General features: G+C 32.8%; 3 protein-coding genes and 1 long non-coding RNA gene across 8 annotated transcripts; 1 reads left to right on the top strand and 3 right to left on the bottom strand.

The window, feature by feature from the left end:
• Nucleotides 1–14881: 14881 nt before the first annotated feature.
• Nucleotides 14882–40855, bottom strand: LOC143057423 (putative transporter slc-17.2). The gene is made up of 7 exons (XM_076230726.1): nt 40754–40855; nt 39338–39808; nt 20042–20275; nt 19503–19590; nt 18296–18391; nt 15617–15747; nt 14882–15061 (listed from the first exon to the last, which is right to left on the bottom strand). The coding sequence occupies exons 1-7, from the start codon at nt 40853–40855 to the stop codon at nt 14882–14884; spliced, it is 1302 nt and encodes a 433-aa protein (XP_076086841.1).
• A 10149-nt stretch (nt 40856–51004) lies between these two features.
• On the top strand, nt 51005–101827 carry LOC143057297 (uncharacterized). 3 transcript variants are annotated; one of them, XM_076230593.1, is made up of 10 exons: nt 51005–51158; nt 56222–56322; nt 59228–59294; nt 60518–62171; nt 63063–63233; nt 65494–65640; nt 70812–70998; nt 75990–76165; nt 91229–91312; nt 98855–101827. In XM_076230593.1, the coding sequence occupies exons 3-10, from the start codon at nt 59229–59231 to the stop codon at nt 100402–100404; spliced, it is 4035 nt and encodes a 1344-aa protein (XP_076086708.1). In that variant the 5' UTR covers nt 51005–51158; nt 56222–56322; nt 59228; the 3' UTR covers nt 100405–101827. The 3 variants fall into 3 exon arrangements, with proteins under 3 accessions (XP_076086708.1, XP_076086710.1, XP_076086709.1); XM_076230595.1 differs by lacking the exon at nt 98855–101827 and adding an exon at nt 92635–93819; XM_076230594.1 differs by lacking the exons at nt 91229–91312; nt 98855–101827 and adding exons at nt 79311–79382; nt 85122–87451.
• A 1123-nt stretch (nt 101828–102950) lies between these two features.
• LOC143057215 (basic phospholipase A2 PA-9C-like) lies at nt 102951–113604 on the bottom strand. Of its 2 annotated transcripts, XM_076230473.1 has the most exons (6): nt 113519–113604; nt 109630–109664; nt 108042–108096; nt 107253–107403; nt 103760–103863; nt 102951–103095 (listed from the first exon to the last, which is right to left on the bottom strand). In XM_076230473.1, the coding sequence occupies exons 2-6, from the start codon at nt 109642–109644 to the stop codon at nt 102968–102970; spliced, it is 453 nt and encodes a 150-aa protein (XP_076086588.1). In that variant the 5' UTR covers nt 109645–109664; nt 113519–113604; the 3' UTR covers nt 102951–102967. The 2 variants fall into 2 exon arrangements, with proteins under 2 accessions (XP_076086588.1, XP_076086589.1); XM_076230474.1 differs by lacking the exons at nt 107253–107403; nt 108042–108096; nt 109630–109664; nt 113519–113604 and adding an exon at nt 105266–105306.
• A 13832-nt stretch (nt 113605–127436) lies between these two features.
• LOC143056429 (uncharacterized) lies at nt 127437–132486 on the bottom strand. 2 transcript variants are annotated; one of them, XR_012972334.1, is made up of 4 exons: nt 132220–132486; nt 130978–131072; nt 129819–129904; nt 127437–128396 (listed from the first exon to the last, which is right to left on the bottom strand). It is a non-coding gene; the product is annotated as an uncharacterized LOC143056429 (long non-coding RNA). The 2 variants fall into 2 exon arrangements; XR_012972333.1 differs by having other exon boundaries at nt 132231–132469.
• Nucleotides 132487–144179: the final 11693 nt, after the last annotated feature.

Genomic DNA, 144179 nt, shown 5'->3' on the forward strand with positions numbered 1-144179 from the left:
GTTGCAAGATAAAAATTGTTTATATCACATTTAAAGACTATACTAAATATATAGAACAATAAACAAATGCCACAAAAATAGGAGGTTTAGCTAGCAAAAAAAACCAAGTTTAATCCACTACTTTCTTCAGAAAATACCACTACCAAGTCATAGATATGATAGTTGTTTATTTTTCCATTCGTTATGTTGGTTTATATACTAGTAGTTGAGAGGTGTTTTTTTCAGGTGTTATGGGCTTCCCCCTATTAAGATTTTACTCTGGTGTTCGTAATCTTTGGAAATATTTGTTACCAGACAAAAAATCTGAATAAAATACCAATACTATGTACTGATTGATTGATTTATTTTGTTTAATGTCATTTTTGCTATATCGTGACGTAGTAATATCGTGTTTTGTACTAGTTATTGCAATCGGCAATACTCGGGTGAATCCGGTACTCTCCGTCTATTCTTTAGATGAAGGTACGGAATCGTCCGAGTTGTGACGAATGAGAACTGAGACAATCGGCAATCATCGGGTGAGTCCACTACTCTCCGTCTATTCTTTAGATGAAGGTACGGAAACGGCCGAGTAGTGACCAATGAGAACTGAGACAATCGGCAATCATCGGGTGAGTCCACTACTCTCCGTCTATTCTTTAGATGAAGGTACGGAATCGTCCGAGTTGTGACGAATAGTGGTTATTGATAACAATGATATAACGCAATAACTAACCTGTGTACTTGCATGGTTTTATGAGAATAAACTATCTATCTATCTAAATGTCTGTGGGCTTTTTTTTTCTAAATCTTTAGTAAGAAGTTGTATTTAAAATATTTATCATATAATGAACTCAAAAAGGTTCATTTAAAATATATTATTTTGTAATAACAAATATCCAAAAGTCTTTTCATCAAAAAAATAAAAATGAAAATATCTGTGCGAAAATGTTTTGAGAAAATCGACCCAGACGTTGATGATTCTCTTCTAAACTAGATATTTTTTCATATGGAATAAAATTACAATGACGTAGTCACAAAGTAAAATCCAATAATAAGATTTTACGGAATTTTCAAGGTGGAAATCAAGTAATCAAAAGAGCTTTAGTATTTAAAGGATTAATAACCTTTCTTGATTTTAATCATCGTTTATAGGAGGGAAAAAAATGGTAAATAAGGTCCACGTTTGAGTTTACCAGAGATGAATTTAAAAATCGTTTAATTAAACCAGGTTAAACCCACCATTAAAATGTCCTGTATCAAGTCAGGAAAATGGTAGTTGTTATTTTATAGTTCGTTTCTGTGTTGCATTGTCGTTTTTTGTTTATTTGTTGCACTGCAGTGTTTCTGTTGTTTCGTTGTTTTCCTCTTATAGTTGATGTGTTTACCTCAGTTTTAGTTTGTAACCCAGATTTGTTTTCTCTCGATCGATTTATGACTTTCGAACAGCGGTATACTACTGTTGTCTTTATTTAATGCCTTAATTATTCACTTTTGTTACATGCTGGTCGTTCATATACTGTGGTTCCAGCATTAATGATGAAGGTATATCAAGATAATGCTTAAAATCCATCAAACTTATAAAGTCCTTATTTTTATTTGTAAAATGTTTCAGGAAGCAAGATAGATTTAAAAAAAAGTTCATCAATTAAAGTTAGTTTTGTATATCCAATATTTGCAAGATTTTGTTGTTTCGATACAAAACAATATAATTTCAAAAATGTTTTTAAAATTATGAAGGTATCACAGATCCATTATTTTGACATCCATTCTCGATGTTTTGTTATATGCTTGTAAAACAGAGTCAGTCAGACTTCAGTATTTATACTTTTGATTTAAAAGATACTTGTTTGCAGCAGGACTTCAAAGTTCTTGAATTAAGAGCAAAACTTCTCAAATTGTCAAAATGGGCATATTATTTCCAGATAACATCTTATAGATATGAGTATTGTAAAAGAGGGACAAAAGATACCAAAGGGACAGTCAAACTCGTAAGGTTTTATCAAAAAATATTTTAGCCACAAAATGTCTTTTACAAAGTTGTTATTGTGTGTAAAGTATCTTTTTTTGAATCATATCTGAAGTCTCCCATAAACTGTGTGTTAAAATTACTTTTTTGTTTCGACATTAAAGCGACACTTTTCTACACTAAATGTTCAACGTTCATTTGCAATTTAGAAACAAACAAAAAAACAAAGTATGTAATGCTTGACTGAGGGCTTCGCGCTAACAAACACAGTACATGCTGTATGTGCCTGTCCTAATCATCAGTCTGTTATCCATTGGTTGTCCTTGGTTCATGTTCATATTATGTCTATATATGTTGTATTTTTTTTTTTGTATGGTGTGTTCTAAATCGGGCCGCTAGTTTTCTTGTTTGAATTGTTCCACATTTTGTATAGCTAATTATAGTTGTGGTTATGCGGATTTTTTTTATTGTTGAAGGCCTTATAATGACATTTATTTGCTTACATCCACGTCATTTTGAGTCGGATAAATATTTGTCTCATTTGGCATGTTTGGGTCAATATCCCTAATGCGCCTCGAAATGAGGAACTCAAAACTTGTGTGTAAACAAAAGATCTATGTGTAGTGATATTAGACATGTTTTTAATTTTTTTTTTATAAATGACTAAAATTTACCATTTGTGGTGATTAGGAAAGTAGAGGAACATAGAATAAATGTGTAAAAACTATTGAGCTTTAAAATGTGTCCAAAGTATTTAATTTTCAAAGAACTTATTGTGTTAAAAAAGGGATTTTGTACCACGAGGAGCCGCATCACAAAAGGGTATGCTAATTTACGGAAAAAGTAATCTTACTTCGTACCCCGAAAATTTAATTACATATGTGAACACAGCTTCGAAACGAGCTATCATACATATCCAAGTTTACGATATCGATTGAGCTACATAAAAAAAGGTTTCATTACCGCCTATGGAAAAACAATTAAAGATATCGACTCATTTGCAGGCGAATCACATCTAATTATTTTCATCTTGTTTTGTTTTTTTAAGAAGAGAAAGAAAATAACGTGTATAAAGTGACTGTTCATACGAAACACGTTGTTGCCAGTGAGATATTAGAACTGGAATACTTAAATTTTATTTTGTGAGCATGTTTGATTCTTTTGACATGGTTGTCGGCTCAAACATTTCTATACGGATAATCTGAGTTAGCAAAGTGCATACTCAAAATTCTGCCAAAAAATGATCTCACAATACTTTTTGTATGCAAATGAAATATATTCATAAATTTTCCCCGATCTTGATTTGCACCTTTGCACGATAATTAAATAATAGGAGAATTTTTAGACTACATTTTAGCTTGAACATTGCTGTTACAGATGTTTGTTATTTTGTTATGTTATTTTTTTATAGTTCCTCTGGAAATGATATTTATTCAATAAAAAGTAAAAATACTGAACTCCGAGGAAAATTCCAAACGTAAAGTCCCTAATCAAATGGGAAAATCAAATGATAAAAGACATCAAACGAATGGATTACAACTGTCATATTCCCGACTAGGCACAGGCGTTTTCAAATGTAGAAAATGGTAGATTGAACCTGGTTTTATAGTGCTAAATCTCTCACTTGTATGACAGTCGCATCAAATTCCATTATATTAACAAAGACGTGTGAACAAAACAGACGTTATAGGTAAAATTATCAAAGGTTACAGCTGTCATCACTGTGTCACAATCTCAATTAGAACAAAAACAAACAAATATTTAACAAAGAAGCTCAAAAAGCATCAATCAAATTTAATAACCACATTCATTGCTGTACTAAGTTAGGAAAATGGTCATTTTTATATTATAGTTCGTTTCTGTGTGTGTTATATTTAAGTGTTGTGTTTCTGTTGTGTCTTAGTTCTCATCTTATATTTGATGTGTTTCCCCCAGTTTAAGTTTGTAACACGGATTTGTTGGTGGTTTTTTTTTCCTCAATCGATTTATGAATTCCGAACAGCGGTATACTACTGTTGCCTTTATTTACTTATGTATGTATTTCAAATCAAAAAGTTATATTCTTACCTTCATGCCTGGAATATTCCTTAATGAACATTTCATCTGGGAATTAAATGTTTAAAACAAACAACCTTATTTGTATAATAAAACATTTAAAATTTTATGTAATTAACTAAAAAAACATGAAACCTGCACGTTATAAATTTTCCTGAGTACGAAGCTAATTTTAGGATTTATCTTTCACAGAAACGCTCGAAGCTAAATACTTTAATTAAACCGTCATAAGAGATAGTTTATGATTATCCATTTGTTCATTTAATTTCAAATTAAATCCTCGATCGTGACCGCCTAGGCCTGGAAGCGACTGAAAATATGATAATTAGTTACACTGTTTCTTCCTTATATGGTCTTAGTCGAGAATTCGTGGAACTCTTACACTGCTGTTATGTAATCATTTTGAAAGTAATTCATTATCATTTGCGATGTTTGACACTGTTTTCTTTCTTCGTTCAGACATTAAACATGTTTCTAGCCAATGAAGAAGAAACAAAAACACAGCAATACGCACAGTAAAACTCAGTTTAACGAAGTTTGAATCCGATGTCAGAATAGGTAACAAAACAAACAAAACAGAAATTTAACATGACAATATTACATAAATTAACAAAGGACTACGAGCAGTTACTGATATGCCAGCTCCAGACCCTATTTTAACTGTTTGAAAGATTATGTCTTCTTTATATGAAATATCTAGCACAATCCCTTCAATTAGGGGTTTAGTATCATACCATCATAAAATATATGAGAGGAACATAACCCGTATCATACCAGCCACTGGTTGAAGAATGAATGTGTTTATGTCCGATGCAAAGACCCTGTAAGTGAATGAATATTGAAGCCAAAGTATGACATTTTTTATCACTGGCAACAATATTCCTTCTTCATAATTTTGCTTTAATGTCTTGTAAGCTTTTGAGGTAAATGCCGACATTTTGGTGCTTTGTAAAGAATATAATTATAAAAGATTAGATGTGAAATACCCGAATGTATAAGATGTCTATGTTTAAGCGAATTGTCTTATAACATAATAAAACTGAACATGAATACAAGGCAAGAATAAATGAATCAACTTAGGCAAATGCAAATTTAAAAGAATGACTATGACAATGTATGAGGACCTGTAAAATATAGTTTAAACCCATGTAAAAAGAAACAAACATTTAGTATACCAGCAGCAACCACTTAACTTGTCCCTTTTCCCATAAATGCATTATTTAGCAGGTGTCTGTCTTGGGTTTAAACCAGGTTGCCCAAATGAGAAATTATTTCCATTTGAGGTCAAGGTGACCTGAAACTTTGATAATCATAAGAAGGCCTAGATTATGCTATGTAAACACGACAAATGTCTGCATGTTAGGACAAGTTGTAATAGGATGATTTTCGTCACAAAAAAAAACAAAACCGACCTGATGATAAAACAAGCTGCTTAACAACATCTACCCTCATAATTAAAGGATATCATTTCAAATTAGCCCAGGTGTTCATAATAACTGAGTTCTAACTGTATTACGATTTATGTTCTCTGTACTATCATTAATAAATATCAATCATATTTGGAATCAACTTATCCCAGGAACCAGTAAGGCCAATGGTGTAATGCAAATGAAATTGTTCGTCATAAGGCTTCCAACCTAAATTATTACAACGCTTGACACCTTAGCGTTCAGCGTAAGATACTCCTATATTTGAGTAACTCGTAAAATCTTCCAGGATGAAGATTACAATAAATACTAGTATTTATTATATATATATTCAAGAGTCTATCTTAAATTGAGGGTAAATTTTATGGCCTTCCAAATACCTTTTCGATCCCTAACATCAATGAAGAGACATTTATTGTCGCAATCCGGATCTGGTGTACAAAAAAATATTGACACCTTATGTTTGTGGCATAACATCTTGGCCACAAGTTTATTGTTTTCTGTTTAGTATTAAATTTATATTAAGATCCATTTGTTACATCCTGTGATCAATTTTATTTGGCAATCGCCAATGGAAGTCAGCAGGGTTAAAGAACATCAGTTGTTCGACCTGTTAGTCAAATGCGTTTTGTTTGAATATACTTTTTCACTTTTTTGGTCTTTTAAGAAATGTTGTTTGTGTTGTATTTTGACCCTTCTACAACGAAATTTGTTTTACATGCACACGTATAAAAATTGCGGTTTTTATCCAACGCAATCATAGGTTTGAACGTAGTTTTCAATTTAGACTTGTTTATATTCTTTCGTTTGGGCTTGTATCATATTTTCCCTCCGGTTTATATGATCCGTTCATCTTATATTGACTCTTAAAATTCAAGAGTCTATCTTAAATTGAGGGTAAATTATATGGCCTTCCAAATACCTTTTCGATCCCTAATATCACTGAAGAGACATTTATTGTCGAAATCCGGATCTGGTGTACACAAAAATATTGACACCTTATGTTTGTGGCATAACATCGTGGCCACCAGTTTATTGTTTTCTGTTTGGTATTAAATTAATATTAAGATCCATTTTGTTACATCTTGTGATTATTTTTATTTGGCAATCGCCAATGGCAGTCAGCAGGGTTAAAGAACATCAGTTGTTCGACCTGTTAGTCAAATGCGTTTTGTTTAAATATACTTTTTCACTTTTTTTGGTCTTTTGGAAAATGTTGTTTGTGTATTTAGACCCTTCTACAACGAAATTTGTTTTACATTCACACGTATAAAAATTGCGGTTTTAATCCAACGCAATAATAGGTTTGAACGTAGTTTTCAATTTAGACTCGTTTATATATTTAGGTTATATTGCTTATTATTACAGTCTATGTTTCCTTTTCTTAACCGTTTTCATTTATTAAATAAATTTGTTGAAGATACCAATTTAAATTGCTTAATTTTTTGAGGGATGTATGAGTACCAAGCCACGTTCTTCTAGTTATACTTAGTCAAAAATTATTATTACATTTTAACGGCCGTTTGTTCGCGATGTTTAAATATTCAGACTCTGTTGTAGCTACTTTACTCTGTCAATTTCAAATATTTTAAAGTTTAGATCGTTCAGTGCTGTCTATTTGGTAATTTTACAGACGTTATCATGCTTATACATGTTATACCATCATAATTGTCGTTCCCGATAAAGTTATAGAATTGTGCTGGTTCAAATCACACATTATTATTTGTATTTAAAGCATATATGTGAGCTATCTGTTGTAATTAGCCATATAACCTATGTCATGTTTAACAATTTTTTAGAATGATGCAAGCGTCTTAACTGATGTTCGGTTTGACTTTTTTATTGTATGAATTTCAAGATTTAGTAAAAGTTTAATCTAAGAAGACTTAAAGATGATTCATTTAACATCATAATCTGACTGACGAAGGATATCTGTTATCCGAAATATTTCTAAATAATTACATTTATAGTTACCTTTTTTTGTAAATTGCCCATTTTAATGTGTACTAGTTTTTGCGTGTTCTGCCAATTCCCTTCCTACATGTATCTCCCCAAACCTGAGAGGTGTGGGGAGATACATGTAGGGTAAAAACATGTATGGTTTGGGCAAACAGAGATGTACAGTAGTTGTCGTTTGTCTAGTAATTTATACGTGTTTCTCGTTCCTCGTTTTTTTTTATATAGATTAGACCGTTGGTTTTCCCGTTTGAATGGTTTTACACTCGAAATTTTGGGGGACCTTTATAGTTTTTTGTTCGGTGTGAGCCAAGGCTCCGTGTTGAAGGCAGTACATTGACCTATAATGGTTTACTTTTATAAATTGTTATTTGGATGGAGAGTTGTCCCATTGGCACTCATACCACATCTTCCTATATCTATTCACTTCGATAAATTTTGTTCTTTATATTTTGTGGTACTTTTATTGCAATATCTGTTTTCGTGCTGTACATGCTGACATGTATATCTGATTTGGAATATTCAGATTATTTATTAGTGTTAGGGTTCTCAAATCATCTGATAATATGTATAGACAAAACCACATTTCAAAGTTTCACATGTTATATATATATATAAAATATCATAATTGTAACCATATTTTTAACAATTGTTTCTTATTTCTGACGCATCTCTAATACATTTGTATAAATAATACATTCAGTAATATTTTGTGGGTTTAAGTTTAGAAACTGAGAAATAATCATTACACAAATCTTTTAAATCTAAACCATAAGATTGGAAAACGTTTGCCTCATATCTTTATACATGTATTTGTTGTATGTTGTAAAAAAACACAAAAAAAATAGTATATATACATGATATATTTATAAAATAGTTCTTGAAAAACTGGTCATTATCGTGATATATGGACTGCCCACAGGACAGTGGCATTGACTAAGATAGTGATAATGACTGAGCCGAAGGTGAGGTCATTATCGCTGTCGCAGTCAATACCACTGCCATACGGGCAGTCCATGTATCACGATAATGACCAGTTTTTCAAGAACTATTATGTTTATTTCATTGAGAAACCATGTTTTGGAAAATTCTCATAAATTAAAAATGCCTACAGCGAACTCGAGTAGTTGTACGATTTCTATGGCAAAGAGTGAGGACCAGTCGTTGTAATGCACTTTTTGTTATAGATACTGATATTGTTATTGTAGGGCCTGTGCAACAGTCTGTCATACTTTTCACACGATCTTCATCCTTGACCTTAAACCAAATATTCATATGTGCTTGTCAATAAAGCACTGTTAATCCAGTATTTCAAACAACATTATTTTTAGATTAAAACCTTGCTGTATTAAGAAGTGTTTATAATTTTAAAATTTTGTATTTTCATTTTTATCAATATTTTTTGGTTTTTCAATATTAACTTCAGTTTCGTCTTTGGCCCATTCTTGAACGTCTCCACTTGCCAAGCATCCATAAACAACAATTCCAAAAAGGCATACTCCAGCACACACATAGAACATGTTCCTCCACTCTTCAGCTGTATCCTACAAAATAAATTACTGTGAATGTCACCCCTATTACTAAAAAGTATTACACATTACTATAATCTTATATAGACTTTCTCAGTCTTTTCATAGGTGACTATGTGGTATGGGCTTTGCTCATTGTTGAAGGCCGTACGGTGATCTATAGTTGTTAATTTCTGTGTCATTTTGGTTTCTTGTGGACAGTTGTCTCATTGGTAATCATACCACATCTTCTTTTTATATTTCTCAGTTTGTAGATAAGTTGAACGTCTTTATATGTATATATGCACTCTTTATCGAATCCAGAAACCTCTAAACAAATACTGAACATTTCTTCAAGTTTGATTCTTAAAGATGTACATTAAACGACGGTTACAAAAAATAGAATATTCGTTCATTGTGCGTTAATTTGTGTTACTACGTTTTTTGATTGAGTAAAGCCATTCCAATTGATATTTTATAGTGTGTCTTTCTATGTTGTAATGTTATACTTATGTTTCAGAAAAGGGAGAAGGTTTGGTAATATTAAAATGTTTAGTCCCGCTGCAATTGGTTGCACCTGTCCTAAGTCAGGAATCTGATGTTCAGTGGTTGTCGTCTTTTACGTGGTTTATAAATGTTTCTCGATTCTCGTTTTTATATAGATTAGACCGTTGGTTTTCCCGTTTGAATGGTTTTACACGAGTAATTTATGGGGCCCTTTATAGCTTGCTGTTCGGTGTGAGCCAAAGCTCCTTGTTGAAGACCGTACCTTGACCTAATAATGGTTTACTTTTATAAATTGCGACTAGGATGAGGAGTTGTCTCATTGACACTCATACCACATCTTCCTATATATATAGGCGAAAAATTAAAGTTATAAGACTGCTAAACATATATAGTTACACCATTGCAATGGAAGGGGTCTATGCACGATCCGCATGTTGACATTCACTGTTGCATTTTTGTTTTGGGTATAATGAATATGACTTTATTTGTAGTATCCTTTATAACAGTCGAAAAACTAGTTGACATACATTTTTGTGTGTGTTTGTTACTTTTACATGTTTTATGAAAAACAGTTTTGAGTAGTGTAGTATTTTTGTGCAATTAATTGAAAAAAATATTGTCCAAGCGAAGAGTGTATAAAGTTTGTATATTTAAATGGACGTATAATTTACATTTCCGCAGATAACTGTCTTTTCAAATTAAAATTACTAACAATACAATAACAATCAAAACCAATGAGTAAACAAAGACTCAAAAATCCAAAGGACATTTACATCAACAGTTATAAATGATAAATAAGAAACAACACCAACTCCACTAAAAACCGGGAGTGAAATCAGGTGCTCCGGAAGAATAGGCATTTCCTGAACCGTATACGGCACCGTCGTGTTATTTCTTTGTTCAGTTCGGTAATGATGGAAATGAATTAAATGTTGTCACTTCAAACAATTTCGATCAAAACTCAATTAATTTACATACACATATCTACAATGCAAACTATAATTTGGTATCAAATAATTTCGTTATATATACTATATTTGTCTTTTCGAAGACCATCTCGTGTGTTTGATACGGATATTTATTGTCAATGATTGAAATATTTTCTCCAGTTCTATTGGTAACTTCGGATTGTCTGGTCTTTTCCGCTAGGCTAGTAATAACTGTATTGATGTGTTCATTATAATGACAGTTTACTAAAAACTAGTTTACTAGTTGACTAGAAATTGTCCTCAGTTGAAACTAGCCAATTATAGTTATTTATCTAGCACTGATCATAAAATTGCCAAAAGCATTTGGAATACACGTATCAACTTATCGAACATCAGTATTTCTTCCTTTTTGTTGTTTATCATATATAAGTGTAATCACATAACTTACATTTGGTGTTAAAATACTTGTAACAATTGGGGCCACCATGCCAGGTACAGTAGCTAGTGTATTGGTCAGCCCAAATAAGGTGCCTGCATACCTGCAGGTACATGTAAACTTTGTTACCGAAAACAATCACTTGCAACGTTAACATTTATTTACTTGTAAAACTTATGCTTTGTCAATTATTGATTTGATCTTGGATTAAAATAAGATTAAAATTTTAGGATCGATAAATTATCAATTTTGTTTAAGAGGGCGACAGATACCAAATGAGCTTTCAAACTCATAAGTCAAAAATAAACTGACAACGCCACGGCTTAAAGATCACATTTAAACAACAGTACACATAGCACAGATGCTAAAGTGAAAACTTGAGGCATAATTGGTTACCGATGTTCAAATTTCATAAATCTATTGAGAAGATATAAATGAAGCACTGTAAATTTACAGAAAAAACTCTGATCTCTAAATTTTATTATTCATGTGAAAGCAGATATTTTTTGTTTTCTTTAACTGTTGCGGATGCAGATATTTTGCATTTTTGAAAGCGACAGTCTGAACATTTTTATACAAGAGAAATGTCGATACACAATTTTCGTACTTACTTTTGACCTATATCGATATTGTTAACAAGGCATCCAGCATTGTGAAAACCAGCAAAAAGGAATGCTAAAGACAATAAAACAACAGCAATTTCACGATCTTCGCATGATGTGAAACCAGTTCCTATAAGAAACACTCCGCTTCCAACAAAACCTGATAAAATAACGCAAATATGAGATTGACAGGAATTATTTTGATTATCATTATTTATATAACTACTCATAATTTGTTCTTGTCATTTACTATATGCATACCACACAAAAACACGAGTTGTATATGTTAGCGGCAATAAGTGAAATTAGGCATTAAGCTTAAATCCTAGGCAATAAGCTAACGTCTAGGCATTAAGTTATTGCCTGAAATTTTCAGGCATTAAGCTATTTACCTGAAATCTGGTGATGATTATTCATCCTATTGCCGAACATGATTTTAGGCAATTAGTGAAATCTGGTGTTTTTAGTGATTTATCTTGAAATAAAGTATTCTCTTTAATAATTATATTCTTAATACTAATATACGTTTATCTGACAAATCATCAAATTTTAGTACTTTTAAAACAGAATTAACTCATACTTTTTTGTGGAAGTACAAAAAATAAAAAAAGATTTAAAAAAGTGATTGTATCCCATAAAAAGGGGAGATTCTATATAATCCTTATAATAATTATTTGAAAATGTTTACACTTCACTGGTCCAGCGGGTTTGAACTGGTCAAAAGTAGACAAAATTAAGATATGATTTTTTGCTCATACCAATTTTTTGGATAAGTAAATTTTCTTTGTTAAAATATTTGTTAAATACCCTCAGGCCATCTTGTCTTTTTCACTTCTTAATCTGGATTATTCGCATTAAGTGACACCATGTCTTTTGAGGAAAACTTTCTTGAATCTTTGAGGTCTAAATTCGAATCAGGGAAAACAAGGAGCATATACCCTAGAGTAAAGTACCATGATCTTTTGGCAAAGATTAAACTTTTGGAATCATCAGAAAAGAAAGTGACAAAAGATTACTACAATTTAAGAAGGTACGACATTTTTAACATTGGTGATTTTGAGAGCTTGATAACTAAAGTCAGCGAGAATGACGAGGGAAATTTAAAAATTTGTGTCTTCCTAGAGGAACTCTATGGTATTTTGGAAAAGGCACATAAAGAAACCGGTCATGGCGGCAGAGATCGCATGATAAAACAACTAAATAATGGATATGCTAACATTTCCCGTGATGCAATTGAATTTTTTCTGTCACTTTGTGAAAATTGCAATATGAAAAAAAAACATATAGGGAAAGGAGTAGTAGTGAAATTGTATCTAAAGACTTTAACAGTGGAGGACAAGTTGATTTGATGGATTTTAAATCAAACCTAGATGGAAACTATAAATTTATTATGGTATTTCAAGACCACCTTACAAAATTTTGTAACATTAAAGCCCTTACCTCAAAATGTGCATCAGAGGTGGCTTTTAATCTAATTGATATTTTTACAATTTTTGGTGCACCCCATATACTGCAAAGTGACAATGGTCAGGAATTCACAGCTGGTCATATCCGAGTTAAATTAATGTGGCCAGAACTTGTTATCGTTCATTGGAAACCGAGACATCCCCAATCACAGGGTAGCATTGAGCGATCGAATGGAGATATTCATGACATGTAAACTGCATGGCTGAGGGACAATGAATCAACAAAGTCTAGGAACATTTGGAATAAATGAGATGGGAATTTGTAAACAAAGTTTAATTCTGGAAGAGGAAATTAATTGTGAAACAACTTTAAGTGTACGTGAGGCAGCAACCCATCAGTCATTATCTGGAGGTCAATGATTTTTCAAATATTCTTGTAAATCTAAATGTTTAAATAACCGGTGCAAATGCAAGGAAAACTGGAGAAAGTGCAATAGTCGGTGCCACAGTTCGACAACTTGTGATAACAAATGATTTTAACACAAATTTGTATCAAGTTTTCATGTTTTATAAGTAATAATAGATGATTTTAATATAAAAACATATTTTATCTATGATTTTATTTCCAGTAGATGACATTTTAAACTTCAGTTCTCGTAATTTTACTTTGTAACAAATGTATAATTTTTATTTAATTGAATAAATGTCTTTTATTTACTCGCATTTATATTTTAGGCATTGAGCTTAATGCCTGGACACATTTTTCAGGATTTAAGCTTAAATCCTAGGATTTAAGACTAATGCCTTACATCATTTAGGCATTAGACTTAATGCCTAGGCGTTAACTTATTGCCTAGGATTTAAGCTTAATGCCTAATTTTACTTATTGCCGCTAACATATATATATATGATTAACCCCTAACGTGCATTTAAATCGCAATAGCGTTTTGTGTTAAACTGTTTCTTAATTCTTGTCTATTGTTTTTATGTAAGGTAATTCATTAGCAGCGGAAGTGTTTCATACTAAACAAAAGCGCACGGTCAACGCTTCACCACTCCAAAAATGATAAAACGAAGCATTCAATTCTTATACCTGTGTAATTACATTTTTATGCTACAACCATTAAATGAAATGCTACATAAAGTATCTTGTTTCTCTTTTTATTAATTGTTGTTACTTTGTTCAGGGAAAAAATATAATAAAAATACTAAACTGTAAGGCAAATTCAAAAACGGGAAAGCCCATCAAAACTGACAAAATCAACGGAACAGGTTGAAAACAGTTGCCGTATATCAACTTCCAAGCAAGGACCGAAGCTCATAAACTCGGCAATCAACGCAGGACTTCGTGAATGTCCGGAGAGCCGACAATCTTGCTTCGGAAGTTGGCCGTATATGTGATCTAGTAAAGTGCTTTCTTGAATGAAGCATTTTTATTGAGAAATGAAATTGAATTTTGGAACGCCTCTCGATCAAAAGTACCATTTTTTATGAAACATAATTATTCCTTAATAAAATCCCGTTCACATACAAAAGTAGTATTAAAAGTTATGATTACTTTATATATATTACTTTTTACCTATACAGGAACATAAGGTTCTTATTAGTGTAGTCGAAATTAAACTTCTTTTACGCAGAAAATCTACTAATTGGCTGAGCAAGAAGCCAGTTGTTACTTGGCAAGCAAAAGGTAATGACGATAATGCTCCATTCTGAAATGCAAACCATTGTAATTTGACATAAAATATTAAGAAAAATTTGATTACGCCACTGGCAATGACTTGATCAAAATATGTAATGTTTTAAAAATGAAATATGAAATATTATATTTATAAGCGCTAAATAATTTGTTATTTTACGGCTTTATAATAAACAAAAAATACCAAACATCGAAAGAGTAAGGTCTCTCACTTAATAGTATCACAATAATAATATAATTGCCACATCCAGGTTTAAAAAATATGAAAATGTTGAACATGTTGAAAGTTACCTGACAATTTCTTAAAAAGTTTATATCAAAACAGATTGAGAACATGCATTATTGCTCTGGAAAATCAACGTAATTCACTGTTAAAAAAAATTATGTGTATCTTTATTGGCGCCTATTTCATAGTATAACATAGAATATAATACTCACACTTTTTATATCATATTTTAAAACTGTCTTCATAAAAATTGGAATACTTGTTACTAATGCATATAATACCCAGTTTACACAAAAGTGAGCTACGAGGATTGCAAGAAATGCAGGATTTGTCGCTATCCGACACCACGGAACAACAGCAGTCTGAAAGGAAAAACTTATACAATCAAAACATTTATGAGAAATAGTAATTCGCATATGATATATGAACTCTTAATGAGGGGTTCTCAAGATTTGATGAAATAAATACATAAAACATATATTGTATGTGTAATGATATCAGCATTTTTTTAAATCTGATATGACCATACTTCTGTTTAGAGCATCACCTTAACGGTTTTGAGTTTTTTAAGTGCACGTTTTACTAAGAAAAAAGCCACGAATAACAGTTATTTCTCGTATGACCATTCAAATGACTGAAACATAATTTGTGTTCAAAGTTAACGAATTCAGCTTTTTCATTTGATCTGGCAGACTATTTATACAATAAAGGCAGAAGATACCGAAGGAAAAACAGAAATCATCAGTAGAACAAAAACCGATAACAGCATGGCAAAATAAAAAAACGACGAAATGAAAAACAACAGTCTAGAAAAAACAATAAAACGAATTCAAGACTGAGCAAAACGAATCAAATCGAAAACCGTGATTGAATTTACATTTGGAAAATGAACAAATAATGACGAATAAAAATATTACCCTTTTGCTTGTGTCAAATTGTATGTTTGATTTGATATAATTTAGTTCTTCTTTTGAAATCCATTTATTTTGGTCTGGCGTATCACGAGCAATTAAAAACCATGCTACAGCCCATAAAACGGTACATCCACCTGTAACGATATATCAAATATGTTTATGATTGGCACTTCTTTTTTAAATAAAAAGATATTTTAGTATTACACTGTGCAATTGTGTGATACGAATTAGTGATATGACAAATATGCCTATTTGATTGGCTCATTCAGCATGGAAGTATAAAACATATCGATCACTGAGGACTTTCAAACTAAGGTCAAAACGATGTTCATATCTTCTGTGACAAAGAAAATCTGTGATTTCTTCAATTATATACTCTACGCTCAACTTTTTTTTCGACTTTTAATACCTTCTTAATAGTTATCAAAGGTACCAGGATTATAAATTAGTACGCCAGACGCGAGTTTCGTCTACATAAGACTCATCAGTGACGCTCATATCAAAATATTTATAAAGCCAAACCAGTACAAAGTTGAAGCATTGAGGATCCAAAATTCCAAAAAGTTGTGCCAAATACGGCTAAGGTAATATATGCCTGGGATAAAAAAAAAATCCATAGTTTTTCGAAAAATTCAAAGTTTTATAAACAGGAAATTTATAAAAATGACCACATTATTGATATTCATGTCAACACCGAAGTGTGACTACTGGGGTGGTGATACCCTCGGGGACGAAACTTCCACCAGCAGTGTCATCGTCGCAGTGGTGTAAATAGTTATCAAAAGTACCAGGATTATAAGTTAGGACGCCAGACGCGCGTGTTAAGTGTTACGAGGCTGTCCAAGTAAATATCAGGCAAATCCTATGATATGAGTGGCACACCATAATTTTTTTCCCACTGAATTTTTGGTTCCAATGCAATGTTTATATCATACAAAGGATATATATGTCAAAGATATTTTTGAACCAACAGTGGATGGCTCAAAAAATGATTTTAAAGTTCACTAACAATGCAACAAAATTGTGTACAAAATGAAGAGTAATCTCCCTTTTCAATGAATTGTCAGTGCTTTCTATGTATTTTTTTTTCTCTTTATTTGTTGCAGTTAATAAAAAATCAAAATATAACTTTAAGAAAGAATGAATTTGTGATATGAAATAGATGAAAAAAAATTGGAAAACAAAATATGTCATGTGCCAACCACTGCCTGGTTTTTCCATGGACACCCTCTTAAGTGTTCAAAACGTTTTTAAACGTATGATGTTAATGTTTGATGACTGAACAAGACATATTACATAATACTGGTTTGTGAAATAGACTAGGTCAGGGGCAACGAATACTTTGTTATACAAAAAGAATGTTTATAGATTTAACAACTCATAAGAATTGGGTATCGCTCATCATGATGGGATTTTGGTAGTTTATAAAAAAAAACAGAGGCAAACTCAAAATATGTTAATCTTTTAAAATTGACAAAATCAAACCTCTCGATCGACAGAAAAAGGTGAAAAAAACTGCCACACTCCTGACTTGAGGCAGATATTTTCCACCAAAAAATTGTGGGTTTAACCTGGTTTTATATATCTTTAAAAAAGTGTCTCAAATCAATAGCAACATTGTTTGGCTGTCAAATATCTTACAAAAACTACGTGCGCAGTTGTTGTCTGATCTGTAACTTAGATAATTTTGACATTTTGACTGAGCATGGATACAAATGAAAGATGATACATGTATAGTAGCTGACAATTACGGGTCTAATTTCCTTTGATTACTTTAGAGTTTGTTTGTTACTTAAAATTCATCTTTTTAATCAATTCATCAGATTTGAACATCGGTAAAAAAAAAACTGTTAAAAAAATCAATGCTCAAATACTAGTTAATCTCACCAAATGGTCATATATTCCTACTTAGAAACCTCAATGGTGGTTGTTGTTAGTGGTACTGTTATGTCCTCACAAACATCTATTATTGCAAGGCATTCTACAGTTTCTAGCAATACAGCTATTTTTACTGTTTACTTAACTCTATTCCACTTTAAGGTTAACTTTGAATTGACGCATACTATACATATTCTGATATTCTCTTTCAATAACGCTATTTTATAACTGTAGCTCTTTTATTCCTTTTGCTTGAAAGACAATCCGCTAGTCAGTGTGTTTGCCCTTGGCGATATGACTATGTTAAAGAATTGGTGTAATGTTCGGTTTACTTTTGTGCAATGATCGATACATTTTGATTTTCTTTACATCGTTTTTTAAACAATAGTTAAGAATTTGAACGAGGAAATGCTTATAAGGAGTTTTAATTCAAATGTCAATTAAAAAGTGTACTGTGCATAACACAAAGATGATAGAAAAAAGTAAATTCACAAAAATACTGTACTTCCAGGAAAATTCAAAACGGAAAATCCCTAAACAAATGACAAAATCAAAAGCTGAAACAAGTCAAACGAATGGATAGAAACTGTCATATTCCTGACTTTGTACAGACATTTCCTTATGTAGAAATTGGTGGATTAAACCTGGTTTTATAGCTAGCTAACTCTCTTACTTGTATGACAGTCGCATAAAATTCCATTATTTTGACAACGATTTGTGAACAAAACAAACAGACATAAAAAGGTAAAAATGTCAGGAAAAAAGTTTGTAATAAAACAATGATAGAATTCAAACATTACTTACCTGTTAAGTAGAAAATTGATCCCCAGCCATTGTCAAAGCCATGCTTACATAGGAAACCAGATGTTATAAATGATACCACAATACCAAATGCAACTCCTAAAAACAGAATGGTTTATCTTTACAGATTGTGACTTTGATGAAGCGTTGTCTCATTGGCACTCATACAAAATCTTCTTTTATCTATTTCATCAGGAAGCATACACGTATATAGTCAACGTCAGTTTCTAGAATCAATACTTCAAGACCATATAACCAAGGCGAACATTGGCAATTATTATAGATAGAAAAATATGTTAATCGTCGTTTTTTACATGTATAAAAATCATGATTCTTGGTGATTTATGTCAGCAGAATTGCTCGTCCATTTTTCACTTTTAATTTTGAAATGTTCTATTTTGATAGCTGTACACGCCTAGTTAATGCTTAAACCAATCTCCAACATGTCCAACTGAGAGGTTAAATTGAAAGTCACATGTATACGGAATAAATAGGGCTAAATAATTGACATTCAAGTCCATAATACATCACTTATGTTTTAGGGCCTATTTTTTTCAATCTTTTTGGGCCAACTGAAATCTGATATCGAGGTATTATTCAAATTTTAACTTTTACTGATACTTGGAACAAAATGATTCGAATTTCAAGTGTTTGTCTAAATAATAGATAAAGTCTTTTAAGTATTAACTGTTATTGCATTAATGGATTCAGTTTTTTTTTTTTATTTTATGAGATAGTTTTCTAACATGTATGTACTTATCAATCATTATGTGACTACAATTTTTTAATTTGTGTCTTTTATATGCTATATTATATTCCTATTGTTTATTTGGCTTGCAAGGGGGGATTGGGGGCGGGAGTGTCATAAAAAGACAGTAATTTCATTAAAAATTAAAACATGGCAAATAAACTTCACTTTTTTGCACATTTTTTGTTGAAAATTCCACTGAAATTGGAAAATAAATTACAATTTATAAATATCTTAGTTTTTGGCTAATGAAAAAAATAAAATATCTCCTTGTGATTTCAGAATTATTGTAGTGTAATGGACTCTTTGGATATTACAACTAAAGGTCCTGCATGGAAATGTCACAGACAGTAACATCGATTTTTTTTTTATATGTACAACACACAATAACTTGTATGCATGGATACCTTAAATTAAGTATTCAAGCTCAAAATATACATGCACCTTACACATGTTACATACCTAAGCATGCAAAAGACGTCAGTTTGCTTTTTTCAAAAAGAGGTGCCCAGCGACCAATAATTGAATTTCCAGAAGGAAGAACAACTCCCTGCAAATAAACTAAAACTATTATTTAAACAATCAATTGCGAAGAAATATATGTTGCAATCAAAATAATTAGTTAAATAAAGAGGCATATAGAGAGGTAAAAGAATGTTTTCATACTTTTATAATTTATTCCGAAATTGCCAATCATGAACCGACGAAAGGATTGATTTCTAAATTAATTCGACCCGGTAAACAAACAATAGTCAAACAATTCTTTTAGATACATTAAAACCTAAAGGTTTGGCAACATGAGCACTTATACAATCTATGATGATTTGACAATATACAGAAGATTATGCTGTTTTAATTCAAACATAATAATACAGTAAACTTCATTTTCGACCTATGTTTAAAAATTTATGAATTTCAAACATACCAGTCTTATAATTTTGTACGGCAGACGCGCATTTTTTTTTTAATGAAGAGAGAGCAAATTATTAAAATGTACTCACTGAAGAAAGTCCTAGGATAACACGTGCTACAAATACCGCGTACACTGATGTTCTGGCACAAACTGGTGTCAAAAGTGAGCAAATACCAGATATTATCAAAGCAACTCCAAAAACGCGTCTTCCACCATAGGTATCTGATAACCAGCCTCCAATAATTTGGGTGCATATATACCCATAGAAAAAAGAGGAAAGCAATTTTGCTTGAGTTGATTTGTCCCAATCAAATTCTGCATTCTTGGAAAAAAAAGAAGAGTTTTTATTCATGAAATATCACTATATTTACTTGTCAAAACCTGTAATATTCAGAGATAAAGATGATAATAACAGTTAAATGTAAACAGATGATAGTAGGTCGTTTAGTTGATAGTTCGTGACATTACAATACCAAAACTACAAGTGTCAGAACATAACTTCAACATAAAGATTGTGTCATATATCCAATTAAATTAAACGTATCAAATGATTCATTAAAAAAACCCTGAGAACTTTGAGTTATCATGACAATAATTGTATCTTTATTTAAAAGAGAAATTCATTTAAGATTAAACTATTTTTCTGTAAGGCTTTCTACTCCATAATAAGTACATGAATAAACCATCATTAAGACATTACCTCAATAGGAATTTGGTCATCCGTATGTAACTTGCAGTGTTCAGGAAAAGTATTGTTTTCATGATTGTCAGAAGAAATGTTAACAGTTTTCACCATGCATACTATGGCCACGCTCAAGTTGGATCTCAGAGCATTTTGTAACGTGATGCCGATAAAAACAAAATAGGAAAGTATCCAACGTTGAGAGAAGATACACGGTACATCTATAAGAAAAAGCAAAAGAGATAGTCAAAGGATAATGATTAAGGGGGTAGACCTTGGTCCAGGGAGATAACTCTTTAATTCAGTGATGCGTTTGTAATAGTCAAGTTTTATTAATGTATTTTAAGCATTTACCTGAAACAGATTGAAAATAATCTATGTATCGTAGAAGCTTAGAACGTATTTATGAAAATGGCTGACACAAACGTACTGATGATTTTCAGAGTTATTTCCCTTAACCTAGGACTACCACCTTAAATATCTAAACTATGTGTTTCCTTCCAACCAATATGTATACATGTTTGACAACGTATCCGTTTAACTCACGTTTTGTCCAACAAATTCGAGATATCTTCACTTTCGACTTGTTTTATACAGAGTGATTGCATATTTGGATTTGCTTGACACTGCATCAGCACTATAATTCTATACCGATAGCAGTTTTAGAAGTTAGTTTTGGACGTTTAATGCGTATTTGCAATAAGCGGTTGTTGCATAATTTAACTAGAATTATCTCCTTTTAACCGGATAAAATATTATTTAAAATACCAGACTTTACATATGTGTTGTACAAATTGATTGATTGATTGTGATTAATGTCATTTTCATCACTTTTCGATAAAAAATGGCGTCAAGGCGCTATTGATGGCGGAGCTCTGATTACACGTAGATAACCACAAACTTCAATGCATCATATGTATGCGAGAAATGTCAGTTACTTTACTCAAGTATAAGTTCAGCAGTTAGTCCAGTCGTCCAAAATAGAATTAAGACATTAAGACAGTGATTGGATTAATATTTTTTAATTATATCTATTCCCTGTCATCATCTTTACTTTTGTTTTTTTGTTAATATAGGATGAAATTCAAAATATCAAAGGTGTATATGTATATGTAACCCATATGTTGCTTTGTTTCACGCTGCTGTTTAATTGTATCGTATGTTGCACTGGTTTCCGATAACAATAATTTGATACAGGTAAATTATGGGGATGAAAATAAAAATACTATTCAAATTTCCAGTCTTTTAATTCAAATGTTTCCACATGAGTTCCAAATGCAAGAAGTTGTTTTTAAAATAATTTTGTATAATCAATAGGAATATAAATACTCAGAGGTAATATAACCACACATTTAAAACAAAATCTCAGTTCCAATTTTTTTTTTTAAGTTCTGCAGCTTCTACTACTAAGTGTCTTTGAAATATTTCCCATGGTGGACATATAATAATCAGAAAAGGTGCAATATATGCTAAATACACATGTGACTGGCTTTTTCAATACGACAACTCAAAACTTACACCCTTCTGGTGTTTATAAATATATTACCGTATAGCGGGTTATTTTCGCGGATATAACAAAATCGCCAAAATAAATTCCGCCAATTAAAAAGTGTACATGCAGAGGTATAGATAAACGTTGTTAATCTGCCAAAATGATAACCGCCAAAATATTTTGTATACCTTATTCAATGAAAAACGCAAAATTTTACACCCGCGAAAGTAACCCGTTATACGGTAGTCTGTCAGACATAAGTATAAATATTCATTTAATTAGTCTACCGGTTATATTTGATTTTCTCCAAAACTTCAAAAATTGTGCATGTAGCCTAAATGTTAGATTTAATCACTATCATTTAGAAATGAGATGAGGCTCAACCAAATAAATACTTTTTGCTACAAGATATATTACAATGCATTATTGTGTGTAACATATCTGTTTGTGCAAGGGCTGTACTCATATCTGTTATGTCAAAAACGTCAGTGCTAAAATGCCATTTTTGGTCCGATTTGACCATGTCGATATTTGTGATAACGTTAAAGTAACAACACAAATGAAATGTCTGTAATTAGTTCTGAGAAACATTAACAAGGTTAAAATAATAAACATAACATCGTACTGCTTGATGAATAGGTGAGCGTTACAAACATGTTTAACCTCGTCACATTCTGTATGTGACTGTTCCAAATGAAAATTAGAAAAAAAAACATTTGCCCTACATTTCATTTCATTTCCATTCATTTTAAATGTATAATTTCGTAATTATCCAGTCTACCTAAAGGTTAGTTATGCATTTAAAATGAATAGCTCCTTCTTTAAAATAAATACATTATTTGTAACGCATATGATTGTGAATATAATTTTTTTTTCGAATATGTTCATGTCTCTCTCATTTTCGTTTTACTGCAATATTCTAAAATGATAGGATGAATGAAATAGCTTTCACCCTTATCATTGTAATTACAATTTTAGTGATTTATTATGACTTTTTTTAAAGCGTATATTCATGAATTCCTATTTTATATTCTTACCTTGCTTGGAAGATTTCATCATGAATATTCCATATAAGAATTAAAACGTAAAAACAAACAAGCTTATTTATATAATACAACATTTTCTCTTTTGAAATATTATGTAATTAATTATCACTGCAATTAAATCTAACCAGCCGTGATAAATGTATCTTTAAAAGTAAAACAATTATTATGTTCCTGTTAAAACTTTTGTTTAACCTCAAACTCCACTTGAAGATTGTCATAAGATGTAGTTTATTTTTATATATTAGCACATTACAGTTTAAATCTTTTCCTCGTGCGTGATACCACTGTAGGATATGTCGGTACAATGTTTTTGGTTGTCTCTCTCATTTATTTTATTTTGTGATGGTGTTGTCTGTTGAAATTTTTTTTTGTTGTTTCATTGCGCACTGGTATCTAATTAACAATTCATTGTACTATTATATAATCATTTTCGACATTTGACATTGTTTTCGTTTTGTTTTTTTTATTTTAACCAGGCATTGAAACATTTAACTGTCGTTCCCTTTCATGACATATAAATAGTCATTTGGTATAAATTTGAAATCAACACACTTGAATAAATTTTTTTTGGATATCAATTTGCTTGATTTATAAAATTTCATTTTTATTTATTGTATTATTTATGTTTTAACCACAAAACAAATGTTATCCTACATGTCCTACAAGTGCCATGTGTATATGTAGAATTCTTAACTGCTGTGGTACTCCGAACCGCGATTGTCACGCTGAGGTGGAATGTTCTGATGATAAAGTGCGTTTATCATCATGGTGAAGATCGGCGGTGACATTAATTATGACGATGTATTGGCGATGATGGTTACGCTGAAGAGGTATGTTCTACACAAACTACAGTCTTAAATTGAATGATGTTATATCGATGTAGATGTAGATGGCAATGTGTATATTAGACTCAGCTTTCCAGGTGTTTAAGTTGATAAGGGGTTTATCAACTTTAGATACTATGATAAATGTGGAGGATTTTTGGATTTAGGAAAGTTATCCTCTTGTAGCGCATTTATTCTATATTTGCAAAAGGTTTTAACTTATGTGCGATTGAACGTCACATATTCTAAATATATACCCGTCAACAGACAGACTATCTGTATTACAATAGAACGAGAAAGGAGAAGAGAGGATTAAAGAACAGATACATTTTGTTTTGGTAAAATGGTCATGCTGAAATATTTCGACAATTTTTTGTATTGTCCTAATAATTTGTTAACTTCAATGGCATGATGATGTCATCTATGGGAAAACTTAGATTTTATTGACTTGTTAGTTTTTCCCCATTCTTTTTGTATCTGGTTAAAGCAGCCATTGTAAACTAAATTTATTTTACCTTTGAAATTTGGTTTTCAGTTTTTGTTTTACAGATGACGATGGATATGTTCCATTTGTCGTATCCACAAACCTGTCATGTTCCACCAAAGTAGCCTATCGAATTCAATTATCAACGTACTTAGGAAGGGATAAATTCTACTTTGTACAGGATCACTCTGATTCAAACAAAAAATTCTCTGAAACTGACATTATCAAGATGCTTTATTTCTTGATTTACAACATATTTGTTACATTCGGAAGACGTGTTTTTCAACAGACTATCGGCATTCCAATTGGAACGAATTGTGCCCCTCTTCTTGCCGACTTGTTTTTTTATTATTATGAGGCTGACTTCATATAGGAACTTCTTAGGAAGAAAGATAAGAAGTTAGCAATATCCTTTAACTCTACTTTCCGCTATATGGATGATGTTCTTTCACTAAATAATTCAAAATTTGGTGACTATGTCGAATGCATATATCCCATTGAACTAGAGATAAAGGATACAACAGATACCGTTAAGTCGGCCTCATATCTTGACTCACATTTAGAAATTGACTATGAGGGTCGATTGAAAACAAAACTTTACGACAAAAGAGATGATTTCAGCTTTCCAATTGTGAACTTCCCATTTCTAAGTAGCAACATCTAGCAGCACCTGCATACGGTGTATATATCTCCCAATTGATACGATATTCGCGTGCTTGCATTTCCTATCATGATTTTTATTGATAGAGGGTTGTTGCTCACAAGGAAGCTATTAAATCAAGAGTTACAAATGGTGAAGTTGAAATCATCTCTTCATAAATTTTACGGACGCCATCACTAGTTGGTTGACCGTTATGGAATAACCGTTTCACAAATGAAGTCGGATATGTTCCTTACGTCGTAACTTCAGTCCCCTTATCTTTAATAAATGTGACCTACCGAATTAGACTATTTACCGGATTTGTTATCTCATAAGCAACACGACAGGTGTCACATGTGGAGCAGGATCTGCTTACCCTTCCGGAGAACCTGAGATCACCCCTAGTTTTTGGTGGGGTTCGTGTTGTTTATTCTTTAGTTTTCTATGTTGTATTATGTGTACTATTGTTTGTCTGTTTGTCCTTTTGATTTTTAGCCTTGGCGTTGTCAGTTTATTGTCGATTTATGAGTTTGACTGTCCCTCTGGTATCTTTCGTCCCTTTGTTACATGAGCAAAACTACTAGAGTCATTAGTGGAGCAGGATCTCATTACCCTTCCTGCAGATTACCTGAGATAATCACGTTTTTTTTGTTGGGTTCGTGTGGCTCAGTATTTAGTTTTTTTATATAATGTTTTGAGAAATTGTTGTTTTATAGTAACTATCATAGACCATAGGCAAATAAACTCATCATAGATACCAGGATTAAAATTTTATATTTACGTTATTTTGGTTAAAATTTAATGCATGCACATTATTTTCATCCATCAATGACCTTTTTTTATAAATCATTGTACATTTGTTTGTGTTTTATGTGCATGGCATTTCACATTATAGTCACATGATAAACTGCATAATAAAACTAAGACTGTTGTTTAAATGTCGGGTAAACGTTGTTGTCGTTATGGAACATTCCCCATTTCCATTCTCAATTTTATTCTTTATATTGATAGACGTGACATAGCGTAAAGCCAATTTTATATTTAAAAAGGGAAGTTGTTGATTAACGCGTGTATATGCTTCAATATGTTTTATATATTATTCAATACAATAAAAGTCTCATATACAAAACGTTGTTTGATAAAATTGGCAAAGCTTCTATGGAAACATTAGACAATGTTTGAACTATGAAATGTTATTGTCAGTTAACATTTTTTTTAAACACATGAAATAGTATCCTTGTCAGTAATCATTTAATTCAAGCTGTCAGAACATATTCATGTTATTTTAAACTTCCCGTTTGCTCGATATTTCAAACATCACATCTTTACAAATTTCTAATTACAAATGTATAGGAAGATGTGGTATGAGTGCCAATGAGACAACTCTCTATCCAAGTAACAATTTATAAAAGTAAACCATTATAGGTCAAGCTATGGTCTTCAACACGGAGACTATGCTCACACCGAACAACAACCTTTAAAGGGCCCTAAAAATTACTAATGTAAAACCATTAAAACGAGAAAAACAACGGTCTAATCTATATAAAAAAATGAGAATTGCATTTTTGATAAATATTTGGTATATTAACAAATTGTCTTTTATTTTGTAGAATCTAAAATAGCATCATCAAACTATGTATCATTAATAACCTAAACCTTGGTTATAATTAAATGTGTTAATGCATTTATCATGTATATGAACATGGATTTAATAGTACACGTATAACCAATCTTATTATGCTGATGGCCTTGTTATTGTCAAGTTTTCCATTCCAGGATGTGACTTTAACGTTACAAATTTCCGTTGTCCATATGTTAAATTTATAAATTACCTAACAATTAAATTTTGACACACTATTTAGCATGTTAACATGGTAAAGTATGTATAAATATTGTTTAAAGGATGAATGAAAAAGTTTATCTGCATCCGATTTAACCTAGAAAGTATGCAGCTCGATGAAGCTACTTTTATTTAAAGATTCGCATAGTTAAAGGAAAATTAACAAAAATATTGAACTCCGAGGAAAATTCAAACTGGAGAGTTCCTTATCAAATGGCAAAATTAAAAGCTAAAACACATCAAACGAATGGATAACAACTGTCATATTCTTCCCTTGATACTTGCATTTTATTATGTATGAAATTGTGGATTATACCTGGTTTTATAGCTGGCTAAACCTACCACTTGTATGACAATCGCATAAGATTGTATTATGTTGACACAGATGTGTGAACAAAAACACAGACATAATAGTTACAATTGTCAAAAAAGGGGAACAGCAGTCAACATTGTGTTATAATCTTAATCACTATAAAAACAAAGTTTAACAAATTTGTCAATAACGAAACACCAAATATTCTCCTGCTTAATAGTGTGTTTAAATTTGATTAGGAAATATCTATTCCAAGACGAAAATAACAGTTTTTTCCTTTCCTTTAATGTGTTTGAGATTTTGCTTTTTACAATTTGATAACAGACTTTCCAATTTGAATTTTCCATGGAGTTAGGTATTTTTGTAATTTTTCTTTTAACCTCTTTAGGCAATGTTATGTTCTGATATCTTGATATATATATATTTTGTCCTTGTAATACATTTACTCAAATTGACTTGTACATTTTGCATTGTTATTTTTATAGGCACTAATAAAAATCAATATATATATTAGTATATATATATGTTGATTCAAGTTTCAATGTATATATTATGATTTCATATCCAAGAAATAAATGTTCGGATTTTAAGCCTATTAAACATAATTAGAATTATATTTGTTTTAAGTAAAATGTGTGCGTGGTAAAAACAAATATGGAGATTTGATACGATCCAATGGACCGTAAAACATATAGCAAAGACCTCATTCGGCAGCATACAAGAGAACGATGCTTGATAAATCATTAAATTCAATAAACTATTGCTTGGTTGTCATGGATGTTTTACAGTGACATTGTTACAGATGCAATGTGTACTTCTTCTGAATACATGTGCGGTTTTGTTTGCGTAAATTTTCTGTTCTAAAAAGTTATTTCTTAAAATTGATTGATACCGGTATGTTAGCTTTTTAAATCTTGTAGCATCATGATCAGTGGCGGACTTGTAATACAAGCAGTAGTCAAAAGAAACCCTTGCTTTATTATCTTTTCTGTCATGTCTGTTTTTGGCCAGTCTTAATCTCTTTTCAATAAATAAGTTCATATCAGAAGAAGAAAACTTTATATCTGAACTTTTCAAATTCAAATAACGAAAAAAAAAGTTTAGAAATTTTTTTTTAGAAAACTAGCCACAAAACCCTTGTGGTTATCACATGTGCTCCGGAAAGATAAGAAGATCCTGCTTCACATATAGCATGAAACGTTTCGATTGATTACGAAATGAGTGCGATTCCATGTTTTTGTACAAAAAAATCAGATATGCTCTTTATAATGCAAACTATAATGTTTAAATTACCTTAGAACTTTTTTTTAAGTGGTGTTAATAAAAAAAGAATTAAATGGATCAGTGAAATTCTGCAAATTTATGTGACCAGCATTTCAAGCTCTTCAAAATACAGATGCAGATTTCTGTTTTTTTAAAATAGATGAATTATATATAACAAAACATCAAAGTCTGGTGAAGAATTAATGCTAAACAAATAAAACTATCTACAAACAATATCAAAAGCTCACTATATGTCTTGTAATTTTTCTGAGTGTTTTCAAATCTTGAATGTAGACATAATTCTTTAATACATTTGGCTAATTTGTTTAATGGCTGGTATGTCGAAAGAATTTCTGATGACCCACTACCATTCACAGAAATCTGCAAATAGTTATCAAAGGATTATAATTTAATACGCCCGACGCGCGTTTCGGCTACATCAGACTCATCAATGACGCTCATATTAGAATAGTTATAAAGCCAAACATGTACAAAGTTGAAGAGCATTTAGCAAAACGTTAAATTAAAACAAAACAATAAATTAAAGAGTGAACATGTCAACATAAATGAGTACTGAATAGTAAGTGTTATATATTATTATTACCTGCCTTACTCCGCACAATACACAATACATCGTTCTTTGCTTGGTGGCTACATACAGAATAAAACCTCTAGCTTTATTCCAAAAATGAAATTCGTGTTGTCCCATTGAATAAGTATATTCTGAGCAATGGAAAATATATAACGTCTGATATTTAATGTTGAAATTCCATGTTTGTTCTGGGTATTTTTTCAACGTCTGTAAAGAGGAAAACAGCCATGTTTGTACTATCAGCTTAACAGAGTCCTGAACGGTTTAAACTAATTATAGGAACTATCCAATTATTCTTACCTAATCTTAATTTTTGTGTAAATGCATTTATAGCTTCACTTTAGGATTCCAATTTTTAATTTTATTTAAGAGCCAATCCGGAGGAAAACCATGCAATATTATAAAAGTCGTCCAAATCGAAAAACACAACTTGACAAATTGTTTTACATCATCTTAATCCTTGACATAAAATAAAAGAATTTGACCACTTAATTTTTCCAAGAATCGTATCTATTTTTAGTAACAGCCTCATTTGCATAATTATGTAAATTCATAATGAAACCAAGGGAAAATCCAACTTTGTGTGCCTTTTAAGAATTACACAGAAGCATATTAAATGGGTGTTGATTTTTTAGAGTAATGTCAGCTGGAACCCACCCATTTTACTATGTTATGATCAATACAAATTAAAATTTAAACGATTTGGCACAATGCCAGGAGCACGGACACAATTGGTGGGTTTTTTATACATGAATTTACGTGGTTTTCATTCGCTTCTATCTTACAAGACCCATTCCGGATATGTTTGCAAGTTATATCGGTTTTAATTATGGTGTATGTTTTCTATCATAACAAAATATTAAGCTTGGCAAATGACTATTATATGTAAACTTATGCTTTGGAAGAATGGTGTTTTTAGTCCCAAATTAACACTTTTTGATTTTGATTTTAATTAAACTCTAAACACAATTGGTAATAAAATGGCTCATAAAATCATTTGAAAAAGTAAAATCAATTTGTTTAAAAAAACTAAAGTTAAGCGTTTTTGTACTGCAAGTTCAAAAACCAATACATTGCCTGAAACCAGGGAGTACATATTTTATGCTCTTCAATTGACTTATCTCTAAATCACTTCAATTTTGTATAGGTGAAATAAGTAAACCTATCAACGGTATAATTATATAAGGACCAAATGAATCATCAATGAATTAAAAAAAAATAGTATGAAGATGTTTGAAAGTTAGCTATGACTATATATCCTTTTAGAAAGAAAATTTGCCTTACAGACTTCTGATCTAGGAATATTTTATGCATGATAGATGTACAATAACTCCTTCATTCGGGCACAACTTATTCTTTCAGTATCCATGTCCCATTACACATCACTAATTTTTAAAATAGATTTCGATGAGAATATATCTTATTTCTCGCCATCTGGAATCCCTGTTTTTTTTAACCTATTTACTCAATGTTGAATGCAAAACTTTGTCATTCAAATGTACAGTAAAATCACCTGCTCCTATATTATAGGCGTCTGAATGCACCACTAAGTAGGGTAGTGTATCACTATGAAATTCTTCTGATTAGGATTTGTCTAACTGTCTGACACAAATCTAAACTCTTCTAATACACACTCAGTGAAAGGAATAAATCTACCGTCCCTGGACTTTCGGTACTGAAAATATGAATAGTGTGCGAACTAACGAATGCTCATATAACGTTTTTGTTTCTCTTCCCAATAGTGCCAAGTAACTCTTAAGCATTGGTAATTTTTATCTGCGTTCAAGTATAAACGTACTGAATCCTTCATCAATCAGAGCCATTTCAGTCACTGAACTGAATAAAAAAAAAGATTTTATTTTATTTTATCGCGAAACCAGCTAATAATAAAGAGCACTTCACAAATTTAACCATATATATTGACGTTCTAAATAACCTTCTATCATAACTTAACCATCACTAGGACAAAGCACCATATGTGTACCGTTTTCATGCCAATATACAACCTTATGTCATGAACATTCTGTAAGATGTAAGGAGCTGAACACAAACCGAAAGATTAAAATCAATAAAACATTGACCTTGACAATTAACAAAACGAAAATATTCAGATTTTAATTCAAACTTACATAGATATGAGATGTGGAACGAGTGCATCTTGTGCAAATGAGACAACTCTCCATCAAGTCACAGTGAATATGTAGTATATCTTTTTTTTAAATCGTTAAAATAAAGCTATTGTGCAACTTTGAAATTTTCGAAGTGTACCTGTTCAAACGTATTAATTCAATTAAGATACATATGATATAAATCACTTTATCTCTGACTTTGGAATTGCAACACCTCATGGATTAACTACAAAATTAAGGCTGGAATGGTACTTTATACACATATCGACTCCTCGAAAGTTCATTCACAAAATCAGTATTTTGAAATTGGTTAGTGCAAATGTCAAAGACGGTGGAAGTCCCAATGTGTCACCTAAAAAAGCTATATTTTAAATATGCAAATTTAGAAGTCTTTAGCAACTTAAGTCATTTTTATTCAAATGCTTAACATGTTCAAAAGGTATGTCCAATGTGACCATGGAAAAGAAATTGGTCTACAATAATGTATTTTGATGCGACTGTCATACAAATGAGAGGTTTAGCTAGCTATAAAACCAGGTTCAATCCACCATTTTCTACATTAGAAAATGCCTGTACCAAGTCAGGAATATGACAGTTGTTATCCATTCGTTTGATGTGTATGGACTTTTGATTTTGCCTTTTGATTTTGCACTTTCATTTTTGAATTTTCCTCAGAGTTCTGTATTTTTGTGTTTTTACTTTTTATCTTTGATTTATTATTGCTGGATTGACAGTGGTGTAAACCGCTTGTTTAGTACAGTGTAACCTCTAGTGTCCAAGTTGGTCACATTCATAGCACATATGGTAGGCAATCTTCTATTGGCGAAGCTTTGTCCTTAAGAGCGGCTGGTTGTACTGTTGCTGTATCATATCTACCGAATTAGCATGAGGACTGGAAACAGTAGCTCAATGCTTGTAATATGCTTTGGTATAATTTTAGTTCACCTTGATAGTTTTTGATGGCGTGGTTTTTAGCTTGTATTAGTGTTTTCTCGTCATCTAAATTTGATGCTTGATCACTACTCTCGTTCTAACGAACCGTCCTCCAACCAGCTGAGATAAGCTTATTTCTGTTGTTTAATTTAACTTCAAGAGATAAGTCCAGAAAATTAAATTTAGGTAAATAAAACCCTCTTTTGATAACCGTTTCTGCAGTTTGAGTAGAAAGGCGAAGAAGGACTTCAGAAACAAAGGTAGATATAAGTTAGTTTCCGTCACGCTTGAGTTTAACGGATCATTCTGTCTTCAACTTAATTAGATGGTCGACACAAACTTTTTTCAAAGACGAGATTTTAAAATCAACGTAAAACTTAACAGTCGAAAGTTGTTAATTTGATGATGTGGTGTTGTTTCCTTGGTAACTGCTTCATATACTTTGACAGGCAAACTAGGAATGAAGCTTCTGAGTTTTTAACTAACGCAGTTGAATATACACTGATATACATATGCAGAAGAATTTCGTCTTCGTCTTCGAAAGATTGTCAGTCATAGTATACAAAGTAATGCAGTTGTACGTAGCATGCTTTTCAGCTAACGGCAGAACTCCGAATGATTACGTTATAGATTGACTTCAATGTATATGAAACGACAAGAACAAGAACTCGAGCCAAATCTTACTATACATAGAATTCGTAGAATTGTATAATTCGGGGAATTGTAGTTACAATGCAACAAATTACATCAAATGGAAAACCACTAACATTACAGGTTAAAAACGTGTTGATGTTAACAAATAAATAATACACGTGATTAACGAAAACAAATACATGACAGTACCTACGTACTACTTATAAAAATAAGGATGTATGACCGAAAAAAAAATATATATCTTATATACTAAATATAAGATAACTTATTTATCTTATAAAGTAAACAAGAGACTTCAATTATTTATTTATTTTAATTATATAAGATATATCAAAAAGAATGCAGGATATCTTATATATATTAAAAAGATATAATATTGAAGAAAAATAATGTTCAAAGGGCTTGACATTGACACAAATATACAATGTATGACGACCGGTATTACATCAGCACGTCGATGAATATAGAATGAAATTCAAAACAGTGTGGCTGTGGCCATTGATTGACACATTAAATTCATATATTGACTGGGACAATTTACGTGAACGTTTGTCTGTAACAACCACTGTTCACGACGTACCTACGATAAACATTTAAACTGTGGGGTCACCAAGGTTTCTTAACGCCTTTTATTATAAAATAATTCGAAAAATTAATTAGAAATAACCTTTATGTTTTGATTTATATAATTGATATAAATCAAAACATCGTGTTATTTCTGATTATTTTTTTCGAATTACTTTATTAAGGTGTTGAGAACCTTTGGTGACCCCATAGTTTAAAAAGTAAAATCACAAAAATACTGAACTCAGAGGAAAATCAATTCGGAAAGTCCATAATCACATGGCAAAATCAAAACACAAAACGCATCAAAAACGAATGGACAAGAACTGTCATATTCCTGACTTGGTACAGGCATTTTCAAATGTAGAAAATGGTGGATTGAACCTGGTTTTATAGCTAGCTAAACCTCTCACTTGTATGACAGTCGCATCAAATTCCGTTATATAGTCACCGATGCGTGAACAAAACAAACAGACATAATAGGTAAAAATGTCAAAAATAGGGGTACAGCAGTCAACATTTAAGTGTCTTTAAAAACTACACAGTGAGCAATGGTCGTTATATACAAACGTTCACCTAAATTGTCCCAGTCAATGGATGAATTTAATGTGTCAATCAATGGCCACAGCCACACTGTTTTGAATTTCATTCTATAACAGTTGCCGCAACACAAACAGAAAATTAAGTGTAACTTGTCCAAAAAGAACATAAAACAAACACATTTAAGGTAGCACTACAGTCAGAACTTTCTGACTCTAATCAACAGTCTTTAAAGATTAATTTCTCCAAAACTACTCAATGGATTTTTAAAATCTTTAACTCATTTTAAAGCTGAAATATAACTCTTTCTTAATCTATATATAAATTTATTTTTGGTTTGATTAATCTCAAAATATAGCTCATTAATTGCCAAAAAAGTGGTATTCCAACTTGGATGAAAATGGCACATTCATGTCAAATGGTAGTAAAAATTTGTTTTCATCCCTTTAATCAACCATATACAATCTCCAAAACGGTGTTTTAGATTTTTGATATATGCCTCCAGTAAGAAGATATATTGATTTAACTGCTGGGTATCAAACCTCATTTCACCTTTCATCTTTGGAGACCTATAAATTCATTTAGAAACAAATTATCCAAAAACTGGGACACGGTATTGTAGAAAATACACCCTTTAATCACATATATCAAGGTCAAGCCAAAGAGGGTACCCATAAAGTTTCTATTTTCATTTTTTCCTTACAATTCTCATCAAAAATTGTTCTGAGAAATGACCTAAAAACTGAATTTCCCCATTAGGACCCCTATAAAGTCAATATAAATACAAACATTCCACTGGGAACACCCCAGGAGTGTTCTGATACCATTACTGTATCAATAGAGCCACACACTTTGTGTCTTTGATGCTCTAATGCTGTAAATTTTGCATTATATGTGAAATGTCCAACACTAACTAGGCATTTGGCGGGAGTTTGACGTCACAGATATGACCAATATCTCTGATGTTAGACAAAGCTCCGCCTCTTTCCAGACAGTCTTAGATAAGAGAATAACATGATCGACCAGCTGCATAATCAATGTTTAACATCATTGTTCTCTATATATAAAGAATAGTTTTTCATTTTAATTTTAAAAAAGAAATAAACTATGTCTGAAATTACCTAGAACTTTAAAAGTGTGCATCAAAAAACATGTTCATAAAAAGATCAAGACCACCCTTTTCTTTAAAATACACTTTGCCACTTGCTTTTTTAATTTAATGGAACTGAAAAATTACACATAAACTGAAAATTATTTAGAATGCATAAAACTGTATTTAAATGTAGAAGGCAAAAGAGAAGAAATTTATACAGGCAGTCCGAGGCTTTCAAAAATAGTTTCCCACTCTTTTCCATAGTTTTTTTTTTTCATTTTTGGTAGATTTTTTCCCTTTAGTTTTTTTCTTTTTCTTTGTCCACTTCCATATATAAATTAGTTTTGTTACAAAACAATGAGATAAGACTACAATATTTATCTTGTGGTCAGAGATTTAACAGCTGGACACTGGTATCAACAGATGATTGACATATTTGCCCCTCCCAAATGCCTATATATTTAACTTAATTACCATGTGCTTTTATTTACATAAGTTCATTATCAATTTACTCCCTGTTGTGATATGATAATGACTTTGGGATTTTTACAAACTGTGCAGAATAATACTTACTTTAAAATTATGTGATAAAAAAATATCTTCAAAAAATCATTGTTAGACTGTAGTGCTACCTTAAATACGTACAAACTGATCTAGACGTCTAAAGGCTGTTGATTCGAATCAATGTCTTACTGTGAGCTGAGAAAGTTCAATGGAAGTCATGAGTTCCACATTACATTACCATAATTACCGTGAATGACAAAAGCTTTTTAATTACAGTAGTCTGTTATGGGTCTATATTTTTACAGTAATATATGAATGTCTGATTTAAAGTTGCTGCATGATTGGCTGTGGAACCAGGTAAAGGTCGTAGGTTTCATTGCAATAGTATTGTGAGTTATGGTGTACAGCATTGCTACTATGTTAATTGATGTTTACAATCATACAGTTTGGCAAAACTTTTAGGAATTTTGGTCCTCAATCCTCTTCAACTTCGTACTTTATTTGGCCTTTTTAACTTTTTTGGATTCGAGCGTAACTGATGAGTCTTTTGTAGACGAAACGCGCGTCTGGCGTATATATAAAATTTAGTCCTGGTATCTATGATGAGTTTATATACAACAGTGGCGTTGCTGGTGTAATATGGTAGCTCTTGGTAACGGTGTGTACCGTAACAGTCCAGCTGTGTACTACTATTTCGATTTTACATACATTTTTAGTGTTCAGTGACCAAACTGATGAAAAATTGTCTAAATTAGTTTGAACCAAAAATGTTTATACGCAAAAAATGAGCTCCTTTCTACTGTTTCGGAATGGTGTGAGGCGATGAACACAAAGGCAGTTTCAGTCTACATATTTAATTAGCTACATGATAACAAGAGAGTCTGTGCGCATGCTACGTCAGCAATCTATTAATACATTTTGGTTGTGCAGGTATATCTAAATTAATTCTGACTGAGTTCTGATATTGAAATATTAATAGTATTGTCACATCCCTTCTTCTTTAAATAAAAATAATTACATAAAAGTTATTTTACCAATTAAAGTCATACATAAAATTTGTTTTACCAAATAAAATCATATTCAACACTTAGGAAATTTAATGTCTAAATGCGAAGTTAAAGTCAAAGATATTGTCATAATGATTGTTTTGAATACATAAAACATATCCTAGCGATTGTTTGAAAACACTACTTCTCTAATAGACGGGTATATAATTATGTTACATTACTTACACGAGATCACTTCAGGGATTATTATGCCCTGCGCGCACTTGTGATCTAATCACACACAAAATCCTTAAATCGTGCTGGTGGTTTTACAACTCTTCCTGATCGTGTCATAATCGGTGTTTCTTTCGCATTTTCGATTTCTGTCGCATTTTCAAGATTGTCTTGATTGTTTATTTCTCCATGTTCAAAGTCGGAATTGTCTCTTTCAATTTCTGTAGGTTCATTGTTATCCTCTTCTAGTGTGTGTTTAAGTTGACGACGATTTCTACGTATGGTTCGCGTTCCAACATCAACTTCGTACGATCTGATGTTGACCTGTTGTTTGATAGTTCCTTTCTTCCACTCTTTGTTGAAGTTTGACGGTTGTATTCTTACGGTATCTCCATTCTTTAACATCGGTAAATCTTTTGTTCCTTGATTGTAATAGAATTGTTGCTTCTGTTTTTGTTTTGTTAATTCTGTTTGTACTTTATTCGGAGTAATCACTTTCGGTTTCAGAAGACTTTCTTTCGTTGGTAAAAGTGTTCTAGTCTTTCTGTTCATAAGTTTTTCAGCTGGACTATTGTCAAAACCCTCGGTTGGTGTATTTCTAAAATCGAGAAATGCTAAATATGGATCCTTTTTGTCAAATTTTGATTTCTTCATTAACCTTTTTACTGTTTGTACTGTTTGTTCCACTTTTCCATTGCTTTGAGCATACAATGGAGAAGAAGTGTCATGTTTAAATTCCCAAAGTCTGCTAAATTTTCTAAACTCTCCACAGTCAAATTGTGGACCGTTGTCTGTAAAACACACATCGGGTATACCGTGCCTTGCAAACTGAGCTCTGAGTTTTCTGATTACTGTTAGCGCAAGAGTATCTTCAAGATAATCGACTTCCCAGTAGTTAGAATAATAATCTACTGTCACTAGATAGTTCTTACTTTGAAATGTCATTAGATCGATTCCTACTTTTGACCATGGACGACTTGGTATTTCGTGTGATATAAGTGTCTCTTTCTGTTGTTTACGTTCGAATGTTCGACATGTTTCGCATCTCTGTATATAATCTTTTACTTCGGCGTTCATTCCCGGCCAATAAAGACTTTCACGTGCTCTACGTAAGCAACCTTCTATTCCTATATGTGATGAATGAATCTTTTTAATCATAACAGTTCTTAGAGATTTAGGAATAAGAACTCTCTCTCCTTTGAATAATAGACCATTTTGTAATGTCAGTTCATCTCGAATGTCGAAATATATTGATACATTCGATGGTACATTCCATTTGTTACTCGGCCATCCTTCCTGAATAACTTCTTTCAGTTCTTGCATTTGTTGATCCTTCCTAGTATGTTCTTGAAGTTCAGAAATTCGCTCTTCAGATATCGGCAACTCATCTATCATGTTGATACTTTCGATTTCGTCTGTTGTGTTACTTGAATCTGAAGTCTCTTTTAAGTATGCTCTACTTAAAGTATCGGCTAAGTACATCTCCTTTCCTGGTCTGTATTGCAGGATTATGTCGTACTTTTGTAAACGTAAAAGCATACGTTGTAAACGCTTTGGTGCAGCATGAAGTGGCTTTTTCATGATTGATTCGAGAGGTTTATGATCAGATATTACATTTACTGTTCTACCATATGTATACGAGTGAAATTTTTCAAGTCCGAAAATGACTGATAATAGTTCCTTCTCTATCTGAGCATACCTTGTTTCGGTATCAGTGAGAGCTCTACTCGCATATGCAACTGGTCTGTCTTCTTGCATAACTGCAGCACCAAGTCCAGTTTGTGAAGCATCGCTTTGAACTGTTAACTGTAGTTTAGGATCATAATATTTTAAAACTGGCTCAGCAGTCACTAGCCTTTTGATTTCTTCAAGTGCTTTATCATGATTTTCAATCCAACAAAATTCGGAGTCCTTCAAAGTTAGCTTTCGAAGTGGCTCGCAAATGTCGCTAAGTTTTGGTAAGAACTTACTTAGATATGTTACAAATCCAATAATTCTTCTTACTCCGGAAACATCTGTCGGTTTCGGCATATCAATTACGGCTCGAATCTTTTCTGGATCCGGCTTCAAACCTTCGCTGGTTACTAAATGTCCTATAAATCGAACTTCCTTCAATTTTAACTTAAACTTTTCTTTGTTAAGTTTTAAGTTTCTTTCCCGACAACGTTCCATTAAAGCCCGAAATTTCCTATCGTGGTCATCAATGGCTTCTTCTTCTGTATCGCCTTCGCCATAGATAAGAATATCATCTACTATGCTTCGTACACCTGGCAAACCTTCAACAGTTTGGTCTTGCCTTCTTTGATATTCTTCTGGTGCAGAAGATAAACCGAACGGCATTCGCAACCATCTGTATCGTCCGAACGGTGTGTTGAATGTTGTCAACAACGAGCTTTCTTCGTCCAATTCTACGTGCCAAAATCCATTCTTAGCATCAACGACACTAAAAACCTTCGCTCTACTCAGTTCTGGTAGTAAATCATCGATAGTTGGTAGCGGATAATGACTTCTTTTCAACTGCTGGTTCAAATGCTTCGGATCAATGCATATCCGAAGTTTGTCTGGTTTTACGACAGTAACCAAACTTGAAACCCACGGAGTTGGCGTTGAAACTGGTTTTATAATTTCTAACTTTGTCAGTCTTTCCAATTCGGATTTAAGCTTCTCTTTAATAGCGACAGGTACTTTTCTTGGCGGATGTACTACAGGATTTGCAGTATTGTCCAATTCTAAATGATATTTTCCTTGCAATTTACCAGTCCCTTCAAATATGTCTGCATATTCCTTCATAACGGTTTCTTTTGAAAGGGGTTTAAAAAGTGCACCCTGTCTCACTGCTTTAATGTTTTCATAATTTACAGTTACCAAATTCATAGCTTGCACTGCTTTGCTACCTAACAACGGAGTCAAAGTGCCATCTTTTACTACTACAAATTCTGCCTTGAACTTATCATTGTTCTTTGGATTCACCAATTTTAGAATGCATGTTCCTATCGGTTTTATTGTGGTATTGTTGTACATTGTCAGTATTTGACTTGTTTTCTGTAATTGGTTAATATCAAGCTCTTTCAATGTTCTTGCAGTGATTATATTGCATGTTGCTCCACTGTCTAATTGAAATCTTGTTAAGTTGCTTTTCTCATTCTTGCCTTTTATTTTCATAGATGCATATATGTGCCTACTGTGCTTTTCTTTAACAGAGTTTACATTGGTGAGTGCTACTGTATTTATTTCAAAATAATCATTACTTTCTTCAGACTCTTCAGAGATTGCTCGGACTCTGTGTCCTAGGTGACGTCTTTGCCTTGATTTTTGTTCTGATTTGCACATGCTTTCGAAATGATTTGCTTTACCACATTTCCTACACTCCTTCCCAAAAGCGGGACATTTTGCCTTGTTAAATTCGTGTTTTCTTCCGCAATATTTACAAGCAGAAGAGTTTTGTGCATAAGACGGTTTAGTTTTATGTGTATATTGCTTTTGCTGTTGATAATTAGGATTTCTTTGTTTATGTTTGACACCATGTACTTCTAAGTCTGAAAAAGTTGGGTTTTCTAATGTTTTTATTCTCTCTTTAGACAGTTCTGCTGCTCTTGAAATTTGTAAACATTTCGGTAGGTCTAAGTCTATAACTCTTAATAATCTTTCTCTTAAGTGTGAATCTTGAATACCACAGATAATTTTGTCTCTTATTAATGACTCTTGCAGCGCTCCATAGTTGCAAGTTGTTGCTAATATTTTCAACTCGGTGACATACTTTTCAAATGTCTCCTCTTTATTCTGGTTTCTCATATTAAATCGGTATCTTTCTACAGTTTCGTTTCGTTTTGGATTGCAATACCCATCAAACGCCTGTAGGACCATTGCTAGTGTCCTATTTTGTGGTTCTTGTTCGAATGCCATTGTAAGGTAGATCTCACGGCCTCTCGTACCGACTAAATACTGAAATAGTTTAACCTTTGCTTGCTCATCCTCGCTGTCCATTACCAAATCGATATATAGATTTAACTCTTCCTTCCATTTCTTCCATGCATCGGCAAGATCATGAGCGTCTAAGTTCAATCTTTCTGGGGCTCTCAGTTTCTCCATTGTTTACGTTTTATAGACAAAGGAAACGAACGAGGTCAATTGCGATGGGCAGTGTTTTGGATATATATGTACTCCCTGATTTATTTAGTTCTGTCCAGACGTCGGACTATTGTCTTTTCTCGTTACTTCGCTTCTTTTAGCACATCTGACACCATGTTTCGGAATGGTGTGAGGCGATGAACACAAAGGCAGTTTCAGTCTACATATTTAATTAGCTACATGATAACAAGAGAGTCTGTGCGCATGCTACGTCAGCAATCTATTAATACATTTTGGTTGTGCAGGTATATCTAAATTAATTCTGACTGAGTTCTGATATTGAAATATTAATAGTATTGTCACATCTACTGCATTTTTAAATTTTATTTTATAATGCAAGGCTTTGACAATGGCGTTGTTTATTATGAGAATTCCATGGCCTGTTGTTGAAAAAGGTGTTACCAAGGTATTTTGCTTTGATGATTAAAAACTCTCAAATGTGGCCTTTCGGTGTGTAACTGTGTTTGTATGAGATGGTCAATTTGATCATGTTACTAGTATATAATTAAAATGGTGTTGCATTTTTCTTGGAAACATTGCATTCCCCATGATTATTTCCAGCAATATTGTAAATTGATGGTTCAGATAATTTTGGGGATTCTACACAATTTTGTTACCATTATATAGTTCTGTACAAATATAGTCATCCTAAGTGCAACAATGGGTTTTAATGGTACTGCTGATGGAAGGTCATTTTTCAAAAAGAGATAGGAAAGATAATAAACTTTTTTAAGGGACATTCATAAACTAAGCCATAGCAAACTTGGAAAGAAAAACATATCCTTTTCCACATGTGGCATACGCCCTGATGCTCATGGAAGCACAAAGTTAACCCAATGATAAGCATAAAGAGATAGAGGTGATATTCGGAGAAAAAGGGGCCCGGGATGGAATTGAAATGTCCGTCGTCAGCTGTGAAACAGATGTTCAATAACGGTCAACCAACTTATGATGTCGTCCGTACGTAAAATTTTAAAAAGGATGATTTCAGCTTGGAACTTTCTTGTGCGTGAGTAGCAACCTTCTATAGAGGAAATACTAATTGGAAATACAAACCCTTGAATATCAACTGGAAAATATTAACTCCGAATGCAGGCGCCGTTCGCTTGCTGCTACGTAGAAACAAGAGAAATGCAAAGTGTACAATTGGGAATCAAACATTTTAAAAAAGTATTAAGACCAATAAATGAACCTTGAAACACACCACTGACCGTTGGCATTTGACTGTCCTAGACACCTCTCTGTGAAAACCAACCTCTTTAATTTTCTGGAATCATAACTGAATAAAACCTATCAAAATATGTGAAAACATGTATAAATAAACTCATCATAGATACCAGGATTGAAATTATATATTTACGCCAGACGCGCGTTTAGTATACAAAAGACTCATCAGAGACGCTCGAATCAAAAAATGGTAAAAGCCAAATAAATTACGAGGTTGAAGAGCATTTGGGACCAAACGTTCCTATAGTTTTGCCAAATACAGCTATTGTATGAAATATTCTTGAGGAAGAAAAGCTTTAGAATTTCAAATATTCAAAGTTTTGTAAATATAGTTTATATGGGTAAATAGGATTTTGATGTTGTGTTTGTTGTTGTCGTCGGATTTTGTCAAATGTCTTAACGTTTGTAGTTGTAAATCGTATTTTTTTTTTCTGTTGTATTCGTGTGTTGTAGTGGGGATAACTACTCATCCAGTTCATTTGGTAGATTTAATTTTGGATCAACGAAATTTACACGATATATTTGGTTTGCAGGTGGATCATAAGAAACACCCACAAAGCTAAATGATACAATTAATTATCTAATTACTACTACAATTAAATATTAATTAATTTTAGAATTATAATTTTCACTGTTATCAATATAAGTTTGATACGTCATACAAAATTAATCTAATCTTGAATTTCATCAAAATTCTTTCTTACTTTTCGGAACACGTTTTAGAAATTTAAATATTACGTACGTCACTTTGGGCGTTGCCTTGACTATATGCCTAACAGGGCTGTGATTTTGTAATGTATTCATTTTTATTCTATAGCTAGTCACCATTTCAGTTTAATCATGAATATCTATAATATAGTTATTTTATAAAATTTACTGTTTGCAAAACTATGTATTATTCTTGATAATAATGATGTTTTTGTCCCAGGCGGATAACCCTGGCCTAACAACTTTTTGGAACTTTTGGTCCTCGGCGATCTTCAACTTTGTAGTTGTTATGCTTTCAAACTTTTTACATCTGAGCATAGTTTTTTTTTTTTGTGTGGACGTAGCGTGCGTCTGGCGTATAAAAATATTTTTTAACCTGTTACCTTTTGATTGCTTTTATTCGTCTGTTTTTCTGTCCTATATTTTCTCCCATTTATCTCAAGTGTTTATTTATTGTAACCCTGTCGTGTAATGTTGTCATTTTAATGTTATAAGTAACACTGTCATTAAAGCGGGAGGTTTGGCATGCCACAAAACCAGGTTTAACCCACATTTTTTTCTTTAAATGCCCTGTCAGTTCATCTCGAATGTCGAAATATATTGATACATTCGATGGTACATTCCATTTGTTACTCGGCCATCCTTCCTGAATAACTTCTTTCAGTTCTTGCATTTGTTGATCCTTCCTAGTATGTTCTTGAAGTTCAGAAATTCGCTCTTCAGATATCGGCAACTCATCTATCATGTTGATACTTTCGATTTCGTCTGTTGTGTTACTTGAATCTGAAGTCTCTTTTAAGTATGCTCTACTTAAAGTATCGGCTAAGTACATCTCCTTTCCTGGTCTGTATTGCAGGATTATGTCGTACTTTTGTAAACGTAAAAGCATACGTTGTAAACGCTTTGGTGCAGCATGAAGTGGCTTTTTCATGATTGATTCGAGAGGTTTATGATCAGATATTACATTTACTGTTCTACCATATGTATACGAGTGAAATTTTTCAAGTCCGAAAATGACTGATAATAGTTCCTTCTCTATCTGAGCATACCTTGTTTCGGTATCAGTGAGAGCTCTACTCGCATATGCAACTGGTCTGTCTTCTTGCATAACTGCAGCACCAAGTCCAGTTTGTGAAGCATCGCTTTGAACTGTTAACTGTAGTTTAGGATCATAATATTTTAAAACTGGCTCAGCAGTCACTAGCCTTTTGATTTCTTCAAGTGCTTTATCATGATTTTCAATCCAACAAAATTCGGAGTCCTTCAAAGTTAGCTTTCGAAGTGGCTCGCAAATGTCGCTAAGTTTTGGTAAGAACTTACTTAGATATGTTACAAATCCAATAATTCTTCTTACTCCGGAAACATCTGTCGGTTTCGGCATATCAATTACGGCTCGAATCTTTTCTGGATCCGGCTTCAAACCTTCGCTGGTTACTAAATGTCCTATAAATCGAACTTCCTTCAATTTTAACTTAAACTTTTCTTTGTTAAGTTTTAAGTTTCTTTCCCGACAACGTTCCATTAAAGCCCGAAATTTCCTATCGTGGTCATCAATGGCTTCTTCTTCTGTATCGCCTTCGCCATAGATAAGAATATCATCTACTATGCTTCGTACACCTGGCAAACCTTCAACAGTTTGGTCTTGCCTTCTTTGATATTCTTCTGGTGCAGAAGATAAACCGAACGGCATTCGCAACCATCTGTATCGTCCGAACGGTGTGTTGAATGTTGTCAACAACGAGCTTTCTTCGTCCAATTCTACGTGCCAAAATCCATTCTTAGCATCAACGACACTAAAAACCTTCGCTCTACTCAGTTCTGGTAGTAAATCATCGATAGTTGGTAGCGGATAATGACTTCTTTTCAACTGCTGGTTCAAATGCTTCGGATCAATGCATATCCGAAGTTTGTCTGGTTTTACGACAGTAACCAAACTTGAAACCCACGGAGTTGGCGTTGAAACTGGTTTTATAATTTCTAACTTTGTCAGTCTTTCCAATTCGGATTTAAGCTTCTCTTTAATAGCGACAGGTACTTTTCTTGGCGGATGTACTACAGGATTTGCAGTATTGTCCAATTCTAAATGATATTTTCCTTGCAATTTACCAGTCCCTTCAAATATGTCTGCATATTCCTTCATAACGGTTTCTTTTGAAAGGGGTTTAAAAAGTGCACCCTGTCTCACTGCTTTAATGTTTTCATAATTTACAGTTACCAAATTCATAGCTTGCACTGCTTTGCTACCTAACAACGGAGTCAAAGTGCCATCTTTTACTACTACAAATTCTGCCTTGAACTTATCATTGTTCTTTGGATTCACCAATTTTAGAATGCATGTTCCTATCGGTTTTATTGTGGTATTGTTGTACATTGTCAGTATTTGACTTGTTTTCTGTAATTGGTTAATATCAAGCTCTTTCAATGTTCTTGCAGTGATTATATTGCATGTTGCTCCACTGTCTAATTGAAATCTTGTTAAGTTGCTTTTCTCATTCTTGCCTATTATTTTCATAGATGCATATATGTGCCTACTGTGCTTTTCTTTAACAGAGTTTACATTGGTGAGTGCTACTGTATTTATTTCAAAATAATCATTACTTTCTTCAGACTCTTCAGAGATTGCTCGGACTCTGTGTCCTAGGTGACGTCTTTGCCTTGATTTTTGTTCTGATTTGCACATGCTTTCGAAATGATTTGCTTTACCACATTTCCTACACTCCTTCCCAAAAGCGGGACATTTTGCCTTGTTAAATTCGTGTTTTCTTCCGCAATATTTACAAGCAGAAGAGTTTTGTGCATAAGACGGTTTAGTTTTATGTGTATATTGCTTTTGCTGTTGATAATTAGGATTTCTTTGTTTATGTTTGACACCATGTACTTCTAAGTCTGAAAAAGTTGGGTTTTCTAATGTTTTTATTCTCTCTTTAGACAGTTCTGCTGCTCTTGAAATTTGTAAACATTTCGGTAGGTCTAAGTCTATAACTCTTAATAATCTTTCTCTTAAGTGTGAATCTTGAATACCACAGATAATTTTGTCTCTTATTAATGACTCTTGCAGCGCTCCATAGTTGCAAGTTGTTGCTAATATTTTCAACTCGGTGACATACTTTTCAAATGTCTCCTCTTTATTCTGGTTTCTCATATTAAATCGGTATCTTTCTACAGTTTCGTTTCGTTTTGGATTGCAATACCCATCAAACGCCTGTAGGACCATTGCTAGTGTCCTATTTTGTGGTTCTTGTTCGAATGCCATTGTAAGGTAGATCTCACGGCCTCTCGTACCGACTAAATACTGAAATAGTTTAACCTTTGCTTGCTCATCCTCGCTGTCCATTACCAAATCGATATATAGATTTAACTCTTCCTTCCATTTCTTCCATGCATCGGCAAGATCATGAGCGTCTAAGTTCAATCTTTCTGGGGCTCTCAGTTTCTCCATTGTTTACGTTTTATAGACAAAGGAAACGAACGAGGTCAATTGCGATGGGCAGTGTTTTGGATATATATGTACTCCCTGATTTATTTAGTTCTGTCCAGACGTCGGACTATTGTCTTTTCTCGTTACTTCGCTTCTTTTAGCACATCTGACACCATGTTTCGGAATGGTGTGAGGCGATGAACACAAAGGCAGTTTCAGTCTACATATTTAATTAGCTACATGATAACAAGAGAGTCTGTGCGCATGCTACGTCAGCAATCTATTAATACATTTTGGTTGTGCAGGTATATCTAAATTAATTCTGACTGAGTTCTGATATTGAAATATTAATAGTATTGTCACATCTACTGCATTTTTAAATTTTATTTTATAATGCAAGGCTTTGACAATGGCGTTGTTTATTATGAGAATTCCATGGCCTGTTGTTGAAAAAGGTGTTACCAAGGTATTTTGCTTTGATGATTAAAAACTCTCAAATGTGGCCTTTCGGTGTGTAACTGTGTTTGTATGAGATGGTCAATTTGATCATGTTACTAGTATATAATTAAAATGGTGTTGCATTTTTCTTGGAAACATTGCATTCCCCATGATTATTTCCAGCAATATTGTAAATTGATGGTTCAGATAATTTTGGGGATTCTACACAATTTTGTTACCATTATATAGTTCTGTACAAATATAGTCATCCTAAGTGCAACAGTGGGTTTTAATGGTACTGCTGATGGAAGGTCATTTTTCAAAAAGAGATAAGAAAGATAATAAATGGAAATTCAGAAACTAAAAACGCCATAGCCAAGTGAACTTGGAAAGAAAAACATATCCTTTTCCACATGTGGCATACGCCCTGATGCTCATGGAAGCACAAAGTTAACCCAATGATAAACATAAAGAGATAGAGGTGACATTCGGAGAAAAAAGGAATGGAATTGAAATGTCCGTCGTCAGCTGTGAAACAGATGTTCAATATAACGGTCAACCAACTTTTGATGTCGTCCGTACGTAAAATTTTAAAAGGGATGATTTCAGCTTGGAACTCTTGGTTTAATAACTTTCTTGTGCGTGAGTAGCAACCTTCTATAGAGGAAATACTAACTGGAAATACAAACCCTTGAATATCAACTTGGAAATATTAACTCCGAATGCAGGCGCTGTTCGCTTGCTGCTACATAGAAACAAGAGAAATGCAAAGTGTACAATTGGGAATCAAACATTTTAGAAAAGTATTAAGACCAATAAATGAACCTTGAAACACACCACTGACCGTTGGCATTTGACATGTGTTTGACTGTCTTAGATAGCTCTCTGTGAAAACCAACCTCTTTCATTTTCTGGAATCATAAATGAATAAAACCTATCTAAATATGTGAAAACATGTAATTAACTCATCATAAATACCAGGATTGAAATTATATATTTACCCCAGACGCGCGTTTAGTCTACAGAAGACTCATCAGAGACGCTCGAATCAATAAATGGTAAAGGCCAAATAAATTACGAAATTGAAGAGCATTTGGGACCAAACATTCCTATAGTTTTGCCAAATGCAGCTAATGTATGAACTATTCTTGAGGTAGAAAAGCCTTAGAATTTCAAATATTCAATTTTTTGTAAATAGTTTATATGGGTAAATAGGTTGTGTTTGTTGTTGTCGTCGGATTTTGTCAAATGGCTTAACGTTTGTAGTTGTAAATCGTATTTTTTCTGTTGTATATGTGTATTGTGTTGGGGATAACTACTCATCCAGTTCATTTGGTAGATTTAATTTTGGATCAACGAAATTTACACGATATATTTGGTTTGCAGGTGGATCATTAGAAACACCCACAAAGTTAAATAATACAATTAATTATCTAATAACTACTACAATTAAATATTAATTAATTTTAGTATTATAATTTTCATTGTTATTAATATAAGTTTGATACGACATACAAAATTAATCTAATCTTGAATTTCATCATAATTCTTTCTTAATTTTCGGAACACGTTTTAGAAATTTAAATATTACGTACGTCACTTTGGGCGTTGCATTGACTAGATGGCTAACAGGGCTGTGATTTTGTAATGTATTCGTTTTTATTCTATAGCTAGTCACCACTTCAGTTTAATCATGAATATCTATTATATAGTTATTTATTAAAATTTACTGTTTGCAAAACTATGTGTTATTCTTGATAATAATGATGTTTTTGTCCCAGGCGGATAGCTCTGGCCTCACAACTTTTTGGAACTTTTGGTCCTCGGCGATTTTCAACTTTGTAGTTGTTATGCTTTCAAACTTTTTACATCTGAGCATAGTTTTATTTTGTGTGGACGTAGCGCGCGTCTGGCGTATAAAAATATTTTTAACCTGTTACCTTTTGATTGCTTTTATTCGTCTGTTTTTCTGTCCTATATTTTCTCCCATTTATCTCAAGTGTTTATTTATTGTAACCCTGTCGTGTAATGTTGTCATTTTAATGTTATAAGTAACACTGCCATTAAAGCGGGAGGTTTGGCATGCCACAAAAACAGGTTTAACCCACATTTTTTTCTTTAAATGCCCTGTACCAAGTCAGGAAAATGGCCATTGTTACATTATATTTTGTTTCTGTGTGTGTTACATTTCGGTGTTGTTTCTCGATCTGTTGTGCCGTAGTTCTCTTATATTTGATATGTTTCCCTCAGTTTTAGTTTGTATCCCGGCCGATTTTTTTTTTCTCCATCGATTTATGAATTTTGAACAGCGGTATACTACTGTTGCCTTTATTTATATTTTATAATTATGACCATGTCAATAATAAGTTCATGTCAACAAAGAAGTGCTGATGATACTGGTGATACCCCCGGGGAACAAATACTCCACCAGCACATTGCAGCAGTGGCATCGACCAAGTGGGTGTAAAGCAAATGAAATCGATAAAAAAAATGTTCTGGACTAGCGTCAAGATACTCCTAGTATTATGTCCCTATTTAAATTGTCCAAAAAAGGGTGTTCGAAACACTTGACACCGCACCACCCGGCACCTTGATCCGCAACTGTTTAGGGAGGTTAAAGGGCTATGATGATTTTTTTGTTACAGTGATGCATTTTTTTTAGTATTATCAGTTCATCCAAGCCCCCTCCCCACAGGCACTTGTTTCTGTCCATAGGAAGGAAATAATCTATTTATATATAAATATGGACCTTCCTATGGATATACAATGTATACAATGGTATAGAAACAAGTACCTGTGCCCCTCCCCGTTTTAAAAAAAATCAAATGCATGGTAGGTGTCACACATCCTGTTTGGGCTACAGTTTCTTCATCAGTCTCGGACATTAGAAAAGCAATTACAAAAAGCCGCATGTTAACGGGAACCTATCTATTACAAGCTCATTGACACAGATTTACTGAAAACGAAGACCTATGTCATGTGTTAACAACTTGTCCATTGTATATGAACATCAGGATAGCACTATATATTCCAATTAAGAACTTTATAGTGAGTATTATATCTCAATCAACATGGGCAACTCACTTCAGTATAACCGTGAGGCAATATGTACACTTATAGTAGACTGTCAAAGCTTCGCAAATCTGAACATTATACCGAACAACCCAGAAATACTTGGAAAGATTGAAAATATGTCCAGAATATCATGAATATACTGCTATGAAATTCACAAAAAGAGACTCAGCCGAGATATAACACTTCCCTAGGTATCACAGCTCCCCATAAAGACAGTAATGACAATATTTACCACCATGTGTCTATATCTGATATATATCATAAATAGTAAAATAGTTGCCGTTAAAATACTTTAGTGTGATGTTTATGCATAAATATTTAGAACGTTAATATCTGCTTGCTTAACTATAATATACACCATATATACAAGCCTGAACGTGTGTACTGCAAGACTTTAAAATTTGAGTACAATGTAGAACTAACTCTTATAACGCAAAAATATATCATTGCTTATTAACAGAGATATCAACATTAGATAGAAAATAACCATCTGTAGCATCTTCTAAATGCATAGTATTTTGGCTTGCTCTTCTAATTGGCTCCCATATGAATGAAGACCTTTTAATTCATGAACTCTATCCAGTGAATTCAACAGCCAAAATAGTTAATTGATCTTATTTAACTAGACATTGCTTTTATCGCCGTATCTACATCCTGGATAACAGAGGAATCTACCTGAACAGAACAGAACCTGGATAATGAATGGGTAATCCGTGTATATAATATGTACATTTCTGTAAATAAATTTTGTGCATGTGCAACGTTCTGGTGGAGGATTTCATTACAATTTGGAATAACTTGTGGATATGTTAACATTTTTTTAAAAACTAATCCGTTAAGGGAACACAGCTAGCTGTGTGTGCTCCAACGCTGGAGGGATTTACATAAAGAAGAAGAAGAAGAAGAAGAAGAAGAAGAAGAAGAAGAAGAAGAAGAAGAAGGTAGCTCCATTAGAAGAGAAGAAGAAGAAGAAGAAGAAGAAGAAGAAGAAGAAGAAGAAGAAGAAGGTAGCTCCATTAGAAGAGAAGAAGAAGAAGAAGAAGGTAGCTCCATTAGACTAAGAGTCGAAATTTGTAAATGTCTTCTATCTGGTTTAAACGTTTGACGAAAAAACTGTATGCAATCAAATCAATATCCCCTGTTAATGTGGTCGAATTCATACTTCCAGGCCGTGAACTTTAATACGAATTCATAAGATGAGGTTCTCCGATTTTATAGGAGAAAGATTAGTGAGAAACTAGTACAATCATGTACGATACTTTCCCCTGTGGGAAACCTACCATCATAATTATTGTTTGAACTGTTTAATTAGGCTCCAGATTATGTTGTCATCTAAAAAGATTTGACATGATTTATGTAATTCATTTCATTTTGTAGATCAATTGTTTATACTACACGGTAAGGATATTTTTAAAGCGTAGAATGTAAAATTTCTGATTATTCAAAATGGCCGCTGGTACACGCCTGACACGAACACGTTGACGTTGTGGATGCAAGCGCCGTAAATCGTCCCCAAATTACATTGTGTACTCGTACAACAGTTTATTTGTTGCTCGCAAAACAAAGCTATCGTTTTACTACAATATGAATGTCAGGAAATAAAAAGCAAGTTTATACGGTAACAGCATGTTGATGAAAAAAGTAGTCACAGAGTAAAATGCGGTTTCTATAGATCATATCTAAGGTGCAACAATCCAACTAAAGCAAGAAACATACAATTTAATTATTTATATTTTTAATTTTACTTCCTCTTTCATGTTTTTGTTTAGTCCAAATAATAATAGGCAGTGTCTGCGGGTACGAATAGTCAAATTGACATTCGTAGGCTAGGCGTACCCACATCCAGTTTTATAAATAAATGCCATCGGATCGGGAATGTTACTAACTCGAATAATTCAAGCCCTTTCCGTGTCCGATTTTCTACCACAAGAGGGCTTGAACTCCTTATGATCTCTGTGAGAGAGAGCCAATCGGCGGCGATCAGGATATAATGAGTCTTGTAATTGTCTTACCAAACACGTGTGTTCAATTAACACAAATCCGATAATAATTAATTAACATCAGTTTTCATCATTTAACATCAATTAACATCCGGAACTCCTCCTTCTTTTGCTGCCAATTTAAATCAAAATTCCCATATTGCATAGTGGTGTGAATTTTCCCGTTGACGGTCTTGATCGAGGAAGACGTTAAGGCGTTAATGCATTTGTAATGTAGCCTTCGTATATCAGCGGAATATAACGACTGAATTATTCGGGTTACAATGTAACGTGAAATATAAATGGAAATTATCGATAATATGGGGATTTCGTGTAGAAAGAGTGAAGAGTATGAAATATTATGTTTTTAAATTGTATTTATTCAATTATTATACATAATAAAAATTGCAAATTAAATGCACACTGATGAAAAATGAAACTGTACAATCCCTCAGGGACTTTCTAGTATAGTATAGAAAGTCCCTGTAAAAACAAAATAAACATGATAAAAATTAATACTATTATAAAATGTAAATGCAAATTTAAAACAATTAAATTTTACTGAATTTGAATAATACCCATATGAGATTTAAAAAGTGATCTTTTAGTAAAATGTAAAACAGAAGATGATCAAATAAACGTTTTGCTTCCCTCGCAAACTTTAATTGTATGAAATTAATTGACTGTTCAAATTCATGATACTGTAACAGAGGGTCGGGTGGCTATGTGTCAGTGTTCCCTCTTGTCGATTAATGATTTGTTCCGCTGTGACTGAACTCTGGCAAATGAGACCAAATACAGATGTTCAGATACTTTAATACGGTAAATATTATATAAATTTCACAAGTGATAAATTTACATGTCAATGATGAAGCCGAAGTATAAATTTAGTAAACTGTTCACCATGTTCACTTACCTATGATATATAAATAATTATAAAATTTCTAAGTAGTTTTCATCAATTTATTCACTAATTGCGAAAAATTCTGTATATATTTCACGTTTTATTCCCGATCCGATGGCATTTTATAATAAAATCTGGATGTGGGTAGGCGTAGCTAGCCTACGAACGGCAATTTTACTAGTGGTACCCGCATGCAGGTACCTGCTACAACTGCCATAATAATATGACGTCTTGGAAGGCTATTTAAATTTTTGCTTTCCTGTGACTGTACGGCATCAAAGAAAAAAAATATAATAGCCTTTCAAGATGTCATAATTATTTGGACTCAGTTTTTGTTTATAAATTTCTGAATGAAATGATGATTCTAACATCCGTCAGTCATCAAACAGTCATTTTTCGGCTACCTTTAGCATCAAATTAGTTGGAATATTACCATGATCAACGTAAAAAAATAAGGTGTCAAACAATTACAGCAACCATTATTTTTTTGACAAAATTTGATGTGATTTGTCAGAATCAGTTGATCTTTTTATCACCTAAACATGGTAAAAAAAGTGCACCAAAAATTATTGTTCACGTCATTTGGCAAGAATTTTTACCGTTATTCCTCATGATCAGGTATGACCATCACCTTCCTAATTACCACCCTCCTTTATCATGTTTATGAATTATCAGTCAGAGCTCAGACATTAACAATAAAATTTAGAATGAGAATTAACAAGTCTATTTTTGTTTTTGACTTAAAGGAGTCAAAACATGTACAATAAATTCAGAAATTATTGCGAGGTTTTTATTATTGCGAAAAATGCAACAGAACTTTGTAAACGCAATGATTTAAAAAAATATATGAATTAAACAGGATTTTTCTCAAAATCGAAATAATTAAAATCGCATTTTTAAAGTCTAAAATGACAAAATCGCAAAAATAAATGCACGCAATAATTTCTGAATGTTTAGACTCTCATTCATATTTTTCTTTAGAAAACAAAGCATGCATTGTCTTTCAATGTTGTCATTATTTGATTTAGATATATATGCATGACCCGTGGGTCTTGAAGTTAACCAATTTTGATAACTTATCGACTTGTAGGAGTCGATATATGCAACTTTTTGATTCTGGTCAATTATTTCTTGCTTAACAATATTTGACTTATTAAAGTCGTATTTTGTCTTGCATTAAAGGGAGACAAATCCTAAAACTTACAAATTTAGACCGCTATGAGTCAAAAGCAGATTCAGACTTCTTTATGTCTAAGCTCTGACTGATTATGTTACTTTTTTATTCCTGGCACTGGGTTAGTCCAAATAATAATGACAGTCAGCCCGGGTACTACATTAATGTACTACTTATACAAGTAATTTTTATTTACTTGAATCATTGAATAGGTAAAAAAAAAAAAAACAGCTTAGTTACATTGTATGTCCCTTAGACTTGCAGATTTTTTTACTTGTATAAGTAAAAAGTCATCCTATCTTCTTTTCTTGAATTCTTAGGATTTCTTTGCTCTAATAGAATTTTAAATTGTCTGCTCTTTGCAAATGCCTTTACTGATCATTTAGGTGTAATTTTATGGACAATGACAATTCCATTTGTCTGTTATCTTCCCGTCGTTGTCGTTAACATTTTACATTTTAAACTTCTTCTAGAGAACCACTGAATGGAATTAAACCAAACATGGCATGAATGTTCCTTATGAGGTGCTGACCATATGTTGTTACTTTGTAGCCGATCCATCATCCAAGATGGCCGCCAGCGGGGGACTTAGTTTAACATAGGACCCTATATGGGAAATGCATACAAATGACTTCTTTTAGAGAACCAGTGAATGGAATGAAACCAAACATAGTATGAATGTTCCCTATGAGGTGATGACCAAGTGTTATTACTTTGTAGCTGATCCATCTTCCAAGATGGGCGCCAGTGGAGGTCTTAGTTTAACATAGGACCCAATGCGAAATACATACAAATGTTTTCTTTTTGAGAACCACTGAATGGAATGAAACCAAACATAGCATGAATGTTCCTTATTAGGTGCTGACCAAGTGTCGTTACTTTGTAGCCGATCTGTCATACAAGATGGCCACCAGTAGGGGACTTAGTTTAACAGGACCATATTGGAAATTCATAGAAATGACTTCTTTTAGAGAACCACTGAATGGAATGAAACCAAACATAGTATGAATGTTCCTTATGAGGTGATGACCAAGTGTTGCTACTTTGTAGCCGATCCAATATCCAAGATGGCCACCAGTGGGGTGACTTTGTTTAACATAGGAACCTATGGGAAATGCATACAAAAGTCTTCTTCTAGAGAACCACTGAATTGAATGAAATCAAACATACATAAATGTTCCTTTCCTAATGAGGTGGTGGCCAAGTGTTTTTACTTTGTAGCCAAATTTTATCTTTTTTTATATGATTTCAAAAACCCAAGAAGAGTCAGGTGAGCAATTCAGGCTCTTGACAGCCTCTACTTATTTTTGTTGTGACACCTTCCATTTGGACTAATTCACTGGCTATGATTAATCATGAAAATATTAAAAATACATTAAAATGCATTAAAATGTAACAAAATTAAAAAGTCAATGTTATGTTGGACACAAATTGAAGCCTCGGCTCACACCAAACAGCAAGCTATGAAGTGCCCCAAAAAATGTCTAGTGTTCCAACTGGAAAACCAAAGGCTTTAGAATCTATGTAAATATTGAGAAACCAGAATTACATGGAACTAAATTAATCAGGTTAATCTAACCAAAAGTATGTTAATACCTTTCTATTACATACTTTTGTTTTCTTTCTGGGATCAATATTTTATTGCCAGCTGTGCCATTCATGCGTCTGTAATCATTATCATAAGAATCTGGATTTCGTTTATAGCTGGTCTGTTTGTCATGATCATGTTTTTTGACTCCGACCCCTACTTCGTACAAATGTTTCAATGGCATACGAAGACGACTAACCAAAATATAAACACTCTTTGGCACGCAATTTGGAAAGGAATATGATGTTTTTCAATGCAATAAATGGATTACAAATTTACTTCAGGCGTTCTAATGGAGTAACACACTTATTTTGCCAAAACTAAATGATTTAAATAATGCACGCTTTTGAATCTCGTGGAAGTGATAGATAATGTCTTAATGAAATAACATGCAACCAACTTAAGTCAATGCTTGTTCTTCTTCTATCAGCAAAGAAAAACAATACCGCAACCCGATCTTGATGTAGATAAAGCTAAAAGGCACATGGCGTCAAATTTTTCATAAGAAAAAGGGTATGGCGTCCGGAAAAAAAACACATGGCGTCCGAATTTATAAAGGGCATGGCATTAGGAAAAAAGAGCTAAATTGCTTCAGATAGAACACTATATGACTATTATGACTATTAGAATGGCTTTAAACTCAATAAAAAAACGTAGTACATGTAACACAAATTAACACACAATGAAGATAATAAATATATTTCTTGTGAAGAGCTGTCTCATTGGCAAGCATACCACATTTTCTTTTTTATATTAAATGATGTGAACAAAATTTTAGTTTGAAAGCTCTAGTCTGTCTAATTTTTTTACTTTCAGGTTTCATCATTCCAAGATATCTTCATATCTTTGGTTAATATTGGTACTTCTCTATCATCATGACTTGAAGATGGAAAATCGTTTCTAAGGATATAAGTCAGGTAAGTATTAATGATTCTAAAACTAGGAAATACTATTGTAACTGCTCTTATTTAAAGTCATAAGAAACGAGTGACCAGTGAAAAATTATGTTCTTCCAATTCTTGAACCAATGCATACAAATAATGAACTTAGTCTTCTGTGCACAAATTTATCATTTTTTTAGTGTAAATTTCGTATAATCGTCAATATTTTATTTCAATAGGTCTGTGTTGTTGTGAAAATATGGCAGGTAATTAAAGTTTGTGTTTTGAAGCCGAAGGTTAACAAAGGTCACCTGTTTGTCAACAATCGACAAAAAATCAACAAAAAAGCATGGAAATTGAGCACGTGTTTAACATGTAAATTCAGATAATAGTTTATTTTAAGGACATTCATGCGTATTGGGATCACCGTGTTTTTACGAGATGGGTCACACTGAGGTCACGTTGCATACGCATAATATGTCGGGGGAATTGCTTCCTGGAAGGAAACAATTAAAATAAAGTAAACTTCTTCTAAATATGAATAAATTAAAGAATTTTCTTCAGAAAAAAAGTATATGCACATAAGTTTTATAATGAAAACTATCCATTGAGTTATAAAAAAACATATGCATTATTTTTTTTTAATTTGAGGTTTCTTATGACTTTAAAGAATGCAATACTCTCTGCACGTTAAAAAAATCCTTACAACGAGAAGGGGGTCTGTTGTAATGCTAAATTTTGTCCCATAATCATGATAATATAGTTTGTCTTTTTTAAGTTATGTTAGTGGCATTTTTTTCATTTCCCATCAATCATTCCAGTCTTTGAGGACCTATTTTTATACGACCGCAAAATTTGAAAAATTTTTCGTCGTATATTGCTATCACGTTGGCGTCGTCGTCGTCGTCGTCGTCCGAATACTTTTAGTTTTCGCACTCTAACTTTAGTAAAAGTGAATGGAAATCTATGAAATTTTAACACAAGGTTTATGACCACAAAAGGAAGGTTGGTATTGATTTTGGGAGTTTTGGTCCCAACATTTTAGGAATTAGGGGCCAAAAAGGGCCCAAATAAGCATTTTCTTGGTTTTCACACTATAACTTTAGTTTAAGTTAATAGAAATCTATGAAATTTTGACACAAGGTTTATGACCACAAAAGAACGGTTGGGATTGATTTTGGGAGTTTTGGTTTGAACAGTTTAGGAATTAGGGGCCAAAAAAGGGCCCAAATAAGCATTATTCTTGGTTTTCGCACAATAACTTTAGTTTAAGTAAATAGAAATCAATGAAATTTAAACACAATGTTAATGACTACAAAAGGAAGGTTGGTATTGATTTTGGGAGTTTAGGTCCCAACAGTTTAGGAATTAGGGGCCAAAAAGGGACCCAAATAAGCATTTTTCTTGGTTTTCGCACCATAACGTTAGTATAAGTGAATAGAAATCTATGAAATTTAAACACAAGGTTTATGACCATAAAAGGAAGGTTGGTATTGATTTTGGGAGTTTTGGTCCCAACATAATAAGGGGCCCAAAGGGTCCAAAATTAAACTTTGTTTGATTTCATCAAAATTGAATAATTGGGGTTCTTTGATATGCCGAATCTAACTGTCATGACTGTGTATGTAGATTCTTAACTTTTGGTCCCGTTTTCAAATTGGTCTACATTAAGGTCCAAAGGGTCCAAAATTAAACTTAGTTTGATTTTGACAAAAAATGAATCAGTTAGGTTCTTTGATATGCTGAATCTAAAAATGTACTTAGATTCTTGATTATTGGCCCAGTTTTCAAGTTGGTCCAAATCGGGTCCAAAATTAAACTATGTTTGATTTCATCAAAAATTGAATAAATGGGGTTCTTTGATATACCAAATCTAACTGTGTATGTAGATTCTTCATTTTTGGTCCTGTTTTCAAATTGGTCTACACTAAAGTCCAAAGGGTCCAAAATTAAACTTAGTCTGATTTTAACAAAAATTGAAATCTTGGGGTTCTTTGATATGCTGAATCCAAAAATGTACTTAGATTTTTTATTTCATGTTGGTCCAAATCAGGATCTAAAATTATTATATTAAGTATTGTGCAATAGCAAGTCTTTTCAATTGCACAGTATTGCGCAATGGCAAGAAATATCTAATTGCACAATATTGTGAAATAGCAAATTTTTTTTTAATTAGAGTTATCTTTCTTTGTCCAGAATAGTAAGCAAGAAATATCTAATTGCAAAATATTGTGCAATAGCAAGATTTTTTTTTAATTGGAGTTATCTTTCTTTGTCCAGAATCAACTTAAATCTTTGTTATATACAATATACAATGTATATTCACTTTTTACTACCAACTGATAAATTAAAATAATCTTTACCATTCAGTGATAACAAGCAGTTTTTTTACATCTTAATATTTTATGATGTATTTAAATGAGTAGTTATTGTTGCAAACTCCATTAGAAATTTTAATTGAGATTAGTTTTGGAATAAGGGAAAGGGGGATGTGATTAAAAAAATTGAGTTCAATTTTTCTCATTTGAAATTTCATAAATAAAAAAGAAAATTTCTTCAAACATTTTTTTGAGAGGATTAATATTCAACAGCATAGTGAATTGCTCTAAGAGAAAACAAAAATTTTAAGTTCATTAGAACACATTCATTCTGTGTCAGAAACCTATGCTGTGTCAACTATTTAATCACAATCCAAATTTAGAGCTGAATCCAGCTTGAATGTTGTGTCCATACTTGCCCCAACCATTCAGGGTTCAACCTCTGCGGTCGTATAAAGCTACGCCCTGCGGAGCATCTGGTTTGTATTTATTATCAACTTGTTATTGCCCTGAATATGCATGGAATATTTGCCACTGAACATTAAGCAAATAATAATTAATCAACAATCCAACGAATGTGAAAATTTTGGCTATATATATATAACTGTTTTTGTTATTGTTAGGATGCCAAAATTGAAAAGAAATTGCTGGACTCTTCCTTATCACAGAAAACGAAGGGCAATAAAGCAGGTAAATACTCACTAAGATGAGATATTATACATACACTCAGCATGCTCAGTCAGGCATTTTTATGCCCCATTTATGGGCATTATGTTTTCTGGTCTGTGCGTCCGTCTGTTCATTCGTTCGTCCGTTCGTCCGTCTGTCCCGCTTCAGGTTAAAGTTTTTGGTCGAGGTAGTTTTTGATGAAGTTGAAGTCTAATCAACTTGAAACTTAGTATATATGTTCTGTATGATATGATCTTTCTAATTTTAATTCCAAATTAGAGATTTAACCCCATTTTCATGGTCCACTGAACATAGAAAATGATAGTGCGGATGGGGCATCCGTGTACTGGGGACACATTCTTGTTATTTTCTCAATTTAACCTGTCTCTTTGACACATTCCTGATTTCCATGTGAAATGATTTATTTTAAACAATTCAACATGTTCAAACGAGAAACCACGCAGACTGATTGATGTACAAAACAAAAAACTAAAAACAAATATGATATACAGCATCAAATAACAACCCCTTAATTACCAGACTCCTGAAAAGGGGACAGGCACATGCATTGGGTGAGGTTAAACAGGTTTGCTCGATGCTGGTGCGAAATCTTGTGTGTCACATTCACCCTTCAACAATGAGTTAAACTCGTACCAAATAGTATTCTGTAAAAGGTCAGGAAATTACTTTAATATGTAAAACAATATTCAAACGAAAAAACTAACGGCCTGATTTATGTACAAAACAAAAAACAAATATTAAATAACAACAACCACTGAATAACAGACGCATGAAAATGGGACAGGCACATGTATGCAGAATGTGGTAGAATTAAACATGTTTGGTGGTGCTAATTTCTGCGTTTCACATTTACCCTTCAATACTGAGTTTAAATAGTATGCTATAAAAGGCCAGGAAATGACTCCTGTAAAACAATATTAAAACGAGAAAACTAACACCGGATTTAAGAAGTAAATAGTAAACGAAAAACAAATATGTATACAGCAGCAAACTACAAGCACTGAATTTCAGACTCCTGAAGATGGGACAGGCATAAGCAGAATGTGGTGGGTTTAAACATGTTTGCTGAGGTCAAATCTTCCCCCTAACCTCGGGGACAGTGGTGTAACATGTCACTTTTTGTGTGTAGCAGTACAACATAAGAAAAACCTACAAAAAAAGTTGAAATGGGCTTGGTGTTTTTACAATTTTACAATTTTATTGTTTATTTTTTGTATTTTAAGCTTCAGCATGTAAAGTCAATGAGAAAGAAAGTGTTGGCTTCTACAAAACCAGAGGAGTTTACTGTTGAAGTAGCTGATAGTGGTGTTGTCATAGGAACAGGAACTATTCATGATTCTTATTGGTCAGTTACTATTCCTGAGGGCGGCAATCACTTTAATGGAGATTCGAATAGTTGCACTTCACAAGACATTTTTGAGAATGAACATACTGATTTAGATTTAGAAATTGTTGTTGATGAAAATTCGGCTGAAAAACCTTGTATACAAATAATTGGAGAAGTACAGAATTGTTTTGAAAAAATAGATATAGAACATTTAGATGAAAATTTGGCAAAAGAACATGGTATAATAATAGATGGAGAAGAAGAAAACAGTTTTGAAACAATTAAAGATGTTGGAATTGGCAATGAGATGGTTTCATCTGAGAGCAATGAATTATCCAGAGTTATTTCCCCTTTAGCATCATATAATGATAACAATTACAACGCTGTTCAAACTGATTGTTTAAGTAAAACAGTTCAATATGTTGAAATTGGCTCCGAGATGGTATCATCACTAATTGATAACAGTTACAACACTGATCAAACTGGTGGTTTAAGAATAACTGAAAACATAGAAAATAGCTCTGAAACAGTTCAATATATTGAAATCGGCTCTGAGAGGGAGTTATCTAAGAATAATGAATTATACAGAGTTGTTTCCCCTATAACATCTTTAATTAATAACAGTCACAACACTGTTCAAACTGATGGTGTAAGAATAACTAGAAACAAGCAAAATAGTTTTGAAACTGGTCAATATGCTGAACATGTTGAGATTGGGTCTGTTATGGCTTCTTCAGAGAATAATGAATTAAACAATGTTGATTCCCCTTTTCCATCATATAACAGCTACAGTGCTGTTTTATATAAAAATAACAGTTACACCACTGTTCAAACTGACATTAGTCAACAGGATTGCAATGAGTTAGGGGGAGTTATTGCCCCTGTAACATTATATAACAGTAGCAGTTACAGAACTGTTCAAACTGACATTAGTCAGCAGGATTACCATGATGGATCAGAGAGCAATGAGTTGGGGGGTGTTATAGCCCCTGTAACATTATATAACAACAGCAGTTACAGAACTGTTCAAACTGACATTAGTCAACAGGATTGCAATGATGTATCAGAGAGCAATGAGTTAGGGGGAGTTATTGCCCCTGTAACATTATATAACAATAGCAGTTACAACACTGTTCAAACTGAAGCAAGTCAACAGGATTACCATGATGGATCGGACACTGACAGCACCGTATCAAATGATTTTGTCACTGTTAAAGTTGAATTACCTGATGGAACTACAGAATTATTAGAAACTATTCCATATGAAAATTACCCAACAGTTCAGTCTGAACATGCTGATATAGACTTGTATGGTTCACATACTGACAATGTGAACATTCACAATAATAAGATTATGTCCGAGTCAGAATTGTTCAGAATAACACACAATGTGAATGCTATTCCTGATCAGTCAATGCCAGGAACGTCAACTCAATCTTTTATTCGTGATAATGATCAGGTTGAGGGAGGTCAAGACAATTATCAGGAGTGGGATATTGGAATGCTTCCATTTGTTATGGAGACTATGAAGGAACAAGAAAATACACAAAGTAAATGCTAGGCTTTTTTTTTTTGATTTTCAAACATATTTTTTTAAAGACATTTTTATTTTACTATGTGAGTTTTTTTTTAACAAATCATCAACTAATGCGTTACAGAAGTAATATTAATTGCTTTAAGATGGTACCCAACACTACAGGGAGATAACTCTGTAAAGTCAGCTAAACGTTTTAATTACATTGTGTTGTAATGGGAATATGAAGCTTCTCAATGAAGTAAACTGCTATATAACCAGTGTAATTTTTCTGACAAACCTGTTGGTTCAGAATTTTTAGAATTTTTATATTTTTATTAAAGAGTCAAAGTAAATACATTGTCAAAATTGTATGAAAATTAAACGAGCCAAATAAATTTTAGTGAAAGTGTTGGCTACCACTTTAAGATGACATTTTTTAGGTCCTGAAAGTTATCAATATAATAAATGCTCAGAAATTCAAGTCAGAAAATGATGTTTTAATTTTATTATTACGTAATTTGTGCAAGGTTTAGAAATCAAATATCTGTTCTTTCAATAGTTCAAGTCATATAAATTGGAGTTATCTTCTTTTATCTAGAAATGTAATTGAATCGAACACAACCAATGCTTTATACATGTTATAGCTATGGAACCGTAGCTCTTAGGTCCTTATGTTATTTTTTTACTATTTGGTCCGCAAAATAGTCAAAAAATAACATAAAGACCTAAGAGCTACGGTTCCACAGCTATACAGGTTATACAATGCAATATTTGTTTTAACTTAACACTGATAAATTAAAGCAATCTTTACCCTTCAGTGCTTACAAGCACTTTTATTTACTAATGTTTCTGTTGAAGGTTCTATGTACAATGAGCTGTTGTTTTGTTCAATGGATTTCCTTTATTTTTTGTTTATATTTTTCAGGTTTACTTGACAAAAATATGCAAAAGGCCAAGAAAAAGAAAGTTCAAGAAGCTAAATTGAAGGCTGGTATATGTAGTTCTAATAGGTGCTGCCCAGGATGTGATACCTTTGGAAATCATGTACGGAAGCCACCAAAAACCAAGAAGACAAAAACTACTAAAATTGATTCAGGTAATTAATGATTTCTTAACTTATTATTTGAGCCATGTCAGATAGAAAACCGCCCTTATGCAAATGCACAAATAAATGTACATTTAGCATACTGTGATTGATTTTGGAACATTCAAATTAGGAGATAACTGTATTGTATTTTAAGCCCCGTCGGCATCAATTGGGGATTTGATGATCGCAAATTAAGTTTACTGGCGACGCATTAGCGGAGACAGCTGTAAACGGGTATTTGCAACCATCAAATCCCAATTGATGCCGTCAGAGCTTAAAATACAATATTGTTATCTCAGTTATAATGGAACTGACAGAAAACAACGTTAAAACATGTACTGTAAATTCAGAAATTATTGCGTGCATTTATTATTGCGATTTTGTCATTTTACACTTGAATGCGATTTTTATTTTAACGATTTTTAGAAAAGTCATGCTTAATTCAGTTGAAATATTACAAAATGCGAGTTTTAATTATTGCGTTAACAACTCAGTCGCATTATTCGCAATAATAAAAACCTCGCAATAATTTCTGAATTTACAGTAATTAAAATCTGTCATATGCCGTCTGCGCTTGCGCGTACGTCCCATAGCATCAATTGTCAATTGATGCCATGTAAAAAAGTGACGTTATCCAATCAAAATGAACGTTGCAAACGTTGTTGCATTAGAATTGAAAATGAAAGTCAGAAAGATGAGTTTGGATCTATTTTGTCATATTTTTAAGGTTTTTATATCAACTTAATTTTCAAACAGTTACAAATTGTGCAGAGATTTTTTCCACCCGAAATAGATTAAGAGATGTATTGGTAATCATTTGCATAAGGTCGATTTCTTTCTAAGTCATCTCATTTGATGATTTTATGGCGCTGCATTAAATCAAAATTTATATGAAAAAATAAAGAATCAATAACAACAATACTATTGATTGATAAATTAATTGGTGTTTAATGCCACTTTCAGCACTATTTGCTGTTTTGCTCCGGCCTTTTCTTGTTGGTGAAGCAAGCCAGAGTACCTGGATAGTGGGTCTCATTGGGGTCTAAGCGTGACCCGGGATTGCCGATTTTTTGTAAGCGTGACATGTGAAAGTCAAATTATTGTGTCGGGAAAACAGGAAATAAGGTCTAGTGGGACCCGGGAAATGACAAAAAAATGAGAATTGCCTACGTACATAGTGTAAGCGGGATATGGAATCTGACAAAACAGTCAGCTGGATCCGGGATCGGAACCCCCCCAATGAGACCCCCTGGATAAAACTGCATGCCTTTCCCAGGAATACTGACTATCCTAGTCAACTAAAATTGGAGTCAAATGTATCTGTTTATGTTTGGGGTTGGAACTGTTTACTCAGTGTTGACTAGCTGTGGAACCGTAGCTCTTATGTCTTTGTTATTTTTTTACTATTTGCGGACTGAAGATATTCAAAAAATAGCATAAGGATCTTCGAGCTACAGTTCCTCAGCTAGCTATTGACATCAAAATAATCCCTCTCAGATTTGTGTTGTGATTTGTAAAAATTCTATGCAAAACAATGTTAACATTGTTAAAATAAATGTGTATGGAGAATAAAACAGATTAAGGTAGGTAGTAGATAGAGAATTGATATAGGAAGATGTGGTGTGAGTGCCAATGAGACAACTCTCCATCCAAATAACAATTTAAAAAAGTAAACCATTATAGGTCAATGTATGGCTTTCAACACGGAGCCTTGGCTCACACCGAAAACAACAAGCTATAAAGGGCCCCAAAATTACTAGTGTAAAACCATTCAAACGGGAAAACCAACAATCTAATTGATAAAAAAAAATAAAAAATATTAAAAGTACCAAAAAAAATAAAGGTAAATTACATGAAACATGGAACCATAAAAAACAATGGTAATGTCCTTAATGGTACCAAAAAAACAAAGGTGTTAACATTGATTGTACAAAAAAATACCAAAGATAATATCATTAGTGGTACCAAATAATGCAAAAGGTAATAACATTTATAGTACCAAAATAAAACCAAAGGCAACAACATGAATGGTACAAAAAAAAACCAAAGGTAATAACATGAATGGTACAAAAAAAAAACCAAACGCAATATGACATGAATGGTACCAAAAAATCAAAGATAATATCATTAATGGTACCAAACTATAAGGTAATGACATTAACAGGATTAATGATACAAAAAAAAAAAGGTAATGACATTAATTGTATCTTCAAGACAATCGTGATAACATCAACATCTCATTTTTATTGGTACTTATATTCTTTATTAGCTTTAGATGAGGAGAAAAGTCGGAGTCCGAAAGCTTATAGACGCAAATTTCCTATGGAAAGATGTGATTTTTGTCCTATGGTATTTAGAGGTGCTTGGCCAAAATATAAAAAGCAAAATCATATCATCGCTGAACATTGTTCGAAAGGTTTGTATTATTACCTAAGTATAATCCTAAAATTTTTATACAACCGCTAAAATTGAAAATTTTTTGGTCATTTATTGGTATGACGTTGTCGTCATTGTCCGAAGACATTTGGTTTTCGCACTCTTAACTTTAGTATAAGTAAATAGAAATCTATGAAATTTAAACACAAGGTTTATGACTATAAAAGAAAGGTTGGGATTGATTTTGGGAGTTTTGGTCTCAACGATTTAGGAATTAGGGGCCAAAAAGGGCCCAAATAAGCATTTTTAGCTCACCTGGCCCGAAGGGCCAAGTGAGCTTTTCCCATCACTTGGCGTCCGTCGTCGTTAACTTTTACAAAAATCTTCTCCTCTGAAACTACTGGGCCAAATCAAACCAAACTTGGCCACAATCATCATTGAGGTATCTAGTTTAAAAAATGTGTGGCGTGACCCGGCCAACCAACCAAGATGGCCGCCATGGCTAAAAATAGAACATAGGGGTAAAATGCAGTTTTTGGCTTATAACTCAAAAACCAAAGCATTTAGAGCAAATCTGACATGGGGTAAAATTGTTTATCAGGTCAAGATCTTTCTGCCCTCAAATTTTCAGATGAATCCGACAACCCGTTGTTGGGTTGCTGCCCCTGAATTGGTAATTTTAGGGATTTTTTGCAGTTTTTGGTTATTATCTTGAATATTATTATAGATAGAGATAAACTGTAAACAGCAATAATGTTCAGCAAAGTTAGATTTACAAATAAGCCAACATGACTAAAATGGTCAGTTGACCCCTTTAGGAGTTATTGACCTTTATAGTCAATTTTTAACCGTTTTTCGTAAATCTTAGAAATCTTTTACAAAAATCTTCTCCTCTGAAACTACTGGGCCAAATTAATCCAAGCTTGGCCACAATCATCTTTGGGGTATCTAGTTTAAAAAATGTGTGGCGTGACCTGGCCAACCAACCAAGATGGCTGCCATGGCTAAAAATAGAACATAGGGGTAAAATGCAGTTTTTGGCTTATAACTTAAAAATCAAAGCATTTAGAGCAAATCTGACATGGGTTAAAAGTGTTAATCAGGTCAAGATCTATCTCCTGAAATTTTCAGATGAATCAGACAACCTGTTGTTGGGTTGCTGCCCCTGAATTGGTATTTTTAAGGAAATTTTGCTGTTTTTGGTTATTATCTTGAATATTATTATAGATAGAGATAAACTGTATACAGCAATAATGTTCAGCAAAGTAAGATTTACAAATATGTCAACACGAACGAAATGGTCAGTTGACCCCTTTAGGAGTTATTGCCCTTTATAGTCAAATTTTAACCATTTTTTCATAAATCTTAGTAATCTTTTACAAAAATCTTCTCCTCTGAAACTATTGGGCCAAATTAAACCAAACTTGGCCACAATCATCATTGGGGTATCTAGTTTAAAAAATGTGTGGCGTGACCAGCCCAACCAACCAAGGTGGCCGCCATGGCTAAAAATAGAACATAGGGGTAAAATGCAGTTTTTGGCTTATAACTCAAAAACCAAAGCATTTAGAGCAAATCTGACATGGGGTAAAATTGTTTATCAGGTCAAGATCTTTCTGCCCTCAAATTTTCAGATGAATCCGACAACCCGTTGTAGGGTTGCTGCCCCTGAATTGGTAATTTAAGGGAATTTTTGCTGTTTTTGGTTATTATCTTGAATATTATTATAGATAGAGATAAACTGTAAACAGCAATAATGTTCAGCAAAGTTAGATTTACAAATAAGTCAACATGACCAAAGTGGTCAGTTGACCCCTATAGGAGTTATTGACCTTTATAGTCAATTTTTAACCATTTTTCGTAAATCTTAGAAATCTTTTACAAAAATCTTCTCCTCTGAAACTACTGGGCCAAATTAAACCAAACTTGGCCACAATCATCTTTGGGGTATTTAATTGAAAAAAATGTGTCCGGTGACCCGGCCATCCAACCAAAATGGCTGCCACGGCTAAAAATAGAACATAGGGGTAAAATGCAGTTTTTGGCTTATAACTCAAAAGCCGAAGCATTTAGAGAAAATCTGACGTGTTAAATTGTCTATCAGGTCAAGATCTATTTGCCCTGATATTTTCACATGGATCGGATAACCTGTTGTTAGGTTACTGCCCTGAGTTGGTAATTTTAAGGAAATTTTGCCGTTTTTTGTTATTATCTTGAATATTATTATAGATAGAGATAAACTGTAAATAGCAATAATGTTCAGCAAAACAAGATCTACAAATAAGTTTTCATGACCAAAATAGTCAATTGACCCCTTAAGGATCGAAGTTATTGCCCTTTATAGTTAATTTTTAGCATTTTTCATAAATTTTTGTAAATTTTTAGAAAATATTTTCCACTGTAATTACTGGGCCAAGTTCATTATAGATTGAGATAATTGTACCAACAAGAATGTTCAGTAAAGTAAGATCTACAAACACATCACCATCACCAAAACACAATTATGTCATGAATTTATCTGTGTCCCTTGTTTAATATGCACATAGACCAAGGTGAGCGACACAGGCTCTTGAGAGCCTCTAGTTCTTGGTTTTCGCACAATTACTTTAGTACAAGTAAACAGAACTCTATGAAATTTTAACATAAGGTTTATGACCACAAAAGGAAGGTTGAAATTGATTTTGAAGTATTTTATTATTTCTCTGGCTAGTCCCACAACAGTTTATATTAGAGAAGAAAAAAAATCATGTCCTATTAATATCCACAATTTTTTTTCCATAGATTTAATAAGCAAATATTTCTCACTCTCTTCTCAAAACCTGGAATTTTAATATTGTCAGAACACCACTGGACAAGATTTAATTCTGTCTAACATCAAAACACATCTATATATTAAATACAGAGGATGCAAGAGTAGTACCCCTTGAAAAATCATAATAAACTGCTGCTGAGCATCAGTTTGCGATGTGGTTCACTACTGAAATAAAAGGATAGGAATCTGTTCCCACATGTATACCCTGTGTGTCATTTACATTGTTAGGTTCAACGAGACCAAACATAATTATACTATGCCAGATTTTTCACTGCCATTTTTGCTTTAAGATAATTAATCGGCAATAACATATTTCTATTATGACCCACGAAATACATAAAATTTGCATTAGTTTATTTTCATATTTCTTACACAGAACTAAACAGAAAATTAAAAAAGCTGAAGATTTAAGTACTATTCTACATATCAAAAAAACATGCCGTCAAATGATTTCATTTGGAACCTTTTTTCTGCTGTCATCGATAGAAAAAAATAAAAAGTTTTCATGAAATAAAATGTTTTACTTACGTACCCTACCTAATTTTTTTCAGGGTGAAATAGGAAACACACTATTTATTTATTTTGGCCTAATCAACTAAAAATGTAAAAAAGGTTATTTTTAATAGAAATTTTTTGGACAAGTAGCAATTTCATTCGGACAAGTAAATTTTGGACAAGTTGGAAAAAAAGTAATGGTAGAGGCCTGTAAAATTGAACATTATTTGATTTCATCAGAAATTGAATTCTTGGGGTTCTTTGATATACTGAATCTAACCATGTATTTAGATTTTGAATATTGGACCATAAAAGGTAAATGTCCAATTTAGAATTTTTAAGTTTTTAAGTTTAAGTTCTTAGACCACATTCATTCGGTGTCAGAAACCTATGTTGTGTCAACTATTTAATCACAATCCAAATTCAGAGCTGTATCAAGCTTAAAAGTTGTGTCCATACTTGCCCCAACTGTTCAGGGTACGACCTCTGCGGTTGTATAAAGCTGCGCCCTGCAGAGCATCTGGTTCATTTTAGTCCCATTTTCAAGTAAATTGTATTTGGTATGTAGTTGTATTATCATTGGCATTTTTAATTTCACTTCGGTTATTAATGTCTTTAAATGCTTTGCATAAATAATATGAGATTTTGTCTTTTGTGGAGATATGTCTCATTGCAATCATACCACATCTTTTTTATATATACATTGTATTACATCATATTTAATTTTAGAGAACTAGTTATCATATCTAATTTAAGAGTGTTTTCACTCATATAATCAGTTTTCCATACTGTTTTTAGTCATGCTTGAAGATATTGACTTGATATTTTCTTTTTGTTTACACCATGACAAGTTATAGAACAAGTTAGCATTCTGTTCAATTACAATGAATGTTTACCCGGTAGGAGACTGTATTGCCAGAATGCTTATTGACTAAGTACATCATATCCGGTTGTGTATGAAAAAAGGTTGTAATAAAAAATTCCCTTGAATTTGACGTTGTGAATAAAGGCAACAGTAGTATACCGCTGTTCAAAACTCATAAATCTATGGACAAATAAACAAAATCAGGGGTAACAAACTAAAACTGAGGGAAACGCATTAAATATTAGAGGGGAACAACGACACAACATTAAAATGTAATACACACAGCAAAGGACTAAGCATTAGATAAAATCCAATGAGAATAACCAATATAACATCAAAACCAAATACATGAATTTGGGATAGAAAGGTACCGTGACCTGTCTTATAGTACACTCAAATATAGGAGAAAACAAACGACACAACGGAAACACAACGTAAAAATGTTATACACACAGAAACGAACTATGATATAACAATGGCCAATGTAAGTAATTTATACTACATTTCATTGCAGTAAATTATTTCTGAGTCATAAGCATATATCTTTTTGAAAATACCATTGTTTTTTTTTATTTGAGGTTTCTATAGAATATTTTGGAAACTTAAGGTTACATGGTTACTAAATCTTGCACATAGATAAAAAAGATGTAAAAATTTGATTGGTTAACTTTTAGTAATCATTGTGATGGTTATTTTTTATATGCAAGACATGTTTTATGTAATTTTGTCTGTGGTACTGGACAGGATAAAGTTTTAATAATCTGCTCCTGCCAAATATTTATTTATTGGAAACTAAGATAAATTCTGCATAATCTTTTTAAAAGTGCAAATTTAACAAACAAAGACTTATACATGTTATACATTGTTATAGGAGAAAATCAATAGTGTTATTACACCTATAATCACAGACATTTGAATGTATTTTTGATGCCCCCACCATAGCAAAGTGGGCATTCAGTTTTACCCTTATTCTCCTATAAACTTCTGTACGTCCAATAGTTCTTTTATGCTCTCTAATATTTACAAATTTTCAATGCAGATGTCCTGGAAGAGCTCCGGAAAAGGAAAAAGAAAAATGAAGTCTTATCTGAACCTAAATCGAAATTTGTGCAGTACTCGAAAAAGCCAAAGTATGAAATGATTAGACTAGATTTAGAGTTTCCAGATTACCTCTATGGGATGGAATGCATAGAATGTAATAAAGTTATAAGAGAGGAACATTTTAGGTAGGTGGTTAAGGTACTAAAATTATTTCCCCTTTATCAATCTTTGTTCAGTATAAATGTTTCAATAGGCCGTTTGTTTTCTCGTTTGAATTGTTTTACATTGTCATTTCGGGCCTTTTATAGCTGACTATGCGGTATGGGCTTTGCTCATTGTTGTAGGCCATATAATTGTTAATTTCTGTGTCATTTTGGCAGTCTTCACGATGAACTATTAAATCTACAGGCCCGGAGCTCAATTTTTAATTTTTTTTAGTTAGATTCTGTTGGCCTGTAGATATGATTTTTACAGGCCCGAGAGCAATTTTACTTGCCTGGGCTGCCACTCAGCGTGAAGACTGTTTTGGTCTCTTGTGGACAGTTGTCTCATAGGCAATCATACCACATCTTCTTTTTTATATGAACTTGTATGAATGTACATGGTTTTAGATAATTTCAGTCAATTACAAAAGGATAACCTACGATTTCATCCAATGCTATTTCTTGATCATGAAACTTTTTACTAATATCTCAAATCTTTTATCTTTTGAGATTCAAACATAAATTATGATTTTGCAAATGTTTACTGAAAGACATCCAATGACATCACATTATTATACTTTAAAATACCCCCGCTTTAAAAAAGGGGGGGTATACTGTTTTACCTCTGTCTGTCCGTCCGTCCGTCCATCAGTCCGTCCGTCCGTCAGTCAGTCCGTCCCATGAAACTTTCGTCACATTTTTCTCAGGAACTACACATCCACCCTTTCTGTAATTTGGTATCAACATTTATATATGTCAGCCATACCGTGTGATGCGTTTTCAGATTCATCACTTGACAACTTCCTGTTTACCGAACACTTGTCTGATTTTACACATGATAGCCAAGTTGAAAATTTTCGTCACATTTTTCTCAGGAACTACAATACAAGGATTTCTGAAATTTGGTTTCAGGATTTATATAAGTCAGCTATACCGTGTGATGCGTTTTCAGATTCATCACTCGACAACTTCCTGTTTACCGAACACTTGTATGATTTTACACATGATAACCAAGTTGAAAATTTTCGTCACATTTTTCTCAGGAACTACAATACAAGGATTTCTGAAATTTGGTTTCAGGATTTATATAAGTCAGCTATACCGTGTGATGCGTTTTCAGATTCATCACTCGACAACTTCCTGTTTACCGAACACTTGTATGATTTTACACATGATAACCAAGTTGAAAATTTTCGTCACATTTTTCTCAGGAACTACAATACAAGGATTTCTGAAATTTGGTTTCAGGATTTTTATAAGTCAGCTATACCGTGTGATGCGTTTTCAGATTCATCACTCGACAACTTCCTGTTTACCGAACACTTGCATATTTTTAGCTCACCTGGCCCAAAGGGCCAAGTGAGCTTTTCTCATCACTTGGCGTCCGTCGTCCGTCGTCCGTCGTCCATCGTCGTCGTCCGTCGTTAACTTTTACAAAAATCTTCTCCTCTGAAACTACTGGGCCAATTTTTACCAAACTTGGCCACAATCATTATTAGGGTATCTAGTTTAAAAATTGTGTCCGGTGACCCGGCCAACCAACCAAGATGGCCGCCATGGCTAAAAATAGAACATAGGGGTAAAATGCAGTTTTTGGCTTATAACTCAAAAACCAAAGCATTTAGAGCAAATCTGACATCGGGTAAAATTGTTAATCAGGTCAAGATCTATCTGCCCTGAAATTTTGAGATGAATCGGACAACCCGTTGATAGGTTGCTGCCCCTGAATTGGTAATTTTAAGGAAATTTTGCTGTTTTTGGTTATTATCTTGAATATTATCATAGATAGAGATAAACTGTACACAACAAAAATGTTCAGTAAAGTAAGATCTACAAATAAGTCAACATGACCAAAATGGTCTGTTGACCCCTTTAGGAGTTATTGCCCTTTATAGTCAATTTTTAACCATTTTACGTAAATCTTAGTCATCTTTTACAAAAATCTTCTCCTCTGAAACTACTTGGCCAAATTAAACCAAACTTGACCACAATCATCATTGGGGTATCTAGTTAAAAAATTGTGTCCGGTGACCTGGTCAACCAACCAAGATGGCCGCCATGGCTAAAAATAGAACATAGGGGTAAAATGCAGTTTTTGGCTTATCACTCAAAAACCAAAGCATTCAGAGCAAATCTGACATCGGGTAAAATTGTTTATCAGGTCAAGATCTATCTGCCCTGAAATTTTGAGATGAATTGGACAACCCGTTGATAGGTTGCTGCCCCTGAATTGGTAATTTTAAGGACATTTTGCTGTTTTTGGTTATTATCTTGAATATTATTATAGATAGAGATAAACTGTAAACAGCAAAAATGTTCACCAAAGTAAGATCTACAAACAAGTCAACAAGACCAAAATGGTCTGTTGATTTCTTTAGGAGTTATTGCCCTTTATAGTCAATTTTTAACCATTTTTCGTAAATCTTAGTTATCTTTTACAAAAATCTTCTCCTCTGAAACTACTGGGCTAAATTAAACCAAACTTAGCCTCAATCATCATTGGGTTATCTAGTTTAAAAATTGTGTCCCCTGACCTGGCTAACCAACCAAGATGGCCGCCATTGCTAAAAATAGAACATAGGGGTGAAATGTAGATTTTGGCTTAAAACTCTGAAACCGCAGCCTTTAGAGCAAATCTGACATGGGGTAAAATTGTTTATCAGGTCAAGATCTATCTGCCCTGAAATTTTCAGATGAATCTGACAACTGGTTGTTGGGTTGCTGCCCCTGAATTGGTAATTTTAAGGAAATTTTGCTGTTTTTGGTTATTATCTTGAATATTATTATAGATAGAGATAAACTGTAAACATCAATAATGTTAAGCAAAGTAAGATTTACAAATAAGTCAACATGACGGAAATGGTCAATTGACCCTTAAGGAGTTATTGTCCTTTATAGTCAATTTTTAACAATTTTCATAAAATTTGTAAATTTTAACTAACATTTTCCACTGAAACTACTGGGCCAAGTTCATTATAGATAGAGATAATTGTAAGTAGCAAGAATGTTCAGTAAAGTAAGATGTACAAACACATCACCATCACCAAAACACAATTTTGTCATGAATCCATCTGCTTCCTTTGTTTAATATTCACATAGACCAAGGTGAGCGACACAGGCTCTTTAGAGCCTCTAGTTCGTAAATCTTAGTAATCTTTTACAAAAATCTTCTCCTCTGAAACTACTGGGCCAAATTAATCCAAACTTGGCCATAATCATCTTTGGGATATCTAGTTTAAAAAATGTGTGGCGTGACCCGGCAAACCAACCAAGATGGCCGCCATGGCTAAAAATAGAACATAGGGGTAAAATGCAGTTTTTGGCTTATAACTCAAAAACCAAAGCATTTAGAGCAAATCTAACAGCGGTTAAAGTGTTTATCAGGTCAAGATCTATCTGTCCTGAAATTTTCAGATGAATCGGACAACCTGTTGTTGGGTTGCTGCCCCTGAATTGGTAATTTTAAGGAAATTTTGCTGTTTTTGGTTATTATCTTGAATATTATTATAGATAGAGATAAACTGTAAACAGCAATAATGTTCAGCAAAGTAAGATTTACAAATAAGTCAGCATGACCAAAATGGTCAGTTGACCCCTGAAGGAGTTATTGCCCTTTATAGTTAATTTTTAACCATTTTTTTGTAAATCTTAGTAATCTTTTACAAAAATCTTCTTCTCTGAAACTACTGGGCCAAATTAAACTAAACTTGACCACAATCATCATAGGGGTAACTTGTTTAAAAAATGTGTGGCGTGACCCGGCCAACCAACCAAGATGGCCGCCATGGCTAAAAATAGAACATAGGGGTAAAATGCAGTTTTTGGCTTATAACTCAAAAATCAAAGCATTTAGAGCAAATCTGACAATGGGTAAAAGTGTTTATCAGGTCAAGATCTATCTGCCCTCAAATTTTCAGATGAATCGGACAACCCGTTGTTGGGTTGCTGCCCCTAAATTGGTAATTTTAAGGAAATTTTACTGTTTTTGGTTATTATCTTGAATATTATTATAGATAGAGATAAACTGTAAACAGCAATAATGTTCAGCAAAGTAAGATTTACAAATAAGTGAACTTGACCGAAATGGTCAGTTGACCCCTGTAGGAGTTATTGCCCTTTATAGTCAATTTTTAACCATTTTTCGTAAATCTTAGTAATCTTTTACAAAAATCTTCTTCTCTGAAACTACTGGGCCAAATTAATCCAAACTTGGCCACAATCATCTTTGGGGTATGTAGTTTAAAAAATGTGTCCGGTGACCTGGCCATCCAACCAAGATGGCTGCCATAGCTAAAAATAAAACATAGGGGTAAAATGCAGTTTTTGGCTTATAACTCAAAAACCAAAGCATTTAGAGCAATCTGACATTGGGTTGAATTGTTTATCAGGTCAAAATCTATCTGCCCTGAAATTTCGGATGAATCGGACAACCCGTTGTTGGGTTGCTGCCCCTAAATTGGTAATTTTAAGGAAATTTTACTGTTTTGGGTTATTATCTTGAATATTATTATAGATAGAGATAAACTTTAAACAGCAATAATGTACAGCAAAGTAAGATTTACAAATAAGTCAACATGACTGAAATGGTCAATTGACCCCCTAAGGAGTTATTGTCCTTTATAGTCAATTTTTAACAATTTTCATAAAATTTGTAAATTTTTACAAACATTTTTTACTACTGGGCCAAGTTCATTATAGATAGAGATAATTGTAAGCAGCAAGAATGTTCAGTAAAGTAAGATGTACAAACACATCATCACCAAAACACAATTTTGTCATGAATCCATCTTCTTGCTTTGTTTAATATTCACATAGACCAAGGTGAGCGACACAGGCTCTTTAGAGCCTCTAGTTACACTATTAATATTATCCACTTGCGGCGGGGGTATCATCAGTGAGCAGTAGCTTGCAGTTTCACTTGTTTATACTTACATGTCAGACTTAACTTTATCATGTTTATTTTCTTATTTCAGAAAATTTTTAAAATGTACAAAATGCAACTATTCCTCGATGTGTTCCCGGGCTTATATAGAACACATGATTAATATGCATGGAACAAGAAACAGATCTTCAAATAAATATGTTCCATGTTCTTCAAGATTTATGGAGTGTGCCTGTGGCTTTGTTCATATTGAAGGCAATAAAATGGGTAAGATTTATAAATATAGTTTTGATTTGTTTTTTTTAAATTTGAGTGAATAATTTGCATACATAACAATATAAATGAACACCAATTTGTATTAAAAAATGGAAAACAATGATAATAAAACTCATCAATAGTAAAATCTGGTCAATCTGTTTAAAAAATTAGGCAGATTGTAAAATGGGATGTCTTTGTAATGAAATGAATCTAAAATGCCTAGAAAATTGTGGTTCAGTGTATCGGATATCAAAGAAAATATAGTCAAAATTTTTATGGAGCAATGTCGGCAATCTTCTGTCATTGATAGTTTTATCGTTTACTTTTAATATCGCGAGATTTCTATGAATGCAAAGCAGAGCTAGCGTGCAGTAGTCACATATGCAGTGGAATAAACATCTAATGCAGATAATTTCTAAGTCCGTGGAAAACTCGCTCAATATTGAGCTAGGAACAGGAAACAAATCTATTTTTGTGGTAAGTTTTTTTCCATCAATCAGTCAAAGCATTAAGGTGGTACCAAATACTACAGGGAGATAACTCTGTAGAAATCAGCTAAATGTTTTAATCACAGTGTATTGTTAGGGAAATATTAAGCTTCTTAATGACCAAAAACTAGTGTTTGTCAAACTGCTATATATATATATATATACATGATATAACCAATGAAATTTTTCTGATAAAGTTGTTGGTTCCAATTTTTAGAAATTTTATATATTTTTTTCAAAGGGTCAAAGTAAACACTTTGTCAAAATTTTTTGAAATTTAAATGAGCCAAATAAATATAAGTCAGGGTGTTTGGTACCACCTTAAATGTTTAAATTTGTAAGACCTGGAAACCTACTCATTTCTTCAGCAAATTTTCAAAAGGATGGGTTATCATTTTTGTTTTTTTATCTAGATATTTTGAACTTTACACAAAGTTGGCCAACCTATTGAGATTGTGCACACATTCCATTATGAAGTTGTTGAAAAGAATATTTTTAGCTCACCTGGACCGAAGCCAAGTAAGCTTTTCTCATCACTTTGCGTCCATTATCCGTCGTCGTCAACGTTGTTAACTTTTACAAAAATCTTCTCTTCTGAAACTGCTGGGCCAAATTATACAAAACTTTGCCACAATCATCATTGGTGTATCTAGTTAAAAAAATGTGTCCGGTGACCAGGCCAACCAACCAAGATGGCTGTCATGGCTAAAAATAGAACATAGGGGTAAAATGTATATTTTGGCTTGCAACTCTGAAACCAAAGCATTTAGAGCAAATCTGAAAGGGGTTAAATTGTTTATCTAGTCAATATTTATCTGCTCTGAAATTTTCAGATGAATTGGACAATGGGTTGTTTGTTGGGTTGCTGCCCCACAATTGGTATTTTTTTTAAAGAAATTTTGCTGTTTTTGGTTATTATCTTGAATATTAGTATAGATAGAGATAAACTGTCAACAGCAATAATGTTCAGCAAAATAACATCTACAAATAAGTCAACATTACCTAAATGGTCAGTTGACCCCCTCAAAGAGTTATTGCCCTTTATAGTCAATTTTTAACAATTTTCATTAAATTTATAAATTTTTGTAAATTTTACAAAATATTTCCCTCTGTGTAACTAAAGGGCCAAGTTTATTATGGATAGAGAAAATTGTAAGTAGCAAGAATGTTCAGTAAAGTAAGATCTACAAACACATCACCATCATCAAAACACAATTTTGTCATGAATCCATCTGTATCTTTTGTTTAACATGTATGCACATAGACCAAGGTGAGGGACACAGGCTCTTAAGAGCCTTTATATAATTAGTTAATACTTTCTGACACCAAATTACCACTGATCATGACAAAATAGTACTGTTATTACTGTTCTTCATCTGAAAGTCACAATTTTGCACACCAAAATAATCAACCAAAAAATGGACAGGTATTGTATTCTCTATTGTGTATTTACTACATTCATTTAAACATTAATAAACAAGTAATTCATCAAAATTGTATGAAACAGTGGATAATTGCCAACATTGCTCTGATTCTGCTTTTCCTGTTTGGTGATTGATATCATTTAAATTCTGATCATTCCGCAACTTTTGGTCAAATGGTGTGCGCATAAGCTTACTGTAAACCAACTTAATTTTGGGAGCGATTAATTTTTGCGACTTTCCCGAGTAGAAAAATAATACAAATATGTATAACTTGGATCTTTCCTTATTAAACTACATCAAGTTAATTAGAAAATCGCGAAATTAAATCACCGTGAAGTAGACTAGCTGGAGATAAACGCAAAATAAAGTATCCACGAAAATAAGTTGGTTTACAGTATATAACGAGGAATTTATAAAATTATTTACAAACAAAATGTGCTGTACAGATTAAAATATTCAGATAAAAACAAACGGCTTTATTGCACACCAAAAAATACTTTCAAATTATAATTTATCTTACATCCATTTCTAGTAAAATGAATTTACTTGCTTAAGCAAACATATAGAGAAAATCATAGATCTTCTTCAAAGTTACAAAAATACATGACAAATTATCTACAAAACAATGTTAACATGAGTACCCAAAGTAGACAGAAATGCCAAGGCTTACTAATAAAGTATGTGTGGTTCCAGTTACATCTGAAAAAAAGTTAGGGTAGGTAGGTAGGGATTTTTTTTTATTTTATGTTTTTTTTTACATTGTGTATATGGGAGCAACATTCTGACTTTAACAGTGCTTAATGAAAAATGACAATAAAATCTTTAGGGTAGGCTATTTTTAAGCTGAAAAAGTAGGGACAGTAGGGTTACTGGAACCACACATATATTTTTATTTGGCCCAATCGGCCTTCAACACAGCTAGAAAAACTAACACCTTGAGGCGGGCTTCAACTGGCACCTAAGCAAAGAAAGTGCACTTGTTCAGCAAAAATGGATTTCACATTAAACTACAAAACATATAAATGACTCAAAATTAGTTCCAATTGCAAAATTTTATTCCAAACTTTCATACCAGAGGAAGCTTGCAATCCAACTGTGTAAATTGTTTTTGAAATGTCATCAGATAAACTATAAGTTAACCAATTTCACAATTGATATTGTTTTAAATAAATATACTTTGAAATGCAAAATACCAACCTCTATATGATGCACTTGAATTATAAATAAATTCATTTATTTCAGCTGAACACATAAATTTATGTCAGCAAGGGAAAAAGTCTTGTGAAGTCCTGAACATAGGTTATAGTTTTCCAGGTAATTTCATAGTATAGTAAAACCTTGCTATAGGTTATAGTCATCCATGAAGTTCATGTTATTATACAGTAAAACCTGCTATATAGGTCACCTACATTGTACACAGGCAAATTTCCCTCATCTGAATAGAGATTCAAAAGAAACTTGAATTGATTCCATGTGAGTCTCAATTACAACTCATATGAATATTACATAAATTTGTATTCACATGAATTTTGCAAGACTTTTTTAAATAGATTTATTCAAATAACATCCAAATTTTTTATTTCAAATAAAATCTGGAAAAAATCTTTTTTTTTTATATAAGTTCATGTTAAATTAAGGATTGTTTAGGGTGGAAATTCCACATCAGAAATTCTTGTGAATTACAGGTATAAGCTCATTTGAAGTGGAAATTTTATTCATGTGAAAAATTTCAATTGAGAAAAATTTGCCTTTGTCTATTTAGAGAAAACCTCTCTTATCACCTTGTCATCCTCTTCTTTTATTAATAGTGTGCAATTGTCCTAATAGGGGAATTTCTAAAAATGTAAAAAAAAAAAAATATTAAATCAATGTGATAAGGGAGATAATTCAAATTCACCTAATGAAAAAATGCACTTCTTTTTAATAGGAGAAAATCAGCCAATCTGATTGGGAGAAATTACTCTGAATCAGGATGATTTGAATATGAAAATTGTTTGAAATGGAAAATACTTGATCTTTCTTGATTCAATGTATTAAGGGAGATAATTTCGAATTGGCTTTATTAAAAAATTCATTATAATTTATTAGGACAACATCAGCCAATCGAATGGGGAGAAACTACTCTAAACCAAATTATAAGTTTGTGTTAGTAGTCATTGAGGCAAATTATATATTCCAATGCAAAGTAAATGTGAATCTTCTTTTTATGCCCCTCTATGATGCTACCTATGATAATAGAGGGGCATTATGTTTTCTGATCTGTGCGTCCTTCCGTCTGTCTGTATGTTAGTCTGTTTGTTTGTCTGTCTGTCCGTCTGTTCGTCCCACTTCCGGTTAAAGTTTTTGGTCAAGGTAGTTTTTGATGAAGCTGAAGTCCAATTAACTTGAAACTTAGTACACATGTTCCTTATGACATGATCTTTATTATTTTAAAACCAAATTGGACTTTTGACCCCAATTTCATGGTCCACTGAGCATAGAAATTAAGAGTGTGAGTTTCAGGTTAAAGTTTTTGGTCAAGGTAGTTTTTGATGAAGTTAAAGTCCAATCAACTTGAAACTTAGTACACATGTTCCCTATTGGTTGATCTTTTTACTTTTTTAGGCCAAATTAGATTTTTTACCCAATTTCACGGTCTATTGAACATGGAAAATGATAATGCAAGTGGGGCATCCGTGTACTTTGGACACATTCACTGGGGTAAAGCTGATGACCGTAACTGCATTCACGGTCATCCCAAGATGTCGGATGAAAAATTAGGTCAGTTTCTGTATTGTCTGTTAAAGTGTTTCTATATCATTTTCTTTACAAATCATACATTGAAACAATGTAAATTTATAAAAGAATCACTCGGAAATCACTAATTACTTCTGAGAAATGTGCATGAAACGGGAAATTCGATTTGAAAAAATCGCCAAGATGACCGTAAATCACAATCGAGATGACCGTAACAGAATCAGCGATTCATAACAAGGCTGACCGTAACTGCTTTAAAGATGACCGTAATTTGTAAATGATGACCGTAACTTTTAAAGGATGACCCTCAATTCTAAGAAATATCCGTATTTATATAACTATCTTTTTGTATCAAATGATTAATCGTGTTGGTATACACATATTAATATGAGAGTTTTATCAGTGAAGGTGAGCTCCAGCAAAGCAGTCGGAAACCAGGTTGAAATAGAACAAAAGAATCGAAGCTCTTTATTAGAGAAGGCGATAAATGTTTACTGTATTGTCTACTATAGTGACAAATTTTTTAAAAGTTAATAGAAACAAACAAAACTGCAATTTTCTTCTCAATAACGAGGTGTTTTATTTCAAAAACACCATTTGCATAAGTTTTCAATTTATCTAGTACATAGTTAAGCAGAACAATTAGACATCAAGTCGACGACATGGGTATCTTTCAAGTTGGATGACGAAAATGCATAACCTCCGATTTTTTTTGAAAAAATTACCACGGACGGAAAACATGTCAATCTATTAGTTCAGTAATTTTCGTGTCTGCCCTTCCATTATGTGTCTGAAGAAAAAATTCCCAAAAATAGGTACCAATTGTATCGAAAGAGAAAATCGAGTGCACCTATTTATGTTAGGGCGTGTTAATGATCTTGTCTGCATTGATTCAACTTAAAAATATTGTCTGTTCGGATGTCAGATGGAATTTTTGAAAATTCTTAAGCATTTAAAAAAATTCTAATAAAATATTTCGTGGAAGGGCAGACTAAACAATTTTAGTGGTTGAAGATTGTAAACCCTAGTTATCACACACAAGAAAATCATATTTTTTCGAAGATATCCATTTTCATCATCCAAATTAAAAGACTGTCGTCAAGTACTTTTAGAAAAAATAGCTATTCGAACACACCTACTCTGTTTTTGTGATTCATTAGATAGGTATCTCACTTGACCCATATATTTCATCTTTTCGTACTGTCATTTTTTTACGTTACAAAGTCAACCTGTAGTTTGATATATAATAATGATAGAATCTGAAGCGAGATGCTATATAAAATACTCTTGCTTTGTACGTTTTAAAGACAAAATATACACCCAAACATGCCCAAACATAAAAAGGTGCACTCGATTTTTCTCTTTTCGATACAATCGTTACCTGTTTTGGGGATTTTTTTCTTGATTCACATAATGGAAGGGCAGACACGAAAATTTCTGAACTAAAAGATTGATATGTTCTCCGTCCGTGATAAAAAAAAAATCGGAGGTTATGCATTTTCTACATCCAACTTATAGATACTATATATAAAAAAGAAGATGTGGTATTATTGCCAATGAGACAACTATCCAGAAAAGACCAAAATGACACAAACATTAACAATTATAGGTAACCGTAAGGCCTTCAACAATGAGCAAAGCCCATACCGCATAGTCAGCTATAAAAGGCCCCGATAAGAACCATGTCGTCGACTTGATATCTTATTGTTTTGCATTACTATGTAATAGATACATTGAAAACTTATGCAAATGGTGTTTTTGAAATAAGAAAATTGTCGTTTTATTTGTTTCTATTAACTTTTTAAAATTTTGTTACTATATCAAACATTACAGTTAACATTTATCGCTTTCTCGATACACACAGAGCTTCGATTCTTTTGTTCTATTTCAAAAGTGTTTCCGCCTGCATATATATCAAGACAAATTCAGATTTTAATCTGCTTCCTCTTGAACCATACACATGGGCTCGATTACCAAATATTCGTATGTATTATTAATGTTTTTAATGCTCCATTTATTGGCATTATGTTTTTCTGGTCTGTGCGTACGTTCGTCCGTTCGTCTGTTTGTTTGTCCAGCTTCAAGTTAAATAAAATTGAAACTTAGTACACATTTTCCCTATAGTATGATCTTTTTAATTATAATGCCAAATTACAGTTTTATCCCATTTTCATAGTCCACTAAACATAGAAAATGATAGTGTAGATGAGGCATCCGTGTACTAGGGACACATTCATGTTTCTTCAAATTTTCGTCGTATCGCTGTCAATTTGTGTTAAAATTTTAACGTCGATATCAATAAATATTTCATTGTTTACAAGAAATATGCAATTTACTATCATTGTTATAAATCCTAAATATGGCCAATTATATTATAGTTTAAAAAAAGAAATTTATGAAACATATTTATATCCGCTAACCGAGTCCCTATTGAGATCGACAAACTCAACAAAAAAGCTTTGAATACAATACGGATATTTCTTAGAATTGATGGTCATCCAGTAAAAGTTACGGTCGTCCTATATAAATTACAGTCAGTCTTTACAAATTACGGTCATCCTTTACAAGTTACGGTCATCTTTTTACCAATCACGGTCATCCTTGTTTTATGTTACGGTCATCTTGAAAATATTTTGATTATGATTTACGGTCATCTTAACGATTTTTTCAAATCGAATTTCCCGTTTCATGCACATTTCTCGGAAGTAATTAGTGATTTTCGAGTGATTCTTTTATAAATTTACATCGTTTCAATGTATGATTTGCGAAGAAAAAGATATAGAAACACTTAAACAGACAATACAGAAACTGACCTAATTTTTCATCCGACATCTTGGGATGACCGTGAATGCAGTTACGGTCATCAGCTTTACCCCAGTGACATTCTTGTTTGAAAATACTCTGACAGTTTAACCAACATTGTTACAAAGTTATCCTCATTTGGTTCTAGCTGTATGAAAAATATTGATAATGTTTTGCAATCTTTGATTCTAACTAATATTTTAAATTATTTTTCTCTGCAACTACAAGATGAAATGTTTTCAAACTTGATAAAATTAAAAAAAACTTAACCCCCAATGGAAATTTGATATTAGCAATTAAGAGATAAACTTGCCAAATAAGTGATCATATTTAAAACTCAGATAATATTAGACAGGTCTAGATAGATGCACATAGAAATTGTTATAAAAAAGTATAAAAAAAAATTTTTGATCTATAAAACAATTCTATATATTCAGTGATATTGTTTGCCTTAAATTACCGGAGAATAAAGGCTTTTCCCCTGGAGAAGAACCCCAATTTGAAAAAAAAATTGGCTTAAAATTATTCCCAAATAGACTAACTTTTTCCCAAATAGTGCAGTCTCAGTAGTAATTGTGCATGAATTCAAACTGAAAAACACTTGTTTAAACATTTTCATGCCTAAAATGACTATATGATCAGATTTGAGAGTCTATTTATGTATCATCACTGACAATGAGGGGTCTTATTTCAAGTGAATGTTTATCTCTTGAAAGGGGGTCTGCAAATTGAAGTTCCAGTCAAATTCATGTTTTATTATAAATTTCCCAATTTGATAAAAATGACGCATATTTTCCCAATAAAAAAGGGTAGAAGTAGTTTTGAAAAAAGCCAACAATATCACTGATATTCTTTATTTTTGTAACTAAAATCAGATTTTGTTTATATGAAAAAAAGAAAATGTGGTATGATTGCCATTGAGACAACTCTCCACAAGAGACCAAATGACATAGACATTTACAACTATAGGTCACTGTAAGGCCTTCAATAACTAGCAAAGCCCATACCGCATTGTCAGCTATAAAAGGCCCTGAAATGATAATGTAAAACAATAATGTCAATTAGACTGGTACACTAAAACCAAGACAATAGAAGGCATCAAGACAGCAACATACATTGATCAATCAATCTATTTATTCTTTGGAAACCATATACTTGTTCTGTAACCTAGACTCAAAAAAGAAAATCTAAAAAGAAACTCTGTCATTCCAATGTTTCTTGAAAACAATATGGTTGTAAGGTATTGATTATTATGTTGTATTCTGTTAAGAATTTGTTGAGTTTATTAGCTGTAACAGATGCTTCTTTTGGAAATTCAGATGAGATGACGGAGGTTTACATTCCACAAAATGGGATCGTTCAATATTTTTTTTTGGAAATTAGAAAAACGTTCTAGGGACAATGGGTTTATTAACTTAGGGTCTGTTGATCAACTGAAACCACACGTCATTATATATTTGTTTATATTGGCCTTATCATATTTCATCATTTAATTCATTGTAAATACTTTTTCAGCTAAACTTAAACATGGTAAGAAACGAGGCAGGAAACCAGCTACCGAATCTCTAGTAGAAGATGACAAGTTATCAAAGGAATTTGATACAACGAGAATGAAAACAGAAAACGATGCAGGAACATTGGATAATACACCTCTTCCAAAAGGCAAAGCCTTGGACACTTGTAGTCATGCTAGTATTAATCATAATAGCTCACCTTATCTGACAGATATACAACATGTTAGAATGGCCACGGAAGATGATTCAGGGACATTGGATAATATTCCCCTTCAGAAGGGCAACGCCTTGGACATTTATAGTATTACTCATAGTAGCTCACCTTATCTGACAGATATACAACATATCAGAAAGGAGGAACAAGAGGAGGAGCTAGTAAATTCTAATTTAAATAAACAAGCATCAAATGAGACATCAGATAAAGATCGTTTTTTAAACACAAACTTATCTATAAAAGCTACACAAGGTATTAATGGGCAAATAGTTCACGAACAGTTGCCACATCATATGCTTCAACAAAGTGAAGATGAATTTAAAAAAGTAATAAATTATTATAATCCTTTGTTTTACCATAGCTATAGCTTACCTTATTGGTGTGAACCTGAAAAATCTAAATCCTCTATTCAGAAGGATTCAATATTTATTGATAAAAATAAGTCCAAATCTTATTTGTTAAATGAACAGAACTTATTGATACCATCACCATCGACTCATATGAAGGATGTAGAGATAACAGTAGTAACATTGAACCAATTACCCAAGAAGACGAAAACAAATGCTTCTGAAGGAGACCAGAATGGCTTCAATCAGGTATCTATAATGCCAAAGATTAATGAAAAAGGACAATTGGTATTAGCGATAGATAAGAAAGGTAGTAAGATGACCATAAAAGATACAGAAGATAGTAAGAAGAAAATAATAGATTCTGAAGATAGTAAGAAGAAGAAGACAAAAGTTACGCAAGGTAGTAAAAAAAAGAAGACAGTTGCCATACTTGATGATCCAACATTATTGGCTAAAGCTAAGAGGCTTGTAACATGCCCAACAATTTTTATTGGCTACAAGGGCTAAGAAGATTGTTGATTGGCCACCAAGAAAGAAGAGAGTAAATCCATATTTAATAATTAATGAAAAGGAGATGCTCGCATTAAAGAATTCAAAACAGAATTTGTTGCAAATTCAGAAAAAAGAAAATTGATTTCTTATACTTGAACGCAAATTTGCAAATAACCTTTAGGATGGTTAGAGCAAAAAACATTACTGTAAATTCAGAAATTATTGCGAGGTTTTTATTAATGTTATTATTGTGAATAATGCGACTGAGTGAGTATCACAATAATAAGAACTTGTATTCTGATATCCCCTTCCCTTTCATAAATGTGACCTACCAAATTAGACTATTTACCAGATTTGTCATCTCATAAGCAACACGACGGGTGCCACATGTGGAGCAGAATCTGCTTACCCTTCCGGAGCACCTGAAATCACCCCTAGTTTTTGGTGGGGTTCGTGTTGTTTATTCTTTAGTTTTTTATGTTGTGTCGTGTGTACTATATATTGTTTGTCTGTTTGTCCTTTTCATTTTAGCCATGACATTGTCAATTTATTTTCGATTTATGAGTTTGACTGTCCCTCTGGTATATTTCGTCCCTCTTTTATACATATATCTGTATGCAGATTTCCCTGATTTCGCAATAATTAATCTCACTTCTGTCTTCATCTGTTCTTCAAACATTGCAATAAATTAATGCACGCAATAATTTCTGGATTTACAGTATGCAAATGAAGTTAGTAAGCTGGTAAGCATGAAGAGAATAAGGATAAGGATGTGTTACTATAGGGTAACAGACCTTGGAATGTTTTACCTGGAAATTGGGCAGACTTTTTTCATAAATCCTTTTCATGATGTGAAATAAATTATGAACATAAACCTTTTACATGTTTACTCCCATAATTTTCCATTGGGTTTTGAAATATATACTTTTTATAATTTAATAAGAATTTTTGTTCCAACAATACACTGTACCTATTATATATATGTTTATTTTGTAAAGGAATACACATAAATGTAAATACAATATAAGTGTTTTGATATTTGCTCATTTAGTTATATAGATTTTGTAAAGATGTAATCATGTTTGATCATATTTTTTTTTAGTATTTTCAAAACATTAAAACTTTCATTTCTATTTTGTTTAATCAATCTTATCATACAAAAAGAAATGATGTTCAAATAAATTGTTTATATTAAACTAAAGACTTAATAAATTATTGTAACTCAAACTGAATAAGTTGATGTATATTTGTGAAATAAATATATATAGCTGACTATGCAGTATAGTTTTTTTCTAATTGTTGAATATAAAAAAGAAGATATGGTATGATTGCCAATGAGACAACTCTCCACAGGAGACCAAAAGGACACAGATCTGATCAATTATGGGTCATTCTACTGCCTTCACAATAAGCAAAGTCCATACAGCATACCAAGCTATAAAAGACCCCAAATAACAATGTAAAACAATTGAAACGAGAAAACTATACAGTGCTCTATAGTTTTGTATATGCACCTTGTATAAACTCTGGTATCTCATCGGTTTACTTTTGTATTGAAAAAATTGTCAGAGGCATTTTGGTTCTCAATGCTCTTCAACTTTTTGGTCTTTTTACTTTATTTGAATCGAGACTCACTGATGAGTCTGTTGCAGACAAAAAATGCATCTGGCAGAAATTGAAAATTTCAATCCTGAGAATTATGATGAGTTTTTTTTACATACATTTTTACAGCTGTATCATTTGACTCATTGAGTTAACATATTTGGGCAAGTTTAACTTATCAGATGCTATCAATTTAGAAACAATTAACATCATGTGAGTTAGTAATGCCTCAAATATCGACTAACATGTTAACTCAAAGCATTGTGATATAAACATGATAAAATATACATTCAATACAATCAGATTATTACCTTTTCAATACTGATAAGGACATGAGTTTTATTTACCATCCAGCTCCTTTGAGTTGATGTCTTTTTCATAAATTTCAAACAAAATAAGTACTTACAATAATACGATTCACTGATTTAAAAGGTCTAAATTTGATATGAAAACTTCTATCATAAATAGATTTTATAAGAAAAAGTTCAAAACCTTGTTTTGTATGTCTATAATTCATAGCCCTGTTTTCCAACAGGAATTATTGTGTAATTGTAATTGGATATTTTGTTCTAAAACTTATCTGCTATTATTAAATATACCATGTATACGAAATTTTGTTGTCTGACAAATATCACCTTCCTTTAATTTATAAGTAATGTTTTTGTAAATTTATTTCCATGACTATTAATGGAAAAAAAACGCTAAAGACATAAATAAAGGCAACAGTAGTATACCACTGTTCAAAACTCATAGTAGACTAGCCAAACAGATAAGAAATCTATCTCTCTGTAGGACTAAGCTACTTTAAAAGGAGGGAAGTTTACCTTACCTAACAATGACTTCACGGTTCAGCTAACAAGCAAGCTAACCAAAGATATTTCCATTAGCTACATACTGACTGAAATGTGCTGTAATTATAAAAATTGATTTATGATAGCAGTGTTTATGTAAAAGTTAGACCTTCTAAATCGGTGACTCATTATATTTAGTCCTTATTTTGTTTGAAATTCATGAAAAAGACAACTAATGGGGGCTGGATGGTAAGTATAACTTTTTATTTCACAGCACTGACTTCAAACTAACAACCTTTCACTTGAGCAATCTGTTAAAATATTTTACTAATTGATCAGATTGTTGGACAAGAATTCAAACTGCAATTTGGTAAACTGTTTTAGCCATTGCTAATGATATATCAAAAGGTTACTAGATAAGCACAGTTAAAAGGTGTGGGATTTTTTTTTGATTTTGTGAACAAGTTAGATTAACGTAACATATTCGTTTCCCAGACCTCAGACTTCAATTGACTAAATAAAGGCAACAACAGTCTGATTAAAATCAGCCCCCACTATCCACTTGTGTTGTAGGCAAGTGGATAGTGGGGGCTTGTTTTAATCAGACTGAGACAACAGTAGTATACCCTTGTTGGAAAGTCATAAATCGATTGAGACAACATCAAATCCCGAGTAACAAAGTAAAACCGAGGGAAACACATCAAATATAAGAGGAAAACAACAGAAACACTGAAGTGAACGAAAAACAAACAACAATGCAACACACACTGAAACGAACTGAAAGATAACAACTGCCATTTTCCTGACTTGGCACAGGACATTTTAAGAGAATATGATGGGTTGAATCTGGTTTTGCGGCTAGCCAAAAAGATGTTAACCATTTAACAAAACTTTTAAGAAGATATGTTCTCTATTCTCCTCACCTTTTATTTAGCCTTAAAACTTATTTATCCAAGCGTCATTAATGAGTCTTGTCGATAAAAGCGTGTCTGGCATACCAGATTATAATCCTGGTAACTAGGATGAGAATACATAGATTATGTCAACTATAAATAGAATGATTGTAAGGTTCAGGTTCTTCTGAGGCAGACGGAGTCATCTGACCTTGAATCTATTTTCATGGTTTATTGATAAATGTGAAGTTTCTGTATTTAGGTCTATTTTCCGTATTTTAGCGGCAAGTTTTTAGTATTTGTGTCCATTCGTCGGTCTATCTCGCTTACGGTTAAAGTTTATGGTGGAGGTAGTTTTTGATGAAGTTGAAATCCAATCATCTTGAAACTTAGTACACATGTTTCCTTTGATATGGTGTTTCAAATGTTTATGCCAAATTTAAGTTTTGACTGCAATTTCAGGTTCCACTGAACATAGAAAATGAAAGTGCTAGTTGAGCATCCGTGTACTATGGACACATTCTTATTTTTAATTTGCCCGATGGTGTCATCAGCTAAGTATTCAGAGCTTCTGAATTCTCAGATCCGGACATCCTGGCATTTACATTTGTCAGGAGGTGATAAAATCCGGAATCCTCTAGATTTTTCATCTATTTGAAGGGGATAACTGATTATTTATATTGCCGATTATTTTTTAACCAGAGGTTATAGTATGTTAAAAATCAAAATGGAGATAGTATATAGTGTCTTTAACAGTATTAAAAGAGTAAAATTACTATATTCAACTGGTTATGATATATATCAATTAAATTAATTTGCAACAAGTCTATGGAAAATCTAGAGGAATCTTATCCGCATCACCTATCAACATTGTTTACATAACAAAAATGCTAATCATTGATTGGTCAGTTACATGTTGTGATGTCACTGCAGATCTGAGAATAATTTTGGTTTAATTCTACCTGTGTTAATTAGAAAAGTATGACAGAGTTTTGTTTACGACTACCTCATTCAAATGTGCCTCACATCAACATACTAATCATCGCCTTTAATTTGATACTACTACATTGGTGAAATTAGAATGTTTTGATTAAACAAAATTGTGTATGGCAGTGCAACAGCAATAAAACAAATTCACACAGGGATATTGCTCTTTGCGCACACCAGCTTTAGATCCAATGTCCTGCTTTGACATTCCTCAAATAATGTTTTGGTTTAACCGAACGTGTTTTTTTTATCCTTATCTATTTTTGCCCCAGATGTAGGGGAACTGTCATTCAGTTTTATCCTGGTGACTGTCTGTACTTCTGTCCATCCGTACGTCCCAAAGTTAGTTTCTCTAACTGTAGTTTACTTCAACCAGATGTTAGGAAACTTATACACAATGCTAATTACAACAAAACGCAGATCAAGTTAGAATTTAAGTGGTTTTCCTTCAACCATTCTAGAGTCATGTCCGTTTACAAATGGAAAAAACTGTTTGAAATTTTCGTTTCTGTTCTCTTGAGTTTGACTCAACCAAAAAAATAAAACTAACAAACAATACTACTCACCACAAAACTCGGATCAAGTACACATTTTGGTAGCCCCATTATAAACATTATTCGGTAATGTCCCTAATAAACTTATATAACATACAAGAGTGGCATCATCTATGTCCCATTGAGACATGGGACATATTCTCCATTTATTTAAATATACGAGAGTCATGTGTAACCATACTTCAAGAAAGGATATTTTCAAGTTTTCTTCTTTTCCATTTGCAGCGGAACATTTACTTTTATGTGAATACAACCAGTTGAGTTGTAAGATAGTTAATTCGAAACAAATCAGCAGCCGACGTGAAGATGGTGAGTTTTATATTTGGTGCAAAGCTAAATTATTGTGGATTCTTTTTGTTGGTTTACCAAAGTCCGCATCAACCAAATTGAAATTTGTATTAAGTTAAACATTTAAATTCGTGGCACACATATGCATGTACCCACGAAAACCAGGAAAATTGGTATTCCACTAATAGTAATGAATCCACAGTAGTGGAAATAGTGCACTTTATTTCCTGTGTTCGTATAAAGCAAATTCCTAATCAACATGTTAATATGAAAAAAAGGTAAAACTAGCAAGTTCCAAAGACGGTGTTATACTGTCAAACTGGTTTACATTTGCCAGTGTTTCCATCCTTCCCATACAAATATAGTTGTGTTTTTTCTCTACAAATCAGAGCTACTCAAATTTAGGTATAAAGCTTCATGTGAGCTTATATTATTGTGTGATATATTTGTAGATTTATCACTCACAAGCTCCTTGATTATTGAATAGTGATGTATTTTCATAGAAGCAATTCTATGGACTCATTTATTTTCATGGGTACCAATTTTCGTGGCTTGAGTAAAACTTTCATTTTCGTGGATATTTGAATTCCTAATTTTTGCCAAGGTCTGCATACATTTATATATAACATTTGCAATTCGTTGGATATTGAAATTCGTAGTTCCCAGGTAATCATGAAATTCACGAAGATTTTTTATCCAATGAATAATATTGAATCCACAGTGTGTAAAATTTTCATCCAATTTTATTTTGCTTGGGAACTTCCAAGTTTGGTCTTTATGAAATTACGAATTAACCTCGTGTGTTCATATTACATGTAGTACACAGTAAGATGCATTTTCCATGCTTCAATCATCAGATCATGTAACAACTCAGTTCAACATTTTAATTTTGATACTTATATTCCTTTACAACATGTTTATAAACCAGATAACAAATCTCACTTGAACATCGATTGAAAAGTAATTGATAAAGGCAGGTGTATACTAATAAATTGGGCGATTCAGAATCTAAGGAATAATGGGTAGTTTCATTATTTGTACCCTAAAATAAAAAGAACGTCACGTCATTGGTTGAATTTCCGTTGTTTATGACATTTTTAACCAATCACGATGTTCTGGTGTACACTTTTGAAAATATAACCAATTCTGAAAAGGCGAATTAACAGATGACATCACTCGCTGACTTAATTATTCTAACAAATTTCACTGGATTGCTCTTTGAGATAATGTATAAATGCCAGGAAATGTTGGGTATTGTACAATGAAAGAGCAACCAAACAATACAAATGACCAATGCCATGTGGATACCAGTCATTCTTTTCTATATTTTCATGACATTTTAGACCCAGATATCGATGTAATTACCATTGAAGACTACATAAATGAAACATCTCAGGAAATAGAATCTACAGAAATCAGTGATGATGCAGCACTTCAAGAAATACCAATACTATCAAAATTACTTCACAATTATAAAACACATAAATGCAGCAAGTGTTTTATCATACTTAAAAAACAAATTGAAGAAGAAAAACAACGACAGGCAATACAAGAGCTGAATGAACACCATAACTACAGTAAACCATCATGCTTATCACTTCAAGCTGATTCAAAAGATGTTTATGTCTGGGCACCTCGCTTCTCGTCTGGTATTCCAAAAGTCGTTAATGAGTCACTTAGTACAAACTGCGTGATTTCACCAGTTAGTACAAACCGTGAGATTTCACCACTTAGTACAAACCATGAGATTTCACCAGTTATAGAAAATCAAGCACTACAGTCTGTAAGACAGTGTTCTTGGTCTATGGAAAATTGTACCAATAGTCAACGGAGAAAAGATTTGAAAGAATTGATTCAGGAAAGACAAAATTTGGAAATATTGATTCGGCAAAATTGGAAAGCAACAAAAACAAAAAGATGTAATGTCCCTAACAATTTGGAACATGTATTTGGGCCAACACCAATAGAAACAATTAATAAACTAAGTAGAAATAATTTCCATAACGATGTTGACCTTGGAATTTTACCAACACCAACACCAAAAAAAATAATTACGAATATAATTAGAAACACAAACCATAACGTTTTGGAACGTGAAAGTAGGCGAAAAATGGCTGATCTTTTCACTGAATTGAAGCATAGTGTTAAAAAATATTCTGATAAAAAACAGTCGATACCAAAAATTAAAATTTTGCAAGAAGCAGAAAAATATATAATAAGTCTTACGAAAGAATCGTCTGACCTTGAACATGAAAAAGAAAAGCTGCAAAGGCAAAACTTTCTACTCAATGAAAATTTAAAGCATTGTCACAGTGAAAATGTGATAACTGTTTTACCATTAACTTGATCTTTACATCAAACCTGATTATTACAAGATCACTGGTATCTTTCCTCAGTTGTCTGACTATACATCTACATTCTCTTTTGAGTGTTAGTTATAAAAAAAAAAAGACTTTAAAAAAAAATAAACTTAGAATTTATTTTTTTGATGCAAAGTGTACAATTGCACAGATATTAAAGATCTTGTACTATATAGACAGATGTTGATAAATGTTTGATATGTTCTTGTTCAGAAGCATCTTATTCTTACTTTTCAAACCATAGACATAATTTTTCATTTATTCAATGTAAGATTAAGTAGTCATTTTAAATGAAAATATGGGATCCTCCTTATGTTTTTTTTAATTATGTGATTACATGGCTGTTTGTACAGTGATTATTTGAAATATTTCATGTTTATTTTTATAATATCTAGCACTGTATTTTTTATTATTTGATTATTTTGTTAAAAAAATAAAGATTATGTGACTATATTCAATTTGGCAAAAACAATTGTGATTATGTGATTACTATGTCACCCACATGAGGGGCCTCAAACATACAATTTTAACAACTAAGACCAGACAGGAAGACATAAGCGTGCAATCACTTATCTCAATGCTCTTCAACTTTGTACTTAATTTGGCTTTTTTTAACTTTTTTTTATTCGAGCGTCACTGCATGATAGTGTCTTTTTTAGACGAAACACGCGTCTGGCGTACATGTTTAATTTAGTCCTGGTATCTATGATGAGTTTATTTGCACCTGTAGTGTTAAACACTTGATTTCATTTTTGATTTAATTAGTTGAAGAGGTATTGGTTTGTCAATGATGTTTTATTTTAATTTGTATTATCATAATACAATGGGGAATGGTAGCTTATCTAATTTTAATGGGGATCATTAGATTCATCCCCTTTAGTCAAAGTCCAATGAGTCTGAAACTTTTGCATATTTTAGAGTGTTATTAAACTACAGTACATGGCCAAAAGTATTCTTCACCTGCATTGTTTTGCTACATATCATATAATAACACATTTTTTTCAAAATAGATATTTTTTTATGGTTGGATTTTTATCACTAAGGCCTAAAAAAATGTAGAATAGTCTAAAGCATGTTTGTTTGTTTTTTTAGTCATAGGTTTGCCTTCAGGTTTGTTTTCTTATGATTGAACATTTTATAATTTAATTTGGTGGAATATATAGCGAATTTCTGAACAGAAAATAATAGTTTTGTGGTCTTGTGAAAAAAAAACGAAAATGATCCACAAATAAATATAACAAAATAAACCTGTGACAATTCTGCTTCTTTTTTTTTTTGCTTTTAAATCAAACCAAAATGCAAAAAAAATATTGTTTAAATAGTTTTATATACAATATATGAGTGAGATAGCGGCAATCTGTATCTATATAGTTAAAGACAAATTGCTAATGATAAGTCCATGGTATTTGGTAGACAGATGTTAAAGTATTTCATGTATTTAGAATATTTCATTTTGTTGTGGCCATGCATTCTCAATCATGGTCTATAATGTATTAGCATTATTATGTATAATTTTTTATTGTATTTGGTATACAGTTTTATCAGCATTGGTGCGTGTCACTAACTCAGAGTGGTTGAATATCCAGCCATGATTGTTTTATATGTAATTTACAATGGGGTGCTAGTTAAACTTGTCATTTAAAGTTAATGACAGAGCTTTTTCTTGAAAGATTAGGAACTCTGGTACATCTAGGCAATGTGTACCTTTCTTCAACAAGGATAGAAGAAAACCTTTTGACATTTGTTTCGTTTCCAATAGACTTTGACTTTGAAGTTTTTTTAATGTAAATTATCAAAAAAAATACAGACATGACCTGCTTTTTGTGTGCCATTTTTTTTCTCTTAATATGATATGGACATACAGTTGCTTCTGAGATACAAGGCAGATTAATTCATGTGTGTGCATTGTTGCAGATCATGAAGTTTGTGGTCATATTTCCTGTATTTTGTTATTTTGTTATGATACTGCATGTTTTTCTCTCTTACTCACCTTGTAGATGTTTCATTGATTTTTTAAGTTTATACAGTTTTTGTTATTTGTATCACTTTTTATTATGTCTTTGTTTTACAATGAATTTTAATTGTGTTACTTTGAAAAAAGCTTTTTTAATTTTTTTTTTCTTTTTTATTATAAGGAAATTTGTTTGTAAAATACATATACAACTGTCATTTCATGTACGAACCTTAGTTAAATGCTTTGCACTCTTCCTTAGCATTTTATATTATTTCTGAGCATCAATTCTGCGGTTTTATAAAAGGTTGACAGATTAATTGAAAACAGCACTGATGTGAAACCATCTTTGGAGAATTGTGTCCAAAAACTTTGTACTTTTGCTGTCAGTATCAAGCATAACGTCGCTGTTATGCAAAAACCTCGTATCTTAATTTTTTGCGGAAATCTTTTTATCGATTATTTAAGATTAGATAGGTATGATCCACTGTATGCGAAAATATCTGATCTTCTAACCAATCATTAACTCGAATTCTGACACGAGACGAAAAAGTGTAGTCGGATCGGTGAGACATTTTGTTGTGCGAAAATATCGTATCTCAAAAGAAAACACATGGCACGGCAGATTATATTATAACAGGTACAGTTTTATCAATTTCAGGTTTTCAAAGCTAATATAGCTTAAAAATAATGAAAAGCTTTGAAAAAACAATATAGGTGCAGAAATATTTGCTCGTCTTGGTAATTGATTGGTTAGAAGATCAGATATTTTGGCATACAGTTGAACATACATATTTAATTCTAAATAATCGATTAAAAGATTTCAGTTTTTAATGCCTGGTGAAAAATTATCAAAACCTTAGATACGTGGTTTCTGCATAACAGCGACGATAAATAGAAGTTGCCCGTCCCGTGTTCATTATGTTTTGTAAACTGTTTTTATTTCGTGCCAAATCATTCGTTTTTGGAAATGCAGTTTTTTATGCCCCCGCATTAAGTTTTACCTTTTGTCCATCTGTGCATACGTAAGTCCCAAAGTTGGTTTCTGTTCTCTAACTTAAGTTTGTCTCAATCAAATGTAATGAAAATTATACATAATGCTTCTACCACAACAAACAAATCAAGGTTGAATATTGGTTGTATCGATGTAACCGTTCTAGAGTTATGCCCCCTTACAAATGAAAAAGTCATCATCTTATATTACTCGATTTATTTCACATGACTGGGCGGAGTTTAACCGATTCGCTCACAATAAACCAGTCCATCTATAGATAGGTGTTTTAGGATAAACTCATCAATGAAGTTTCCAGTCATTGTTTTTATGCCCCACCTACGATAGTAGAGGGGCATTATGTTTTCTGGTCTGTGCGTCCGTTTGTTCGTCCGTCTGTCCCGCTTCAGGTTAAAGTTTTTGGTTGAGGTAGTTTTTGATGAAGTTGAAGTCCAATTGACTTCAAATTTGGTACACATGTTCCCTATGATATGATCTTTCTAATTTTAATGCCAAATTAGAGATTTTACCCCAATTTCACGGTCCACTGAACATAGAAAATGATAGTGCGAGTGGGGCATTCGTGTACTGAGGACACATTCTTGTTTAAATCCTTTGATGACACTGATAGGTGATTAGAAATCAGTAATAATTTTAACGGCTATCATCCTTATCACACACATCTTCAAATAGACTGTCCTTATGCAAATTAAAATGTAAGCTCCGCCCGATCAGTTGAAATGACATTGGTAATAATAATAATCCAAAATAAAAATACATTTATTTTTATCTGTAAATAGCTGTTTATGTTACTTTGTTGAGGTAAATTAGTGTTAGCAACTAGCATCATAAATAATTTTTAAAAGACTTTGGGAAAGCTATCTGTAATTTCACCCAACCATGAAAACTTGAAAACATCGTGGAGATTACATCGACACAATAGGTTTGGCTGACTATGCCACCGAGATTTCAGTAACTCTAAAAGGAAACCAGCGACATCAATGTGGGAACCAATTCAGTAATGAGGAACCATGCATAAACAATCACTAAGAGGAAAAGCACAGTTATATAAAGAAGAAAGTCAAATTGACAACCATTCGTACCGAAAATATACATCCTTATACAAAGGCTCCAGAAGATCAAAGCCAACCAGATACAGGTAGATGGAGAAACTCTACGACCTTCATCGAAGATGCACAGTAACATAAACAGGCTTTAACAATGAATAAATCATATTTTTTTTCAAAGGGAACTTATAGTCCATGGATACTACATCCAAGCCATCATCCTCCATATGGATGATTGATAGATATTTGTTTTGTGTTTAAGGTCCAGAACGTCGACAATCATAGACAATTAAGATACATTTTGTAGGAGTCGAACAGATCTGTCTTTTTTGTGAGATGCAAACTCTAAAATCTGAGCAATGTCTGACAAATGATATAATTTATGTTTATGGACCACTCTGCCACCGATGCCCCCTTCCACAACATGCATAGAAATTCAACAATAGTGTGCAGTGTGTTTTATTGACATTTTGCAAACAGTCTCAGTTTATTTGTATATTTTTATTAAATGCATTACTTGTTTATTTTATAATCATTGATTGGGTTTAATTTCAAGAATTTATAATCTGGAATGTACTGTATACCGTGTAGCGGGTTATTTTTGCGGGGTGTAAATTTTCGCTTATTTTCGCTTATAGAACAAAATCGCCAAAATAAATTCCGCCAATTTAAAGGTGCATATGCAAAGGTATTGAGAAAAGCTTTGAGTCCGCCAAAATAATAACCGCCAAATTATTTGTATATCTAACTCAACGACAATCGCGAAATTATACACCCTCTAAAATAACCCGCCATACGGTAATACAACTTAAGTGTCTGTAATGAAATTTGTATCTGATGCAAATATATTTTTCAATACATAACGTGACGATTTTATCAATTTTTTATTACATTGTTCGTCATTTTATACGAGGAATAAGTTGTTTTTTTGTAAATCTTTGTAAATTTTATATTAGTCCACATTGATGAAATAAATGAACACTCACACCACATCTTCCTATATCTAGTTTCCATATTTTTACTTTTTTTCAAAATATTAATCCGTCAATATGATTAATATCATTCAATAGTTAATTTGAGCGGGATAATTTGTAATTATAATCACATGTAAATAATATATCCCTTATTATTGATTTTACTTATCTTTTTAATGAAAGTCATATTCACTTTTTTTTTATTTTCATGCCATTTTAGACCCTGAAACATCATCATGGAAAAAGAAATCAGTAGGAATCGTGGATGGTGTTACACTTCATCAAATATCGAAAGGAAAGATTTGCGGGAGCTTCCCATCAAAACCACTTAAAAAATTTAGAAGACATAAATGCAGCATTTGTTATGCAGCCCTCAAAATACGTATGGATGAACAACAACGTTTACAAAAAGCAGTATTAGAGGTTAATGACCACCACAATTATAGTAAACCAGCATGTTCTTCACCTGGCACTAACCCAAAAGGAGCACCAGGATGTTCTCCACCTAGCATTAACGCAAACGAAGCGCCAGTATGTTCTTCACTTCACACTGACGCAAACGGAGGACCATCATGTTCTGCACCTCGCACTTACACAAACGGAGAACAGTCATCTTCTTCGCCTCGCACTAACACAAACGGAGGACTATCATGTTCTGCACCTCGCACTAACCCGAACGGAGGACTAGCATGTTCTGCACCTCGCACTAATGCAACCGGAGCACCATCATGTTCTTTGCCTCTCACTAATGCAAACAGAGCACCGTCATGTTCTTCGCCTCGCACTAACGCAAACAGAGGACTATCATGTTCTGCACCTCGCACTAACCCAAAAGGAGGACCATCATGTTCTTTGCCTCACAATAAAGCAAACGGAGGACCTTCATGTTCTTTGCCTCGCAATAACGCTAACAGAGCACCAGCATGTTCTTCAACTCGCACGAATGCAAACAAAACATCATCAGGTTGTTTGCCTTGCACTTACGGAAACAGAGCACCAGCATGTTCTTTTCCTCTCATTTACGGGAATGGAGCAGCAGAATGTTCTTATCCCTGCACTTATGGAAATGGAGCACCAGCATATTCTGATCCTCGCACTTACGCAAACGAAGCACCGTTGAACGGAGCACCGTCGCTTGTTAGTAAATTGGATAATGTACCCTCTACATCTGATGATCAACATATCTGTGATGCGTCACATGATTTTCAAGTTGAAAATGATCAGGCACTGCATTACCCTAGACCTAATTCATTTAAAACGTTCAGCCAAGATTGGGTCACCAATAAACTATTTAAACAATTGCAATTAAAAGATACCGAATTGAATGAGCAAAACAAGAACAAAGAAAAGGAAAAGAAATGCACATCAAAGAGAAACAGAGGCAAGGGAAAGGCAAAGAAAGCTGAACCAAAGAGAACATACAACAATGGAAAGGCAAAGAAAGCTGAACCAAAGAGAATATATAACAATGGAAAGTGGGAACGGAAACCAAGCGCAAAGTCAATACATAATATAAAAAATCGTGAAGAAAGACAAGTTTTGGCAAAGCTCTTCCATGAATTGATATGTTGTGTTAATAGAAATTCTTCCGTTAATAAGCAGAATAAAAGAATAGCAAAAATACGTATTTTGAAAAAGTCAACGGACTGCATAAAATTTCTTAGAACAGAATCTTCGAAACTTAAACTAGAAAGAAAATGGTTAGAAAAAGAGAACTTGCTGCTTGTTGAAAATTTACAAACATTGCAAAAAAAAATTAATGTAAGTTGATTGATTCTATATCTGGTGTTTTTTTTAAGTAAACTTGAACTTTTTTTGCCAAATTAATAGAATGGTGACTTTAAATTACCTCTTCCGTATTTCCATAACATTCCGAGAGATGTGATATGAATGCCAATGAGACGCCTATCAACCAGAAACAAAGGGACATAGGTTGTGCATTCATTAAAACTTGTTATTTATAGCTGAGACTACTATAACGTTATAGTAGTCTCAGTTTATAGACAATCAGATCTAAGAAAATAAATGAAGCTACATGGTGAATACAATTTAGTATGTAAAATACTCGTGAATAACATGACCATTACCCATTAAGATTTACCAGATCATCATCCAAACAATTGGTATCTTCGATGAAGCTCGATGCAAACCTAAAATGAAAATCCGAAACTTCACTCAAACGTTATAGACGTTCTAGCAACGCTTGCATATGGAGTATATATCACCCAGTTAATCCGATATTCAAGATCTTGCATTTCCTATCATGTTTGTTTAGAGGATGTTACTTACCTAGCATCTATAAAACCAAGAGAACCAAATCGTTGCACTGTATTTTGCTTTTTTTTTACTTTTTTTTATTCTAGCGTCACTAATGAGTCTTTTGTAGACGAAACGCACGTCTGGCGTTAATATAAAATTTCAATCCTGGTATCTATGATGAGCTTATTTGTATCCGATTGTCATATGCACACATTATGTTCTGTTTTCGGATCCTCAATGCTCTTCAACTTTGTACTTGTTTTGGTTTTCTAATTTTTTATCTGAGCGTCATTGAATAGTCTTGTTTGTTTCTTGTCGTATTTTTCTTTGTCATGGCGTTGTCGGTAAATTTTATGTAAGAAATCTGCGACACTTGGATTATTGACGTTTAACAACAATTGCTTTTGTTTGTTGCGTCAGACATTTTCTACTGTGAAGGCACAATTTTTCGGGTACATTTGTCATGTTTGTGATGTTTAGCAAGGGCAGACAAATATTAATAAAAAGTTATCAAAGGTACCAGGATTATAATTTAAAACGTCAGAGCAAGTGCAGAAAAATTGGTACAGTAAATCTTGTTAAGGAATGCCGTTCAATGGGTATTATAAACTGTTTGTTCTTGATTGTATGTAATAACATACATTTATTTTAGCGAATATATAAAATCGTTATCCATAACCTTTTCATTGTTAACGATTGAAGATACACATTATTTTATTTTTATAATTATTCAAAGGTGTAACTTTTATATGTGATATTTTATTCGCTGAACCTTTTTTTTTACAAATAATAAATGAATGAAAGTTTATTACCAGTGTTAAACCTGTTCATGTAGTAGATATTGCAAATTATTGTTAAGAATCGCTTATGTAGTAACATTGTACATGTTTGATTGTATTGAGGTCATTTGTAATTAAAATGTGGAAACAGTAAATATTTGTTTTAATATTAGCTATTATAATTACTTTATAAATACTTCATAAATAGTAAAAGTGTTAGCTGATCCAATAGAAACATTATAGCGGATTACATTATACTGCTTATTCAATATCATCAGAGTAAAGTAATTTCTTCCAATCTTTGACATACGCTTAATTCAATATTAATGACTCCGTGTCCTAAATTCTGTATACGCTGAATAATTCAGCAGCGCTTCATTGCATTTAGCATATGCTGAAGTTAATTTGGCTAAAAAATGCTAATATCAATAATTATTACATTGATCTGCGCGATAACAATAATCTACCTAACCAAGTTTTAAAGTACTTTTAACATCAAACTAATTCGTGTTCAATAGGTCGACGAATGAGATAGTATTGCCATCAGATATCTATCTATGAAGACCAGAGGACAAAGCTGTGAATAATTCAAGGTCACTGTTCTGTTTTCAGCTGTGCAAAAAAGCTATGCTTTATAAGAGTATAATGGATGCAAAATTTTTAAACAATTCAAAAGAGAACCTTTGGGCTTTGCTCATTATTGAAGACCGTTCGGTGACCTATAGTTGTTAATTGCTGTGTCATTTGGTCTCTTGTGGAGAGTTGCCTCATTGGCAATCATACCACATTTTCTTTTATATATATACTAACAATTTGATTTATACTTCAACATTAGTTATGACAGACAGCAATGAACAACAATCGTCGGATTACAGGCTCAATTAAAATTATGACAAGATTAAACATGTATGTTGCGAACTTCTACGTCATTTGGTCTCAGCTGGGTGAAAGTCGTTTTATGGACAATCATATCACATCTTCTTAACTTTTATCACATCTTCTGACATATGACAGTGGTGTAAAACAAAGTTAAAGTGTGCTTTTCAAAAATATTTGTTTTTGTATTTTCATTTTCAACACGCAATTCTGAGTATATTTATTGGTTGTATTCCTTGTCTCATCCCAAGTAAAAGCTACTGGCAAAAGAGTGGACACACATCAAAGAAAACACTTAGTTTGACCTTAACACATTTATGTTTCGCAAGTTTGTATCCGTGTATCCGTCATGCAATGTTATGTGAAAATAGTTCAATAAGGCAATTAACAAAGAGATATAGATGCATGTTTTAAATTTATTATCTCTCCTGACAATGTATATATTTGTCTATATCATGATTGTCCGGATTATACTTGTTGTTATTAAGACAGTCCACAAAAATTTTGTCACACATACATATTCTCCCCTTACAGGAACTGGGACTATCTGTAAAAATAATGAAATATGATAATATTTAGACAAATTAATTTTATTTTTTATTATGTCACCCTGATGGAGGTTGGGTGACATATTGTTATTGTACGATTCTTTTTTTTATTATTATTCCACACTTTTTTGTCAAGACTATTTCTCTGAATTGGATTGACCAATTGTTATGGAACTATACCAAAATGTTAATGACCATGTGCAGAAGTGCAGTCGATGGTTGGTATTTCAAAGATGGCTGCCGTTGTCATGGAAACAGTAAGAATGTGAAAAATCGGAAAGTCTCTCAAATTGAATGAAACTTTGTGGAAATGATCTTTGTCATGTGAGGATCTGCCATCCATCTTTGGAATTTTCAAAATGGCCGCTGTTGCCATGGAAACAGTACAAATATTAAAATTTTCAAAATGCTTTAAACTTCCTGAAAATTCACAGAGTGATGTATTGTGAGGTAAATATGCTAATGCAATGTTAGAAAAATCGAAATGGCTGCCACTTGGTAGCAATTGGCGGACCAGGGTGACATCCGCTATTGCTTGCAATGGCAATTCTAGATATTATTATTATCATTATCATAGTAGTAGTAGTAGTAGTAGTAATCCCTTTTTTTTATTATTATCATTAATATCATTATTATTATTGTCAGCGAAATTGTTTAATTTACCTTGACATTTGACTGTTCCGTTTTGAAGTTCATATGAGTATGGCCAAATTTTAGGCCAACATTCAGCCACATGACCATAGCAATCATCGTGGTCTTTGCAACACCTGCAAAAATTAAGTGTTTATTTTTTTATATTTTTTCAAAGCAGGTTCATACAAATTAATGGAAAACTATACAATACTATAAATCACAATACGAACTGTAACTGAATTCAAATTTAAAATAGACGTGTCAAATTGAAAACGTGTACTTAATAATTAATGTTGCTCTTTAATTAATTTGATACCGGCAATAAACCGAAGCAGTTTAAAAGAACAAGAAAGTGTTATCCTCTAAAGGGCCTTTCCCAAGTTAGGAACCATGCACTCACCAAGTGGTTGTCCTAGGTATACGTATTATAACTGTTTTACTTTCACAAAAATTAATCTTGCCTAAACTCGCAGCGATTCAGAAACTACACTATTTTTGGCAACTGAATGTTGACTCCTAGAGATTCATTCTTGATGTTCTGTTTTGATGGGTTGTTGTCTCAGTGACATATATCTAGCATCTTTTTATTTTTGTAATTATATGCTATCTACTTAAATTTAAAATGCTACTACTTTTTATGGTCGTTATTAGCTTGTTTGTATTCCTGCCTTTCAATAAGTGCGAACATATGCATTCTTTATTCGTATATATTCAACTTGTGTTTGCATTTTGTTGTCTCTTTCAAGTTGTTTCAACCTGTTGTCAAATACTGAGCACCATGAATTGATTGATTGATTAATTGGTGTTTAACTGCACTTTCAGCTCTTTTATGATAATTCGTAGTGATCATTTTTTATTAGTGTAGGAACCCGGAGTGGCCGGAGAAAACTTTTAGTAGGAAAACTAACAATCCAAGAAAATTAGAATTTGGAGTGGAGAGCACCTGCCAATTGTTGGGAGGCTATAGTAGCACTATGGATGGTCTTCTGTTCAATTAGAATATCAAATTGTTTTCTAAAATGAGAACCGTTCATATCTTGACATATTGATATATTGTAATTGTACGTTTATGATGTATCCATTACATAAACCTCACCACTCCTTTTATTTATACAAGTATTATTCATGCATACTTACTGATCAACTGGTGTACCACTACCATACCATCCCCAAACTCAACCTTAGTCATGCATACTTACTGATCAACTGGTGTACCACTACCATACCATCCCCAAACTCAACCTTAGTCATGCATACTTACTGATCAACGCCATCAACGGGAGTACCACTATCATACCATCCCCAAACTCAACCTTAGTCATGCATACTTACTGATCAACTGGTGTACCACTACCATACCATCCCCAAACTCAACCTTAGTCATGCATACTTACTGATCAACGTCATCAACTGGTGTGCCACTACCATACCATCCCAAAACTCTACCTTAGTCATGCATACTTACTGATCAACGCCATCAACTGGTGTACCACTACAATATCATCCACAAAATCAACCTTAGTCGTACATACTTACTGATCAACGCCATCTACTGGTGTACCACTACCATACCATCCCCAAACTCAACCTTAGTCATGCATACTTACTGATCAACGCCATCAACTGGTGTACCACTACAATATCATCCACAAAATCAACCGTAGTCGTACATACTTACTGATCAACGCCATCAATTGATGTACCGCTACCATACCATCCACAAAATCAACCTTAGTCGTACATACTTACTGATCAACGCCATCAGCTGGTGTACCACTACAATATCATCCACAAAATCAACCTTAGTCGTACATACTTACTGATCAACGCCATCAACTGGTGTACCACTACCATACCATCCCCAAACTCAACCTTAGTCATACATACTTAATGATCAAGCCATCAACTGGTGTACCACTACAATATCATCCACAAAATCAACCTTAGTCGTACATACTTACTGATCAACGCCATCAACTGGTGTACCACTACCTTACCATCCACAAAATCAACCTTAGTCATGCATACTTACTGATCAACGCCATCAACTGGTGTACCACTACCTTACCATCCACAAAATCAACCTTAGTCATACATACTTACTGATCAACGCCATCAACTGGTGTACCACTACCATACCATCCACAAAATCAACCTTAGTCATGCATACTTACTGATCAACGCCATCAACTGGTGTACCACTACCATACCATCCACAAAATCAACCTTAGTCGTACATACTTACTGATCAACGTCATCAACTGGTGTACCGCTACCATACCATCCACAAAATCAACCTTAGTCATGCATACTTACTGATCAACGCCATCGACTGGTGTACCACTACAATATCATCCACAAAATCAACCTTAGTCGTACGTACTTACTGATCAACGCCATCAATTGGTGTACCGCTACCATACCATCCACAAAATCAACCTTAGTCATACATACTTACTGATCAACGCCATCAACTGGTGTACCACTACCATATCATCCACAAAATCAACCTTAGTCATGCATACTTACTGATCAACGCCATCTACTGGTGTACCACTACCATACCATCCACAAAATCAACCTTAGTCGTACATACTTACTGATCAACGTCATCAACTGGTGTACCACTACCTTACCATCCACAAAATCAACCTTAGTCGTACATACTTACTGATCAACGTCATCAACTGGTGTACCACTACCTTACCATCCACATAATGAACCTTAGTCATGCATACTTAATGATCAACGCCAACAACTGGAGTACCACTACCTTACCATCCACAAAATCAACCTTAGTCGTACATACTTACTGATCAACGTCATCAACTGGTGTACCACTACAATATCATCCACAAAATCAACCTTAGTCGTACATACTTACTGATCAACGTCATCAACTGGTGTACCACTACCATATCATCCACAAAATCAACCTTACTCATGCATACTTACTGATCAACGCCATCTACTGGTGTACCACTACCATACCATCCACAAAATCAACCTTAGTCATGCATACTTACTGATCAACGCCATCTACTGGTGTACCACTACCATACCATCCACAAAATCAACCTTAGTCGTACATACTTACTGATCAACGTCATCAACTGGTGTACCACTACCTTACCATCCACAAAATCAACCTTAGTCGTACATACTTACTGATCAACGTCATCAACTGGTGTACCACTACCTTACCATCCACAAAATCAACCTTAGTCATGCATACTTAATGATCAACGCCATCAACTGGAGTACCACTACCTTACCATCCACAAAATCAACCTTAGTCGTACATACTTACTGATCAACGTCATCAACTGGTGTACCACTACAATATCATCCACAAAATCAACCTTAGTCGTACATACTTACTGATCAACGTCATCAACTGGTGTACCACTACCTTACCATCCACAAAATCAACCTTAGTCATGCATACTTACTGATCAACGCCATCGACTGGTGTACCACTACAATATCATCCACAAAATCAACCTTAGTCGTACATACTTACTGATCAACGCCATCTACTGGTGTACCACTACCAGACCATCCACAAAAACATCCATAGTCTAGAAGTGCTTTGGCTCGGCCGTATCCGAAATAATAGTTTAACTGCCATGTAATATTCCACATTGCTCTTTTATTTCTCAGGCTTCTTGACTCTGTAAAAAGTAAAATCACAAAAATACTGAACTCCAAGGAAAATTCAGAAAGGAAAGTCCCCAATCAAATGGCAAAATCAAAAGTTCAAACACATCAAACGAATGGATAACAACTGTCATATTCCTGACTTAACATATACCTGACTTAACACACATATAAATACAAGGTCAACGGCCATAAAACTTCACTCAATACTCGGAGTACAAAATGTGTGATAGAAACACCAAACCCAGTATTTTGATTGGTTGGTTTCTAAGTCAACTGTAGTCGTACTTCATTCTTTATGACTGCAAGGCCAGGCTTTTGCGTACAATCACAAGTATATAATAGAAATTGAAATTATACAGTATTCTTTCCAAGTTTTCGGTGTGTTTCATTTTCATTTTTATTTGATATCAGGTATTTAGTTTTCGCAACAGCTCTTAATGAGGACTAATGAAGACTGAAGACGGATAAACAAATTTGACCAGTGTAATTAAGTAAGGGTGAACACAAGAAAAATACTAGTATCAGTAGAATCAATTCATGGTAATAAACAACTGGACACATTTGATTGTCTATCAAGAATTTATCAACATGTCGAGGAATTTTAAATCGGCTAAAGATATATGTAATAATCTACTTGTTGCTTACGTACCCACTTTATGAGAATCAATGTACACGATGATACACAATACCGATGCAGCAAGGTCCTGAAATGAAAAACAAATATATAAATAAAACTAAAATATTCTTTAAAACAACTTTTTAATTTACAGGAAATCCGTATTGTTGACAAGATGGTATGCATATCTTATGCACTAAATGTATGTCTGACGCGCTATGCGATTTGGTGCCACGATATCTCAGTAGCATGAGTTCAAATCCCAGCGAGGGAAGAACAAAAAATTTGCTTACGCAAATTAACAGATCTAACATTGTTGAGCTGATGTTTAGACGAATAATGTGTACAGAATATATTGTCAGCCTTGTATCACCATCACTGCTGATGATCCGATAGATAAAATCTGTTGAAGTGTCGTCACTGGTTCGGACGTACTTATAATATAATTATGCCTGTGACTTCATTTACAATAATTTGTAGGATCCTTTACAATAGATAATTCAGCTGATCTGTAACAATTCCAACTTCATGCCTTATATATCATGTACTGTGTTACGACGCTAGATTAAAAACTGACGAGGGCCACCGAAAGCTGTATTTTTTAGTAGCCCAGGTGGTCGAGTGATCTAGCGCGTCGGAGATAGTGCGATGCGATTTGGTGCCATGATATCTCAGTAGCATGAGTGCGAATCCCGGCAAGGGAAGAACAAACAATTTGCTAACGGAAATTAACAGATCTTACATTATTGGGCTGATGTTTAGACGAATTATATGTATATATGTTCCAGACCGTATGAGTATTTGGACCGTACGCGTACGGTCTGACTGAAATTAAGAAGTTGGTCAAGTTTATTAGATACAAATGCGTATAACAGATCAACATAACTTAACTCTCAAATTAATATAAAAAAGTTCAATTGTAATTGAAATAAAAACTTTACATTTTAACTATTCAAAAAAAGTCACGCTAATTAAATATGTTAATCTCTTGTATTTAGCATGCCGATCAGTAATACATTAATTGAATTATGATCACTGAACTTGAAGATATCGGATGTAAACATAATGTGGGAGGACAATTGTTTTAGAATATTTAGCAACTTTACAAAAAATAATGCAAATGCAAAGGAATATGCATGATCTGCAAACATGTAAATGTTAAAAAAAATATTACGTTACTTGTGGTAGCAAGTGTCACTTTGGGCGAGAGTACCAAAATAGGATTCGGATATACAATAAAACAAATGTTTAATTTTAATTGTTCGTTTGTTTTTTAATTTTATCCATCTAATTGTAATAATAACAATTTGTAAAACTAAAAATAATGATTGTGATAAATGTTTGTTTAAATTTAACCCATATGATCCAACAACAAGTATGGTCATCTCGTACTGGACCGTACGCGTATACTCATACGGCCCGACCGTACGCGTATGGTCGGACCGTACGAGTATACGTATACGGTCCGGACCGTACGCGTACGGTCCAAATACTCGTATGGTCTGGAACATATATATATGCATTTTGTGTACTTCTTATCTAATACACTGCAAGCAAAACGTTCTTCCATTTACAAGATACAGTACTGACAAACAGCATATTTCAATATATAGATACTTACACGTAAAATCAGCATAGTTGAACTGTTCTCGTCTGCTGCAAAGTGACAAAAAAGTAGAAATATATTGACAAGATGAAAAACAATTGATTTAAAAAAACAACAACACTGTAATAAATGGTCAGCTAACGTCGAGACAATAAGAAAAAATAATGCATATAGATTGTCCAAATCAATTAATTTTGTTGCCCTCTTACTGAGCCTCATCTTCGGGATTTTAATTATGTGACTATACTTGGCCGTTTTTATAGTAATTATTTGATCATAGAAAGCTGAAATGTCCCTACAGGAAAAAAAAAAATAAAAATAATGAAGCTGACTTAATATTGGAACAGAATATATGCAATGATGATTTAATATGCAAGACTACAACTTGATTGTGGGAACAAACTAGTAAATTTACAAAACTTAATCATCGTTTTAATCGCATCCTCAAAGCATGAAAAAATTAGAGAAAAAAACATTAAACATACCATTGGACGGAACGAATGTATAACCGCTTCAATTACCTATAGTTTCTAAGTTGTTTTTAAAATGCAGGTATAAACATAAAGACTTAATATATTTTGCAGTTTTTGACAATACAATGCACATGTTTCGGGTACAAGCACCATTAAGTCATGCTAAATTACTGAAATCTTCACAATTTTAGCATTTTAGTTATGCCTCGTTCACACGTACATTTAATTCGAATTGAATTCGAATCGAATGCGACTAATAGCGTTCACACACTCTTCTTTTTTAATTAGAATTGATTCGAATTGGCTAATTCGAATTATCTAATTCGCATTAGAAATACGCTTTTGCTAATACGAATTAAAGTTAACGTCGTTTGGACAGTATTTACAGCGAATTTGACGCTCATTGAAATTCGAATTAGAATTGACGTTAGGACGTAAAACGTTTCTAATGAGGATTAAACTAATTCGAATTAATTAATGCGAATCGAATTCGAATTAGTTAATGCGAATCGAATTCGAATTACGTGTGAACGCAGCATAGATTTCAGACGGTTTCCGTCTAGAATGAAAGTGGCCGCATTTGTGTTCATTCTTCATATTGAAATGTAAGTTGTATTTGATGATAATAAATAACATAATTATGTAAAGGTTGAGGATGAACATGGATGCGGCCACTTCCGTTTTCGACAAAAACCATCTGAAAAAATGACATTTTTTGGCATATTTGATAGATTTTTCATATTTGAGCTTGAATCGGAGCGTTTTTAATGACTAAATTAGTTAAAATCTTTCACATCAACTAATTGAATCAAATGAAATAGACACTTAAGTGTTTAAAAAGTGTCAAAAATCTTTCGTCAGATGAACCTGAAATTTTAGGCCAAATTCGGCCCTTACCGGACCTACTCCTTTGATAAAATCAAATGGATCACAGGTAATGTTAAAACATTAGGGGTGTGTCATGGTTATGAAATAGATGACGATAATATTTGGAGAAAAATAATAGATAAAGTTAAAAATTGTATACACGTATGAAAAAGTAGGAAGCTTACATTTAAAGGTAAAACACTTATAGTAAAAATTATGATACTTTCTCTCTGTTCTTACGAGATCGAAATATGAGGAATTCCGGATAAGTATACTAAAGAGCTAAATAATATAATTTGGAACTTTATATGGGACGGAAAAGTGTATCAGGTAGATAGAAATGTCTGCTGTTTAAATGAAACAAAAGGGGGATGGGAATGGTAAGTATAGATACGTTTATAAAAGGTAAACAAACAAAACTTGTATATCGAGCCATTGGAAAGCTGAAATGCGATCGGTATGTATTGGCTTCGGAAATTTGATGAAAAATATAATGATGCCTTTTTTGTATATAAATGATCAAGCTTAAATGGTTTAGATATGAACCAACTACCACAAGTTTATTAGAAAATTTATAAATACGTGGTCAGGATGCGTTCCAAATGTTGATACACCTTCAAATAAAAGTGATATTTTAAATACGAGGATATTTGGAAACTCTTCTATTCGTTTCAAAAATAAACCATTGTTCTACTCTTCTTTTTTAAAAAGCGATTTCACAACTATTCAGGACATTTGGAATTCAGAAACTACAGATTTTATTAGCTGTAATGAAATTTATAGGAGGCTGATTGATAGGAGAAATTGTATTTCCGAATTTTCAAAAATGAAACAGGCAATTCCTAAATATTTCGTGCTAATTTTGAAATCTTGCGGAAACCAGAATTTGCATCATGAAAAAAATTAAAGATATCAAATGACCTTGAGAACCGTCACTTAAACAACCAAACAATCAAACAATCAAAGTTAAAACTCAAATATATTCGTATGGTTTTAAATAAAGATGCATCTCCAACGTGTCAAATTAAGTGCGAGGAAATATTTGGAACAGATATACCTTGGGAAAATATATGGTTGGGATTAGAACATTTGAAAATTGAAAATAAAGTAAAAAGAATTTCAATGGAAATCCATGCACAATATTTTATATATTGAAGAAAGATATAAAAAACGATGACATCAAATGGAAAATGCCACATTTGCCATTTGAAATGACAGTGGTATAGAAACCCTGGCTGCAACACTTGTTTTTCAGTTGTAGTACATCACAGTTAATTAAAACAAATCTCCAAGAAATACATGTACTTAATATCAAATCAAACATAGGAATAAATAATCCTTTTGTTGAAAAGGACATTCACTTAGGTAAAAACACGAGAGAATTAAAATATGATAATTTTTTAAACATGATTATCATATATTTCAAATGGACATCTATATGGGAAATTAGGAATTCAATAAAATTTGACAACCGCAAGATATTTATTTAACTTTATTAAATCTGGAAACAAAACTAGAAAAATAATCTAAAATTTGTTCTTCTTTTGAAAGGCGTTGACATCATTGATAAGACAAAATTGGAGTCGGTTATAATGAAAATTTAGACAGTACATATAGTATGTATAAGCTTGAGTCAAAGTACATTTTTATGGTTTATCGTATAAGAAAGAATATCTATTTTATCAATTTATACAAACATAAAAAAAAACGATAAAAAAAGTATTAGCCTAGTATCATGTTTATTGTAGTAATTGCACATCTTTTGTGTGAGTATCTTATTATTTACTTACTATTCTGAAATTACAGTATAGAACTGTTAGATGCTTCTAACATTATATGGATATATTTTTTACACTAATTGTAAATACAAGGTAAAAAGTGGACTACATTTTCATTGCTTTCTATTTCCCCTGAATAGATGGTTCATTTTGTAAACAGGGACCCTTAGCCTGTTCCTGGACGACTAAGGTAATTGTATACAAGAAATATTTAGGAATAAAACGTTTATATGTCTTAAAAAAACCTACTACTAATAGGTCAAACATATAGAAAATGTGACTTTCGAAGAGCTTTTATAATTAACCCTGCACGTATATAAGCAACACAATTATCACATGGTTGACAAGACGGATCATGTGCTCTCTGAATGCATTCGTCACAACTCTGCCGATTCTGGAGTGTAGCGGATTCACCCGAGGATTGCCGATTGCTCTGGATATGTCAACCAATTATTTAGAATTAGTAGTAGTTTTTATTTTAAAGACATATAAACGTTTTATTCCTAAATATTTCCTGTATACAATTACCTTAGTCGAATTTATTGATTATTTTAATGTCCGTGTTGATTAAAACTGAATATGAAAATACAAAGATGTGGTATATGATTGCCAATGAGACAACTCTCTTCAAGAGAACAAATGACATAGCAGTAAGCCACTGTTTAGGTTACCGGAGGCCTTCAACAATGAGCAGAACCTGAAGCCTTTCTCTGTCTTCAAAGCATGTACCCGTTGGTGGTAGTATAGAGTGTTTCAGCTAATGATAAAAGCTATTAAAAAGCTTACCTGAGTGTCAAATCAATGTTACAATCTGCAGGTTAAGATCATTGTATATCATAAAGCAAGATTTGGCTGAAATATATACCATTGCTCAAGAAACCTGTGGAATTCCCATTTGGAGTTTTAAGATAAGGAAATACTTTAGATTATAAAATGTAATTGTATACATTTGTTAGCAATAAGTCGTTTCCAGTTAAAATAATAGGACTGTTTTAGTAGAAGATATTTGAGCAATAATGTGCTACTGTTGGGAACAATGTAAATAAAGTACATACTTGTAAAACATTAAACAATGACGCATTTAAAAAGAATTCCGGTTTTTAAGAGCAAACTTACGGTTTATAACCTTTTTGATCATGAACTTCCTTAGTGGATGGACAAGTACTTATTTATGTAATTATTTCAATAACATACTATTTCTTTGTATTCAACGGTAAGTTATTGATACACGTATCAAAACTCTATGACGTAGTTATACCGACAGCTATATTCCTCAACATCACCAAATCGTCCAAATAAAACAAACAAAAAAGTATTTAATATCTAAATAAAAATGAATACCATACTGTAAAATGTGTATGCGTCCGAAGCAGGTTTTTTTTGGATTTACTTTCATCAGAAACGTTAGTTGTATCATATTAAAAATGAGCTGATTTGTATTTCAAGTTTTGTTGAAATTTGGTATAAATTAATTAAGGTTATTTCATAGAAAGTTTTAAGTAAGAACATTTGTCTGAGGTTTTATATTGTATATACATGTTTGTATATATGTCTTTACTTTATATTTTATTACCTCTACAACTTTTTCTGTTTTAAATTTTCTTTGTTTACCTTCATTATTATACTAATTTTGATCCCAACATTATTAGATAAGACACATTTTTTTCTTGTGATCAGAGATTAACAGCTAAATACTTGGTTTCAACAGATGATTGAACGATTAGCTCCGCCCATATGCTCTTATACATATAGTATTTACCATGTGCTTTTATGAATCTTAGTTTTTTTGGCTAGATTATTTCGACTAGATCTAGATCATAAGCATTAGGAGAGTGAAGATATTATAAGGAATGTCAGTAACTGCGAGTGCTCTCAGATCTGTACTTAGTGTCTTTTTGTTGTTGGGATGTACAAGTACCCGGCCTCGTTCACTTGTATTTGTAGTATTATAGTTCGTTCCTATATTGTACTGTTACACCAATGTCCCAGGTTAGGGAGGATCCCGCTAACATGTTTAACCCCGCCACTTCTGTATGTACAAAAATGTATGTTCCTGTCCCAAGTCAGGAGTGGTTGTCGTTTGTTAATGTGTAACATATTTTTGTTCGTTCATTTTTTGTAGGCCGTTAGTTTTCTCGTTTAAATTGTTTTACATTATCATTTCTGGCCCTTTAATAGCTATGCAGTCTGGGCTTTGCTCGTTGTTGAAGGCCGTACGGTGACCTATAATAGATGTTAATTTTTGTGTCATTTGGTCTCTTGTGGAGAGTTGTCAATTTGTCTCATTGGCAATCATACCACATCTTCTTTTTTATATTGTATAACATGATAAATGAACAAAAAAGACATTTACTTCAAGTTTACACATTTTTCACATCTTATTACATTGTACATAAGTAAGTAAGTAAGTAATTTTGTTTGTTTTAAAATCCAAAATTACAGGAATGATACCAAGACAATACAAAACATACAAACATATATATCATACCAAATTCATAAACATTGTATATGTAAATAAGGAGGTGGTACCACAAAGTTATTTAGTACTTAATAAAGCATTTCTAGAAATGTACATGTCGCTTATAAATTTAACAATAATTCTAATTATATCAGTCTCACCACACGTATACAAAAATTTAAATCTTGCTTCATTAGTCATATTTAAAAAAGATGGAATTATTTCACTAATTTTGGAAAACAATTGGTCTCTAATTATATTTAGTTTTGTACATTTTAAAGTGAAATGAAATTCATCTTCTACTTCTATGAGACACAAAGGACAAATTCTTTCTTCTACAGGGGTTTTAGTGTGACGCCCTTGTTCAATTCTAAGAACACTATTACGAAACGCGCGTCTGGCGTACTAAATTATAATCCTGGTACCTTTGATAACTATTTACTAATGCGAATTTTAGCAAAACGCCCTATTACTTTTTGTAACCAGAGACACATAATAATACATTGTATGTCTCTGGTGTAACATTACCATGACTTTGTATAAAAACTTATCCAAAGTTAATTACCGTAAGGGAGCTACCATTTGATTTTTATGGGGGGGCTAGGATGAAATTTGAAAAAAATAGGCAGGACAGGAGTTTTGAGTAAAAAAAAAAGGCAGGATGAGACACTTGCAAAAAAAAAAGTCAGGACGACAATTTACGTAAAAAAAAGTCAGGGTAAACTAAAAAAAAAGGCAGGACCGAACAGAGTGAAAAATAAAAAGGCAGGACAGAGATTACAGCTAAAAAAAAATGCAGGACAACATTTTTCATCCTAGCCCCCCCCCCATAAAAATCAAATGGTAGCTCCCTAATGTTGTCATTACAATGATGAAAAGAAAAACGACTAGAAATAAAATCTAAACAAGTTTGAGCTCTCTAAAAAGCTGAGGACTGCTTCGCTCTATCCTAATTTAAGGTAATATGTGTGCTCGTGGTTGTTGATTAAGTATTGGAAATGTAGTATTTTTAGATATTGATTGATATACATTGGATTTACTTTAAGAGTGTGCGTTATACACACATGCTTTTAAATAAATTGTTTACTTTACTTGTTGAAAAGTAAAACATTTACAAATAGACACGACTCTGGGAGTTGTGCTTCTCTGGAGGTGTGCATAGATTGGCAGAAGTTATAAAATACATTGTTAAGCAAAACAAATGTTGCATATTGCTGATTCAAAAAGCAAATAAACACGTATTAATACTTGATATTTTAATATTGAATTTCAGTGTGCTATATATGTAAAGTGAAACGAACATAAATTAATGACAGTTGGTTGGAACTGTAATACACATAGTTAATTTTCCGGCATTTGATGTCTTATCATTTAAGCCAATAGCTGTTGCTGTATCTCAGCCGTTTCATAAAGCAACCAATAAGAATCTATTTGTGATTAGTAATTATTTCAAGATGGCGTATATGTCGACTGAAACTAATAGTTCCGCACCGTGATGCAAAGCAAAGATATACTTTTAGGCCACAGCAATTTAATTTTTTGTTCTACTGATTTTTCGACTCCAAAAATTGGGGCGAGCGAGCGATTTGAAAATTTTAATAAAAAAAAAATTATTTACAAATATTTTAGGCGAAGCTTGAAAAGTAAAGGCGAGCGATTATAAATTATATCTGTCTTTTAATTTATTTACACTATGCTATAACGACGACAATTTTTATTTAAAAACTAAAATTTGCTTTTAATATTTTTAAAGTGTAGCCGTACATATGCCAATGCCCAATCGCTTCTAGATCACTGCGACTTTTATATTTATTTTATCCCAGACCAACTTGACCAATATCCGATCCCTTCGCGACCACATTCGACCACTCTTCGATCTCTACTCGATCATACACGAGAACACATGACAGCTACACGATAATCTAAAAGTGTGTGCAGATCTGATCAACTCTCATAACTCTGCTTCCGCAAAAATATATTTGCAACATTATTTTTATATGTACATAAATTCCTCCATGTACAGTGCGTGTCTTTACTTTTGCGAGAAGAGGTAACATTTTTAAAGAGAGGCAAAAGACACCAAAAGAACGATCAAACTCAAAGGGTCGAAAACAAATAGCGCAGCCATAGCAAAAGAAAAAAAAAAGAAAATCGACGAGAAGACAAACAGCAATCCACATAACATAGAAAACAAAAAACTTAGCAACACGTAACCCAACGAAACCTGTGATGATCTCAGGTGTTCCGGAAGGGAAGAAAATCCTGCAATTTTGGCACCAGCGGATTTTTCAAATATAAAAGTAATTGTGCAATAATATTCATTATTAGACAGCTAGACAGCTGATAACTAAGTTATCTTTCAAAGTTGGTTTATAGGAAAATCAAGATTATATTTTATATTTAAGGTATTTTTGGTTTTGTCTGTCCGTATTTTTCCGTTTGTCCAGAAATGTTTGTAGTATAAAAAAAAAAAGAAGATGTTGTACAATTGCCAATGAGACAGCTCTGCACAGAACACCAAATGACACAGAAATTATTAATAACAACTATAGGTCATCTTACAGTCAATTTTTTTTCAATCGAACTTTTTGATGTAATTTCACACAAAAAATGAGACGAAAGACAAATATTTTTTATTTGGAGCGAATTTCTTTCTTACACTAACGCTACAAACTGTTCAGCGAGCACACGTTTTGATCATTTGTTTCTAACATGCTTTTGCAAAGTTTGCATAAATTTTGACAAACTATACACTCGCTGCAAAAGCGTCTACGGTTTGTCGTTCGTCGTTTGTTAGTTCAAACGATGCATTTCTTTCTAACTTATCATTAAATCAATTATCTAAACGTGTACTTGCTTGTCATAACTCAAAACAATGTCTAAACTTACTCAAAATTAGGTATTAACCTCCTTTCTTTCATTAAAATAACAGCTATGAAAGAAAGGAGGGTTATACCTAAATTTGAGCAATTTTAGATAATATTTTGAGTTATGAAAAGCAAGAACATACCTCTTTTTTTTAAAACGCTTTATCATCACTATCTTCATACATTCATCTGATTAAGATGAAGAACTGCCAATATAATAACAATAATACGTAATAAGTTCCAATAACAACAAAATGTGCATGCGTTTTTGACAGTTCAAACAGGATCAGCAAACTCTGATTAAACGATGCATTTGTTTCTACTTCTGTAACTTTACTAAACTTTGTTTAGAAAGAAATGCACTCTTGATCTCTTGATAGATATACATTTTTGTATGTAAAGTTGTAAACAGTTTCAGAAAAAGGTATCACTCCAGGGGATTGAAATGCTACTTTGGGTCAAATTTTGGGGAAATATTTGACATCTTTGTCATTTTTTTTGCAATATTGTTTAGCAAATACATGCAGGTTGTTGCCATACAACAAAGAGAAAATAAATATCTTTAACCATTCAACTACTGGATATCAAATAATGAAAAATACTGATTACATACTTATGCACATATATGACACAGTACGCTTTGTTTGTAAGAAAGCACGAAAAAGGGGATGGTATAAAGTTTATGTATATTGCTATCTAACATAAGTACTAATCCAGTGATAAATCTCATTTTGTGGTGTTATTTCCCAAAAAGGGCCACACAACTACCATTACATAGCAGTGTCCACTATGAAGAAGTTTTTATAAGCATTGGGTTCCTCTTTGTTGAGTTAGTACAAGTCTTTCATACTGCCGCACAGTGGTCGTCGTGTCAGCCACTGCCTCACCTAGATTTCTCGACGCCCGTTGCTGTCTACACCATCTTGTTCGTCTTCTATGAACTCTACAAGCTCCTTCACACGATAAACCTGTCTCTTTGAGCTCTTACCATCTTGCCCACACATCCAATTGCTCTATTTCTATGTAGATATTTTATATGTATGATTTTACTCGGACCTTCTACCGAATAAAACCAAATAAACGGAGAATGTGTCCATGGGACAATTAAAATGCCCTAGCTAGCATATATAACATTATAAAGGGTCATTACTAAAAAACGACCACCCAAATTCGCATTCGAACTGTGTTTTATGGTAATAAGCATTGTGTATACGGCTTTCATAAAATTTGGTTGAGGTAAAATAAAATTAGAGAACGGAAACTAATGTTGTTGGGACGTATTTACGTACGGACTGACAAGGGTAACACTTAATGCCCACTCCGAAGCGACATTTGTATACTAAAATTGTGCATACCCGACAAATTCTCGATAATTCCTACGATCCATATACGATCAGGTCGATCTGGTCTGGTCGAGATCAGGCTGAGATCGTGAATAGTTGATTTGGTCTACTTAGTCGAGTAAAGATAGTGAATTGATCGGAATTATCGAATAAGTATTCATTTTGTTGTCGGGATAGAGTCATTAAGGAGTCGTGAATGGTCGAGTTAAGGTCGTGTACAGTCGGATGGCGATCGGGTAAAAGTCGTAAACAGGCCCGAAACAGGAATTTGGTTGAGCTTGGTCGTGGAAATTTGGAGAATCGGGATCATCGAGTTGATCTGATCGGCAGTGTGAACCTAGCTTTAACATCCTGACTACGTTCATACTACGACCATAACGAGTTATAGCCATGCTCATTTACATTGTCACATAAAGTATATAAAAGCTCTCCATGCTTTGTTTGGCTGTATTTTATTTGGACCTCATGTCCCTAAATTCCAACAGCTCAACCATACATGTACTTGACACATCTGTATCATTCCCACTAATGTTCAATGAAATATCGTCATTTGATCTTGATGGACCAGCAATACGTTGTGATTCAGGTTGGATAGGTTGATCCGACATTTCTTCTGGATCAGGCTTTCTATCAGATGCCCTATTGACTCTACCTCTACACCTACCGTCAAGCCTACGACTTCTGGTAGATTTTGGTGGCATGCATGTATTGTTTCCGAGAATTCTACGTATAGATGACAATAAGAAGGGATGGAACAGTATTTTTATGTAACATGATTTTGACGTTATTGCTGATAGTTAACTCTTTATAAATTATAAAGTAATTATAAATACTATTTATGAGTTACATTTTAATATTTTATGATGTATTTAAATGAGTAGTTATTGTTGCAAACTCCATTAGAAATTTGAATTGAGATCGGTTTTGGAATAAAGGAAAGGGGGATGTGAAAAAAAATTGGGGGGGAGGGGTTCAATTTTTCTCATTTCAGATTTCATAAATAAAAAGAAAATTTCTTCAAACATTTTTTTGAGAGGATTAATATTCAACAGCATAGTGAATTGCTCAAAGGCAAAACAAAAATTTTAAGTTCATTAGACCACATTCATTCTGTGTCAGAAACTTATGCTGTGTCAACTATTTAATCACAATCCAAATTTAGAACTGAATCCAGCTTGAATGTTGTGTCCATACTTGCCCCAACCGTTCAGGGTTCAACCTCTACGGACGTATAAAGCTGCGCCCTGCAGAGCATCTGGTTAGCTAATAAGTACCTGTCTTTTAAGGAGTTAATGTTTCCTTTAGTACACTACAGAATAATAAGACTATTGACTGTTACTTAAACAGGTCGTGACCACTACCTTATATGGAAATGCATAAATTAGCATACTTATGTTCTCGCACATGTAATTGTTTATTTTCATGTGACGCAATTTATTTTCACCTAGGTTTTTGACCAATCCACTAAATGAGTCACAATGCATGATGGACTACTACGTGTTTACAATCAACCAGGAACACGTGTTATTTACTGAAATACAACACATTTTTTCGTGCAATGCGGGATTCACAATTTCGCTTAGTTTTTCATTTTGTGTATCCTCATTTATAGTTCGTGATATAAAGTATTACTTCCATGCTCAGATTAACGGAGAGTTGCTTCTATGCGCAGCAAAAAGGGTTTGAATTACCCGATATATAGCCATTAACATGTTTGATGATAACACGGAGATGTCATGTATTCCTCCACCAGACAGCAACGAAACAACAGCGAAAAACACAATTACCCATGAGAAAAACTTACAAGTGTAAAGTAAGCCGTCGATAACAGCCGGTGCTAATATTCACGAGTACAGCAATTTTCGTATAAATATTTAAAGGCAAATGTGTGATCCTTGAATTTTGTGTTCGGTAAAAATGCGAAGAAATATTTACATACATGGCATTGTTAACAAAATCTATAAGTATTTATTTTTGTCACATATCAGTATATTGGACTTCCAAACTGTTCCCTTTGTTTTGAAGGTAGTGAAGTCAGCAACTGTAGTTTCAGTTTGTATTCGTTTTTTAACGGGCTCGGACATTTGCCAAACTGAATAAAATCATTACAGCTGATTTCTTATGCCTGCAAAGTAAAGTCTTGGTTGGCTTGCTTGCTTTGTTTGAATACTTGTTTATACAAGCTTTTAAAATAAGATTGACGTCTTTAAACAATATATATATATATATAGGCATAGTTTAACTTGTATATTTTATATTTTGTGCAATATACAGTGTACAAACAAAGCAAGCAAGCTAACCAAAGTTTTGCTCTACATGCATTAGGAAATAAGCTGTAATGATGTTATCCATATGTATGTGCGACAAGGTGGAAAATTTGATATGTTTTGTGAAAATTGCAGCGATCTAATATAAAAAGAAGATGTGGTATGATTGCCAATGAGACAACTGTCCACAAGAGACCAAAATGACACAGAAGTTAACATTTATAGGTCACCGTACTGCCTTCAACAATGAGCAAAGCCACTACCGCATAGTCAGCTATAAAAGGCCCCGATATGACAATTTAAACAATTCAAACGAGAAAACTAACGGCCTTAATTATATAAAAAATGAACGAAAAACAAATATGTAACACATAAACAAACGACAACCACTGAAATACAGGCTCCTATAGAAATCTCTATATTTTTTTTTGATGGGATAGATTTCTTCTCCTTTTATATATTTAATTGGGCCGGGTGTTTTTGTTTTTGTTTTTTGTCTGGATTGTTTTACACAAGTAATTTTGGGGTCATTTACAGCTTACTTTTTAGCATTGAACCTATGACTGGTTACTTTACTAGATTATGTCTTTGTTGGAAAGATGTCTCATTTGACACTCATACCTCATCTTCTTATTTCTATATACAAAGCACGTTTTAGAAGAAGAAAAAAAGGTAATATGGCACCCACTATGATCCAGAGACTTTAAATATTGGAGATGTATTTAGCTATATACCGTAACCGCTCAGTGGCGGATCCAGGGGGGGGGGGGGGGTTCCGGGGGATGGAACCCCCCCTTTTTTTGGACGATCAATGCATTTGGATTGGGACATGTAGTTGGAACCCCCCTTTCGTCCAGGGTTAGGACCCCCCTTTTTAAAATGGCTGGATCCGCCCCTGCCGCTTTCATAACACTTATTTTTAGCATACTGAATATTATGATGTTCTTGCTTTTAGTTCAGGTCCTGATAAAAAATTTACACATCCAGTACAGAAAGAAGTGTTTCAATGAAAGTTTTCGTGTTTTTCTAGGCAGAAATGATTTTGGAATGACATAATACAGGTTTAAAAGAGCTCAACAAATTTCATAGTGGACAGTGGTCATTTCATCTGAAATTTCACTGTTTCAGGTCGTAAAATTATTGCACAGGTACAATGGAAAAAAACCTGTTCAACAACTTTAACAAGGCGAAAAGAAAGTCGAATAGTGAAGCCCGTAAACAATACTTTTTTAATCTGAGCATGCAAATTGAAGATTATATTATATATTTTACAATAATCACATTCACAGAACAAAAACATATATTTTGAGAATCCCAGACACATTATTAGTTGACAGTTCTTCCACTAATTCCACGTGTTTTCAGTTTATAGTAAACTCGTAGTAGCCCACAATGCATTGTAGCTCATTGAGTCGATTGGTCAGTTTTTCAAGGCCGTATTGGCCTTGTGTTTTGGAAATTACTATGCAAATATATTCTGACGTAAAGAAATCTAGAGTTCTCGACCTGTTACAGCAGATTTCAGTCAGTATGTAGCTAATGGTAATATCTTTGGTTAGCTTGCTTGTTAGCTGAACCGTGAAGTCATTGTTAGGTTAGGTAAACTACCCTCCTTTAATAGTAGACTAGCCCAATAGATAACCAATGTATCTCTCTGTAGGACTAAGCTACTTAAAAAGGAGGGTAGTATACCTTACCTAACAATGACTTCACGGTTCAGCTAACAAGCAAGCTAACCAAAGATATTACCATTAGCTACATACTGACTGAAATCTGCTGTAAACTGCTGATGTTATATGTTAGTCTCGATTACCCAGACGCTTGAATTTTACAAATCAAACGTCTGGGTTTTTGTAATGGTAAAAAATCTTGCGTCAGATTTCTGTCGCAGAAACGGAACAATTTGGATTGTTCGTAGACCCTATGAAGAGTAACGATAGTATCCGAAATGATATTTTGACCCACAACATCCAAAATGGCAGCCTCCATGAGTGATTGTTTTTTTATCGACTTTCAACCAAAGAACATCAACATGCAGCCAGAATATACGTGTTAAAGGGTCATACTAAGCGTAATTAATGTGTTGCAAAAAGGCAGTAGGTGAATAGTAGGTTATCATTACAAGTTGATAGGTTTAAGCAAAAACAGTAAAGTCGCGCAACATTGTTGAAAAGTTGAACATCTGAGTTTCAAAATAATTTTTATTTTATTATTGTACATCTTCGCTAGCCAAGGGTTACGATCCACTCCCGCTCTCTTGTGAAGAGAGCGGGAGTGGATCGTAACCCTTGGCTAGCGAAGATGATTATTGTATTAAAAAGACATTGCTTCCGGAACAACCCCTCAATTGCATGACTATCCCTTTTCTGAGTAAAACAATACATTTCAACTGATTAATTTTGTTTTTGTTGTAAAATCCACTTTTTAGTACAAAATTTATGTCACGTTGAAAAAATGTTTCCAATTGGAATTGAAAGAACTAATATATACCTCTATCTGGTTTTATAATGCAACATTATTTGTTAATGTCCATTTTGATTGGATAACGTCACCAGCTAAAGCGTCGCCAGTAAACTGAATTTGTGACCATCAAATCCCCAATTGACGCTGTCGGCGCTTAAAATACAATACAGTTATCTCCTAATTGTAAGTTCAAAACATGTCCAAGAGTTTTATAATATGCTTGGATTTATATCTCCTGTTATTATTATTAAAAATAATGAGACCCCTCTTTTAGCATGTTTAGAAAAAGCTGTTTCAAAAATAATGATTTTTTTCGAATTACCCTTTTAGAATGTTTAGGTTAAAAATCTTAATTTTCTTTTCTTCAACAGTAAAATGACCCCTTGCCCTCATTTGGAGGGTTGTTCCCAACATGCAGTACAATAGTCAAAATAATTTTGACACTTTGAAAGACCGTTTTATTTTTTTGCTTTAATATGCAAAAAATTATAGGAGTGGGCTAGTCCAAATAATCATGACTTGAAAGGCTATTTTATTTTTTTCTGTGATGCCGTCCTTCTCTTAACATTCTTTTTTAAATTTGTATGGAGCTTGTGTACCTTATGTAGTCTTCTGTCAGTCCTCTTTGATTTGAAGCCTTTAATATTGTATTTCTTTGTTACCCAGCTGGTATTAAATTGTTTATATAAATAAAACACTGCAAGTACATGTATACAACAGCTGTACAAGGTCTTATTTGATTGAGTAAGACCTCAGACTATTATTATAGACAATTTTTTACACAGGTGATTCAGTATTTAATACAATGTATATAATGAATTTGTTTTTATTTTGTAGAGCAAAGCAGTATTGCAATATTCTTCTATGGATTTTTGCAGGATTAAGTAACTCATGATTTTATGTTCTGTGCATATGAGTGAATTGTAGTTGTATGCCTTTATATAATATACTGAGTTGCACATCAATCAACAGAATTTCACCAGATTTTTTAGACTGCAAATGGTTTTAACAAAAGAACAGGAATATTTGATTGTTTTATTTACATGTCCTTCGATTTAACATAAATCTACTTACATGTATAGCCACATCATATGAGATAGTATTTGTTGACCTACTTTCTACTGTATTATTCATTGCAATTTTAACTTAACTTAACTAAGTCTTAAAAAAACTACTACAACAAGGACTAGAGACTTGATAGACTTACTAATTCAATTTACTAGGTTATTTCTTTTTCCTAGTATTTATAGTCTAGAAGAAGGACACAACACAACAACAAAAACTAAAGAAAGCAACACAAACCCTACCAAAAACCAGGGTTCATCTCATGCACTCCTTAATTGTGTATTTTCTGAAGAGTCAGTTGTTTGTTTGGTCAAGCGTTTTCACATGTATTTTCAGTATCATATATATATATAGTTCCTGATAGCCTTTTACTGTTTGTGTTATATAACAATTTCAGCAGTTGGCCTTAGATAGATAACTGGGTATTTACAAATAAAGCCATAAAAGGCAGGCTTTAAAATTAATAGTATATATTTAACCCTTGCACAGTCTTATGCCTTTAGTTCAGTGTTTGTTGTTGGTTCATGTATGTCATTTTTAATTTTCAATAATTGTTTTGTAGGCTGTCAGTTTCTCAATTGAATTGTTCATACAATTTATTTCTGGGCCTTTAATAGCAGACAATATGATATGGGTTTTACTCATTGTTCAAGGCTAAACAGTTGCCTATAATTTTATAACATCCACTTTATTTGAACTTTGATTGACAGTTGTCTCATTGGCAATAATACTCAAATGTACCATTGTTGTTGAGATATGCAAGTACCCGACCAAATCCACTCTATGTAGTATTTCTATTTGTATCCATCTGAAGAGTTCAGCCTTTTTCAACTGATTTTTTATAGTTTTTCTTATGTTGTACTATTACACCACTGTCCTAGGTTAGGGGGAGGGTTGGGATACTGCTTAAAGAACATGTTTAACCCAACCACATTCTGTATCACTATGTATGAATGTGTCTGTCCCTATCAGCAGCCTGTAATTCAGTGGTTGTTGTTTGTTTTTCCTTTATCTTTATACAACTATACATTGGTATTATGTAGTATGGGTTTTGCTCATTGTTGAAGGCTGTACAGTAACCTATAGTTGTTTAATTTCTGTGTCATTTGATCTCTTGTGGAGAGTTGTCTCATTGGCAATTATACCACATCTTCTTTTTTATACTCATCTTCTTATTTTTATACATGTTATATAGCCTTGTTTGATTTTCAATTTTAGTTCATTTATGTTTTGAAGTCTAGTATGACATCCATTTTCACTGAACTAGAAGACACTATTTTGAGTCCATCTAAAGCCTGACTGAGGGTGCTGGATTTTCTTCACCGTGATGAAGATGCATTGGTGTCCTTTGACTGTTTTCTTCTCCTTAATTGTCTCTTTGACACATTCCTTATCTCTATTCTCAATTTTACATATTCAACACTAAAGCAGATTTTTTTATTCCTACTTGTCTTTTGACTGTCCAAAGTAGGCATTTGGAAAACTCCTGGGTGATCTTTGTGTCCATACTGCATAAACATAATAAACTGTAATGCCACTTATTTTCACCATCATAACAATTGAGCATTCAGTTATTTAGAAATATCAGTTAGATTAACAATGTTTTTTTGCCATGTTAGAGCCTTTTAAAACTTATTATAGGCTATGGATTTTGCTCATTGTTGAAGGTTGAAAGGTGACCTACTAATTGAATGAACAATATTTGAACTCTAGTGGATATAAATCTCAGTGGCAATCATACCATATCTCATTATTCTGATAATTATAAGCATTCAATGTAATGATTATTTTTCAGAATCAAATTAAGGTACACTTGATAGTTTTTTCCTTACCTTTGGTTTTATCATTAAAATGCAATTTTTAGAATAATAAAAGTGTTTCTAGTTTCAAACTGTATTTTTGTAATCCTTGATGATATATATAGTAAAAATGAGGGTTTTATGTCAGAAATACACAATGAAAACAAAATACAACAAATAGCTACAGCAAATGTATTTTCATGGTATTGTCAGAGGTGGATTTAGGGGGCAGGGGGCCCAGCCCCCCTCCTTTTATGGAAACAAAATTGGTGGATTATATAGGGAATCACTGAAGCATTACTGGAGTGAGCTGGACCCCCTCTTAGGCAGTCAGTGGGCCCTAACTTATATAAAAATTTCTGGATCTGCCACTGATTGTGTGATAAAGTGCTTTTTAATGTACTGGAAATAAATAAGAAATATCTCTTTTAATTCAGTCAAACACCATACTAATTTTTTATTTAAAACAATAAAAAAGAACTTTCACTTTATTCAGCAATTTTCTTTGTCATTTGTTTTTTTCAACATTCTACTCCATTAGTAACAAAAAAGTCGTTTTAGAAAATCATACAACCTAAATAACAAATGCAATTTATTATGAAACAAGTGAAACTGCGAGCTACTGCTCACTGATGATACCCCCGCCGCAAGTGGATAATATTAATAGTGTTAAAATATGCAAGTGTTCGGTAAACAGGAATTTGTTGAGTGATGAATCTGAAAACGCATCACACGGTATAGCTGACTTATATAAATCCTGAAACCAAATTTCAGAAATCCTTGTATTGTAGTTCCTGAGAAAAATGTGATGAAAATTTTCAAGTTGGCTATCATGTGTAAAATCATACAAGTGTTCGGTAAACAGGAAGTTGTCGAGTGATGAATCTGAAAACGCATCACACAGTATAGCTGACTTATATAAATCCTGAAACCAAATTTCAGAAATCCTTGTATTGTAGTTCCTGAGAAAAATGTGACGAAAACTTTCAACTTGGATATCATGTGTAAAATCATACAAGTTTTTTCGGTAAACAGGAAGTTGTCAAGTGATGAATCTGAAAACGCATCACACGGTATGGTTGACATATATAAATGTTGATACCAAATTACAGAAAGGGTGGATGTGTAGTTCCTGAGAAAAATGTGACGAAAGTTTCATGGGACGGACTGACTGACGGACTGACAGACAGAGGTAAAACAGTATACCCCCTTTTTTAAAGCGGTTTAAAGGGGGGGGTATAATGAGAGGCATTGACGACCAAAGATGATAATTCTGTTGATGCTGTAAAGTATTATCATACTACAATGTAACATGGACATCAATCACAACTGTTGCACAAGTACTGTAAGCACAGTTGGTCAAATGGTGTCTACTCTTGTTTCTTTATTTCTTCACTAGTATCTGAAAAGCAAAGTAAATTCTGTGGTTTTAATCAGAATATACAACACTTTTGGTAATGGATATCAAGTGGATAATTGTTATTACGTTTAAAATTGTTACAGAAATATTTACATTTTAAGAGTTTTAACCACAATCCTGTATAAAAATGTTCAGGGAATATTATTACAAGTTCAGATGTTTGACAAAATGCTTAGAACTATACAACTATACTGGTAATCGTTACTAGTTTTCAGGAAACAGAAATATGAAAATTATACAAAGTTATTTTCATATATAGTGTGAAACTATACATTGAAAATCATTGTGTACAAATAATCTTTATTCTAGATACCAAGTATGACTAATTTACAAGGTTTGACAGAGGTACAGAATGACAGACAGTTATGAACTATAAATCATATACAAGCAGTGTATGCTGACTCTTAACACCTGATATAACCTGGGTTTTAAGAGGGTTTGTATTGTGTTTGTAGTCCATACAATAACTCGTAAACAGAGAAACATTCCTTTTGTTTTTTAACACACTTGTGTCATGCATTTGTTTCAATTTGTCTGGTTTTGTGCATTGTTTTTTCGACCCTCTCTTTCAAACACTCCATTTAAAATATATACTGGTTTTAAAAAATATTATATTTGTTGGAGTATGTCTATAAGTGTTAACTTACTTATCTTAATATATAAAAAAAACTCAGGATATCAAGCACAACAAAAGGAGGCTATATTTAACAAAAATCTGGGTTTAATCCATTATTAATTTATACTTTACTAAACTAACATAACAATAATGTACATGTAGGTTAAACAACAAGTGCCCATCCATGGAAGGATAAATAAAACAGATGAAAAATACAGATTTTTCAACTATAGTTAATATTGTTAAATTTAAACTTAAGCAATAAAAAGGAGTATACATTATAAAGCCTTAGGCTCTTACTTTTAATCACACATTGTACACAGGAAAACACATTCATAATAGGGTTACAACTGATAGAAGCCAATTGAGAATTTCACTAACATTTTCATTGCAATTAACCCAACCACACATTGTAACTTTGGATCTCTAAGTGTCTTCCCTGTTCCCAATATGCATGCATGTATGTTTAAATAGCCTTAGGGAGCTACCATTTGATTTTTATGGGGGGGCTAGGATGAAAAATTTTGTCCTGCATTTTTTTTTAGCTGTAATCTCTGTCCTGCCTTTTTATTTTTCACTCTAATCGGTCCTGACTTTTTTTTTTAGTTTATCCTGACTTTTTTTACCTAAATTGTCGTCCTGACTTTTTTTTTTGCAAGTGTCACATCCTGCCTTTTTTTTTTACTCAAAACTCCTGTCCTGCCTATTTTTTTCAAATTTCATCCTAGCCCCCCCCCATAAAAATCAAATGGTAGCTCCCTTAAAACAATATGTCATGTATATGTTACCTGTTAGGTAAATTTGACCTTCACCATCATCAGACTGTTGTTTTTTTTCATCCAAGATGAAATGTATTGGATGGCACAGCCTTTTGCTGAAATATAATTTGACCAAGTTTAATAAAATGCAATTTGACCGTTGGTTTTCCTGTTTGAATGATTTTACACTAGTAATTTTTTTATAGCTTTTTGTTCGGTGTGAGCCAAGGTTCTGTGTTGAAGGCCGTACATTGACCTATAATGGTTTACTTTTATAAATTGTTATTTGGATGGAGAGTTGTCTCATTGGCACTCACACCACATCTTCCTATATCTAATTTTTATGAGGCCAATGTCTACAAAACTATACATTTGTTTAGAAATTTTACTGAATAAAGTAATTTTGCTAAACTATGAAACAAGTTCAAGTAGATATGCAAGGTTCAAAAACATTTAGTCTAACTTCATGTATCTGTATTGGAATAAAACCAAAGAAATTATTTTTCTTATTGGTAATTCATGTCCTACCAGTATTTATAAGGTACAAACAAAAAAATTCTTAAAAAAACATGGTACAATATATATATTTCATGTGCTAAAAAAAAGTCAAAAAGTGATAAAACATATATAGTGTATGACATTTAGTTAAGTTCACATATGTCTGAGGAACATGTCAGTAACTGCTAGTAGTCCTTTGTAAATTTATGTATAGTTGTCATTTTGCTTATTTTGTTTTATTTCCCATCATTTTGCCTATTCTGACATACAATGTAGGACTATGACTTCTTTAAAACTGAGATTTACTGTGCCTATTGTTTTTGTTTTTCTACAATGGCTAGCTATAGAGGTATTAGGATAGGTTGAAATCTTGCAAAACATGTTTGACCCCACCGCATTTTAGCGCCTGTCCCAATTCAGGAGCCTCTAGCCTTTGTTATTTTTTAAGATTTTTAATTTTAGTTCATTTTAATTTTGGAGTCTAGTATAACATTCATTATCACCTTGACCACATGTTTCCGGGGAGTAGTACACATTTTTGTTTAGGTGGTAGCTCAAGCATGCCTCTGTGTGTGGGATTTTCTCAGTGTGTTGGTGGTCTTTGGCTGTTTTCTACTCTTTGGTCAGGTTGTTGTCTCTTTGACACATTCCCCATTTCCATTCTCAATTTTTTTGTTAATAATAAAATTACCCAATGACAGTCAGTTATATGTGAGGCCTCTTCATTCCTCTATATACATTTGTACTAGGTTTGTATTCTCCAGCCATTCAATACAGATAACTGACCTGGAAAAGATTTAATATGTCAGTATTTTACTATTTCAGATGCAACTCAATGCAGATATGTAACGTATCTTTTTATGTAACGTAACTGTTATCAGTATTTTTGCATTTTTTGTTAACTGTTTTTGCCAAAATATCAAGGTGTTGTTAACATGTTAACAGACCCCCTTTTGCCCCTCCTCATATATAGCATGAGGATAACTTGTCTTATTCTAAGAAGAATTTCATATTCTCTTGCACCGTCCCTTGAAGATATTTGCTGACTGGACACAGTATCTATAATCTTAAAAATATGTGTTTAAAATATATATTTTAAATATTTAAGAAGTTTGACTCTTCTGCATTAAGTACAAGAAGGGACTTCCTTTTAAGTATCAATTCTTGGTGCTTACTGCAGATAAGTCATATTAAATATCCTTTTTTTTTTATATTGAGATTTCTCCACATAAACTTCTCATGCCTCTTGTTTGAATTTTTATAGTGAAAATACACTAGCCTGGTGCTCTAGGGTCAATGTCAACACAGTATTAATTAAATTATTATATATTGCTATTTTGTTGGGTGTATTACCCATGTTTCCTGTAGTATTCATATATTTTTATTACACATGTTACATATTTAATTGTTTGTGTACTGCATATGTTATTGTTTATAATAATATTGTTTGTATGCTATATGCCCTCCTGGGCCATAATTTGGTGAATTAAAGTATTCTATTCCTTTCTATTCTATTTTCCAAATGGCAAATCATTGCAAATGCGCATTATAGCTGAGACTACTGTGTTATAGGGGGTCTCATTGGGGGGTTCTGATCACGGATCCCACTTACTGATTTGTCACATTCTCATATCCCGCTTACACTATGTACTTCATTTCTGGTTTTCACGTCACAATAATTTGACTTTCACGTGTCACACTTACAAAAAATCGGCAATCCTGTGTCACGCTTAGACCCCAATGAGACACACTTAGTCTCAGATTTCAGTGATCGATGCATAAGGTAAAATATTTAAAACTACATAATATCTAAACATTTTATTTTATGATACTAGTTGTTACAAGGATTTTGCAAACTAATCCATGATTACAACCTACTGTACACCTCTATGCGAGTCCCCCCCCCCCCTTTTACTGAGTAAAAAAAACCTACCTTTTACCTACCCTATTAAAAGAGACATTCGTACACATGAACCTTAATAAGTTAATTGTCTAGTTTCTTCCAGTTTCCATGCTGTTTAAAAGTTTCATTTTACACTGAAACTCTCAACTCTTGTCTACCACTGCCGCATGTTATCATCCATATTCTTGAAGTGTTTACCTTCCGGTAAGATGTGGTCAAGGTCATTACCAAATTTTAAAACGCCATCTATGAACGAAATCCAAAGACACAAAAACCCAGACGCTATATTCATAATGCGTCTGGGTGATCGAGACTAGTTATATGTATTACCAATGTTATTTCAACTGATCGGGCGGAGCTTATGTTTTAATTTGCATAAGGACAGTCTATTTGAAGATGTGTGTGATAAGGATGATTGTTGTTATAATTACTATTGAATTCTAATCACAATCAGTGTCAACAAACGCATATACAATAGAACTGAGTGTATGATATGGGACGAATAACTGGACACTTCATTGATGAGTTTATCCCAAAACTCCTGTCTATAGATGGACTGTAATATATGCTGATTGATTTTAACGTCCTTTTGACTGGTTCCAATTAAATCAAATATAAACCATTGGCAATTATATTAAACGACTTTCTAATAGCATTTTCATTAGGAACAACCATGTTAAATATTTTGGAAACAATACTAAAATGGACCAAAACAAAACATGAAAAATTGTTCAGCTTTTCTCCCATGTCATAATTTTCAGTGATATTTTTCTATAATCCATATAAGTAGTAATGCAAGAAAATGATTTAAATTTAAATATTTAAACTGTTTTCTGTATATCCACTTTAAGAATTCGTAGCAGGATACACGGAAACTCAATAAATGCAGAGCGAGGTAAAACTAATGCTGAAGGCGTGTAATTTAACAAACATGCTTTTATTAGATCACCTGTATTACAAAATAATTACATTAGATGTATGTTTCATTACAATACGTTATTCTGATTGGCCAACTGCACATCTCGTGCTATTCCTGAAACAATTGTATTAGACAATAACATTTATCATTCATGATGACACGAGGTCCCACAATAAAGTGCACAGGTAAATTAAATGAAAACTTGATAAAAATCGTTTTTTCATGATTCTAGCTACAAAAATGTAATTATATATAAGTATTGAATGCTTCTTTTTGTAACTTTATAGGGTTGTAAAAGCATTGACCGTGCGCACATTTTTAGTATGAAGCGCTTCCGCGCTTCATACAAAATGTACTTCGGTCAACGCTTTTACACCCCAATAAATTTACAAAAAGAAGCATTCAATTCTTAAAAGAAACTTACAAAAAGAAATGTACATAGACGGACACGGTTTAATATAAGAAGGTTGCTAAATTCACGTAATTTGGTATCGGGTGGAAAGTTTTTGAATAAAAACAAAAGATTTTGTTTTCGGTTACCGTATATTGTGAAATTCCTTTATAAAAATCATAAATTAGAGGCAACAGTTATTTTCTGTTGTTCAAATCTCATATATTCATTAAGAAGATAAGTCTAGGACAAAAAGAAAACATTCAACTCCAAAAATAGCGAGACCATCTTAGCCGACAGCGTAAAATTTGTATAATACATCAAAATGATATGATATATTTATATTCATATAATATTCAAGATATGTTATAGATTCTACCAGGTATATGTGTATTACACATTTGTTAGAGTTGTCACAGATTTTAGAACGTATGAAATAAAAGCATAATATACGACTGCAAGGTAAGTTTTTGTAATACAACCTTGCAAGAAGCAGTAGAGGAAAGACGTCGCCCAACTTATGAATAGATATAGGAAGATGTGGTGTGAGTGCCAATGAGACAACTCTCCATACAAATAACAATTTAAAAAGTAAACCATTATAGGTTAAAGTACGGCCTTCAACACGGAGCCTTAGCTCACACCGAACAACAAGCTATAAAGGGCCCCAAAATTACTAGTGTAAAACCATTCAAACGGGAAAACCAACGGTCTAATCTATATAAACAAAACGAGAAACGAGAAACACGTATATATTACATAAACAAACGACAACTACTGTACATCAGATTCCTGACTTAGGACAGATGCAAACATTTGCAGCGGGATTAAACGTTTTAATGGATCCAAACCTTCTCCCTTTTCCCGAAACAATAGCATAACATCACAACAAAGAAAAACATACGATAAAATATCAATTGGCAGACTTAACTCAATCAAAAACTGTTTGTTATATAGTCTGGAAAACGAGAAGTCTAGGGGCTAAACAGTGGATGCGGAGCTTCAACAAAGTTACATGAATGGAAATATGTGTGTCTCGTATTATGCGAGATATGGGGATTACTATCCTGCGGCGGCATAATCTATTTATATACAGCTTGATCATATTTATATTTCTTAAGATAGAAAAAAGTAAAATCACAAAATTACGGAACTCCGAGGAAAATTCAAAACGGAAAGTCCCAAATCAAATGGCAAAATCAAAAACTCAAATGGTCCGAGACCACAATTGTCGTCCCTTGATTTTCGTTAACCACAAATATAGTCCCTAGTGTTGACAGTGGGTTGCCAATATTGTTTATACCCCTTCAAAATTTATTTCTCCATGTTTTATGCCTTAAATTGCAAGTAGTTGGGGGAGGTGAAATTACACTGTAAAAAAATTTGGGTCCAGAATTTTAAAGGAAAGTAGTGATTTGGTCCAGCTGAAAAAGGTTCAAAATTAGCACTTCGGAAGCTGTCAAAAGATTTCAAGACGCCCTAAAGATAAAATTGTCCATATTTTGAGTTAGAGCCTATGAAGCTTTCTATAATTTTGATATAATTTGTCCCAAAAGTAGTACAACACACTGTAAAAATTTCATTGAGAAAGCGCAGGTGGGATTTTTTAATTTTCATTTATGTTCTAAAAGAAATGCACTACGAATTAATTGTGGTCTCGGACCAAACACATCAAACAAAAGAATAACAACTGTCATATTCCTGACTTTGTACAGTCATTTTCCTGTGTAGAAAATAGTGGATTGGACCTAGTATTATAGCTAGCTTAACCTCTCACTTGTACGACAGTCGCATCAAATTACATTATACTGACAAATATATGTGAACAAAACAAACAGACATATTAGGTAAATACAGGCAACAGTAGTATACCGCTGTTCAAAACTCATAAATCCATGGACAAAAAACAAAATCGGGGTAACAAACTAAAACCGAGGGAAACGCATTAAATATAAGAGGAGAACAACGACACAACACTAAAATGTAACACACACAGAAACGGACCAAGCATCAGACAAAATCCCACCAGAATAACAAATATAACATCAAAACCAAATACATGAATTTGGGATAGACAAGTACCGTGACACGTCTTATAAGGTAAAAATGTCACAAATAAGGATACAGCAGCCAACATTATGTTAAAACCTTAATCAATATAAAACAAACAAATATGTAACCAAGGAAAACATAGGCAAAGCACATTAGCAAAAATAAAAGTCGAGAATATAAAAACTAACAAACGCACAATAACGGGATGTATAAGAAAAAAGCAAAATCACAAAAATACTGAACTTAGAGGAAAATCAATTCGGAAAGTCTATAATGACATGGCAAAATTAAAATACAAAACGCATCAAAAACGAATGGACAAGAACTGTCATATTCCTGACTTGGTACAGGCATTTTCAAATGTAGAAAATGGTGGATTAAACCTGGTTCTATAGCGCTAACCCTCTCACTTTCATGACAGTCTCGTCAAATTCCGTTATATTTACAATGACGGAATTGAGTCATTGATGCGTATGTAGATACCTTATGTTAGGAAGTTTCCGTCTCTCATTTGTCTATTGTCATTGAACTCATTTTGATGGTTCATCGACTACTTAAAAAAACTATATTTCCGTGTTGTGAATTTCGCACTATTGATGAGTAATATGATAACTATTTTAAGTATATGAGTTCCTTGCAATGTCTACGTTGTCTCTAGACAGTTATCAAAGTTAAAGTTACGTGATAAGGTTCGTCTCTCCGATACTTTAAGCATTAGGTCAACTATGTAGTGTATATAAAAAAGATTGTTAGTTAATTGTAAATGTCTGTCTAGCCGGTATCAACATGACCTCATTTTAATGATTAATTTGTCCATGTTAAGTTTTTTCTATTCTGTTTGCTTTTCAAATTCTAGTTGCAATAGGTCAGCAATACAAATTTGATGTAAAGGTGAAAATGTCTATCTGGCAGGTATACATCATCTGACCTAGGGCCAAAGCTAAGTTTTTGTGTTTTGTTATATATTTTAAGTTACCATAAGCCATGTCAACTATATTAGGTGTATGGAATAATTGTAAGGTAAGCATGTCTGTCTAAGAGAATCTATCTAAAATTAACCCTATTGTCTTCTATTTTTTTTTAAATGTGAAGGTTATCTGATACTTTTAGTAAAACCTTTATGTCCTTTATCTTTGGGACTCCTACATGAAACTAATGGTTAGTAGAGCAGGCAAAATTTGTCAGCGTGTTTCTCTGTTAGCAATACCACTTTGGGGAATTTAAAGAAATTGGTTGAAGCATTTTTCGGAACTTCTCAAATTTTATATAATCCTTTAGATCGCATCTGTCTTTATATATATATGCAAATGAACCGAGTGAACAGCAAAACTCATGCTGAAATTTTAATTGCCTGTTGCTGATATTGTAACGGACAATTTCCATATATTTATTTTACCTTAAGAGTCATATGCGAATGTGGTTAAAACTAATCGAATATGATTATAAAAGAGTTTAGATATGATGCACATATCAACAAGACTGGAACCTAATCAAAATGTATTAATAAGATTGAGAATGGAAATGGGGAATGTGTCAAAGAGACAACAACCCGACCATAGAACGAACAACAGCAGAAGGTCACCAACAGTTCTTCAATGCAGCGAGAAATTCCTGCACCTAGAGGCGTCCTTCATCTGTCCCCCAAACAAATATATATACTAGTTCAGTGATAATGAATGCCATACTAAACTCCAAATTGTACACAAGCAACTAACATTAAAAATAATACAAGACTAACCAAACCGGAGGCTCCTGACTTGGGACAGACGCAAAAATGCGGCGGGGTTAAACATGTTTCTGAGATCTCAACCCTCACCCTATACCTCTAACCAATGTAGAAAAGTAAACGCATAACAATACGCACATTACAATTCAGTTCAAGAGAAGTCCGAGTCTGATGTCAGAAGATGTAACCAAAGAAAATAAACAAATATGTCTGTCACGATTCGAAATGTGAGTCACAGCATTACTTTGCATAGATTATTTGTTTGGATTGGTTTTTAAGGTGGTAACTAACACTACAGGGAGATAACTCTGTAAAATCATCTAAACGTTTTAATTACGTTGTGTTGTTAAGGGAATATTAAGCTTCTCATTGATCAAAATAAGTGTTTGTCAAACTGCTATATAACCAGTGTAATTTTTCTGATAAAACGGTTGGTTCAAATTTTTTAAAGTTTTTATATTTTTGTCAAAGGGTCAAAGTAAATACTTTGTCAAAATTTCAAGAAAATTAAACGAGCCAAATTAATTTTAGTTAAAGTGTTGGGTAACCAACCCTCTTACTGCATATCACAAAACACTTGCAAAAATTCATTAAGGTAGACTTTAAAAACAAACAAAAAACATCACCAGTGGTAGTCTAAATTTCTGTTATGAATGTCTGTCTATTAAGTTTTCTAATTTGATTTGTTTACGTGATGAATATGCATATATATGAAATATATGAAAAAAGATCTTTTACCAATACTTTATGAAAAAAATTATTATGGATTATATTTGTAAGTCACCTCCCAACCGTTGCAACCACATTCTGGATATGTAACAATATATGAATGCATAAATAAAGGTATTTTCAACAGCCTTAAAATCGTTTATGAATTAAAATAATATTTATGTTGGTAATGAAACGAAAGCAAATGAAAATTCAAGTTGAAAGTCCCTGATCAAATTGCAAAATCAAAAGTTCATTCTCATCAAACGCATGGAAAACAACTGACATAGTCGTGTCTTGGTGCAGGCATTTCCTCATGAGTGATTAAACTGGTTTTATAGATAACAAAACCTCTCTCTTGTATGATAGTTGCATAACACTCCGTTATATTGACAACAATGTGTGAACAAAACAAAGAAAAACAAAATGGCATATAGACGAATCACAAAAGCAAAAATATAAAACAAGAATACAAAACAATTTCCACAGCACAACAATACATTGGCAGGAAGCATAAGTAACGAGCCACGCCAAAATGATATTATCAAAAATTGACTGATAGAAAAGGTTCATTATTTACAAAGACAAATAGGAGGAACACTGTAACTCGTAAGTAAGATGATAAACAACGTCAGAACATATACATTTGTACTCTATTATGCTATCGTGTATTATTTCATTTATTTGTGCATTTTATACGGAATATTTATCAACAAAGTCTTGGTATTTTCCAACTAATCCTGGTTCATAACCTTCAGACACTGCACACACTTGAAAACTGGATGAATTGGTAAATGTTTATCCCTTATGCAGGTGAAGTTGGGTGTTTTGTCACGTGCACTAAGGTGTGGAAAATTGATACTTTCACAAATTATATGGTCTCGTTTGTCATAGATAATGCTTGTGTCACATTCTTGGTATACGTCAAAATAATGAGGCGGGGAAGCCTTGTCTGTTATTTCTTGAATTTCTAGTTCTGGAGGATATCTCAACGGAACCAAACCAGAAAAGTTTCGATTGTTAATTGAAAGAACATCAACAATATATCTGAATTTGAAATTGAATGATCCGACTTCTTTGATCTTCTTGTTTTAACAAGTATCTGAATGAACTCCGACTTATATTAAAATAAGAAGAGGTCGGCAAGGAGAGGCGCACAGTTTGTTACCATATGAATGCCGACAATTTGTTGAAGACGTCTTTTTACAGCACTATGATCACTTGTTCCTCTATATAAACTGCTCGAAATATACTGTTCGCATGTTTTATTACAATTGTTCACCGGTCAACATTCATATTTTTTCGAATATATCTAAATGAATGATATTTGACACTAGAAGTGTTAAAATCAATTTTTATTTTAGTTTTTAGTAGTTTGAGATTGTACTGACGTCTGGTGGATTTAGGGAGCTACCATTTGATTTTTATGGGGGGGGGGGGGGGGGGGGCTAGGATGAAAAATTTTGTCCTGCATTTTTTTTTAGTTGTAATCTCTGTCCTGCCTTTTTATTTTTCACTCTGTTCGGTCCTGCCTTTTTTTTTTAGTTTATCCTGACTTTTTTTTTACCTAAATTGTCGTCCTGACTTCTTTTTTTTGCAAGTGTCTCATCCTGCCTTTTTTTTTACTCAAAACTCCTGTCCTGCCTATTTTTTTCAAATTTCATCCTAGCCCCCCCCCATAAAAATCAAATGGTAGCTCCCTTATAGATTTGTTTGATGCGTGAGACGTCAAGCGGCAGTCAATATTAAGAAAAATACGTATACGGTCTTGTCGTTCTAGTTTGTTAGACGGCGACACAAATCGTTTGATATTCATTTTTCGGAACAGACTCACAATTCATTTCGAATATCGATCTTCACCAAAGCATTATAGTGTTAATTTCAGAATATGATATATCTTATTTCGAAAAAAAGAATTGTTGATAAAACAAGCAGTTTAGAAACAATCAAATATTAAAAAATATAATGTTTTAAATTTGCCAACGATATTTTGTCTTTAGTATATGGGTCATTTTCAAAAAATGTCGAATTTCAGTTTTTTCCATGCTAAAAGTTTTATTTCTAATGGAAATTTCAGTTGTAATGGTTTAAATGAAAGCTTGTCGGATTTGTGATTTAGAACATTAATAATAAACACACCTTACATCTATTTTGATAAGATTAAACTGCATTTAAGGCCGATTTTGGGGGTATTTGTGTGCGTACATTGTCAGAAAAACACATTTCAAATGATTTTTTTCCGATTTTCTGATCGCCTTGATATCTGCAAAAGGGACTTTTTAAGAACGTTAATTATAATTCTAACGAAAAATCGAAGCTTCTTTATCATTGTATGTAACAGATTATCTACAAACTATATTCAATCAGCGTATAGGAGGTTCATGTCTATCCTGTTACCGCTACTTAAATCAGTCGTTAAATTATTCTCCCTATGAATATTGAATCAGTCAGTGTTGATTTCAAAAATGCAAAGTAATCTTTACATTTAAAACGCCTTGTTTCTTGAGCAACAGTGTAAAGAAAAGAAATTTCAAGTCATTTAGTGAAAAAAATAAGGCGTACTTTTTTTCATGTGTATGCTGTTACCAACCATTTTGATTAATTACACTAACAGTATGGTGGTAAAAAGTGCAATAATGTGTTGGAAACCAAATTCACAATAGAAAACCATAATCACTTCACCAAAGGGAGTAGTTATTTCACAACAGCAATCAAAAACGAAGAAATTTGTCTATCCTGTTATGTCTATCCTGTTACTATGGTTGCTATGGTTACAGTAACAGGATAGACAATTATGGACAAAAACGTCGTTAAATTTTTTATCTTAACATGTAGGTGGAAAACGAATGAAATGTTTCATTGTTTGAACTCATCTTAAGGTTATAACGTCTTAATCTTCCCATTTAAGCATTTGCAGGTGCAATACTGATATCGGTAACAGGATATTAGACAAAAAGGTAACAGGATACTAGACTTTTATATAGTGATATATCAGAAACGTACGTTCCTGTTACCAACGAAATAAAGAGAAAAGTAAAATAACTTATGAGGGATTTACTTGATGTTGGGTTTATTTGAAAGGGTGAAACTTCGGTAACCTATCCAAACACTTCTGAGTTTGTTTAATTTGGTGTAAAAGTAATTCATCCGAACACTACCTTGTTCGCCGAGTTCGATAACTTCGGTAACCTATCCAAACACTTCTGAGATTGCTTAATTTGGTATAATAGTATTTCATTTGAACACTACCTTGTTCGCCGAGTTCTGTAATTTTGGTAAACTATTAGTCTAGTCAAAATAGATGAAAAATGTGGCCAACCTCAAAAAAATTGCAACAGAATTATTTTTGGTATTTTTCAAATCTAAAAGGCTTTCTTTGTAACATACTAAAAGTCTACCAAGATATCTGAGTGGGAAAATGGATTTTTTGGGTGAAAAATAGCAAAATTTGACAAAAATAGTGAAAAACTGGGAAAAGCTTGTTAAACATTCATTTTTGATGATAATAATTTCAAATCAAAAGTTTTACAACAGGTTATACAGTGTTTATGAAATGTTATAATAAAAAAATAGTTTTTGTTTTATAAACATGAAATTTTAGGTGAAAACATCCGATTTTTGTTGGAATTTGAGATCTTCAAAGCGTGAATTGATTACCAACAGGACTGGGAAAATATAAATATTGGTAATAGAGGTTCATTTGATAGTTCAAAAAAGACAAAAACCTTTATTCTAATCATTCCAAAACTTTACAGCAATTTTTAATATGGTAAATGTTGATTTTGGGTAAAATATAGCAAAATCATCAAAAAATCGTTAAAAACTGGAAAAACACCAATTTGGAATTTTAACTGTTTTTAAATCACTCCAAAAATAAAAAAATGCAAATCTTAATAGAATGATCAGATCAAACAAAATTCATTGTAAAACAAATTTGTAAATAACTGATTTTGTGTAAAAAAAAAGAAGCAAAATTTGGCCCAAAAATGACAAAACTAGAAAAAAATGACAAAATTCATATTTTTTTTCTTTCAGAAATCAATTAAGATCTCAGATAACATTAATTCATATTCTTTATATGAAAAAGTGCAATGCTTAGATTCATACTATTTTAACCAACAAGAAATGTTAAGCGAAAATCATAGATTTGCTGACCATGCATAATGAGAGGTAAAAAGTATCATTGACCAAAACGGATGATTTAAAAGTAAATGACAGATACATGGAAACATTTTTTTTAAAGATTATTCCATAGTTTTCTGTATAGAACAAATATCTTTTCATCAGTAAAGTCAGAGTCAGCAATGGGAACAGTATTAGAAAAACTCAAACCACAACATTCACCGCATCATACCGACCATTGTGTCTACAGACACATACTTTGGTGTTGCAGTTTTGCTTACATTTGTATCTTACAATGTTAAAACTTTTATCAGTTGCAGGAGGAAGTTCAATCAAAATTGGACGAAGTTTTCCACGTGAAATTCACTAACCATTGTCTGCATGGTCTGTAGGATCTATGTCAACTTCTTCTTACATCCATTTTTGGCACCGATAATACATTCGAAGACTATGAAATTGCCCTGAATCAAATGCTTCTTCTCCTGCTTTGATGATATCTGCTTTATAAAGCATTATTCATTAAAACTTGACATGCGTTTTCAGATATCCTTGGTTAAGTGTTTTTAAAACATGTCTTTACTTACTTGCTTAGTCCTTACTATGCCTTACCGCACATAGGGCAAGGACAAGTTTCCTCCACTTTTCATGGTTGTTTGCTTTTCTTTCCACTGTGCCTCACGTACATTATCTTTCCTTTAGCTCATTTCCTATGGTGCGTCTTTATGTTCTTTGAGGTCGGCCTCTTTTTCTTTTTTCCTCTGGTGTCCATCTAAGGGCTACCATGGTCATGTCATCAGATGTTTTGCGTATAACACGACCAAGCCACCTCCAGCTTTTTTATATCAGCAAAGTCTCCATGTCCTTGGTGCTGGTCATCTCATGTAGGTCTTTGTTGGAGATTTTGTTTGGCCAGAACATTTTCATTATTTTCCTCAGACATATGTTATAGTAGCTGGAGAGCCTGTTGATATCTTTCTCAGTCATTCTCCGGCACTCTGAGCCATATAGGAGTACAGAAAGTACACAGCTGTTATAGAGCATGAGTTTGGTCTTCTTTGAAAAGGCTGTTGTTTTCCAGATGTTGCCTAGTCTAATGAATGCGGATCTAGCTTTCCCTATTCTGATCTTTATATCTCTTTCCGCACCACCTTCTGTTGTTATACAACTGCCTAGATAATTAAATGAATCTACTGTTTCCAGCTGTTTTCCTTCTATAAATATGATAGGATGTCTTTCTGTATTGAGGTACAATAGCTTTGTCTTTTTGGCATTGATCTCAAGTCCAATCATTTTAGCTGTTTCTTCTAGCTTGTTGGTCTTCTCCTTCATGTGGTCTTTGGTATGGGATAAAAGTGCTAAATCGTCAGCATAGTCTGTGTCCTGTGTTACAAAGTGTCCATCTCAATCCATTGTTTAATACTTTCTGCTTGGGTTGTTCTCATTACCCAATCAATAGCAATTATGAACAGCAAAGATGACATAACACATCCTTGTCCTACTCCTAATTTTACAAGGAAACTAGTGTCAGCTTCAGAGTTGATGGTACTTGAGAAATTTGTATAGAACTGCTCGATGAAAGCCATTTTGAATCGAAAAATACCAAAACAAATTCTGTTGCAATTTTTTTTAGGTCAAATGCTATTTTGACTAGACTATATGTAAACATTTTTGGTATTACTTAATTTGGTATTTTATATGAACACTACTTTGTTCGCCGAGTTTAGTACATTTTAACTTGATTAAATATGTAAACACAGACTAGTTTACTGAATTTGGTATTTTTAGTATTTTATGTTAACAATTTTAGGTCTCCAAGTATAAATTTGTATTGTAAATTAAATAAAAATGAAGACAACACCTAATAAATTTTATATTTGTACATTTGATAAAGTGTATAAGCACCTAAAGTTGCTAAACATTAATTGCTGAATTAAAGTGTTTTTGATATGGAATCTTTCCTCAGTTATTTTTTAAAATTTAAATTAATTTTTGAAGTAAACAAAGATTATTAATTTTATGAAAAGAATTTTATAGTAATTATAAATGCATTAAAATAAGACTTACCAAATAAA

Source organism: Mytilus galloprovincialis, chromosome 13 (assembly GCF_965363235.1).
Source record: "Mytilus galloprovincialis chromosome 13, xbMytGall1.hap1.1, whole genome shotgun sequence".
Taxonomy (NCBI): Eukaryota; Metazoa; Mollusca; class Bivalvia; order Mytilida; family Mytilidae; genus Mytilus; species Mytilus galloprovincialis.

What these genes read in the sequence shown, in the direction of transcription:
- LOC143057423 (XM_076230726.1), bottom strand. Translation starts at nt 40,855, where the DNA reads ATGGAGAAACTGAGAGCCCCAGAAAGATTGAACTTAGACGCTCATGAT. An exon ending in GACGTCTTTTGCATGCTTAG is followed by an intron (nt 18,392 to 19,502) that starts GTATGTAACATG and finishes TTCTGTTTTTAG; the next exon opens with GAGTTGCATTTGGTATTGTG. An exon ending in AATTTGACACAAGCAAAAGG is followed by an intron (nt 15,062 to 15,616) that starts GTAATATTTTTA and finishes TTTTCCTTTCAG; the next exon opens with ACTGCTGTTGTTCCGTGGTG.
- LOC143057297 (XM_076230593.1), top strand. Translation starts at nt 59,229, where the DNA reads ATGCCAAAATTGAAAAGAAATTGCTGGACTCTTCCTTATCACAGAAAA. An exon ending in GGAACAAGAAAATACACAAA is followed by an intron (nt 62,172 to 63,062) that starts GTAAATGCTAGG and finishes TATATTTTTCAG; the next exon opens with GTTTACTTGACAAAAATATG. An exon ending in CGCTGAACATTGTTCGAAAG is followed by an intron (nt 65,641 to 70,811) that starts GTTTGTATTATT and finishes TTTTCAATGCAG; the next exon opens with ATGTCCTGGAAGAGCTCCGG.
- LOC143057215 (XM_076230473.1), bottom strand. An exon ending in CATTGATTCTCATAAAGTGG is followed by an intron (nt 107,404 to 108,041) that starts GTACGTAAGCAA and finishes TACTTTTTACAG; the next exon opens with AGTCAAGAAGCCTGAGAAAT. An exon ending in CCAGTAGATGGCGTTGATCA is followed by an intron (nt 103,864 to 107,252) that starts GTAAGTATGTAC and finishes TAATTTTTGCAG; the next exon opens with GTGTTGCAAAGACCACGATG.